This window comes from Poromitra crassiceps, assembly GCF_964638095.1.
Source record: "Poromitra crassiceps genome assembly, contig: HAP1_SCAFFOLD_179, whole genome shotgun sequence".
Taxonomy (NCBI): Eukaryota; Metazoa; Chordata; class Actinopteri; order Beryciformes; family Melamphaidae; genus Poromitra; species Poromitra crassiceps.
The window spans coordinates 235932-380110 of record NW_028152201.1 but is presented as its reverse complement, the minus strand read 5'-3'; the positions used below and the strand labels follow the sequence as shown (position 1 = coordinate 380110).

Here is a 144179-nt window from a genome sequence, read left to right as displayed (position 1 = left end):
GGTGGAGAGCAGTTAAAACCAGTGGTGTATCAAAAAAGGTGAAGAAGGACACAGTGCAAGGAATAAGAGTTTTTAATGGCTAAAATATAAAATGCAACAACAGTGCTCACCTAAGTCTAAAAATAAAAGACAGGGGGTTAAAACTGCAGCAGCTAAAATGTCTTCGTTAAAATACAGCAACTCAAATGGTCCAGCTAAAACTCTGGGCCGAGCCCATGCTGGATGACTGGGGGAATCCGGAGTCCACCATGCAGGGGGGGCCTCCTCTCCTCTTCGGTCAGACCTACAGACACAAACTGTAGGGGAGTCAACCGTCCTTTGCTTACATCCTGCTTATTACACGTCTACACCACAAGCACATGGAACACCGAGAAGGTCAAAGACTTACGCGGAAGGGAGAGTTTACACTCTCCCTCTGCTGGCCGCTAGCGAGCGGTGCTCCAAGGCTGGGTTTGGGTTGAGTTTCGGTCTGGCCCACTGCTCCTTCTGGTCTGCTGCTGCTGGGCTGCTGCTTAGGTCTGCTGCTTCAGGTCTGCTGCTTCAGGTCTGCTACTGCTTCTGGTCTGCCGCTGCTGCCACTGCGATCTGCCACTGCTTCTGCGTCCCACTGTCAGTCACTGCATGTTTTCTGCAGGGAAACGGCACATCGGCGAGCCGGGGAAGCCTCACCCCGCCTGTGGGTCTCAGCAACCTAGGTGTGGGACAACGTTTGGGCATCCCCCCCTCTCTCCCATCCCCCGTCAGTCATCTACGGTGCGCCCATAGGTACGCAGGGAGAGAGAGGGGCCCAAGCCGCAACGGCTCAGTTGCCCACACCTTACCTTGCCCACAGGCAGGGCCGTCAGCTGCTCCCCTCTCCGCCGCTTCCCCTCAGTGTGTGTTTCCGTCCACTCAGTGTGTGTTTTTTCCTTGTCTGTGTTCCCCGTGCCTTCCTGTATCGACAGTTTATATACTTCCCCCAAACAGGTTAAGTCCCTCCTCTGGTGCTGTTCAATTGGTCAACTCAGCTCCATCTATTTTCTAATAGGCCCCCCGCACTGCCTGTCTTTCTTGTGCTCCATCCAGCACAGATTGGTGCCAATAGACAACAGGTGTGCAGTGGTGATCAAGCTTGAGACAATTAACACAAAACCACGTCTAGAAAATAAAAGCATGCATCAGTTCAAAAGGAAACATAACAACTCAAAAAATAATTAAACACTGCAAAAGAAAGAATAAAGAAATACAAAAACATTGTCTCACCGCCCGGCTCACACTATCATCATTCAAATAGCCTATAAAGCCATGATTTTAGATGAAGAAATCTGTCCAGATCTTTTGATCATGTAAGCTTCTGTTTCAGGATTTCTGGGACAAGCAAGCAGCCACATCTGTGCCTTGAAGGGCTCATCAGTGGATCTGCCCTGCTCAGTTACACATCCCACTTCAAGCAAGACATGGTATACTGTAGACTGGGAGGGCCAGAAGAAGAAGATCTCTGTAGATGATCGTGTTATGTATGACAAGTCTAAAGAGAGTAACTCCACTCTAACAATCAATGATTCCAGAGACATTGATGACAATACGTACTTTTGCGGAGATGCTACTGACTTCCTCAACTCAAAATGGAATTTGTCCAGTGGAATTTCTCTCAGTGTTACAGGTACAGTGGTTCTTTGTCAGTGATTTATTACTTTGAGAATAATATCAGTACATTTAACAGTCATTTGTCATTCCAGACCTCCAGGTGAAGGTGATTCCTGTCACAGCGACAGAGGGACAGAGAGTAACACTGATGTGTAGCACCAGCTGTGATCTGACTGAAAAGCCTCCAGTCTACCTCTGGTACAAGAATGGAGTGTTTCTCTATCAGGACTGGTCTCCCTGGTACCAACACCTGGTCAGCAGTGAGGAAGCAGTCAGATACTCCTGTGCTGTCAAAGGCTACGAGCAGCTCAGGACCCCTGAAGTCTCAGTGGGTCAGTGGTGACATTAGCTCATAACTTATTTGACATTAGAGAATTATGATAAAGGAACAAGAAAGACATATTTTCTTAAAAATAATAAAAGGGCTGTATATAGCTATGATGAAAAACCAAAATTATGACTAATAAATATTGTGATAAAATAAATGTTTAACTAATTATGCTCATTAATATAATGCTGTAATACAATGTATTCCCCCCTATAGGTTTCCACTCCAGTACTGTAATGAAGTTCATTAATATAAGAATGCATGTTGTGTCTTTTCCTGCAGATTCTGTCACATCAGCCTGCTTTAGTGTGACCTATGCTGAAGGGTGGATGTGTTCTTCTGAGCAGCCCTGCTCCATCACATATCCCACAGGTTAGAGACTAGCTGTTATCCATCCTGTTCACTCAGTAACTCACACAAGTATTTTAGTGCATTAAATAATCTAGAATGTTTATCAGCCTCTGTGGGCAAACAGTAATATTTCCCTCCACATCAACAGAACTTCTTATCCACAAGTCTATGGCAAAAGTTTTAAACATTAAACATTTTACCTTTTGTTACTGGCACAATTATGTCCTGTAATTTTTCTTAATAAGCCTGCTTTGCTATTTCACATTAAACATATAATCAAGAAAATTGCCATGTAACTGATGGAAAATTCCTCATCCCAACAGAACTACATGTTGAAGTGGGTCCTGATACTGTAACCAGAGATAAAAACGATGTCAAACTGACCTGTAACACCATCTGCACTCTGACTGACCGCAAACCCACCTACACCTGGTTCAAGAATGGACAATTGGAAAGCGTCGGAGACCACATCTCTACTTCCAAATCCTCTGTTGACAGCTTCTCCTGTGGTGTGATAATCCATAAGGATTTACGCTCTCCTGCAGTCTGTGAGTATGAAACAACTCACAGTACTGCAGAACTTCTGCTATGAAACCTTTGTTTGATTAGTCTGCAATGTTTAAAAGACAGTAAGAAACATGATCTGAGGGGTGTCTGGGCAGTAGAGGTAAAAGCACTCTGCTACCACTGCAGAGACCCGGGTTCAATGCCTGGTCGCGGTACCTCCAGGTTGGACAGACGTTCCTACAGATATGACCCGTGTCTGCGGGTGTGAAGCCGGTGGGGAATGAGTCCTGGTTGCTGGACTAGTGCCGCCTCTGGTCGGTCGGGGCGCCTGTTCCAGAGTGAGGGGAACTGGGGGGAATAGCGCGATCGCCCCCCGCACTACGTCCTGCCGGTAACTCCTCGCTCCTCGCAGGTGGAGCAATAGACCAGAGAGGCTAAAAGCGCACTGAGTGAGTGTGCTATTACCCTCTCTGGTCTACCGTATTTTGGATTACCAGAGGCCTGGGCCACTGTCAAGGTAGCCACGAGAAAACATATGGTTTCCGGCCAAGACTTCAACCCAATGATTCTGTTCCGATGACATCACTGGTCGACAACTTAACTCAAGTCAACTATCAATAAATGTCAAACTAAATGAATGTCTGCAAACTGTTTAGAGATTTTGGATATGTGCGAGATCATGTGCAAAAAAAGATTTTCTTTGGTGAAGTGCCCCTTTATTTATTGTTTTGTCTTATAAAGATATTAGGAGGTTAGGGTGGAGAGCGTGTGCATCTGCATGTCATGTGTTACACTCTCCAGGAAAAACTCCTCACACAGGGGGGTCTGGGTACTGTGAGCACATCAGGAATTGACAATTTAATGGCAGAATTTGAAGAAAATGGGAGGGGGGGTAAAACAAATATTTGGGGTGTCCTTGTGGCTCTGTGGTTAAGGCACATACTATATTTAAAAGTGATATTCAATCATTCAAAGTGAGATTTCACTTTTACTCTTTCATCTATATTTCAGGTACTGAGGGTAAGAACTGCTGGAGTGTGAATTACGTCAGCAGGAGAATCTGTGCCCTGGAAGGCTCTTCAGTGGACATTTCTAGTGATTACTCATATCCTAGTGACCAGCAGTCCAAGCCTAAATTAGGTTATAGTATAAGGACACCTGGTATGGTGCTTAGTGAAAGTCTGATAGAAGATGCACGTCATGTGTATCATGACAACATGGAGAACCAACACGTCCTGAGAATCACAAACCTGACAAAAAGTGACTCAGCAGAATACACATTCAAATTCCTAATAGATGACCGGGAAAAGCAAAAATCTGGTGCTCCTGGAGTCACTTTAATTGTGACAGGTAAGTCTTCATTTTTGTTGTGTCATTTTATCTTCTAATGAGCATCATTTCCTGATGGGGGCTCATTGTGAGCCTTTCTGTGAATTCTAGACTCATCTGTGATTTCAATCATGAAATAAGAACATCCTTCCATAATTTTGTCCCGATTGAAATATATCTTTAACACTGAGTGATCAGTCTAACCATCTCTCAGCCCTGAAGGTTCAGGTGACTCCATCTGCTGTGGTGACAGAGGGCCAGAGAGTAACACTGACCTGTAGCACCAGCTGTCCTCTGGCCGACAACACCACCTACCTCTGGTACTACAACAGACAACCTCTGACCTCACCAGAGAGCCAGCACAAACACCTGGTTCTGGACCCAGTCAGCAGCCAGCATGCAGGAACCTACTCCTGTGCTGTCACAACCCTCCAACACATCAACTCCCCTGAAGATACGCTCACTGTCACAGGTGAGTACGGCTTTAAGATATTTCATGAGGTGTGTTTAGGTGTTACAGGTACAGGTTTTGCATTTGAACTTCATAACTGTTCCTTTTTGTGGTATCACATTATGCACAATTCTCTGCATTGGTAAGAATCACAAACATATTACATCACTTACACAATAAGAACATATTTCTTTCTGACTGGTGGATATTTTATTAACATCTGTATAAAGCTAATATCAAGCCAGACCCTTCAAAAAGTGAGTCCTCTGGTGAAACAGTATGTAGCAGATCAGCGACATTGACTTGCAGCAATGATGTTAAGTATATCTGTTTCAAGAAGACTGTAAATCAAGATCTTAAATCTATTATTACCTTTGCTGAAGATGAATGCATGCAGGTAGATGCTCCACCACTGGAATAATCAGAGAATTACAGTAAATGGGATAGATTAGATTTGGTATTGTATGGAAGTGATTTGTAGATCAATCAGGCATCTACAGTCTTTCTGGAGTCCAAGTGACAGAAATCTATTGTGATGGACAACTTCACTCCTTAACATCAATAAATGAACTTAAAAAACTGTTCCACCTAATTCACATTTAATTTGATCACAGACACAGAGACATGGACTATAGCAGCAGCTGCAGGAACCGCTGCTGTTCTCCTAGCTGTCATACTCCTCTCTGTCTTCCTGTGGATGAGGTGAGCTGTGCTCTGTTTCAGAACAATGACATTCAATCTCTTGTCTAAAATGTATTCATTCATTTACTCATTCATTCATTCATTCATTCATTCATTCATTCATTCATTCATTCATTCATTCATTCATTCATTCATTCATTCGTTACACTAACCAGAAGAAAGAGGACCTCCACTCAACCTCCTGGACCTGGGACAACAGACATATGAGCAGGTGAAGTACAATAATTAAACAATTCCATTGCAAAAATATAAACATTGTGCATGTTTCTGTCTTGTTTGGGAAATGTTACAGCTTTTCTCCCTTGCTCTTATTTCTTAAATTGCTCTGTCATAAATATCTTTCTAGTGAACAGAAATATATTTTCTTTATTTGTATGGGCACTGCAGCTTTGACCTTTGTATTGGTAGTTGCTTGTCATGATGGCAATGTAGGAATTAAAGCATCTTGTAATTATAGGTTAGACTGAAGTATGAGTTTACACTATCAGCCTTTTGTTAAATATGAAATGTCAGCATGTCGTCCACCACCGATATGATGGAGACCAGAACTACATTGACTTGCAAACACTGTACCAAACAATGGCTGTCTGCACCTTCAATATAAAAAATATTGCTATTGAGAATCAGCTTTCAAAAGCCCAAATCAGTCTAACCTAGTTGTGATCATTTTATGTTGTTCTGGATAAAAGGGATCAGCCAAAATACTAAAATGCAATGTAATGTAAAATAATGATAATAATGTGTTCTATGTTCTCTACCCAGTTAAGCCACCCTGGTGCTGTGTATGACACCATATCCGCTGTACGCCAGAGCCCCATCCCCATGCAGGGGCGTTTCTAGGGTCTGAAGACATTGGGGGCTTAGCCCAGCCCTCTTTAGGGAGGTTGTTGGGGTAATTGGTAATTGTACACAGGTAATTGTACACATTTCAAGCAATTTGAGATGAATACTGAAAAACTAAATCAGTTGTTCTCAAAGTGGGGTCTGAGGACCACCAGGGGTCCTTAAGAGAGTTCCAGATAGTCCCCATAGTAAATTCATGTTCAACTTCAGCATTAGCCTTGATTGACAAACTGAGAAGGAACCTATAAAGAAGCAAAATACATCACTCACATCCATGTGTTGGGCAGTAAGTAACACGTTACTAGTTACTAGTAACGTGTTATTATTATAATATTACTTTTCCCAGTAACGAGTAGTGTAATAAATTACTAATAAAATTGCAGTAATAATATTACTGTTACCCCAAGATAAAACAACTCGTTACATCCTTACTTTTGTTTATTCCATTCCGTGATTGCGATGTGCTGCAAAATGACATGTAGTCGACGTTCACGTGACCAAACAAGCTCCAAGCATCTCCAAGCAGCATGTCATATAAGGTTAGTGTACAACAATGCGTGACGTCACCGTGTTAGGTTGGAAGCAGAGCCATAGAGGAATGTCCGCCTTCAGCGGCTGGATATTTTCCCATTACTTGGGAAAGTAATGGGACAACTAAGGTGACAAGAACATCAAAGTGAAATATAACCTGTGTCCAGATACTAAGACTTTCCACTGCGAAAAACACCTCAAACCTCCTAAAACACATAACGTTAACGTTACGAGAACAGCACAATATGAAGCTCATGGACTAGACTACCACCAAAGGTGAGCACAGAAACCATAAAGCTATTAAAATACAGAGAAATGTAATGGTAAATCTGACAAGGGCACACTGTCCACTGCTGGCGGACATTTCATTTATTGGCTTTTATCGGTTGGTAACATTGCTATTATTGTCAGGTTAATGTTGCAGGTCTAATGTACAAACTTGTTATGCAAAGATGTACATTTTGTATTGAGAATGTGTTGGCAGTGCACTTACTGCGTTGTTGATAACAGAAGCTGTTTAAAAGATTGCGTCTTGTCATCAATTTGAGCCAGCTGTGCTCTTCATCAAGCATGTAACTTATGGATTCATACTAGCTAGTTTGAAGCTTTAGCTGTGCGCCGACAAAGTGATTAGACCTGTATTCACACATACGCGTCTGAATTTTGATGAGAAAGGATGCAAATACCAATTTTGTGGGGTGTAACGGAAAAGTAATATAACGAGTAGACGAATTACTGTTGGCATGGAGTAATAAGTAAAGTAATATTACTTTAAAAAAGAGTAACGAGTAACGAGTAATATATTACTTTTTTAAGGTAACGAGCCCAACACTGCTCACATCACAGTGTTTGGATTTTACAATCAAAGGTGAAACAACACAGATACTGTATGATGGTTTATAGTGGGACTTTCCGTGCCTGCCCCATTCACTTCAATACAACTGTCCCCAAAGTCTAGCCCCAATGCAACATTTGAACACTGTGATGTCTCTTCCTTCTATATAGGTTACTTGCACACAGAGAGGAAGCAAATTGTTGCATTCCTGATCAACTATAGGCTATCATATCATGTTATATTTGAGGGCTTTAAAGCATGAATGACAGATGAATAGATCTGGGGGCTATTAGAAAAAACAGTTCATAAAACATTCGGGGCTATATATAGCCCCCAATGCCCAGGCCTAAAGACACCCATGCCCATCCCTGCTGCACAGGGCAAACCAACAGAGCAGCCTAAGCTTCACTAAGCAGTGCCCACTTTTCTAAGAACCAGGAAGTTCCTCTCTACTCCACCGTCCTATCAGCTCAGCCCCAGAGACAGGAGGAGGTTCCTCTCTACTCTGCCGTCCAATCAGCTCAGCCCCAGAGACAGGAGGAGGTTCCTCTCTACTTCCCCGTCCAATCAGCTCAGCCCCAGAGACAGGAGGAGGTCTAGTATGCTGCTGTCAACTTCAACAGACCCAACAGTGATGCTGAGTGAGCACTGAGAGGAGGAGGCGCTAGTATAGCGACCAGGACATGCCCTTAATCCGGCTTCCCACCCGCAGACACGGCCAATTGTGCCTGTATGGACGCCCGACCAAGTCGGAGGTAACTCGGGGGCTCGAACCTGTGACCCTCGTGTTGGTAGGAAGGGAATCTACCGCTGCACTACCCGGACGCCCAAAAACCTTATTTTATTGAAATCTTAATTTGTGCTCGTGAAGTGAGATCATCTTGTTTTAATTGAATGTATTATTATAATAACATTCAGCTTGTTTAAAATAATTGGATCTCCCCTACTTCAGTTTATTGCCACTTTTTGGATACTCATGAAACAAGATGAATTGTGTTATAATAAAGTAACTGAAATCATCTCACCCCACTGCAGATATTATTTTAATAATATATTTAATATTCATATTATTTTCAGACTCAACAGATTATGGTTATGATGGAGATTATGATGGAGATTTTTTTGCATTGAATGTAATGTAGTAGTTTGTTGTGATGCTTAGTGCTAACAACAAGCTGTTACTCTTGTTAGCTGTTTTGAGCTTGTATTTGGTAACATGTGTCTCTAGATGTTAAGCAGCTTTAAATGTAGCATTGATAGGTGGTGACAGTGAAAACCCCAAACAGGTTTTCTTTAAAATAATGTTTCTTGCTGTTCCACGTGTAACACATCATATAATGTTTGAGTATTTCTTTATGAATCTTATGAAAGCATGCTCAAAATGAACCAGTTTCTATAGCTTTTCCACTCAGGCTATCCACAGACACTCCACTGCAGTTAAAGCTCAAAACCATTTAGCATAATCCACCGTATCCAGTAGCTGTTTCATTGTGTTAACAGTGTAAATGCTAATGTTTTCAGCTACATGTCAGTTGGAGTGTCAGTGTTATAAAGTATAAAGTGGAACAGATAGAAATCTGTGTCTGTCATGCACAGTTTGAGGCTATGTTGTTGAAACTGTTAATGTTGCAAACTGGAGAATCTTCAGTGGTCTCCTCCAAAACCACAGCTTACGTTCCCTTGAGCCAGGCACTTCACCCCAGATGTTCCAGTGTTTGTTCAGTGACCAACAGAGCAGACTACTTCTCTCTACAGTTCATGTGTGGTATTGTGTGTGTGGAGCAGAGTGTTACTGAGAGAGTGGATGGCTCAATAAAGCTTCAATCAAATAAAGTGGCAGAGTGACTTTCCTTTCCTTTTTACTGGGAACAACATCCAGTCCTTCAGTTAACAGGCGAAAGTCTCTGATTCATGTGTTGATTTCTTTTACATATTACAATCAAATCTTTCCACTCTGTGAACATAAAATTGATCCTTTTAAAAATTGAGCACGTCTGTCTTGAAAATTGGCCTCGTCTCTCTTGGAAAAATAATGAGCTTAATTAAATGTCTGTGGGGCTACCTAGATAAATATAGGTTAAAGGTTAAATTGAAAGAATACAGTGGAAGTAAAACTGCTAAAAACGTCCTCTCTTGGCTCATTTCCACCGCAGGTAGTAGCGCGATCCCGCTCCGCTCGACTCGATAAATGGTCTCATTCCACCACTAAAAACTATCCCAGCCCTGGTTGTATTGGGGTCGAGTCGTGCTACTTTTAGTACCTGCCTCGTCGTGGTTCTATTCTGTGAACCCCGGTTCATACGGTGACGTGAAAACATTGTTGACGACTGATTGGTCAGGCAGAATCGTGTTTACTCTGTCTACTGACTGTCATATGCAATGCTGGTGGCTGCATACCAGTTTAGTGGGCTTACCTTCTCTTCTGTTATGTATATTTCCATCAGTCTTTTGTGTTGCTGCCTTTGCCTCCGGTGAAATAAAATCGTGGCAATTGTCTGAGAAAAAAGTCCGCTGCTCGCTCAGGGAGCTCTGTAGCTGAGTGGAGGCTGCAGCGCTCCGCTAGGCCGCAGCGGGTGTTTGGTGAAGCCGCGGTCTTGCCTGGTGAGAGGCCGCGGGGTAGAGGCTTCACTCTGTTGCGCCTCTCCCGTCCCCGCACAGCGCAGCGCATGCCTGTGAGTTTGACTAACTACAAAGTGATATCCATTCTCCTGGTCGATTGTCACATTCGCCCATGTACACTGTAGGTCATTTAGAGGCACCAGTATTTCATAAACAGTTTAAAAGTTCTGTGGATGGATTTAATTGTAATGTTATGTTATAGCCTACTTCAGCTATAAGCGAAGGACAGATATGCGGTCGCTATGACGACCAGCAGTGGGCAGGGGTGGGTGGGGGCAGATGATCCGCGGTGGAAGCAAACCGTCCATCAAGCCGATACGATTAGAGCCGAGTGGTGACGAGCTGTGCAGGGCAGTAAAATGTGGTGGAAATGAGCCATATGTCAGGGGTGTCAAACATACGGTCCGAGGGCCAGAACCAGCCCACCAAAGGGTCCAATCCGGCCCACAGCATGAGAAGTCCTTCAATCCAATGTGATGCACTTGTGAAGGCTAAGAGGTACCAGGTTTCAGGAGCAAGTTAAATAATAAGTAGCCTATTCATGTTTTCTGTATTCATCACTAAATGCTCAATTATTTTCATTACCCTTGACTATAGAGAATTGCACAGTTCCAGTCCATTATAATGCAGTTACAGACAGTATTTGAGAATGTGTTCATGATAGCTGAAATGTGGAGGTTTTGTCATTTCTATGTTGTTATTGATTTTCTTTGTCTGGCCCACTGGGGACCAAATTAGGTTACATGTGGCTTGTGAGCTAACATGAGTTTGACACCCCTGCTCTATGTTGATAAGAAGCAAGAACAAGAAAGATCTTCAGCTGTTATGTCTTTATGGGGTTGTGGTGGATTACAGTAGAATTAAGTCATCAAATGTAATGATTTGGCTCATTACAACATAACAAGGCTAATCTCAAAGGCTATATTCTAGTGCCAGCCCTCCACCTCCATAGAGCTGAACACTCACGTGACATCTCCTGCCCCAGAAGATAGTTCCTCATTCATTTTATCCATAAACATTTCGAAAAATCAGTTATAAAGGCTGGAACCAAGCCAACCAGTGGCATACTGAATCTGCATGAGTGACCATAAAACATTTCAGTTGGAGCAAAAACAAAAAATAAAAAGCAGGGAGGGGGGGGGAAATCATAACATTTGATAAAAGTGCCTGGGAAATTATCCAAATGGTCTTGAAACATTTCAAAAGGGCAAAAAAAATCCCTTCTCAAAAAAGATAATTTCCTACCCTGCCCCCCCCCCCCCCCTACACACACACACACACACAGAGGAAATGTGGTGTGTGAGCTGCACATCCCCCCTCCCCCACCCACCCAGTTTCCACCAAGTCCTGCCCTACTCTTGCTCTGATTGGCTTACCCTGATATCTCCCCTAACTTTAACCAATCGTACACTCTTCCTGCCTAAACCCAACCAACAATCATCACTCCCCATGCTTAACTAAGGGAGGGACTTGGTGAAAAAGGGGTGGGGGAAAAATCATGTGTTAGCTGCTCAGGTGGTGGGCCTATCCTGGTGCAGGAAGTGAAGATGTTGCTCACTGACTGATGTTTCACTGGTCAAGTTAACGTGTTAAAGTCATCATGTTGCTGTTTGGCTGCAGTTTCAGTTTGATAGAAAACAACAGAAAATAATAGATACTCATCTTTACCACCCATTCTACCATCTCCGGAACATCTAGGTGTCATTCACACTGTGGGCACTTTTTGAAATGGACAATTTTGTCCCCATCACTTTTTAAGAGTCTGTTAAAGAATGTTCTGAAAAATAGCTTAGAATGGCATATGAAGCGGGTTGTTATAGTCTCCTATCTGAAATAAAGGAAGCCTGTCGATTGTCTGCTGGCTGCTGCTTCCACTGCACAGCAGATGTGTGACTTTCATGTCACACTTTGCACACGTGTGGTCGTCATTTATCGAAAACCTCCTTGCCTTGCGTGCACTGGGGGTGGAGGGGCGTTCCGGTGTGTCTCGGCCCGGTCTTCGCTCTCACATCTTACGGGGGTGGGGGCCATCGGTGCTCTCCATCATTGGTTGAGGGAGGTCAGAATAGTTTAGGGTAGGCTATAGATTAGCTCCAGCCTAACTGTAGGCTGTGGATTAGCTAGACCAGAGGATTCCAAAATCTGAGACCATGGGCCTCCTCTCGGAAAAAGCTCCATGGAAAAAGCTGCCTTCACTCTTATTCAAATTACTAGAATAACTCAAACTGAAATAACTCAAATAAATCACCCCCACTCACTGAGCCTCCCCTGAAACTGTTTTGAACGCCCTGGGGAGGCCCACCTCCCACTTTGGAAACCTCTGAGCTGGACCTTTTTGGCCCATTGTCAGCGCTGGTATTAGCGTGGCTAGTTCTCCATAGACATTTCGATAAATCCAAATATAACGAGTTTTAAGGCTCGAACTAAGCCAACACATGATCCAGGAAATACAGCAAGACAGCCAATCAAGCAGCAGCACCAAGCGACCAGCAGGCAGCAGGCGTCTACACACGAAAAACGCCGCTGAACGTTGAAAAACATCTGCACGGGGCATCAGTGCTGTCTGGCGTGTTTATGAGCTCGGTGGCAGATGCCCATAAATCTGAATTATCTTTGCAAATAAACATGCAAAAATTAGACGCAAAATATATGCTGTATCTTAGTCTAATGTAGATGCAACTTTGTAACATGCATTCCAGAAATATCACCATTCATGATATCTCTGCCCTGGTTCATTCATGATGTCTCTGCCCTGGGTCTTTCCCCTCCCTGCACAGCCGAACTGAGAGAGCCTGCCCCAGCTGACAGTCGTGCTGGGGGCAGGGGACATCCCCTGGTTGCCCCCAAATAGTGATTTTCTGCTGAAATGCTGTTATAACGAGCTGTTATAACGAGCAACAGTCCTTTGCCTAATTTTTGATTGGCTATTTTAAGTGAAGTAATATTAATATTTGATCTTAAAACGCTTCATTTTGAGGGCTATATGACGTATTTTACCATGAGCCCTGACACCCTACACCTACACATGAGCACACAAAACGGAGGGGGTAGAGCCAAGTGGTATGGCCGTGGGGGGGGGGGGTTTGGATTGGGCCAAAGTGACCACAGGTCAGGCACTTGTACTCACAATCCTGTGCTTCAAAGACCTGAGCTGAAGCTCTCCACCTCCACTTTGGTGTTCAGGGGGAAACCAAATAAAGGGTTAAAGGGTTAAAGTTCCATAATTGTCCCCCTGCTGAAAGCTGGATTTGTACCTTCTAATGCAGGGTTTCTCGGCTGGTGGGTCGGGATGAAGGCATTGTGTATTACTGCACTATTTTTGGCTAAATACATTTGAATGGTATAAAAAAAACAATTGGGTCGTGAGTTAATGACTACAGGCTCTGAACAGACAACAACAAAACTGAACAGAAACGTTTCGGCTACAAAGCCATCTTCAGTCATGGCTTTGTAGCCGAAACGTTTCTGTTCAGTTTTCTTTCTTTTGTTTCACATGGTAGCACCTTTGTATTGTTTTGTATATTCATTTATGGACCATTAAACATATGGCATCTTCACATCCGTGAACCTTGATTGATTGATTGATTGATTAGTTTATTTGGTCATATTGTTCCAGAAATCAATAATCAATACAAGAATTTTCATGTGGATCAAACAGGACCAAAAGGTGTAGACTGAAGCCGGGGCTTATTATGTCTACCCTTTTAACACAGTCTCAAAAAGCCTTTGTAGTGCAAAAGAAAATATTTAGAGAATGAAAGAAACGAAATAAAGAAAAATAAAAAATTAAATAAAAAATGTTAATCAAACTGGCGTTGTCTCGGCTAAGAAGCATCGAAATTCCATAATATATAATGTAATATATATATAAACATATATCTATATACATATATATATAACCTTTGGAGTGGACATTCCATTTTTTCTATCAGTGTGTGAGCTTCTCCTGGTTCCTTTTGTTTTGTGAAAATAATTATTCACCATGATATACTACGGATATGAGAGTAACGAGAACACTTAAAATCTCAAATAATTTCAACATTTTCAACCTTCTTTGGCTCATTACCAACAATGTGTAGCAGCAACATGTGAAGGGTTCTCCCAGGCCGCCTCTTTTTAAGCGGTGCAGCCGCTTCTATAAGTGACATGTGTGTCCGTTCTGACACGGACCATCTGTATGTAGAGTATGTACAGTATTACAGTATGTATGTCTGTCCTGTGGGCCCCAGCCCCACAATTGTTGATTTGTATAGCACATTTCATACACAGAGGCAATTCAAAGTGCTTCACATAAAATGGTTGACAGGAAAATAAAAGAATAAAAGAAGAGAATAACATGGACATTTAAAAGCATCACAACAAAACTTTAAAAAAGAGTATAAAAAGGGCATTAAGCAACAGGCGCAACAGTTGCAAAAAGAGCTAAAAACGTATAGGGGACTCAATGGATTTGCATAATAGAATAAATCAGTTTATCTATATTGAGTCCCCCGACATCATGACTATAAGCATGACTACACACACATAAAACTCAGGTCTGGGTACGGTGTCCTCTTTTCCTCTATACTGCAGTTTGGACGCCAAGCATACCCCCGCTTGAACCTTGCGTCATCTGTTGTCCGTCGACAAACAGGCCATTTTTTTTCTCTAAAACTTTTTTCTCTAAATACATCAACTGCCCCCGACTGATGATGTCATGCCCCACAATCATCAAGTGATGTGACTGATGATGTCATGCCCCACAATCTTTGAGTGATGTGACTGATGATGTCATCATGTCCCACAATCTTTGAGTGGGCCAGTGGTGACTGATGATGTCCCACTTATAGGTGGATTATGACATGACAGGCCCCTGGACCTGGATGCATAAAGCCCCTCCCCCCTCCTCACAGCGCACAATTTAGGCCAGAATAACAACTAGACTCTGGGCTGGATTATTCATATATCGCATCAGGCGAGTGCTTCGGGGCACCAGCTAATCTGCCTTGTTGGTGGGGCACCACCCATTAAAATTCAGTTGTTTATAAGCTTTGTCATATTTTCTTTATATATTAGCCATACTCCACGGCCAAAATTAATATTGAATACTAAGAGAATATATGCATAATGAGAATCATGATCACATTCGAATGTGTCCAGTTCAAGCATTTTGTGTGGTGAGAGAAAATCTGTTCACTGGGGGAACTTTGAGAAGGCAGGCTGAAAACTACTTCCTCAAGTGTGTTCACCACAGTCAGGCTTTTCTTAACCCTGCCAGTTAACTGTGGGTGAGAGATCTTCCCTGCCCCTAACTGTAGACTCAGGGTGACAGATTGTTTTCACAACTTAAATGACTTTAGAACGAAGTGGTCGAGTTGATGCTTGTGGAAAAGTTTTCTCTTTGAACTGGACGTGCGGTATGTGATATAACAACCATAATAATGAATAGTCTACAGCATTGCAATATATTCAGTGGGCCACGCCATCCGATGACGGTCTGGAAAAAAAATACAGAGCAGTAAGAATTTGGTGGCTTAAAACAACTGAGTTGGTTAGTTTTACACCAACTTTGCTGGCTGGCCGTGTTCAGATCTTCAAGCCAATCACAGTGCTTAAAAACATGAGGCCCACCCAACCGGCAAGCCGGGCACAGTTTAGTCTGAGCCATGGAGCTGACAGAACAAGGATGGTTGGTGTCCAGCTGATTGAGGTGGGCTGCATCAGGACTAAAGTCCAGGTTCATCCCATTGTCTCAATGTGCTGCTGCTTTCACCTTCTGCAGGTCCCACTGTCACATCATCTCACCTGAAGTGACTGCTTGCTACAGTTATTGAGCTTTGTCTTTGGTGGAATGGAGCCTTGTCTGTGGTGCTGAAGTTGCATTAGATCTCTGTAATGTGTTGTTTGTTTGTCTGTCTGTCTGTCTGTCTGTCTGTCTGTCTGTCTGTCTGTCTGCCTGTCTGTTTGATTAAGTCATGCTCTGTAATGGTTTGGCATTGCAGTCTAAGCCTACAGTCTAATCCTACAGTCTAAGCCTGCAGTCTAATCCTACAGTCTAAGCCTGCAGTCTAAGCCTACAGTCTAAGCCTGCAGTCTAATCCTACAGTCTAAGCCTGCAGTCTAAGCCTACAGTCTAAGCCTACAGTCTAAGCCTGCAGACTAAGCCTGCAGTCTAAGCCTACAGTCTAAGCCTGCAGTCTAAGCCTACAGTCTAAGCCTGCAGTCTAAGCCTGCAGTCTAATCCTACAGTCAAAGCCTGCAGTCTAAGCCTACAGTCTAAGCCTGCAGTCTAAGCCTGCAGTCTAAGCCTGCAGTCTAAGCCTGCAGTCTAAGCCTACAGTCTAAGCCTGCAGTCTAAGCCTGCAGTCTAAGCCTACAGTCTAAGCCTGCAGTCTAAGCCTGCAGTCTAAGCCTACAGTCTAAGCCTACAGTCTAAGCCTACAGTCTAAGCCTGCAGTCTAAGCCTGCAGTCTAAGCCTACAGTCAAAGCCTGCAGTCTAAGCCTACAGTCTAAGCCTGCAGTCTAATCCTACAGTCTAAGCCTGCAGTTTAGTCTTCATTCAGGCCTTTGAAAAATTATGATGGAAACAATACATTTTAGCAAGGTGTCTTTGATATATTTATTTTCTTTTTTCTTCATTATTTTATTTGACAGGGACAATGGACAGTCAGAGACTGTCCCAGACTTAGCTAAGAAGCTAAATTTCATCTGCAGTCCCTGGGTCCCTAGATGATACAAGGACAATCAAAAACACAATAAAACAGTTACAATGTAAATCTGATACACATGCATGTACATGCATGTACATAATCTAATTTAAGTAAAAAAGCATAAAATACAACACCAACAAAATTAAAGATAAAATAAAAGATGCACTGTTTAGCATTGGTTCTTAATGATTACATGATTGTTGGGATTTCAGCCATGATTCTAGTTGTTATTTTAAACTAGTGAAGTTAGGGCTTTGTCTGATGCTACTGGGAGTAGAGTATGAGTTGGATTCAAATGTAATACAGTGTTTCTGTGTGTAAAGCCTAAAATGGTGTTTGTAGGCTCAAGTCAATCTATGGTGTAAACTAGTAATTTGTTGTTTGGTAGCCGGCTACTCCTCCGGGTTAATGTGTATATGTAAAAACGTACATCTATACTACTGTTTTCTGTGGGGGGTGGGGGGAAATGTCCATGGACCACAGTAAGGTCCATGGACCACAGTTTGGGAACCAATGTCCTAGGGTTCCACACTGTTAATCCTGGCCTGACTAAGGGCTAATGTACACCGCCTCCGGAATAGATGCGGTACGACTCCGGTACGGCTGCGAACAGACCAACACTCATGTACATGTAATCTGTATGGACGTATGCGGGATCCGACAAAAATAGAACAGGTGAGTAATTCTTCCGTACAACATGTATCGCCCATCTATTAACATGGGCGAGAGTCGATCCGGCAGTTTTGCCGGATCCGCAACCCAGCTGTACGCATCTGGTGTACATTGCCTGTAAGACATACATTCACCTGCATCTCATTAGATTTACAGCACAGCACCTGAACACTCAAAGCCAAGAGCACAATAAGTAAGGGTTAATGCCCGACGAGGTGTCCATTATCACTTTTTAAGGGACGACGCAGAGGCGTGAACCGGTCCGAGGCGCAGCCAAGGACCGGTTGCCTCCGCGAAGTCCCTTAAAAAGTGATAATGGACACCTCGAAGGGCATTAACCCGCTTATACCATGGTCACTTGCCAAAGAAACAAAACAAGACCATTCATTTATATTTCCATGCATTTTGCAATCAAAATCTAGTTTTCATAACCTTGAATATGAGTTGAGAACCGGCGAGACAAAATAGTCCCCTCGAGATTAAGCTATCATTGGATAAAATGGCTGCTTAGTTTCTTCACCTGGCACAATTCTAGAATCAAGCTAACTAATAATTTCGCCAATCGTAGCCTATGTAACAACATACAAAATAAAACGGCAATGTCTAAGAATGCAACGCCATGTAACTGGGTCGTTTAAACTCGCATTCCAGGGAATTGCGTTAATGTCTGCGGGGTCTTATAAGACGTAAATGGCGCGAGGCAGGAGTAGAGTGAAAACTATCTGCTTTCAGTATGTTGGAGTCCAGGTATGTTTTGTACAAGGACGTCTCTCAGTGTGTTGCCGTTAACTGCCCATTGCGTTGTTTTATTTTTGTTGATCTCATCTATTTCCTCTTGACTTGATTTGTATCAGTGATAAGAGGCAGCGCGCGCTCTCCCAGAGCGCCTGGCTGCTGGTTGCTGCAGGGTGTAAACAGGGGGTTTGACAGTTGACAGCTGAGAGCCCGGTTTCTGTCAGCTGACCAGAACAGAGCCGGCTTCTCTCAGGAGAGGGAATCTCCGAAACGAAAATGAGTTATTTCTCTCTCTCTCTCTCTCTCTCTCTCTCTCTCTCTCTCTCTCTCTCTCTCTCTCTCTCTCTCTCTCTCTCTCTCTCTCTCTCTCTCTCTCTCTCTCTCTCTCTCTCTCTCTCTCTCTCTCTCTCTCTCTCTCTCTCTCTCTCTCTCTCTCTCTCTCTCTCTCTCTCTCTCTCTCTCTCTCTCTCTCTCTCTCTCTCTCTCTCTCTCTCTCTCTCTCTCTCTCTGTGTCAAAGGCCGGGCTCGCCCCCGCTCATGCACGTTAAAAAATCTCCGAAACGAAAATCAAAATTGTAAATAAGAGTTATTTTTGATAAACTGAGCACACAGGGGTGATTTAAATACTTACTTTGACCGACTCAATTTTTTTCTCAAGTTCCAAAATTGTCATATTAACCCTTAACGGGGGTATAGAGCTCAAACAGCTCTCTTGATACCACTCTTGAAACTATGGCGCATTGATATGAACGGTGAACAGACCATTTAGCTAGGTGTCCATTATCACTGTACAATATCACTTTTTAATGGACACCTTGCAGCCAATCAGAATCGAGTATTCACCCAGACCATGGTATAACAAGAAATAAAAATCTTGAAGAGGCTGAGGGTTATTATTCTTTTTTAACCTTTATTTATTCAGGGGAGTCTCACTGAGAGCAATGCTCTCTTTTTCAGGAGCGCCCTGTTCACATCTGCTGGTGCACTGAGCAGCCCCACTGCAGCGGTCGGGGTTAAGGGCCTTGCTCAAGGGCACCTCAGTAGGTGGTTATCGGCTCACTGAGCTCTTGGGCCCCTGGGCCTGGTAGGCCCGTTCAGTAACACATCCCTGGTCCCACTGATGACGTAGGTTGATGACATCATCTCCCGTGCTACAAACGGACATCATCAACCACGCACGCACACACACACACACACACACACACACACACACACACACACACACACAGAAATGAGTAAAGAGTTTCCAGTACTGATGCTCTGCAGCTATAACACAACCCTTTTCTGTCAGAATATGAATTGTGATTTACAATGACAATTGATGCAATAATAAATAAATGACTGAACCTGGAGCCCTGTGTGCGTGTTTACTCTTTGAGAGTTAGGCCTACTTTGACATCTATTAGCTTCCTTTCTTGAGGTTCATTTGAGTAAGAACGGTAATAACTTCCTGTAAAGAGGAAGGAAGTGAATGTGTGATCAGAGATGCAGGCTTTGTGCAGACAGCCCTCACACTGACTCTGTCCAAAAGCACAACTTCTACATTCTCAGCCCTCACTCACTCTGTCAGCAGAGTGCTGTTGATTTGGACAAATCATTTCATGAATGATGGATTTGTGATACGGACGCTTCAAATATTGTTCTTCAGTCATCTTTGTGGAGGTTGAAGGACTGCGGCCATGTTGTTGGCAGAAGCTGGATGTGTGTTTGTGGCTTTGCTGTGCCTCTCAGGTATGAAGTGATTGTGTTTATCTCTTGTCAAATAATGATCATTTGTAAAGTGGAGTTGCAGAAGAAGTTGTTGATGTTGATACAACATGACAACATCAGTTAACCTGTACAATGTGGCCCTTAATAGTCTTGGGACTTTTGTCTGTGTTAAGGCTTGTTTTATTGATTTTTGGTATGTTGGCCAATTGAAGAGCACATTTTCAATAAGAGACTTACTTAGAAAATATAAGTCATAATCTGAAGATTTTGCTAATGAAGTAACAAGGTGAACGACCGTAAGTGGTCATTTTGACCACTAGATTCCAAACTCTATAATCTCTCATGATAAATACCAAATTGAGAGATTAATGCAATTACTGTGTTAAGATATATTTTAAAAAGACAAAACAACACCAAAATGTGAAAATATAGACTAAAAAATAGGTCTAGAACCCCTGAGAAATTCAGTGAGGTCAAAATAGCCGCCTATAGTCTTTCTAGGTAAAAATGACATTTTCTTTGCCTTTTGTGTAATTCATATACAAACTATTTTAAATGCCAATACAGACACTTTTAGGAAAAGTCAGCTAGCAGCAGCGTTGCACTTTTTTAATTCAACAAAGTTATTGCACATGTAAATTTCAAAAAGGTCAAAATGACTGCTGTGGTCTTTCTAGTGTTAAAATGAACTTTTTCAAGTGCACTTAATTCACAGCAGGCTATCATCATTCAAATAGCCTATAAAGCCATGATTTTAGATGAAGAAATCTGTCCAGATATTTTGATAATGTCAGCTTCTGTTTCAGGATTGGAACAAGCGAACAGCATCTGTGCCTTGAAGGGCTCATCAGTGGATCTGCCCTGCTCAGTTACACATCCCACTTCAAGCAAGATATGGTATACTGTAGACTGGGAGGGCCAGAAGAATGAGGTCTCTGTAGATGATCGTGTTATGTATGATAAGTCTAAAGAGAGTAACTCCACCCTAACAATCAATGATCTAAGAAAGACTGATTCAAATAAATACTGCTGCAGAGAAGCTACTGACAACTCAGAATGGAATTGGTCCAGTGATATTTCTCTCCTTGTTAGAGGTACAGTGCTTCTTTCTCAGTGATTTATTACTTTGAGAATAATATCAGTACAATTAACAGTCATTTGTTATTCCAGACCTCCAGGTGAAGGTGATTCCTGTCACAGCGACAGAGGGAAAGAGAGTAACACTGATATGTAGCACCAGATGTGATCTGACTGAAAAGCCTCCAGTCTACATGTGGTACAAGAATGGAGTGTTTCTCTATCAGGACTGGTCTCCCTGGTACCAACACCTGGTCAGCAGTGAGGAAGCAGTCAGATACTCCTGTGCTGTCAAAGGCTACGAGCAGCTCAGAGCCCCTGAAGTCTCAGTGGGTCAGTGGTGACATTAGCTCATAACTTCTTTGACATTAGAGAATTATGATAAAGGAACAAGAAAGACATATTTTCTTAAAAATAATAAAAGGGCTGTATATAGCTATGATGAAAAACCTAAATTATGACTAAGAAATATTGTGATAAAATAAATGTTAAATTATGCTCATTAATATAATGCTGTAATGCAATGTATCCCCCCTATAGGTTTCCACTCCAGTACTGTAATGAAGTTCATTAATATAAGAATGTATGTCGTTTCTTTTCCTGCAGATTCTGTCACATCAGCCTGCTTTAGTGTGACCTATGCTGAAGGGAGGATGTGTTCTTCTGAGCAGCCCTGCTCCATCACATATCCCACAGGTTAGAGACTAGCTGTTATCCATCCTGTTCACTCAGTAACTCACACAAGTATTTTAGTGCATTAAATAATCTAGAATGTTTATCAGCCTCTATGGGCAAACAGTAATAATTACATCCACATCAACAGAACTTGACTTCTCCACAAGCCTTTGGCAAAACCCAAAATTAGAACATTTACCTTTTGTTACTGGCACAATTACTTCCTGTCATGTTTTTATAAGCCTGCTTTGCTATTTCACGTTAACACATTGAGTGCCAAGGACGTCTGTGGACGTCCTAAAAAAAAGTAACGAGGAGTGCCAAGGACGTCTGTGGACGTCCTAAAATCATAATTCATATTATTCCATAATTCTGCTGTTTAAGGTCGTACCCAGCCAGTGAGCATGAATCCCTTCAAGGGATCACACGGCGCCACCTTAAACATCGTCACAGGAGCTGCTCCACCCACCTCAGATCCTTTACTTTGTACAGGAGACAGCGGAGAAAGCTGTGATCAAAGTGGAAACCGATGCATGCTTTCTGCCAGAGCCGTATATATTGCTCTGTCTACACTACAGCGGAGAGTGGGCTTGGCTGCATCCGCGCTCACAACTGAGCTCTTATGCTTCTATCTATCTCCACACGATTTCCTAGAAAGCCAGCATCCGAAGCCGAACGGCCAAGCCTTTTCGTTCAGTCGCGTTTGCCAGCGCGCATCATTTCCTTGATGGGCGCTGGGATCTGTCCGGGGCAAAAACGGAGTCGAGAAAACAAACTCTGTGCGTGTGGGAGGAGCCCGCAGCTCAGAGGTGGAGAGGGGGGGGGGGGGGGAGAGGGGTGTGTGGCACACAGGCTGCACAGAAACCACACCACACGCCACCACATCAGAAAACACCAGCCAGAGTCAGTGAATGTGCTCGAAATTAGAGTGCAAAAGGTATTCATAAAAGGGACTATATCTTGGAAAGTTAAAAAAAACGACAGAAAACCCTTGAAAGTGCACTTTTTTGAGAGGCTGTCATTTCATAATGGAACTGTCTAGAAACAAAATTTCTTCTTTGGAAGAAGCAGGAGTGTTCACTGTTTCATTAAAGTCCAGCCCCGTTAATATAGCCATAATAGAAAAAATTCTATAGCTGTTTTCAACTGAATGGAAGTGAATCTGGCACAGGCTCCAGACAATTTTACTGAAGCGCTGTGGCACTCAATGTGTTAAACATCTAATTGAAATTTAAAATTCTAAAAAGAAATTGCCATGTAACTGATGAAAATTCATCATCTCCCAACAGAACTACATGTTGAAGTGACTCGTGTTACCAGAAAGGGAAAGTTTGCCAAACTGACGTAACACCAACTGCACTCTGACTGACCCCAAACCCACCTACACCTGGTTCAAGAATGGACAATTCAAAGACGACGACGTCATCTCTACTTCCAGCTCCTCTGTTGACAGCTTCTCCTGTGCTGTAACAGACCATAAGGATTTACGCTCTCCTGCAGTCTGTGAGTATGAAACAACTCACAGTACTGCATAACTTCTGCTATGAAACCTTTGTTTGATTAGTCTGCAATGTTTAAAAGACAGTAAAAAATCTGATCTGAGGGGTGTCTGGGCAGTAGAGGTAAAAGCACTCTGCTATCACCACAGAGACCCAGGTTCAATGCCTGGTCACGATACTTCCAGGTTGGACAGACGTTCCTACAGACATGGTCGGCCGTGTCTGCGGGAGTGAAGGGGGGAATGAGTCCTGGTCAGCAGGGGCGGACTGGGATCATAATTCAGGCCGGGCATTAGATACCAAGCAGGCCAGGCCGATACGGGCCGACGTGCGTGCCGCCGTCGAAAAATTGGGGCCGTTTGAAGCCCAATTTGGGCTGTTTGAAGCCAGATTTGGGCCATTTGAAGCCCAATTTGGGCCGTTTGAAGCCCAATCTGGGCCGTTTGAAGCCAGATTTGGGCCGTTTCCAATTTGGGCCGTTTGAAGCCCAATTTGGGCCGAGTCCAATTTTACAATGAGATGCACCCACTTTAACCCTGAATAAAGTAATAAAACCACTAGTAAACCAGTAGGCGGCACCTGGCCTGCTGTTCAGTGAGTGGCCTGACTGTGGGCACCAAACATTTTTTTCTTTTTTTTTTAGGCCAGGCCAGGCCACCGGGCATTTGCCCGCAGCCCGACGTGCCCGATTATGCACTCCGTGCCTGCTGGTCAGGTTCGGTATCTTTCCCAAGGAGACTTCGAGGAGGAGCCGAAAATCAAACCACTGACATTCTGATTACAGCTGCAACAATTAATTGATTAATCGATTAGTCGATCGACAGAAAATTAATCGACAACTATTTTGATCATGGATTAATCGTTTTGAGTAACTTTTTAAGAAAAAAGTCAAAATTCTCTGATTCCAGCTTCTTTAAAGTGAATATTTTCTGGTTTCTTTACTCCTCTATGAGAGTAAAGTGAATATCTTTGGGTTGTGGACAAAACAAGACATTTTGAGGAAGTCATCTTCGGCTTTGGAAACGCCATTTTCTGACATTTTATAGACCAAACAACTAATCGATTAATCGAGAAAATAATCAACAGATTAATCGATTATGAAAATAATCATTAGTTGCAGCCCTAATTCTGATTAGTGGATGACGAGCCACAGCCGCCCATTATTATGTGTTTTTCCTTGTCACACCATACTTATGAGATTAATATCATTGCGGAGCACTTCACCAAAAAACAATGCTTTTTTACTGTATTTTGTACATGATATCTCATACATATCCGACAACTGTAGACAGTTTTGCATTCAGTTTGACAGATATTGGCTGAGTTTCCCAACAAAGAAGCTTCTTAAGAGTTAAGAAGCTTCTTAAGGAGTTAAGAAGGCTCCAAAGAAGTGTTTCCCAAACGCCTTCTTAACAGAAGAGAAAAATAAAAAAAATAGAAGGCTCTTAAGAAGCATCTTAACTGGAGCTGTCCACCATCTCGATGTGAGAGGTCCTCTGCGGCCCACTTGATGGCACTCTGAGCCCACCAGTGGGCCACGACCCAGTGGTTGAGAAACACTGTTGTAGAATAACCTAATCATGGTCATGTTAAACTTTATTAAACATTATTTATTTCAGACATGGACTGCAGTTCAAATTGCTTTATATACACAGCATACAACAAAACAGAGAAACACTACAGAATTTAAGCAACCTTGGGTTCTGTGAAAGGTGCTATATAAATCCACAACATTATAAAAGGAATCCATTCTGATTAGAGGAATATAGCCTATGGTAAAACATTTAAAACACAAGTAACCATACATAGAGGGGAGATTTTCAAGTGTTCCCCAATTTTAAACACTAAAGGGTGCATGAAAGAAAGGAAAAAGGGAAAAACACAAGAGGAACAGTGGACACAAGTATCTCCTTTTGCCTGACGCGGCTGGATCTGCCAGTGTTTTGTCATTAAGAAGGTGTTAAGAATGCCCCAGACCCTTCTTACAAAACCTTCTTAACGAAAGATCATCTTAGCGCTAAGAAGCTTTTGGGAAACGCAGCCTTCTTAACGGAAGATAATTGGAAGATAATTTTAGGCTAAGAAGCAATCGGGAAACACGTTGGCTTCGTTGGCTTCTTAGGGGAGCCTTAAGAAGGGTCAAAGAAGCTTCTTAGCGCTAAGAAGCTTTTGGGAAACGCATGCCTTCGTAAAGAAGCAATTGGGAAACGCGTTTGCTTCTTAAGGAGGCCTTAAGAAGGGTTAAATTAGCTTCTTAGCGCAAAGAAGCTTTTGGGAAACCCAGCCATTGAGAGTTGATTTGAGTTAGGTTATGGACGAGTGATGTCATGGATCTGTAAGAGTAGCCTACAGATCCAATGGTTCTGTTCCGATGAGATCACTGGTCCACAACTTACCTCAAGACAATTATCAATAACTGTCAAAGTAAATTAATGTCTGCAAACTGAGTTTGCAGATTTGTTTTTATGTGTGTTTTTGGATATGTGTGAGATCATGTACAAAATAAGATTTTTTTTGGTGAAGTGCTATAGATTTAACTATTGTTTTGTTTTATAAAGATATTAGCAGGTTAGGGTGGAGAGTGTGCGCATCTGCATGTGTTATGCTCTCCAGGAAAAACTCCTCACTCCCTCCTCCGTCCACAGGGGGTCTGGGTACTGTGAGCACATCTGGAATTGGCAATGGCAGAATTGGAAAAAACAATGGGGTGAATAAAACAAGGATTTGGGGCATCCTGGTGGCTCTGTGGTTAAGGCACATACTATATTAACTGTGACATCCTGCGTTCAAGTCCAGCCCTTTGTCACATGTCATTTCCCCTTCCTGTTCTCTTCACAGATTATCGAATGCAAGTATTATATTTAAAAGTGATATTCAATCATTCAAAGTGAGATTTCACTTTTAGTCTTTCATCTATATTTCAGGAGAATCTGTGCGCTGGAAGGCTCTTCAGTGGACATTTCTAGTGATTACTCATATCCCAGTGACCAGCAGTCCAAGCCTAAATTAGGTTATAGTATAAGGAAACCTGGCATGGTGCTTAGTGAAAGTCTGATAGAAGATGCACGTCATGTGTATCATGACAACATGGAGAACCACCACATCCTCAGAATCACAAACCTGACAAAAAGTGACTCAGCAGAATACACATTCAAATTCCTAATAGATGACCGGGAAAAGCAAAAATCTGGTGCTCCTGGAGTCACTTTAATTGTGACAGGTAAGTCTTCATTTTTGTTGTGTCATTTTATCTTCTAATGAGCATCATTTCCTGATGGGGGCTCATTGTGAGCCTTTCTGTGAATTCTAGACTCATCTGTGATTTCAATCATGAAATAAGAACATCCTTCCATAATTTTCTCCTGATTGAAATATTATATCTTTAACACTGAGTGATCAGTCTAACCATCTCTCAGCCCTGAAGGTTCAGGTGACTCCATCTGCTGTGGTGACAGAGGGCCAGACAGTAACACTGACCTGTAGCACCAGCTGTCCTCTGGCTGACAACACCACCTATATCTGGTACTACAACAGACGACCTCTGACCTCACCAGAGAGCCAGCACAAACACCTGGTTCTGGACCCAGGCAGCAGGCAGCATGCAGGAACCTACTCCTGTGGTGTCACAACCCTCCAACACATCAACTCCCCTGAAGATACGCTCACTGTCACAGGTGAGTACGGCTTTAAGATATTTGATGAGGAGTGTTTAGGTGTTACAGGTATAGGTTATTTTGCATTTGAACTTCACAATTGTTCCTTATTACGGTATCACATTAAGAATCACAAACATATTACATCACTTACACAATTTTTTTTTTTATTTTATTTAACCTTTATTTAAACAGGTAAAAACACGTTGAGACCGAGGTCTCATTTTCAAGTGTGACCTGTTCAGACAAGTACAAATTACAAAGACATAAAAACAATCAATACAGTCCGTACAATAACAACATATTTCTTTCTGACTGGTGGATATTTTATTAACATCTGTATAAAGCTAATATCAAGCCAGACCCTTCAAAAAGTGAGTCCTCTGGTGAAACAGTATGTAGCAGGTCAGTGACATTGACTTGCAGCAATGATGTTAAGTATATCTGTTTCAAGAAGACTGGAAATCAAGATCTTAAATCTATTATTACCTTTGCTGAAGATGAATGCATGCAGGTAGATGCTCCACCACTGGAATAATGTGAGAAATACAGTAAATGGGACAGATTAGATTTGGTATTGTATGGAAGTGATTTGTAGATCAATCAGGCATCTACAGTCTTTCTGGAGTCCAAGTGACAGAAATCTGTTCTAGTGATGGACAACTTTACGCTTTAACATCAATAAATTAACTTAAAAAGAAAATCCACCTAATTCACATTTCATTGGATCACAGACACAGGGACATGGACGTGGACATGGACAATAGCAGCAGCTGCAGGAACCGCTGCTGTTCTCCTGGCTGTCATACTCCTCTCTGTCTTCCTGTGGATGAGGTGAGCTGTGCTCTGTTTCAGAACAATGACATTCAATCTCTTGTCTAAAATGTATTCATTAATTTAGTCATGCATTCATTCATTCATTTGTTACACTAATCAGAAGAAAGAGGACCTCCACTCAACCCCCTGGACCTGGGACAACAGGCAACTCTGTGCAGGTTAAGTACAGTAATTAAACAAGTCCATTGCAAAAATATAAACATTGTTTAGGAAATGTTACACCTTTTCTCCCTTGCTCTTATTTCTTAAATTGGTCTGTCATAAATATCTTACTAGTGCCACAGAAATATATTTTCCTTTATTTGTATGGTCACTGCAGTTATATATATATATATATATATATATATATATATATATATATATATATATATATATATATATATATATATATATATATATATATATTCATATTCTATGTTCTCTACCCATCAGTCAAACCAGCCTGGTCATGTATATGACACCATCTCAGCTGTAGGCCAGAGCCCCATCCTTGCTGCACAGAGCAAACCAACAGAGCAGCCTGAGCTTCACTACTACAGCAGCATCCCCTTCTCTGAGAACAAGGAGGATCCTCTCTACTCCCTCATCCAATTGGCTCAGCCCCAGAGACAGGAGGAGGATCCTCTCTACTCCCTCATCCAATTGGCTCAGCCCCAGAGACAGGAGGAGGATCCTCTCTACTCCCTCATCCAATTGGCTCAGCCCCAGAGACAGGAGGAGGATCCTCTCGACTCTGCCGGCCAATCAGCTCAGCCCCAGAGACAGGAGGCGGATCCTCTCGACTCTGCCATCCAATCAGCTCAGCCCCAGAGACAGGAGGAGGTCCAGGATGCTGCTGTCAACTTCAACAGACCCAACAGTGATGCTGGGTGAGCACTGAGCAGCTCTTGTCATTACAACTGGCTCAAAATGTCAAACTTTGAAAAGCCGTGATTGCTACACTGCTGGTCTGATTTTGATTAAACTTGGCCGGTGGAGTGCCAGTGTCATTCGGATGACATGTTTACATTATGCTACTGACCACAACCACAACTCAGATTTTTTTTTTTTTTTTTTAATAGACAATAGGCTACACTAATCTGCAAAACACTTTGCAAATTGGTTAACTTACTAATGTGTTGTTGTTGTTGTTGTTTTTCAGGCTCATTGGCTAGGCAGTGGATCTCTACAGAGTCTGAAGGCGTGAACACACTCTCTGTGGTGTACTGAACTAGTGTTTCTCAACCACTGGGCTGCAGCCCACTGGTGGGCCTCAGAGCACCACCTAGTGGGATGCGGAGGACCTCTCACGTCAGAATGATAAGCTATCATGTATTTGGGAAGGTGGTCCTCGGAAATGTTTTAACAATCAGAAGTGACCTTGAATTAGAAAAGGTTGGGCTTTCCTTTAGTAACTAAACAACCTTTCAACTTCAAGCAAACTCTTCCATTATCTTTGCATTTGTATTTACATTTAACTCATTGAGTGCCAGCCACTTTTGGAGAATGGACGCTCCCAGTGCCAGAGTTTCAGAGCGTTTTCAGTGATTTCTCGAGGCCCACAGAATATTGTGTGATATTACTATGTAAACACTGAACACGCACAAAGAACGATGAGACTCTATTCTATCATCTGCAAAAAAAAGTTTATTGATCCCATTTTCCGTTCTTTAGTTATGAGCCGGAGAAGATAGCTTGATTCATCCAAAAACAGCAATTTTTTTCTAGAAGCTGAGATAATTGGCCTTTTGTGAAATTAAACATTTCAAGCACATCACTGACTCTGAAGCTAATCTTTTCTAATGTAGTCACACCTCAAAAATAATTTCCTTCAATAAAACAGTTTAGGCCAGGGAATTTTGTTTGGCAGAATAATATTTTTAGCTACAACCAGCAGCGCTGGCCCCTGCGTGCGCTGCTGGTTGCAGCTTCTTGCTGGTCTTGATTTGCTGCTGGTGGGCATCGGATATTCTGGCTTGCGTTTGTCAATCCTGTCCTGCTGCCTGGGTCTGTCTGGGTGTTGCGTGCTGCTCTGCGTGCCCCCCCCCGCCCCGCCCCGCCTCGCCTCAACTGCACTCCTCCTCCTGTCTGTGGTGGCTCTCTGCTGAGTTTGCTGTGCGCACAGTGAAGGGTGCGCAACATCCATTTTTTTTACAGCGTTCCGCGTGTGTTTGTCACCGGCAACGATGCTTCCAGTTGAGAATAATAACAACTGCACGGTGTGGATGTGCGGCTGTGCTGTCGCAACCGACACGGAGCGGCTCAATTGTGGGAGCAGATTGGCTGCTGCAGGCACAGCTGCAGTAACGTGCTTCAGCATATCGATGCATACGGATGCGATGCGATTTCCGTTTCCATAACGACTTCTTCTTTGTTTTTTCCTTGCCTTTCTGTTATGTGGAGAGCACTGTCGCCACCTAAGGGTTCTGTAAAATAGGTTATAGACCTCCAATAGCTACAATAGTTGTACCAGAGATGTATCAGGGATTGATCCACGTCCCACCGTCAAAAAACGCAATTGACGACAATCGTCGTCTTTGGCACTCTACGTCAGTATTTGAATTGACGACAGCTGTCGTCATTGGCATTCAATGAGTTAATAGTGGGGTGTTAGCTAGAAATTTCATAAGGATTGTGCACTTTGTGAAAGAAGCACTAAACTTGGTACACATGTAGCCAAAGGCAATCAAAAAAGATTTGGATATGGAGCCATCATGAATTTTCAATCTGTCGCCCATGGCAACCATTTAATTCAAAATGGCCACCAAATAACCACAACAATTGAGCATTTTGTAATAAATGCACCAAATGTGGTACACATGTAGCTAAAGGCATTCCAAGATGATTTGGATATTGAGCCCTCATGGATTTTCAATATGTCACCCATGGCAACCTTTTTTTTTCAAAATGGCTGCCAGATAACCACAAATATGGAGCATTTTGCGATTAAAACATCAAATTTGGGACCGATGTAGCCAAGGGCATTCCAAAATTATTTGAATAGAGTGGATGTCAAAACACAGCCAGGGCACACTGGTGACACCACTGCTGTGAAACTCAGCATGGGGTTCAATGTCAGCTAAATACACTATGCTTTAATGCTATACTTTCTGTATCCACTAGTTCACAGTAGGCTAGTAGTGTAGTTTAGTTTCCTAAATGCTATCTAATTTTAGCCCCAGATCTAGTTAATATTATGTATATTTAGATGTAGTTAGATAGCCGCACCTGAATTGACAGGATGTGCCAGCGCAGGAGAGCCGAGCCAAGGGTAATGGGGCTTTGCATGACTTTCATAGTTACCCGGATGGTGTACAGATCGCACAGGAATTAAATGGCATTGGATGAACGATCGGGCTAGGTGTAGGTCAATTTTCACATCCAAACCTAGTTGAATCCCATACATAGATGTGCCTCTATAAGAGAGAAACAAAAGACTTACTGCAAGAATCCAAGAAAATGTCAAAGAACTTCAAACTTGTGGAAGTCGATGGTCAAGGACCATCAACCTCTCGTGCAGACAAGACTGACTGGAAGCTCTGTGTTATCTGCCAAGAACACAAGGAAGAGGCATTAACATGTCCTTTGCAGTCCAAACGACAAGACAAGGGTAGTGGGTACAGATCACTTGCAGAGCATTTGATCCAGTTCAAAGAACTTCGCCAGCTCCCTTCAACATTCACACTTGAGAGACTAGATGAGGGCCAAGGTATTGAAGCAACAATGGTTGCAAACCAAGCTCGCTACCATAAAACATGTAGGCTCAAGTACAATGCAACCAAGCTCCAAAGAGCACAAAAGCGAGCACTGGGAACAGACAGTGAAAGTCCTGACCCACAGACAGAATACAAGCGCACAAGGTCCCAATCATCAAGCCCTTCTGAAATGAGACAAGACACCTGCTTCTTCTGCAGAGAGCCTGAACTTCCGATACCTCGCAGCCCATGAGATTGCAGCAGGGCTGGGACCTGAAAAGGCACGTGCACTTCCGATGTTCCACGCATTGACGGGCTGCGACACTGTATCAAGCTTTGCTGGCCACGGGAAGAAGACAGGGTGGGCTGTCTGGGCTGTCTTTCCAGAGCTGACACATGCCCTGCTGACACTATCTTCTGCCCCAGATGACATACCACAGGAGGTAATGGCCACAATCGAGAGGTTTGTTATCCTTCTTTATGACCGAACCAGCACATGTCAAGAAATAGACAAAGCAAGAAAGAAGATGTTTGTGAAGAGGCACAATGTGCTCTCAATCCCTCCAACAAAAGCTGCCTTAGAGGAGCATGTAAAGAGAGCAGTGTATCAAGGAGGCCATGTGTGGGGTCAGATGCTGGTATCCACACCAAAACTACCTTCACCATGTGGATGGGGATGGTCACAGACATCCGAGGGGTACTATGAACCCTTCTGGACATGCCTACCAGATGCAGGCCATTCCAGCCCTGAACTTGTCTCTTGTAAATGCAAAAAGGGTTGTGTTAGGCAGTGCAAGTGCAAAAAAGCAGCATTAGACTGCACAGCTCTCTGTTACTGTGAAGGGGAGTGCTGAATAGACTTTCCTGTGATAACGTTAGATCCTAGGTTTGTCAAATCAATGTTATGACTTGTTTCGAGTATTGAGTTATGGTCTCTGAGCAATTCTGAATTTCCTGATTCAAGTTCTGAATCATAAAATATGATGTGAAACCAATATCATCCACATCACAATAATCTACACAATGTTTTATTGCAATTACTACTTTCATATTGTTATCTTTATCATTGCCGTTATCAAAAAAATAAAAAACGAAAAAAATGAAAAAATGAAAAACACAAAAAAATAATAAAATATAAAAAAATATATAGAAATACAAAAAATACATAAAAAAATACAAAAACAATAACATTGGGGGAGACAAAGACAGCCTCTACGTGGCCTCCCCTACAAGTAGCTTACAGGTCCAAAAGCCTAAAAAAGTGAAACTAATGTCTTTAACACAAATCACAATTGTTGTGGTCATCTAGCATTCATTTTGAAACAATAGTTGTCATTGGTGACACACTGAATATTTTTAGAATAACTTGGGCAACATGTGTACCAAATCTGGTGCTTTCGTCACAAAAAGCACAACGGTTTTGGTTACCTGGGCGGCCATTTTGAAAAAAAAATGTGTGACATATTGAAAATCCATGGGGACCAAATGTTCAAATCATTTTGGAATGCCTTTAGCTACATGTTTACCAAATCTGGTGCTTTTATTACCAAATGCAAAATTATAGTGGTTATCTGGTGGCCATTTTGAAATAAATGGTTGCCACGGGCGACAGATTACAAATCCATGATGGCTCCATATCCAAATATTTTTTGATTGCCTTTGGCTACATGTGTACCAAGTTTAGTGCTTCTTTCACAAAGTGCACAATCATTTTGCTAATCTGCCCCACTATAAGCCTTTTTAGCAGATTATCTTTTCAAGAGTTATATACTGTATACTGTGAATGAGAAGGAAGGATCTATATATTGTGAACATGAATGACCAGATTCTTCTATCATTGTGTGCTTCTATTGCTTGTAAATGCACTGGTGTGTTTTAATATTTCAATGTAAAGTGTGTCGTGTTTTCTGCACTTGAAATAAAAATGTAAAAACAAATAAATGTGTTTATTTTTCATTTGATGTAAAGTGACAATGATGAAGGCATGGCCGTAACTAGCTATGAGAACGGGGAGGTCCGGACCTCCCCTAATATTTCAGAGGGATTTTTTTTTTTTTTTTTTTTTTTTTTTTTTATATAAAACAATCTGCATGGAAAAGCATGAAAAACACGGGATCGCTTTTATTTTAAAACGAATGGCAGGTCAGGCAGGAAGTCATCTGACGCCGCGTCCGCGGTAACTTGATTCCGAGAGAGCAGCAGCATGGTGGTGAGTGATGACTCTCTGTCTGCCTGGCGAGATAATTGAAGGTGAGCGAGCTGCGAGACAGTGAGCGAGTGAACGACAGACAGTGAGTGACACTGACAGATTTTTTAGCAACAACCAAGAAAGTAAGTGTCTAGTCTGTCTCTTAAGTAATGTTACCTGTGTGACACGTTGGGATGCTACTGGCTAATCATGCATGATGCCAATTGCCAAGCTCCCGAAGTCAGGTATGCAGGTGGCTATATGCATGGTTTCAGTTTCATGACCCAATAAGTAACAAAAAGAGGTGGTGTAAAGTTAAAAACAACATAATATATTTTATTTTATTTTTCAATCGTTCCTATCGGGAATAAATGTCCCTCTGTATGTTTTTTTTATTATCGATGATGACTTTGTGTGTTGTGTACGGCTTGGGTTGTGTACCTGTGTTTGTAGGTGTCATTTTGATATGAATTTGGCTAAAACAGTTTGTGTTTGTTAGTTACAATTATGTTGACAGGAGAGCTGAGCAGGTGGTGACATGAAAGAGAATATACTGAATAATGACATCACAACAGTATAATCCTAATGTTGATTTAAAATGATATATTACTCTAAATATGGCTAAAAAAGGGGGGGAAAAAACCTCAAATTTTTCCCCCCCCTATAGGCTAATGGTTGCAGTCCGGGGTCTAATCACATGCGTTGTTGTTTCAGCACCCAGCCCTTACAGCTGGACAGAGGTGCTACCTTGTCAGTATAGCAAATGTTTACAGCACAGAGCACATGAGACGCCAGATGAAACAGCATTACCTCAATGTGCTGCACACGTGCATTAAGTCAGGTGGGTATCTAAATGTAAAGCATTAAAGGGACAGCTCACCCTACAATCCAAAATAAATTTTCCCTCTCACCTGTAGTGCTATTTATCCATCTATATCGTTTTGTGTTATTTGCTTGAGTTTTGGAGATATCGGCCGCAGAGCTTCTGCCTTCTCTCCAATACAATGGAACTGGATGGCACTCAGTTTGTGGGGCTCAAAGTGCCAAATAAATACATTTGAAAAACTCAACAGCATTGTCTCTTTTCAGAAATCATGACCCGGTTACTCAAAATAATCCACAGACCTTGTTATGAACAGTTTCGTTGAGGAACTATTTTCTTTTGACCGAACTACACCCGCTAGCTGCTAGCTAGTTCGTACAAAAGAAAATAGTTCCTCCATGAAACTGCTCACAACAAGGTCTGTGGATTATCTTGAGTAATCGGGTCATGATTTCTGGGAAGAGACAATGATGTTGAGTTTTTCAAATGTAATTTTTGGGTGCTTCGAGCACCACAAGCCGAGTGCCATCCAGTTATATTGTATTGGAGAGAAGCCAGCAATCTCTACGGCCAATATCTCCAAAACTCAGGCAACTAACACACAATGATATAGATGGATAAATAGCACTACAGGTGAGAGGAAAAATATGTATTTTGGATTTTAGGGTGAGCTGTCCCTTTAAGTCAGGTGTGTATCTAAATGTAAACAAAGAGATATAAAATATATCTCTCACAGTGCATTTTGTATCTTGTATCGTCTAGGTCAGAGTTCCATAGCCATAAGAAGGCATGGGGACCATGTGCTTAAAGACAGGTGTAGGTTGAAGGCACATGCAGAGGAAGATGTGGGATCCAGGACGAAGAAGCCACAGGGGAGAAGCAGCAGCAGCACAGCTCACTCTCAAGTCATCCTTCCAAAAATTGTTAACAGATGACAGACATAATACGATGAGTGATTTGCTCTTTTGAAAGCCTGTGTCAACAACCTTTTAGTGAGTGTTCTTTGTTGAGCTCTGTGTAACCATAGTGTCAACATACCTATATTGTAGGGTACCATAGCACAACATCTGAATACTTTCCCAGACCAAGAAATGTGTTTATTCATATGTCAGTTGAGACATACACATTAAGGAACACTGTATGTAGTGTTACATTTTTGCTCCCAAGAGACTAGTTGTCAGTGATTAACTGTCATTTCTATTTTCTCCTGTCAAAAAATAAAGCTTTCACATTGATTCTTATGTTGGATACATACTTGTGTCTATCAGTTGTCCCTGTCGGTTAATTAGCCTAAAAGTATTTCCTTCTCTAAATGAGGAAAAGAGGTCACATTGGTCTTTATAAGCCTTTCAGGAGTCAGATACTGCACTACACTGGTTTAAACTTCATCATTAATGCATATAGTTCAGTCAATCTGTGGTTTGACCCAGAACAAATTGCAATAGTAATGATTCAAGGTTTAATGTGCTCACTAGGGACATGTAAATAACATACTATAACATATCATTATTGGATCAATGTAAATTCAGGTGTCGAAGTCTGGGGACTTCATGTCGCAGCGTCACACAAATAAGTGTGTGTATCTCTGCTTCTAAACATGTTGTGTTCATATAATTGTCTGTAATGTCTCTATACAGTGGTTTTCTAGTGTTATTTCACATACAACCATCAGATATGACCCGTTTAAATATGTGCACTTTGGAGGTACCCTTACTGTAGGAGTCATTTATGCTTATTGTTGGCATGTCATATTATTTTGTTTAGATTATCTTGCAATATTATTTTTAGACACTTGGTGGCGGTATGGGATCACAGAGTTGTGTTAGGCACAGGTGAGGGGAAGCTCACACAGTTCTCACCAGACCACAGCCAAGAGCAGCATTGGAAACAAACTGGTGTGTTCATCTCATCTCTACAATAAACAACAGACTAAACTGCAATCACTGTGTGGAATCAGTTTGTTATTGGCTCTGTGTAAGATCACTCCAACCTACCTGTGTATTATGGCAAGTGGAATGGACATTGGAAAGTTCAAAAATGGCTGTAACACTTAGCCCAAAATGAAGGTGAGACATGACAGGTGAATATGGTAAAAAGAAAAAACTGATATGAGCATGAAACTTCCCCAGTTGAGTATTTACTTTTGTATGACAAGTTTTCTGATGTTATGTTTAAATATGCAAATGAGGCATGATCTACTTAATTTGCATACATTTCCAGGACAGAACTCTGAACATTGGATGAAGCCAGGTTCAAAATTCTTATTTCATTTTGTTGATATATTAAAACAAACGTTTTTACAGAGGATATCTCCTTTTATCACTCCATAAATCAGAAAATACTGTCAAAATCATTTTTCACCATGTTTTTCGGAATTGAATAATAAAATGACCTTTAAAAAAATTCAAACAAAGTCAAATTAGGGAATTCATACAAAACACATTTATATAAAACATTGTACAAACATACAAAACATACATTTATACAAAATATTTACATTAAAAAAACTATTTACATTGGAATAATATGTCATCTTTGACAGGCCTTGAATGTTTAGCTGGTCATCAGCTGCACAGAGGAACACGTCACACCAAGGTGTCTGCTGCCGGTCAGCAGATGAGGAACATACACATTCCCACATCTATGATTATGACGCCCTTCTTACAGGTACGCAGCTCAGACTTGGACAGATGCTGTTTGTCCTTGTCATTTTTACTGTCACAGTGCCAACATGGTTTGAAGGAGGTAATTTGCCTACAGCAGAGGTTTTCAGGGGAGGTGGGCCTCCCCGAACCACAGACCCCCATTTGATAAGATTTTTGCTTTTAGATGTTTTATTACATAAAGTGCATGAAACCCAGCCATGACCAACATAGCCGTACATTCTGGGCCGGACCCCACTTTGAAAACCACTGCTGTAGCCTATAGGTTGCAGTCCGGGGTCTAATCACATGCGTTGTTGTTTCAGCACCCAGCCCTTACAGCTGGACAGAGGTGCTACCTTGTCAGTATAGCAAATGTTTACAACACAGAGCACATGAGACGCCAGATGAAACAGCATTACCTCAATGTGCTGCACACGTGCATTAAGTCAGGTGGGTATCTAAATGTAACGCGTTAAAGGGACAGCTCACCCTAAAATCCAAAATACATTTTCCCTCTCACCTATAGTGCTATTTATCCATCTATATCGTTTTGTGTTATTTGCTTGAGTTTTGGAGATATCGGCCGCAGAGCTTCTGCCTTCTCTCCAATACAATGGAAGTGGATGGCACTCAGTTTGTGGCGCTCAAAGTGCCAAAGAAAAACATTTGAAAAACTCAACAGCATTGTCTCTTTTCAGAAATCATGACCCGGTTACTCAAGATAATCCACAGACCTTGTTATGAACAGTTTCATGGAGGAACTATTGCCATTGATTGGCATTCATATTTGATCTTAACTATAGAACTCAGTTTGATCAGTAACAATCTATCAAAGGATCATATAAAAAAAATAAGGCACAGCAATAATTAATATAGCCTCATATTTAGCTGCACTGTAATAAAAAAATAAGTATGTGGTTTTTGACCATCTTATAAAAAACATTTGCATATTAAAACTATGCCTAAAAGAAACAAGTCAGAACAGAACATGGCTGAAATTAAATAGTGCAGCACAGACTTGTGAACTTGAGTCATAACAGAGAACAGTGGCTGTCTTCAGAAAGGTTCCTCATATGTGTGTGTCTGTAGTAATGAGTCATAACAGACTGTCTTCAGAAAGCTTCCTCATATGTGTGTGTCTGTAGTAATGAGTCATAACAGGCCGTCTTCAGAAAGGTTCCTCATATGTGTGTGTCTGTAGTAATGAGTCAGAGGACTTGGGCTCAGCGTAGAGAACAGTGGCTGGCCGTGGGCTGTTCACATGAGGGGAAGGGGCGCAGTAGCCATTGGACAGCGCTCTGTGTGTGTGTGTGTGTGGGGCAGTCATACTGAGCATGGGGGCATGTTGTCCTGGTACCACTGGTGGGCGTTGGCATAGGAGGGCCATGTGTCTTGTTGGGAAGAGTTAGTTGTAGAGCTCAGGAAGGAGGCTGATCTCCATCATCTCACTGCGTGCGTACTTCTTCCTGACCATCTGGAGGGAAATACAAAAAGGCATTAGGTCACTAATAACTAGGCTTGGGCAGTATTGAGCTATTACTGTACACCAGGGTATTACTCTATACCAGGGTATTTAGAAATCCCCAAGGTAGGATTTTCACTACCGGCAAAAGATGCTTCTATCTTTTCTGTTCAGCCAAAATAGTCACAAGTGTCCTTGCCTGTGCTGGACTTAGCCTTTATTAATGAATGTTTTTTGTATTCAGCGTTTGTAGGAGACTTTTCTAAACCTTATTAATAGGCAGGGGTATACATGTTACAAACAACACTATATTGTTTAAGACCACTTTAAACTCAACATGCTAGGCTTGACCATAACGCTGTCCATTCCCTTTGTTTCATTATCATTCTCCATTGAGGACATTTTGTTAACAACATTGTGCATGTAAATAGCTTTGTGAAACATGTAAATAGCTTTGTGAAACATGTAAATAGTTTTGTGAAACTTGTGAAACATGTAAATAGCTTTGTGAAACATGTAAATAGTTTTGTGAAACTTGTGAAACATGTAAATAGCTTTGTGAAACATGTAAATAGTTTTGTGAAACTTGTGAAACATGTAAATAGCTTTGTGAAACATGTAAATAGCTTTGTGAAACATGTAAATAGTTTGTGAAACATGTAAATAGCTTTGTGAAACATGTAAATAGCTTTGTGAAACATGTAAATAGCTTTCTGAAACATAGAAGGTGCCACTTTTTGAATTGATGGGACATGCATCTATACATAAGGAACTTAGCCAACAGAAGAATTATTTGGAATTTTTGAATGTTGTTGGCAACCAACTCACCATGAAGCCCAATTCCCCCTCATTGGCAGCCATCACATTTCTGCCGATGCGCCACATGATGGGCCTGAGGTGGGCCTCGTCATAACCCGAACAGTGATGCTGAGTGGGAGCCTGCAACACAAAACAGGAGAGATCAACTCACTCATGTGTTAGTTCATTCTTGAAGTCATGTAATGTGTCTTATTATCAAACTCATGTTGACTTGCTTCAGTCAGCCTTTCAATCTATTTCTATAGACGTCAGTCAACTCACCCAGGACCGTCCATCCAGCAACAGCTGGGAGAAGCAGAGAGATGCAGCCGCGATCTCTGATGGCCGGTAGTGCACCAGGTTGTAATCGGGGAGACTCAACTCCATGAAGTATGTCGCCAGCATTTGTGTCTCTATAGGAGACTAGACAAGACAGAAAACAGACAGTCACTTTGAGAGCCCTGATGACCTAAACTATTAGCCTGGTAACCAGCCCAAATGAATCCTTCTATTCATTACGTGTATGGTGTTGGGAGGTATTTAGTAGACAAGACTCACGTTCGCAGCTTTTGAAGCCCTGCTGAGGAAGTGCAGCGGCAGAGGTCGTCCCAGATCGAAATTGAGTGTCCTCAATATCAGCCGCTCCATCCGCCGAATCTGGGCCTTTGTGACGGTGTTGTCGGTCATGTTGGCACATTCTGCAATCGGAGGACTGTAGATCTCCTCGTACTTGCAGGCGAGCAGCATGGCCGTCACTCCTACAAGCTGCAGCTTAGTAGGAGGCACTTGCTTGACCTGCAGCACATTAAGAATAGTGTTAGCTAGTTCACAGAAAGCTAGTTCACAGAAAGCTAGTTCACAGAAAGCTAGTTCACAGAAAGAGAAACGAGAACACTTCTAAAACAGTTGTGTACCTGTAGGAAACGGTCCAGGATGGCGACGGCAAGGTACAATGTCTCCTGATGCAGAGCAAAGTGGGAGTGAAGCCCGATCATCCAGTCCACCACCTTGGCTCTCATCTGTTCATTGATTTGGTACCCCTCCATGTAATTGGGTCGCACGGCCTGCTGCACCTGTGGACACACAACAAATATATATCAATATAAAATACACACTCCAATGGCAAAGAAAGAGCATAGCAGCTCAAAATAAACTAATCAGGGTGGAATTAGATTGTAGTCCCATGACATGTTGGTTCCTCCTGAATTTAAGAAATTAAACTGTGGCTGACAGCATGAATTACCTCAAGGAGGTGCATATAGGCATAAATGTCTTCAACGTCTTCAGCGCACAGCTGTGGCATGTCCCTGTCCTGCTTCACATCAGCTGTCTTCATCTCTGCTACAGGGGGAAGTGGGTACCACGCTTTGGTATGCACGCATGCACGCATGGGTTGAACCCGTTTTTGGTTGACTGGTCCGGCCTTCTGAAAGTACAATTGAATGTCACTCAAAGTCAGACATACTGTTAATAAGTTCAACACAACGCATGTTGGTTCATAACTTTGTGTCTGTCTGTTCTCTACCTGGCACTTCTTCCTTCCTTGGTGGACAACCAGGCCCCTGGCACTGGTCACCTTTGTCCATCCACAAGGACACTCACGCAGGATGAAAGAGTCCTTGTCGGACCTCCTGGCACGTCTCTGATGAGGGAAAAACAACAGCACAATGACAAACACCTCCACTGCATTTCTATTTGTTACAAGAAGGACGTCTTCCTCACAATAAACCCTGTCCACATGTTACATCCATAGTAGCCTATACACAGAAACGTATACAAAGCGACTTTAGCCTAAATCAATTAAAATCACTCAAAATAAAGTAGCTACATGAAAGTACAAACATAGCCTACACAAGAGCGGTGGAGGAGTGCAGTTGTCTGTCAGTGATTCTCAACCTTTTTCATATCAAGGACCCCTAATTTGATGACATTTTAGCTCTGACCCAAATCTGAGTCTTTATTAGATTTGCAAATAAACTATTTAGGCAGAGACAACAAAATACCCTATAGTCATTATTCTACACTGTGAGAACTGCTTGTAAATAAAATAATGCTGAAGTGGAACAATTCATCAATTTGCTGAAAACTCACTGAGGACCCCTTCTGGTCCCCCAACCACAGGTTGAGAACCACTGTTGTATATTAGCCTACATGATTTATCATGTTGTGTGCTGTGACAGTAACCGACCCTGAATCACTTACATTCTTATAGACCATGGTGACAGACTGACAGACAGCTTTGATGGGAAGTTGACTGTGAAGATCGAGGGAGCTGTAAAACAAGTGGACAAAAGGAATTTCACTAACTATGACCAAGCCACAAATAACTGATAGTTTGTTAGGGAGAATGGGGATGAAGGGATGGGGGAAGGGATGGGGGGAGGGGTTGATGGGATGAGGGATGAAGGGATGAGGGGATGAGGGATGAAGGGATGAGGGATAAGGGGGTGAGGGATGAGGGAAGGGATGGGGGGAGGGGGTGATGGGATGAGGGATGAAGGAATGAGGGATGAAGGGATGAAGGGATGAGGGATGAAGGGATGAGGGGGTGAGCGGATGAGGAATGAATGGATGACTTGGAGGAAGTATGAGTAGATGTCTCGAGGAACCAGGGAGTGAGACTCTGGATGGGGGAACTGCCTCGGCGATGGAATCTTCATGGTCTTGATGGCTCCATCTTATCCCTGGTGGTTCCTAGGCTGAGATAGAAGATTAAGGGGTTGGGTGGGAGGGATGAGTTTGGTCTTGAGACGAGAGAAAGGATCTTGGTTTGGGGCGTATATATAGGTGGAGCGAATGATTGAATCCGGGCGGAGCAAGGGATTGCCTGATTGAATGATTGACTGAGTGGTTAGTTGTGGCATGGCCTTGTTCCCGAACTTTAGTTATAATGTTATTATAACTTCATTTCACTAACTATGACCAAGCCACAAATAACTGATAGTTTGTTAGGGAGAATGGGGATGAAGGGATGGGGGAAGGGATGGGGGGAGGGGTTGATGGGATGAGGGATGAAGGGATGAGGGGATGAGGGATGAAGGGATGAGGGGATGAGGGATGAAGGGATGAGGGATAAGGGGGTGAGGGATGAGGGGAGGGGGTGATGGGATGAGGGATGAAGGAATGAGGGATGAAGGGATGAAGGGATGAGGGATGAAGGGATGAGGGGGTGAGCGGATGAGGAATGAATGGATGACTTGGAGGAAGTATGAGTAGATGTCTCGAGGAACCAGGGAGTGAGACTCTGGATGGGGGAACTGCCTCGGCGATGGAATCTTCATGGTCTTGATGGCTCCATCTTATCCCCAAAAGAACTTCATTGGCTGAGATGAGCATGGGCATTACGGACGTCACTGAGGTTGCTATGGATGTAGCTGTGGTAGGCTTGGGATGACCAACGGCCTAGGACTTTGATGGTGTGATCAGGGATACCTTGCCTGGAGGCTGAAGATGCAGCTCCGATGCGGAAAGAGTGGCCAGAATATAATTCAGGCGATATTCCTGATTTTGAGAGGACTTACGGGAAGATGGGATGTGAGGTTCCGAGTCGATCGGATTTTGAGTTTGTAGATGATGTCGGAAGTATGAATTGTAAGGTCGGAAAGACTTGCATGTCGAGGTGGATTGGAGATGGACGTGGTTGAGTTGAATTCTGAACGTCTGAAGAAACGTGGATCTGAGGGTTGCGTTGGAGACGGGGATGAGTACCCTGTGCGGAGGGTGTTGATGTTAAGTGTTGAAGTTAATCGTGGCTCTGCCTTTCCGCAGGCTGATGAGGGAAAGGGAGATGGCAGGACGTAGGCGCCAGTGAGTAGTTGACAGGGGAATTGATGCTATTGAAGTAGATGTGGATCACGAAAGTTCTGATGTGAAGAGAGGAATGGGCGTAGGTGATGAAGTTCAGATGGTGACGACGTCCGATAAAGGAAACGATAAGTTGTAACGTGTGAGGACGGACTTGAAGCAAGTCCATCCTGTGGGGTATGATGACGATGTTCTGGGAGCTAGGTTGTTGAGGATGGCTTGTCAGGATGCTGAGGTCAGGTGCTGCAGCTGCGAGTTTTAGTTGAAGATGGGGGCTAAATTGGAACTGGAATTAGTCGGAGACTGAAGTAGAGTTTGAATTTCTGGAATGAGACACTGGTCGGAGAATCAGTGATGGAGTTTTGTAACTGGAAATGTGAGCGGTACGGATGATGAATTGATGCTGGGCTGAGATCGGGATAAGGTAATGTGTGATTTGCAAGATGATGATGTTGACTACTGCTGTGTTGTCTATGTAGATGACCACTTGTGCCCCCAAAGAAGTGCTGCAACCAAGATGGGATCCAACTTGTGGATAGCGGCTGAAGGGGAGAGTAGAGCGAACTCAGGTGGCCAGTCGGATGCGCTCCACCTCCCTCCGTGGTAGCCGGTGAATCCGATGTATGGTTTTGCATCGGTGAACAGCTGGATGTCCAGGTTGCGTGAGATCATCGTAGAAAACGATGTGCCGTTCCAGGAGGGGCAGTATTGCTATTGCCATGTCTCCGTTTTACAAGCGTTGTCTATGGCAAATTGGCAATGTGGTCAGATGTCGTCGTGGATGAAGATCGCATCCTGGGAGGGAGCCCGCTGGGCTCGGTGTCCCAGGATAACGGACGATCTCCATCCACCCGCGGCGAGCTTCAACGCAGCAGCAGATGGCTCGTCAGATGTCGTCGAGGTCGTCGTGGATGAAGATCGCATCCTGGGAGGGAGCCCGCTGGGCTCGGTGTCCCAGGATAACGGACGATCTCCATCCACCCCCAACAAGCTTCAACACAGCGGGAGATGGGCTGGTCAGATGTCGTCGCAGATGTAGCTGTGATATGCTGAAGCGGCTATGTACAGGAGGTGGGAGAGGGAGGATCATCCTTGGGGAATGATGGGGATGGCGTAGACGAGGTGTCTGAGCAGGGCGAGGAGTTGGCATTTGGTACATGTAGCAGCAAGGAGGTAGCTGACTGAAGGTTCTGAGATGACCTGGATGCCTGGCTGGAAATCGTGAGAGAAACTGAAAATGAGGAAGTTTGACGAATTTAGGGTCTGGGTGTTGTTAAAAGGCATTGTATAAGGTGTTGATGTTGATTGGTGTGCAGGGATGCTTGGCATTCATGCTGAATGTTTGGTAAGGTAGTAAGGGTAGGTGTCCGTTCTCTGGAGCGGGTGGGGTGAGGGTGTTTTGAGTAGGATGGGTCCAATGTTGCTTTGTAATTCTCTGGAAGCATGATGGTGGAATGTGGAGGGTTGGAGTAGTTCAGCGAGGGCCATGTAGTTACCAGTTATTATCTGCTACCTGAGGGTGGATGAGACTGGAATTGGGCGTGGTGCTGTGGGTTGAACTGGAGGTTGAGCGGTGGTAAGGGTGAATAGGCTGGCTGCAGGTGGGGCTGAAGAGAATGCTGGGAAGCTGGCTGTAGGTGGCGCTGTGGAGAATGCTGGAAAGCTGGCTGATGGTGGAATTGTTGCAAAACCGGTTGCAGGTGGTGCTGTGGTTGAGGGTGCAGAGCTAAACGGAATTAAATACATTTGGGTGATGGGGAAGGGGAGGGGGGAGGGTTTGGGGGAGGGAGGGGAAAAAGGACAGGTTAGTAGGAAATGAGTTGATCGGAGCAACTGTTATGGAGGCTGAAGGAACCGCAGTAGCCGGTGGGTTGATGTTAACACTGGCAGAAGGAAGGGAAGAAGAAAGGATGTTGGGATGAGGGGGTGCATGTGCATGGGGTGATAGTGCAGCCTGCGGACATAGGGATGAGAGAATTGAAGCAATGAGGTTAGACAAAGCAGAAACAGAGGGAGCAGGCACGGGGGGGGGGGGCATTCTCGCCCTCCTGACTGAGGCTGCCAGAATGGCTGCAGGAATGGCTGCCGTCTGCGACGCTGGACTGGCATGGGACTTGGAAAGAGTGGAAAACATGAAGATGGACTGTGTGCAACTGTGTACAACTGTGAAACGTGTATTCATGGAATGTAAATGTTACGCACGAGAAAGAAAAAGGCTGTATGCTGCTGTATAGGACGAGTCAACGTGACTTCATTTGCCACCCATAGTTAATAGTATGAGCTGTGCCAACAACATTAACATCCCGAAACTATACATCACATCGCTTATATTTTGATATTCTGAGTGAGAGCAGAACTAGCCCGAGAGTCTGATGTATAATATATACGTGTCGTGTCAAAATTGTGTGAACTGTCTCAGTTCTCCAAATGCAAACGGAGTCAAGCCAGCTAGAGCAGACACTCACACCTCGCACCACTTGGGCTCCATAGGGTTCGAACGCCGCTGCCACCCAGTGAGCGGCCCGTTCATCAAAATGCCGCTCGGCTGATCCCTCACACTAAGCCTGGGCACAAAGACTAACAATGAAGAGCCTGCTGAATCCACTGAGAATCAGTGTTGGGCAAGTTATTCTTCCTATTGTTATTGTCATCTATAATGGTTGGTTATTTGCATAAGACAACGGTTTGATTAGGAAATTATTGTATAAACTATGTGCTTTGATTTAATAAAATGCAACTCAATTTGTAACTTGAGTTACTGATGAAGTAACTGGTATATATTACTGAAATCCTATAAGTAATAAGTTACATTACTGAGTTACTGCTAAAATAATATATTACGTGTAATATGTTACTTTGTAATGAGTTAACCCCAACGCTGCTGGGAATCATGCAAGGACTGTGCTGGCAGTTCTTGAATTCACACCATAAAACACCATAAACAGTAATATTTCCGACCAGTGAGAGGCAGCAGTGTGCCGTAAGGCATCAAGTCTGCCGGAAAACTATAATAATAATAAGAAGAAGCTGCACCGCGCCAAAGAGCATGGAAGGAAAGAGACGAAACTCCGGCCATTTTTGGAAACAGAATGCGCCTCGCAGTGGTCAGCTGCGGTAGCGCGGGCCCCTATAATCAGCCTCTCTAAACAGTAACTCAACGGGAGAACACTCTAAATTTCGTGGATTCACATCTTTTCTGGGCGTACTGCAAATCTTGATTGAAGTGGTGTAGTGCAGGGATGTAAAACAACAACCATATTGTGGAAACTAAGCAAAATTTTTCGTTTTCTTTGTTTAGTTTTTTCAAGATAAATAGCTAATGCGGCTGTCGTCCACTCCGTCAGAAGTGCGTTGCCGTGGTTTTAACCTCGGGTCCTTTGCATTTACTATTTATCTTGAAAAAACTAAAAGAAAAAAACGAAAAATTTTGCTTAGTTTCCACAATATGGTTGTTGTTTTACATCCCTGCACTACACCACTTCAATCAAGATTTACAGTACGCCCAGAAAAGATGTGAATCCACGAAATTTAGAGTGTTCTCCCGTTGAGTTACTGTTTAGAGAGGCTGCTTATAGGGGCCCGCGCTACCGCAGCTGACCACTGCGAGCCTGTGCGAGGTTCTTTTGGCGCTGTCACGCTTCCAAAAATAAAAAATGGCGGAGGCTGCTGGGCGCTGATGTTGCAATGGGGCAATATGGAGCTTTCAGTTCTTTCCATAAAAGTTCTTTGACCGCGCTGCAGCGTCGGTCAGCGTGATGACGTCATCCGGGATCGCCGTGGTGTTGCCGGAAGCGCCCGGTGGCTTTGGGTGCTGGATGATGACGTTGTTGATTGATGAAGTTTGGTTAGCAACCAAACTTTTTGCAGTGATCACTGCGATGAAATGGTACCTTGTTTTTACGGATGGCAGTTGTCCCGTTGTTGACGTTTGTCGTCGGCATGATGTGTGTGTGTGGATTGAGATGAGACTGGATTACCGTGAGTTTGGCCGCGTCGGCTAAACGGCGATGATTGCCTTGTGTGGCTACTAGATGGCTAGTAGTAGCGTTGGCACTGCTGTAGGTTTGAGCCATGGTTTGGGCATACCGTTGGGAAGGCTTGTGAATCTCCGAGCGAAGACGAGGCGGCAGGTCGGAACGACGGACCGGAGGCTCGTCGGCAGCATTGCATTTGCAAGTGAGATGAAACCTGTGTGGGTCCTCGCCGACGCCAAGCAATTCGTTGCTGTCAGAGAGGTGGAACTGGAACGTGGATTCCATGACAGTCAGGTAAGAGCTGAAGTTTCGTGTTGTCTGTCTTGGAGTGAAACTCAGAATGAGTTTGGTCTTGAGACGAGAGAAAGGATCTTGGTTTGGGGCGTATATATAGGTGGAGCGAATGATTGAATCCGGGCGGAGCAAGGGATTGCCTGATTGAATGATTGACTGAGTGGTTAGTTGTGGCATGGCCTTGTTCCCGAACTTTAGTTATAATGTTATTATAACTTCATAAGTAGTGAGAGTCGTTAATAATCCAACATACTTTACTTTACTTTATTGGTATTTAGCAGACGCCTTTATCCAAAGCGACTTACATCATGATCATATACAGCACACAATAACATGAATAGATCAAATAGAAAAACAGTAGTAAAAATATGAGAAGCCAATATAAAAGGGGAGATTAAAGGTGAGAACAGTTAAAGGAGCCATCATATAAGAAACAGAAAATTCAATTACAAACACATGGAAAGCAGGCAGAGGGAAGGGAGGGAATTCAGGAAGAGTCAATATAAAGTCTGAAGAGGTGAGTTTTAAGTTTCCTGCGGAAAATGGGGAGTGATGCAGCAGTCCTGATGTCCGGGGGAAGTTCATTCCACCATTTTGGGGCCAGGTAGGAGAAAAGTCTCGACCGAGAGCGGCTTCTGAGCCCACGTAGCAGGGGAGGGGCGAGACGTCCTGCACTAGTAGAGGGGCGGAGTGGGCGGTGAGAGGTTTGAAAAGTGACCATAGACTGTAAGTATGAGGGGGCTGTTTGGTGAACGGCCTTGAAAGCTAGTGCCAGAGTTTTGAATTTGATGTGTGCTAGGATGGGAAGTCAATGAAGCTCTCGGAAAAGGGGGGTGACATGGGAAAAGGGGGGTGACATGGGAAAAGGGGGGTGACATGGGAAAATCTAGGTAAGTTGTAGACCAGACGGGCTGCTGTGTTCTGAATGAGCTGAAGAGGAAGTATTTCAGAGGCAGGGAGGCCTGCCAAAAGGACGTTGCAGTAGTCAATGCGTGACAGTACCAGTGCCTGTACGAGAATTTGTGTAGCTTCTCTGGTGAGAAATGGGCGGATCTTGCGAATATTGAAGAGGGAGAACCGGCAGGAGCGTGCTGTTGCGGCAATGTAGGCAGAGAAGGTGAGTTGGTGGTCAAGGATCACTCCCAGGTTTTTAGCTGTTTGAGATGGAGTTACGGTGTGGTTGTCAATGGATATGGAGAGGTCAGTCAGGGGGGATTCTTTGGCAGGGAGGAAGATGATCTCGGTTTTTCCAGGGTTGAGTTTGAGGTGGTGATCCGCCATCCAGACACCAACGTCTTTCAGGCAGGCAGAGATCCGTGACCCAATTGAAGTATCAGAGGGGGGGAAGGAAAGGTAAAGCTGTGTGTCGTCGGCATAGGATGACATGAGTGGCCTTTTACAAGTCGTTACTGTTACCGTAAATTCGGTTGAAACAGTAGGACTTTATGTCAATAAAATCACAACTGTGTAAGAATAACAGGTGAACCGTTACAAAAGTTGAAAATCGGTGCTGAAGAGCGGATGGTAGCAATTCAGAAAATGTCTTAATAATCCGTATTTACTTTTGCAGGTAACCTATAGCCTCGTCGAGGCTAGAGATAAGCCCACGTTAAAATTGCTAGATTTTTTAAATGGAGCGTCAGTCTCTCTCGATACACAACAGTGTTGCAACCATCGACATAAATAGGGTTGCAACGAGCACTGCACTCCAAGCACAGCACTCCGAGAGTGCGTTAGAACCTACTTGACGGGCAATTGACTTGATCAGCGAGCATTTTGAAAAGACGTCACCAATGTGCAAGGCCGTAACATTAACCTATAGCCTCGTCGAGGGCGAGGCTACAGATAATAACCAAGCCCACATTAAAATTACTAGATTTTTAAATGGAGCGCCAGTCTCTCGATACACAACACTCGAACGGGTTAGAACCTACTTGACGGGCAATTGACTTGATCAGCGAGCATTTTGAGTTTAAAACGGTTAATATGGTCACCAATGTGCAAGGCCGGGTGAAAGGAATCTGTGTCACGTTAACGTTACCTTCAAGCTGAATTATGTTAGGCAGTTTGGAACCAGACGTGCACAGTTAAACACAGAAGTAACTTTGTCATATTTTTCTACGGTGGAAAAGAACGTGCATTCTTACCTTGAAAGGGTAGGCGGTGTCGTCTCTGGGCGGTGTATCCTTCTAGTTCTTCGTTCACTGTAGTGTTCAATTGACGGAGCGAGTCCAGTGTGTCGACTGCTTGCGTCAAAAAAAGCTAGCACCTGAAAACTTTCCGCTAAAACTTTCAAATATATGCCGCATTCAAGCGCCGGGATTGGCCAGGCGCTCATGCTTATGGCAAATGGAGACGCTGCATAAAATAGGCCACGCCCATCGTTGCTGGGATGTTGCTGGGGGAAAACGCCATATTAATACGTCACACGACTGGAGCTGTAAGCTAGCTAGCGTTAGCTGTTTACAAGCCACAAACTTTTAGTAAACCCTCAGCGCGATTCAAAATGAATGTAATAGATCATGTACGGGACATGGCTGTGCTGGACTTCATTCCAATGTCCGGATCATGAGCAGTTTGTTACTGACGATGAGCAATAACAACCTGTGAGTAACGTTAGCTTAGCAGCGTTAGCGCGCTCCGTCTATTTGCTGAATAGTCATCTCTGTTGTATTTGCTCATATTTAGCGAGTGACAGCATAGTATCGTTAGCGTTAGTTGGTTATTATATAGCACATAACGTAGTAGGCCAGCCAGTTAGCCACCCATAATAACCTCAACATGAACGCAAACTACACAGTAGCCTACACAGGGTTTCAATGATGTCAGCTGCAAGCTAATTTAGCTTGAAGTTTTCTGCTCAAACGTGTCTAAACGTTATGGGATACGTTCTCTTCACATATTTTCTTCCACAATGTAAACGGTTTAGTATACTGTTGTATCAAGCTAACGTTATAGCTAACGCTATCTATAACGCTATCTAAGTTCCAGGGAATACTGCAAAGTCAAATGGCCATGGTAAAGTAGAGCAACGTATAGTGCCTGGTGTCCTTTAGGGTCCCCAGTAAAACATGAACATAGCGTTTAATTTCATTGTTGCCTCATTCATTAGAAGTTAGATTAGCACCATGAAAGAAAGGACTTTTCTGACCAGATGTTTTACTCTCCACTTACAGTGAGTGTAGACAGACAACAAAGATCTTCATAGACTGTCTGGGACTGGCTCATAGACTGTCTGTGGTCTAAAGTGGTTCGCTTTGACTGAAAGACACTCCTATGTTCCTCTAATATGCTCTACTCGTAACTGTGGGTATTTAACTTTTGCATTTAAAAACTGGGACATTGTTGACTAATTTTCCAGTCAGGAGAACACATGGGAAATGAGACAAATAGTAAAATGTTCTGGAAAAGCTTGTGTTGTCCTGGATGATTATTTCACCATGCCCATATTTTCCTTTAGCTGAGCATGTTCTACTAGGCTATCTATCAGAGCTCATCAAAACGGATAACATTGCCATCTGAAAGGGCTAAAGTATGTTCAGGATCTAAACGTTCAAATGGTAGTTCATAAACAAGAGTATTTTGAATAGGCTTCTCTCTGTTATGTTGTGGAAACACTGTGAACGCACCACAAAGTCACGTCACATGATAGCACATGCAGGTTAAATGGCATTACAACTGACCAAAACTCAGAATGATGTAAGTTGCATTATCCTTCAAATGTAAATATTAGGGACTGCTGGCTGGTGACTGTGGTAGTTTTTATTAGGTTTACCCAAGAACACATCCCATCTTAAAAGTCTAACTTCCATCGCTATGTACCTCTGCAGGTGTGTTTATTCTATGATAACTTTGTCATCATCTCTAAGCATGTAAGAGATTATTTTATTGCTAAGTTATATAGCCATAGACTGCACAATCTATTAAATCAGACATCCACAGAGAAGAACATCTTGTATCCCTCTCTGTCATACCAGCTAGATCATCACTGAAAAGGTCCTGGAATAAGTCCTGGAAAATGATTTCTAGAAAAGAGTGGGAACCCTGACAATGCTTCCTGTCCAAGCAGGGTGTCCACACACAACAATGTGCTATATCAACTATCCTGGATTGCTTGTTGCATCCCAGTGCTCTGGACCTTTATTTTGTATTTTTTATTGGGGGAAGGGGGGGGGGGGGAGGGCTAATTAAACATTTGTTCTTCTATCATTTCTTTATTCATTTTAGTTGTCAGTTGCACATGTTTCTATAACCACATTTTGCTATCTTGTTTATATCCCATGTTTAGGCTAATTGTGTTTTCTCCCTGCTGTAGTCTATTGCTGTTTGCTGCTGCCATGACACAGATACATTTTTCTGCATTCATTTATATTGTCTGGATCTCTTTGACTACAGAGAGCTGTTCTCGCCATCCCAGAAGTACCAACTGTTGGTTTACCACGCCGATGCCATCTTCCATGATAAGGAGTACCGCAATGCTGCCTGCAAATACAGCATGGCCCTGCAGCAGAAGAAGGTCCTCAGCAAAACATCTAAAGTTCGTACTTCTAATGTTGGGGGAGCGTCCAACATACAGGCACAGGTATGTCATGTAAAACCTATCAATCTGAAACTGTAATCAACCCATGCTACCATATGTTCTCTTTATTATTATTATTATTATTATTATTATTTATTATTATTATTATTTATTATTACTATTATTATTATTATTATTTATTTTTATTATTATAATTTCTATCTGGGTATCTGGGTAGTGTAGAGCTAAAAGCACTCTCCTACAACCACGGAGACCCAGGTTCAATAGAGGGTATGCACACCCACTGGAACACACCCCCTCAATCGGGAATGAGTGTCAAAATGAGTTCCTCCCTGAGCAGCAGGTGTCAGTTATCTAGGCTGATTACTGCATTCAAGCTCAGTCTTGCTGTTACTCAGTGGGTGTGACCCCACAGTGACTTCTGCCACTGTGACATCACATGCATACCCTCTATTTGCGGCACTGGTACTTCCAGCTTGGTCGGACGTTCCAACAGACACAATTGGCCGTGTCTGCAGGTGGGAGGCCGGTGGGGTATCAGTCTTGGTCGCTGCACTAGTGCCTCCTCTGGTCGATCGTGGCGCCTGTTTGGGGTGGAGGAGAATTGGGGGGAATAGCGTGATCCACCCACGTGCTACGTCCTGCCGGTGAAACCCCTCCCTGTCAGCTGACAATAAGCGTCTGGCTAGTACTGCACATGTATCGGAGGAAGCATGTGCTAGTCTACAACGCTCCCCAGATCGGCAGAGGGGGTGGAGCAACGACCAAGACAGCAAGGGGAATGGGCCAAGTGCAATTGGGGAGAAAATTCAGAAAAAAATAAGAATGTTCCTGAGTGCCTAATGTGCACAACTACAAAAAATATAATATGCAGTAGTATTTATTCTCCATTGCTATTGTCTTTGTGGTCTACAGTGCCTTGCAACTTTGAAGCTCACCTGTATTGTTGTCTTTCAGAGTTTGCCCTCAGAGATTGAAGTGAAATACAAGATAGCTGGAGTGCTACACCATCCTGAAACTGGACAAAGATGCTATTGCAGTGCTTGATGGGATTCCTTCCAGACAGAGAACTCCAAAGGTACAGTAGGCTGCCTAACCTACCTTGATCTTCATTCACTGTGTGCCTTCTATCTATCTATATATCGAATGAAGTATGTGGGTTCTGTCTGGTTCAAGTTCTGTGTTCGGCCACAGCTATGCTGTTTTACGTGCGATCTGGCTGAAACCTTCAGGGTGTGTAAAGGGTGTTTAATTAGGTTAATTAGCTAATGATGTGATGTCATCAGTGATTATGTCAAAAGTGGTGTCATAAGGGCGCACACACACACGCATTGTGACAAGACTGATCAGCAGGCCCAAACAGAATCGGCAGAGTTCTGCGTGCACAGATTCCGTCTGGGCCCTAGTACTGATCAGTGAAGAATTGAGAATATAATGATCACAATATTGAGCAAAATAATTGGGCTGATCATCTTTGACATAATCCACCTTCCAGTTTTCATAGAGATTTGAGATGATTTCTCCCCCTTGCCTCAGATCAACATGATGCTAGCCAACCTGTACAGGAAGGCTGGTCAGGAACGCTCTGCGGTGACCAGCTACAAAGAGGTCCTGAGGCAGTGTCCCCTCGCCCTGGACGCCATCATCGGTATGCATGTCCACAGAGACGCCTCCCTCCTGCTTTGGCTTGCTTACTGCTTACAGCACTTCCTTGCTGAAGTCAGATATCTTAAGTTGATCTTCTCTCTCTATACCAGCCATTCACAACCAGTGGGCCACGAAGGTTTTGCAAGTGGGCTGCCAAATCATTTCCAAAACATTTTAATCTTTTGTCTTTAATTTTTCTCATACTTATTATTAGTATGAGAATGCATTTCTCCATTGTTGAATGATGCCGCAATTTAATTTGTAGTCAATTATTTAATTAATGATTTGTTAATTAGCCTATTGCAGACAGCCCCTCACTTTTAGTTTCTGCTTTCTGTGTGCTGCTGATGGACAACTATTTTTATTGTTAAAATAAAAAGTGCTGTGAGAACACATTTTGGCCTCCGTACTGTTTACGGTCAGATGGGGCCAAAAAAAAAACACATTCTCCCTCCCCCTGATTTCCCCCATTTTCTCCCAAATTATGTTTGACAAATTTTCCCCCTGCTGCCCCTGTTGCTGCGCCACCCTCTGCCGATCTGGGGAGAGCCGTAGACTAGCACCATGCTTCCTCCGAACACATGCGCAGTTGCCAGCCGCTTCTTTTCACCTGACAGCGGGGAGCTTCACCGGCAGGACGTAGCACGTGGGAGGATCACGCTATTCCCACCAGTTCCCTTCCACCCCGACCAGGCGCCCTGACCGACCAGAGGAGGCGCTAGTGCAGCGACCAGGACACACACCCCGAATCCGGCTTTCCATCCCACAGACACCAGCCAATAGTGCCTGTATGGACGCCCGACCAAGTCGGAGGTAACACGGGGGTGCGAACCTGCGACCCTCCTGTTGGTAGGCGGCCACAAACATTTCTGAGATTTTCAAGTGGGCCTTGACGCAGAAAAGGTTGGGAACCGCTGATCTATACCGTTTAGGGCCAGTGATACTCAATTTGCGGCCCGCGGGCCACATGGCGCCGGCGCCCCCTGTGTGGCCCGCGATGGAATTGTGCAATTCTTTTTTTCAATATCTTTCAATAATCTATGATTTAGCTGCTAAATTGTCAAATTGCCTGCTCGCTATACCCAGGCACTTATGTATGTACTTAACCTAACTAACTTAACCTAACTAACTATCCAGTGTGCACAAGATTGTCAGACTAAACTCCGGCTGACACCCCAAAAACCTACAATCCGCTACAGAAAAATGTATATATAGTTTGTTTATTAACTGGCCCCTGGCCTTCTATCATTTCACGAAAGTGGCCCCCGGGCAAAGCAAGTTGAGTATCCCTGCTTTAGGCTCTTGGCTAGGCTCACCCACACACACCCACACACACACACCCACCCACACACCCACACACACACACACACACACACACACACACACACACGCTCTGGCCCTCTGTCTTGGAGTTTGTATTGTACCTGCTCTGTCTCTTGTGTTTCTATGTTTTGTCTCTTTTGTGCTTCAGCAGATAGTGGAAAGCTCTCTCTCATCTTGTTTCCTCTAGGCCTCCTCTCTCTGTCAGTGAAGGGAGCTGAGGTGGCGTCTATGACTATGGATGTGATTCAGAGTATCCCCAGCCTGGACTGGCTCTCTGTCTGGATCAAAGCGTATGCCTTCATACATTCAGGGGACAACCACAGAGCTATCAACACCATTTGGTGAGCCCAGTAGTTCTCCTTTCTGCTCTGCAGAGGGATGGCTTGTAAAAGTACCATTTAATGCACACATGGGCAAACTAAGGCCCGCGGGCCGGACTCAAAGAAAAACAAAACGACCACCAAAAACTCAATAAAAGGCAGAATTATGTTAATAAATCTTATCTGCTCCAGCCATTGGATTTGTATCCCTATTGTATCAGGAGATTAGCAAGAATAATCACAACGGGAGAGAGGGTTAAAAATAGGGAGACTCCCGTGAAAATCAGGAGTGTTGGCAGGTATGATCTCCAATGTGTGGTCCTTCACTTACTTGATGTAAGTCAGGATGGCCCTCAGGAACTAAATGTTGCCCACCTCTGATCTATCCAGTGATATTTATTATTTTATTTAACCTTTATTTATACAGGTGAATCACCTTGAGACCTAGATCTCATTTTCAAGTGCGACCTGTTCAAGCAGCATCTATGAGCTAGTTAGCAGCGTCAAGATGTCTCTGCATCAATCATATTAAACGCCAGACAAAATCTTCAAAACAGATCAAGGTGTGGAAAAAGAACAGTATGGCATTTTGTCATAGAAGATGTGTAGGAACCCTGATAACAGTACACTTACACTCTTCTCCATGCTGCCTCTCCACCCAGGTGTTGCTGGCCCAGTCCTGTGCCTCCCTCCCCTACTCCTCCCACGTCATGGAGCTGATGGTGCCTGTGGTGCTGGAGGAAGAGGCCACGTCGCAGGAGCCCATCCCCGACCCGCTGCTGCCCAACGTGGCCAAGTTCATCACAAGTTCCCCCTCTTCCTCCAGACCATCGTCCACTGTGCAAGGAAGACGGAGGATGCCCTGTGGAATCACCTGTTTGCTGCCGTGGGGAACCCCAAGGACCTGTTCAAGGAGTGTCTCATGGCTCTGGATCTTCTGGACACAGCAGCCTCGTATCTGATCATACTGCAGCCTGCAGGTACTGATTGGTTGCTGTGGTGGTCAGACAGACACAGTTCCACTCTAACACACTATGTGCTGTCCTATTCACCTTATGTTCAGACCTTACAGTGGGCCAAATTCTTCCGGGTCCTTTTAACACTTCCGGCGGTCACGGCGCAAAATAAGAGAGTTGTTTTTGGAGCGGACAGTGCAGGGGTAAAATAAAAAACGTAGCCTACTACTTTGAGCCAGTACACGGCAAGCAATCGAGTATCCACTGTTAGCCAGGTCAGATAACGTTATCGTCGACAATGACGAGCACTTTCTTGTAAAACATACCTGGACTCCAACAAAGAAAGCTTCAGATAGTTTTCTATCCTCCGAGTTGCGCTCGAGCCACTAACGTCAATAAGACCCGCAGACATTAACGTAATTCCCTGGAATTCGAGACTTAACGAGCCAGTTACATGGCGTTGCATTCTTAGACATTGCCGCTTGCTTTTATTTGGTATGTTACATACAATTGGCTAAATTATTAGTTAATTCAGAGTTAGATGATATTGGAGAAGCCAGCCATTTTATTTTATTTTAAGCTGGAAGTTTTGATACGGCCACACAACCGGGTAAAATGGGCGTGGCTACATAAGGTGAATACTGCTTCTCTTTCTACATGGTTGAGTGTTGATATGGATGCATTTTAGATTTTATTTGCAGATATTTGATATGTAGTGATAATAAAAAAATGCAGATATGTGTGTACATGTAGGGCTGGGCAATATATCGATATTATATCGATATTGCGATATGAAACTAGGTATCGTGATATGGCATAGGTGTTGTCTTTCCCTTGTTTTGAAGGCTGCATTACTGTAAAATGATGTAGTTTTCTGAACTTCGCAGAATGTTCTATTATTTGCCTTTACCCACTTAGTCATTATCTCCACATTACTGATGATTATCAAAAATCTCATTGTGTAAATATTTTGTGAAAGCACCAAGTTAGAAGTTACCTAGCCTGGTAAACCAGCCGGTCATGTGAACTCCCATTTCATTAAATCCTACCAGACCGTCTGTCCTTAAGCATTCACGCGGTGTTTAGGGGTGTCTAAAATAATCAATTATAAGATGCATCGCGATGCGGATGTACACGATTCTGCATCGATTCACAAATGTCAAAAATCGATTATTAAAAAAATATATATATATATATATATTTTTTTATAATCGAATAAAATATAATGGAAGTACATGCATTTGTTTATTTTAATTATGGATCATAATACAATGCATTTCCAATTTAAAAGTAGCCACACAGTGAGAAAAAAGAAAGTGAGAAAAAATAAATCATGTATTGGGGGAAAAAAAGTGATGCATCGATTTTAAGATGCATCGAGATGCAATCGAATCGTAGCCCTCTGAATCGAATCGTGAGGCCAGTGAAGATTCACAGCCCTAGTTTGCAGTGGGCGGAAGTTGGGGTGGGGGGTGAGGGGTGTACTTGCCTTGAGAGACAACTCCTTCAGCCAATCAGCATTGGGTCCAGTCAAACCCAAATCCACTTGGGAGAACGTCAAAAAACATATTTTCCGCTGAGAAACCCCGCTGTTGCATACTCCTGTACTTGTTTAATTGTTATTATTGAGTCTGTTTCTGCCATATCTATAAAGTAAGAACTAAACCAAACCCTCGCTGTGTGGTTTTGGTGTTTTGCGGAAAAAGTGTCTCTCCTCTTGACTTTGACCAGCTAGTAGTGTGGCTCTCATGGAAAAAATAGTGAGAATCACTGTGTACGCAGTCTTTCAAATAGATGTTGTAGGGAACTGGGAAGCTCTGAATGGCTGGAATCAACTTCTACATTTTGCACTGAATCAAATCAGTAGGAAAACAACAAAGCGTAGGAACCTGATTGCAAAAACCTCAGCAGGTGATCGACTTTTCTCAGCCGCCAAGCTTGAATTTGAATTTGCTGTTTAAGAAGCTGTTGGGAAGCCGGGACAAACCTGCACATTGTCTGCAGAGTTTCCCCGGCCACTCAGCTCTGTAGGAATTGAATGAACTCGTTGGTGGTGGTGGTGGTGAGTGCTGGGTGCTGATGGAGGGTCTGGTTCCTCTCTGCAGATGTGAAGAGTCCAGGGCAGAAGGACGTGCTGATGGGTGATGAGATTGATGAGGAGCCGTGTGTGTTTGGCTTCAGCTGCTCCACGGACCTGCTGGGGCTGGATGGAGAGGATGACGTCTTCAGCCCGTAAGTCTGCCTGCCTGCATGTCTCAGTGTCTCTGGCCTGTCAGTGGATCCCTTTGTTCTTTACCTTAACAGTGTTGTTTTGTTTTACAGCTTTACCTTCATCAAGAACATCCCGTCCCTCTCCCAGCAGGCCAAACCCAGTGCCAGACATATTCCCCCCAAAACCAGGAGCGCACCCAAGGCCACGCTGGTGTTGGGCCTGGTGAGTTCAGTCCTGCTCCTTCAGATACTTTATCATCCTCAGAAAGGAGATGGGGCTCTGTCTGTCTGTTTCTTACACACACACACACACACACACACACACACACACACACACACACACACACACACACACACACACACACACACACACACACACACAAGAGACAGACAGGCACACACATGCACACATAAACAAGAGACAGACACACACACTGATGACATCACTGATGATCACTGGCGCCGGAACAAGGGGGACATGGGGACATTTTGTCCCCCTTAAAATTTGGTCCCCCTAAAAAAAAAAAAAAAATTTTTTTTTTTTTTATTTATTTTTTTTATCTGAGGGGGCAACTGCCCCTGACGCTTAGAGCCCACTTTACACTGTTTACACAGCCTGTGATGCTTGTTAAAGCCGTGATCATTGTGGGATTATTACACCTGAGACAGACAGACCCAGGGATCAAGTTACAGAGAGCCCACTTTACACTGTTTACACAGCCTGTGACACTTGTTAAAGCCATGATCATTGTGGGATTATTACACCTGAGAGACAGACAGACCTGGACTCTGTACTGCACTCACTGTCATTGGCTGCTGCTATAATCGTATACGGTTATTGTTATTTTATTTTTGTTTTGAGATGACAAGTTTTGCACTGTGTTTCGAAGTGATAATAATAATAATAATAATAAGTTCAGTGTTTCTGCCTGTGTTGCTGTCTGTTGTAGTGTAATTATAAAATTACCTAAAGGGAGAGCAGGTCACCAAGTGAGTGAGAAAAGGAAAAATACTGAATAATTACATTACTACAGTATAATCCTAATGTTAATTTAAAATGAGATATTCATCTAAATATGGCTAAAAATCATCCAAGCGTCCATAAAAACGTCAATTTTTCGTCGGCGCCCTAATGGGCGCCGAAAAAAAAAAAAAAAAAAATTGTTTTTTTTTTTTTTTTTTTTTGTGTCCCCCTTATTGCAAACTCGTTCCGGCGCCACTGCTGATGATGAGAGAGGGGGAGCTCTCGACAAGTGAAAACAAAGTATTTTCTAACAAGCGTACCAGTCGATGGATTTCTGCCATTTGCAATTGCAACTAACGGCACAGTTGAGAAGTGTTCACACATTCAAGCCTCTCTTTTTCATTGTCTGTGAGCTTCTGCTAATTTTCATTATAAAAATTCTCAGTGTTGTAACAGTAATTATTAACCTTGGGTGGGTATACTGTGTACTTGCCTTGACAGACAACTCCTTCAGCCAATCAGCGGTGGATCCAGTCAAACCCAAATCCACTCGGGAGAACGACAAAAACACATTTTCCGCTGAGAAACTCCGCTGTTGCAAACTCCTGTTCTTGTTATTGAGTCTATTTATGCAATAACTGCACTTTATGGCTGCTTAAACTCGACAAACATTAACATTACTCCTCGAGACGATCAGGCAAGGAGGCGGCCATTATTGTTTTGTTAGTGCAGTGCTAGTGGCGTTCCTGATTGGCCAACTTGTGCAGTCGCTGATTGGCTCTTCCACTTTGCAGTTTCTGCTTGAGGCCAGATGGTCCCGCAGAACCAAATGAAATGTGAGTTCCTGTGACCGCGGCTGGTTTACCAGGCTACGTACATCATTACAGTACAGAAAGCCATCTTGGTTTCCTACTATAAGGTAGTCTCTCCCCAGACTCAAACATACGTTGAATCGCTGCGCTCCACATACTACATAAATGAGTCTGTGCCACTTCACAGCCACTGCTGGTTTTTAAGGCGGGTTGAAATTAAATTAGTGACGGGTCGTAGCACCGATGAGAGAGATCCTGATTGGAGAGGACTGAATCCATTACTGGCATATGACTGGCCAAGTGAACGGTTCCCTCCCATAACCACTGCCAGCCCTCTGAGGGAAAGTGTCCCAGACCCAGAGAGAGCTCTGCAGCATGCAGTAACGTAGTGTATCAGACCCAGAGAGAGCTCTGCAGCATGCAGTAACGTAGTGTATCAGACCCAGAGAGAGCTCTGCAGCATGCAGTAACGTAGTGTATCAGACCCAGAGAGAGATCTGCAGCATGCAGTAACGTAGTGTATCAGACCCAGAGAGAGCTCTGCAGCATGCAGTAACGTAGTGTATCAGACCCAGAGAGAGATCTGCAGCATGCAGTAACATAGTGTATCAGACCCAGAGAGAGCTCTGCAGCATGCAGTAATGTAGTGTATCAGACCCAGAGAGAGCTCTGCAGCATGCAGTAATGTAGTGTATCAGACCCAGACAGAGATCTGCAGCATGCAGTAACATAGTGTATCAGACCCAGAGAGAGCTCTGCAGCATGCAGTAATGTAGTGTATCAGACCCAGACAGAGATCTGCAGCATGCAGTAACGTAGTGTATCAGACCCAGAGAGAGCTCTGCAGCATGCAGTAATGTAGTGTATCAGACCCAGACAGAGATCTGCAGCATGCAGTAACATAGTGTATCAGACCCAGAGAGAGCTCTGCAGCATGCAGTAACGTAGTGTATCAGACCCAGAGAGAGCTCTGCAGCATGCAGTAACGTAGTGTATCAGACCCAGAGAGAGCTCTGCAGCATGCTTTTGAAGCCCTGCTGAGGAAGTGCAGCGGCAGAGGTCGTCCCAGATCGAAATTGAGTGTCCTCAATATCAGCCGCTCCATCCGCCGAATCTGGGCCTTTGTGACGGTGTTGTCGGTCATGTTGGCACATTCTGCAATCGGAGGACTGTAGATCTCCTCGTACTTGCAGGCGAGCAGCATGGCCGTCACTCCTACAAGCTGCAGCTTAGTAGGAGGCACTTGCTTGACCTGCAGCACATTAAGAATAGTGTTAGCTAGTTCACAGAAAGCTAGTTCACAGAAAGCTAGTTCACAGAAAGCTAGTTCACAGAAAGAGAAACGAGAACACTTCTAAAACAGTTGTGTACCTGTAGGAAACGGTCCAGGATGGCGACGGCAAGGTACAATGTCTCCTGATGCAGAGCAAAGTGGGAGTGAAGCCCGATCATCCAGTCCACCACCTTGGCTCTCATCTGTTCATTGATTTGGTACCCCTCCATGTAATTGGGTCGCACGGCCTGCTGCACCTGTGGACACACAACAAATATATATCAATATAAAATACACACTCCAATGGCAAAGAAAGAGCATAGCAGCTCAAAATAAACTAATCAGGGTGGAATTAGATTGTAGTCCCATGACATGTTGGTTCCTCCTGAATTTAAGAAATTAAACTGTGGCTGACAGCATGAATTACCTCAAGGAGGTGCATATAGGCATAAATGTCTTCAACGTCTTCAGCGCACAGCTGTGGCATGTCCCTGTCCTGCTTCACATCAGCTGTCTTCATCTCTGCTACAGGGGGAAGTGGGTACCACGCTTTGGTATGCACGCATGCACGCATGGGTTGAACCCGTTTTTGGTTGACTGGTCCGGCCTTCTGAAAGTACAATTGAATGTCACTCAAAGTCAGACATACTGTTAATAAGTTCAACACAACGCATGTTGGTTCATAACTTTGTGTCTGTCTGTTCTCTACCTGGCACTTCTTCCTTCCTTGGTGGACAACCAGGCCCCTGGCACTGGTCACCTTTGTCCATCCACAAGGACACTCACGCAGGATGAAAGAGTCCTTGTCGGACCTCCTGGCACGTCTCTGATGAGGGAAAAACAACAGCACAATGACAAACACCTCCACTGCATTTCTATTTGTTACAAGAAGGACGTCTTCCTCACAATAAACCCTGTCCACATGTTACATCCATAGTAGCCTATACACAGAAACGTATACAAAGCGACTTTAGCCTAAATCAATTAAAATCACTCAAAATAAAGTAGCTACATGAAAGTACAAACATAGCCTACACAAGAGCGGTGGAGGAGTGCAGTTGTCTGTCAGTGATTCTCAACCTTTTTCATATCAAGGACCCCTAATTTGATGACATTTTAGCTCTGACCCAAATCTGAGTCTTTATTAGATTTGCAAATAAACTATTTAGGCAGAGACAACAAAATACCCTATAGTCATTATTCTACACTGTGAGAACTGCTTGTAAATAAAATAATGCTGAAGTGGAACAATTCATCAATTTGCTGAAAACTCACTGAGGACCCCTTCTGGTCCCCCAACCACAGGTTGAGAACCACTGTTGTATATTAGCCTACATGATTTATCATGTTGTGTGCTGTGACAGTAACCGACCCTGAATCACTTACATTCTTATAGACCATGGTGACAGACTGACAGACAGCTTTGATGGGAAGTTGACTGTGAAGATCGAGGGAGCTGTAAAACAAGTGGACAAAAGGAATTTCACTAACTATGACCAAGCCACAAATAACTGATAGTTTGTTAGGGAGAATGGGGATGAAGGGATGGGGGAAGGGATGGGGGGAGGGGTTGATGGGATGAGGGATGAAGGGATGAGGGGATGAGGGATGAAGGGATGAGGGATAAGGGGGTGAGGGATGAGGGAAGGGATGGGGGGAGGGGGTGATGGGATGAGGGATGAAGGAATGAGGGATGAAGGGATGAAGGGATGAGGGATGAAGGGATGAGGGGGTGAGCGGATGAGGAATGAATGGATGACTTGGAGGAAGTATGAGTAGATGTCTCGAGGAACCAGGGAGTGAGACTCTGGATGGGGGAACTGCCTCGGCGATGGAATCTTCATGGTCTTGATGGCTCCATCTTATCCCTGGTGGTTCCTAGGCTGAGATAGAAGATTAAGGGGTTGGGTGGGAGGGATGAGTTTGGTCTTGAGACGAGAGAAAGGATCTTGGTTTGGGGCGTATATATAGGTGGAGCGAATGATTGAATCCGGGCGGAGCAAGGGATTGCCTGATTGAATGATTGACTGAGTGGTTAGTTGTGGCATGGCCTTGTTCCCGAACTTTAGTTATAATGTTATTATAACTTCATTTCACTAACTATGACCAAGCCACAAATAACTGATAGTTTGTTAGGGAGAATGGGGATGAAGGGATGGGGGAAGGGATGGGGGGAGGGGTTGATGGGATGAGGGATGAAGGGATGAGGGGATGAGGGATGAAGGGATGAGGGGATGAGGGATGAAGGGATGAGGGATAAGGGGGTGAGGGATGAGGGGAGGGGGTGATGGGATGAGGGATGAAGGAATGAGGGATGAAGGGATGAAGGGATGAGGGATGAAGGGATGAGGGGGTGAGCGGATGAGGAATGAATGGATGACTTGGAGGAAGTATGAGTAGATGTCTCGAGGAACCAGGGAGTGAGACTCTGGATGGGGGAACTGCCTCGGCGATGGAATCTTCATGGTCTTGATGGCTCCATCTTATCCCCAAAAGAACTTCATTGGCTGAGATGAGCATGGGCATTACGGACGTCACTGAGGTTGCTATGGATGTAGCTGTGGTAGGCTTGGGATGACCAACGGCCTAGGACTTTGATGGTGTGATCAGGGATACCTTGCCTGGAGGCTGAAGATGCAGCTCCGATGCGGAAAGAGTGGCCAGAATATAATTCAGGCGATATTCCTGATTTTGAGAGGACTTACGGGAAGATGGGATGTGAGGTTCCGAGTCGATCGGATTTTGAGTTTGTAGATGATGTCGGAAGTATGAATTGTAAGGTCGGAAAGACTTGCATGTCGAGGTGGATTGGAGATGGACGTGGTTGAGTTGAATTCTGAACGTCTGAAGAAACGTGGATCTGAGGGTTGCGTTGGAGACGGGGATGAGTACCCTGTGCGGAGGGTGTTGATGTTAAGTGTTGAAGTTAATCGTGGCTCTGCCTTTCCGCAGGCTGATGAGGGAAAGGGAGATGGCAGGACGTAGGCGCCAGTGAGTAGTTGACAGGGGAATTGATGCTATTGAAGTAGATGTGGATCACGAAAGTTCTGATGTGAAGAGAGGAATGGGCGTAGGTGATGAAGTTCAGATGGTGACGACGTCCGATAAAGGAAACGATAAGTTGTAACGTGTGAGGACGGACTTGAAGCAAGTCCATCCTGTGGGGTATGATGACGATGTTCTGGGAGCTAGGTTGTTGAGGATGGCTTGTCAGGATGCTGAGGTCAGGTGCTGCAGCTGCGAGTTTTAGTTGAAGATGGGGGCTAAATTGGAACTGGAATTAGTCGGAGACTGAAGTAGAGTTTGAATTTCTGGAATGAGACACTGGTCGGAGAATCAGTGATGGAGTTTTGTAACTGGAAATGTGAGCGGTACGGATGATGAATTGATGCTGGGCTGAGATCGGGATAAGGTAATGTGTGATTTGCAAGATGATGATGTTGACTACTGCTGTGTTGTCTATGTAGATGACCACTTGTGCCCCCAAAGAAGTGCTGCAACCAAGATGGGATCCAACTTGTGGATAGCGGCTGAAGGGGAGAGTAGAGCGAACTCAGGTGGCCAGTCGGATGCGCTCCACCTCCCTCCGTGGTAGCCGGTGAATCCGATGTATGGTTTTGCATCGGTGAACAGCTGGATGTCCAGGTTGCGTGAGATCATCGTAGAAAACGATGTGCCGTTCCAGGAGGGGCAGTATTGCTATTGCCATGTCTCCGTTTTACAAGCGTTGTCTATGGCAAATTGGCAATGTGGTCAGATGTCGTCGTGGATGAAGATCGCATCCTGGGAGGGAGCCCGCTGGGCTCGGTGTCCCAGGATAACGGACGATCTCCATCCACCCGCGGCGAGCTTCAACGCAGCAGCAGATGGCTCGTCAGATGTCGTCGAGGTCGTCGTGGATGAAGATCGCATCCTGGGAGGGAGCCCGCTGGGCTCGGTGTCCCAGGATAACGGACGATCTCCATCCACCCCCAACAAGCTTCAACACAGCGGGAGATGGGCTGGTCAGATGTCGTCGCAGATGTAGCTGTGATATGCTGAAGCGGCTATGTACAGGAGGTGGGAGAGGGAGGATCATCCTTGGGGAATGATGGGGATGGCGTAGACGAGGTGTCTGAGCAGGGCGAGGAGTTGGCATTTGGTACATGTAGCAGCAAGGAGGTAGCTGACTGAAGGTTCTGAGATGACCTGGATGCCTGGCTGGAAATCGTGAGAGAAACTGAAAATGAGGAAGTTTGACGAATTTAGGGTCTGGGTGTTGTTAAAAGGCATTGTATAAGGTGTTGATGTTGATTGGTGTGCAGGGATGCTTGGCATTCATGCTGAATGTTTGGTAAGGTAGTAAGGGTAGGTGTCCGTTCTCTGGAGCGGGTGGGGTGAGGGTGTTTTGAGTAGGATGGGTCCAATGTTGCTTTGTAATTCTCTGGAAGCATGATGGTGGAATGTGGAGGGTTGGAGTAGTTCAGCGAGGGCCATGTAGTTACCAGTTATTATCTGCTACCTGAGGGTGGATGAGACTGGAATTGGGCGTGGTGCTGTGGGTTGAACTGGAGGTTGAGCGGTGGTAAGGGTGAATAGGCTGGCTGCAGGTGGGGCTGAAGAGAATGCTGGGAAGCTGGCTGTAGGTGGCGCTGTGGAGAATGCTGGAAAGCTGGCTGATGGTGGAATTGTTGCAAAACCGGTTGCAGGTGGTGCTGTGGTTGAGGGTGCAGAGCTAAACGGAATTAAATACATTTGGGTGATGGGGAAGGGGAGGGGGGAGGGTTTGGGGGAGGGAGGGGAAAAAGGACAGGTTAGTAGGAAATGAGTTGATCGGAGCAACTGTTATGGAGGCTGAAGGAACCGCAGTAGCCGGTGGGTTGATGTTAACACTGGCAGAAGGAAGGGAAGAAGAAAGGATGTTGGGATGAGGGGGTGCATGTGCATGGGGTGATAGTGCAGCCTGCGGACATAGGGATGAGAGAATTGAAGCAATGAGGTTAGACAAAGCAGAAACAGAGGGAGCAGGCACGGGGGGGGGGGGCATTCTCGCCCTCCTGACTGAGGCTGCCAGAATGGCTGCAGGAATGGCTGCCGTCTGCGACGCTGGACTGGCATGGGACTTGGAAAGAGTGGAAAACATGAAGATGGACTGTGTGCAACTGTGTACAACTGTGAAACGTGTATTCATGGAATGTAAATGTTACGCACGAGAAAGAAAAAGGCTGTATGCTGCTGTATAGGACGAGTCAACGTGACTTCATTTGCCACCCATAGTTAATAGTATGAGCTGTGCCAACAACATTAACATCCCGAAACTATACATCACATCGCTTATATTTTGATATTCTGAGTGAGAGCAGAACTAGCCCGAGAGTCTGATGTATAATATATACGTGTCGTGTCAAAATTGTGTGAACTGTCTCAGTTCTCCAAATGCAAACGGAGTCAAGCCAGCTAGAGCAGACACTCACACCTCGCACCACTTGGGCTCCATAGGGTTCGAACGCCGCTGCCACCCAGTGAGCGGCCCGTTCATCAAAATGCCGCTCGGCTGATCCCTCACACTAAGCCTGGGCACAAAGACTAACAATGAAGAGCCTGCTGAATCCACTGAGAATCAGTGTTGGGCAAGTTATTCTTCCTATTGTTATTGTCATCTATAATGGTTGGTTATTTGCATAAGACAACGGTTTGATTAGGAAATTATTGTATAAACTATGTGCTTTGATTTAATAAAATGCAACTCAATTTGTAACTTGAGTTACTGATGAAGTAACTGGTATATATTACTGAAATCCTATAAGTAATAAGTTACATTACTGAGTTACTGCTAAAATAATATATTACGTGTAATATGTTACTTTGTAATGAGTTAACCCCAACGCTGCTGGGAATCATGCAAGGACTGTGCTGGCAGTTCTTGAATTCACACCATAAAACACCATAAACAGTAATATTTCCGACCAGTGAGAGGCAGCAGTGTGCCGTAAGGCATCAAGTCTGCCGGAAAACTATAATAATAATAAGAAGAAGCTGCACCGCGCCAAAGAGCATGGAAGGAAAGAGACGAAACTCCGGCCATTTTTGGAAACAGAATGCGCCTCGCAGTGGTCAGCTGCGGTAGCGCGGGCCCCTATAATCAGCCTCTCTAAACAGTAACTCAACGGGAGAACACTCTAAATTTCGTGGATTCACATCTTTTCTGGGCGTACTGCAAATCTTGATTGAAGTGGTGTAGTGCAGGGATGTAAAACAACAACCATATTGTGGAAACTAAGCAAAATTTTTCGTTTTCTTTGTTTAGTTTTTTCAAGATAAATAGCTAATGCGGCTGTCGTCCACTCCGTCAGAAGTGCGTTGCCGTGGTTTTAACCTCGGGTCCTTTGCATTTACTATTTATCTTGAAAAAACTAAAAGAAAAAAACGAAAAATTTTGCTTAGTTTCCACAATATGGTTGTTGTTTTACATCCCTGCACTACACCACTTCAATCAAGATTTACAGTACGCCCAGAAAAGATGTGAATCCACGAAATTTAGAGTGTTCTCCCGTTGAGTTACTGTTTAGAGAGGCTGCTTATAGGGGCCCGCGCTACCGCAGCTGACCACTGCGAGCCTGTGCGAGGTTCTTTTGGCGCTGTCACGCTTCCAAAAATAAAAAATGGCGGAGGCTGCTGGGCGCTGATGTTGCAATGGGGCAATATGGAGCTTTCAGTTCTTTCCATAAAAGTTCTTTGACCGCGCTGCAGCGTCGGTCAGCGTGATGACGTCATCCGGGATCGCCGTGGTGTTGCCGGAAGCGCCCGGTGGCTTTGGGTGCTGGATGATGACGTTGTTGATTGATGAAGTTTGGTTAGCAACCAAACTTTTTGCAGTGATCACTGCGATGAAATGGTACCTTGTTTTTACGGATGGCAGTTGTCCCGTTGTTGACGTTTGTCGTCGGCATGATGTGTGTGTGTGGATTGAGATGAGACTGGATTACCGTGAGTTTGGCCGCGTCGGCTAAACGGCGATGATTGCCTTGTGTGGCTACTAGATGGCTAGTAGTAGCGTTGGCACTGCTGTAGGTTTGAGCCATGGTTTGGGCATACCGTTGGGAAGGCTTGTGAATCTCCGAGCGAAGACGAGGCGGCAGGTCGGAACGACGGACCGGAGGCTCGTCGGCAGCATTGCATTTGCAAGTGAGATGAAACCTGTGTGGGTCCTCGCCGACGCCAAGCAATTCGTTGCTGTCAGAGAGGTGGAACTGGAACGTGGATTCCATGACAGTCAGGTAAGAGCTGAAGTTTCGTGTTGTCTGTCTTGGAGTGAAACTCAGAATGAGTTTGGTCTTGAGACGAGAGAAAGGATCTTGGTTTGGGGCGTATATATAGGTGGAGCGAATGATTGAATCCGGGCGGAGCAAGGGATTGCCTGATTGAATGATTGACTGAGTGGTTAGTTGTGGCATGGCCTTGTTCCCGAACTTTAGTTATAATGTTATTATAACTTCATAAGTAGTGAGAGTCGTTAATAATCCAACATACTTTACTTTACTTTATTGGTATTTAGCAGACGCCTTTATCCAAAGCGACTTACATCATGATCATATACAGCACACAATAACATGAATAGATCAAATAGAAAAACAGTAGTAAAAATATGAGAAGCCAATATAAAAGGGGAGATTAAAGGTGAGAACAGTTAAAGGAGCCATCATATAAGAAACAGAAAATTCAATTACAAACACATGGAAAGCAGGCAGAGGGAAGGGAGGGAATTCAGGAAGAGTCAATATAAAGTCTGAAGAGGTGAGTTTTAAGTTTCCTGCGGAAAATGGGGAGTGATGCAGCAGTCCTGATGTCCGGGGGAAGTTCATTCCACCATTTTGGGGCCAGGTAGGAGAAAAGTCTCGACCGAGAGCGGCTTCTGAGCCCACGTAGCAGGGGAGGGGCGAGACGTCCTGCACTAGTAGAGGGGCGGAGTGGGCGGTGAGAGGTTTGAAAAGTGACCATAGACTGTAAGTATGAGGGGGCTGTTTGGTGAACGGCCTTGAAAGCTAGTGCCAGAGTTTTGAATTTGATGTGTGCTAGGATGGGAAGTCAATGAAGCTCTCGGAAAAGGGGGGTGACATGGGAAAAGGGGGGTGACATGGGAAAAGGGGGGTGACATGGGAAAATCTAGGTAAGTTGTAGACCAGACGGGCTGCTGTGTTCTGAATGAGCTGAAGAGGAAGTATTTCAGAGGCAGGGAGGCCTGCCAAAAGGACGTTGCAGTAGTCAATGCGTGACAGTACCAGTGCCTGTACGAGAATTTGTGTAGCTTCTCTGGTGAGAAATGGGCGGATCTTGCGAATATTGAAGAGGGAGAACCGGCAGGAGCGTGCTGTTGCGGCAATGTAGGCAGAGAAGGTGAGTTGGTGGTCAAGGATCACTCCCAGGTTTTTAGCTGTTTGAGATGGAGTTACGGTGTGGTTGTCAATGGATATGGAGAGGTCAGTCAGGGGGGATTCTTTGGCAGGGAGGAAGATGATCTCGGTTTTTCCAGGGTTGAGTTTGAGGTGGTGATCCGCCATCCAGACACCAACGTCTTTCAGGCAGGCAGAGATCCGTGACCCAATTGAAGTATCAGAGGGGGGGAAGGAAAGGTAAAGCTGTGTGTCGTCGGCATAGGATGACATGAGTGGCCTTTTACAAGTCGTTACTGTTACCGTAAATTCGGTTGAAACAGTAGGACTTTATGTCAATAAAATCACAACTGTGTAAGAATAACAGGTGAACCGTTACAAAAGTTGAAAATCGGTGCTGAAGAGCGGATGGTAGCAATTCAGAAAATGTCTTAATAATCCGTATTTACTTTTGCAGGTAACCTATAGCCTCGTCGAGGCTAGAGATAAGCCCACGTTAAAATTGCTAGATTTTTTAAATGGAGCGTCAGTCTCTCTCGATACACAACAGTGTTGCAACCATCGACATAAATAGGGTTGCAACGAGCACTGCACTCCAAGCACAGCACTCCGAGAGTGCGTTAGAACCTACTTGACGGGCAATTGACTTGATCAGCGAGCATTTTGAAAAGACGTCACCAATGTGCAAGGCCGTAACATTAACCTATAGCCTCGTCGAGGGCGAGGCTACAGATAATAACCAAGCCCACATTAAAATTACTAGATTTTTAAATGGAGCGCCAGTCTCTCGATACACAACACTCGAACGGGTTAGAACCTACTTGACGGGCAATTGACTTGATCAGCGAGCATTTTGAGTTTAAAACGGTTAATATGGTCACCAATGTGCAAGGCCGGGTGAAAGGAATCTGTGTCACGTTAACGTTACCTTCAAGCTGAATTATGTTAGGCAGTTTGGAACCAGACGTGCACAGTTAAACACAGAAGTAACTTTGTCATATTTTTCTACGGTGGAAAAGAACGTGCATTCTTACCTTGAAAGGGTAGGCGGTGTCGTCTCTGGGCGGTGTATCCTTCTAGTTCTTCGTTCACTGTAGTGTTCAATTGACGGAGCGAGTCCAGTGTGTCGACTGCTTGCGTCAAAAAAAGCTAGCACCTGAAAACTTTCCGCTAAAACTTTCAAATATATGCCGCATTCAAGCGCCGGGATTGGCCAGGCGCTCATGCTTATGGCAAATGGAGACGCTGCATAAAATAGGCCACGCCCATCGTTGCTGGGATGTTGCTGGGGGAAAACGCCATATTAATACGTCACACGACTGGAGCTGTAAGCTAGCTAGCGTTAGCTGTTTACAAGCCACAAACTTTTAGTAAACCCTCAGCGCGATTCAAAATGAATGTAATAGATCATGTACGGGACATGGCTGTGCTGGACTTCATTCCAATGTCCGGATCATGAGCAGTTTGTTACTGACGATGAGCAATAACAACCTGTGAGTAACGTTAGCTTAGCAGCGTTAGCGCGCTCCGTCTATTTGCTGAATAGTCATCTCTGTTGTATTTGCTCATATTTAGCGAGTGACAGCATAGTATCGTTAGCGTTAGTTGGTTATTATATAGCACATAACGTAGTAGGCCAGCCAGTTAGCCACCCATAATAACCTCAACATGAACGCAAACTACACAGTAGCCTACACAGGGTTTCAATGATGTCAGCTGCAAGCTAATTTAGCTTGAAGTTTTCTGCTCAAACGTGTCTAAACGTTATGGGATACGTTCTCTTCACATATTTTCTTCCACAATGTAAACGGTTTAGTATACTGTTGTATCAAGCTAACGTTATAGCTAACGCTATCTATAACGCTATCTAAGTTCCAGGGAATACTGCAAAGTCAAATGGCCATGGTAAAGTAGAGCAACGTATAGTGCCTGGTGTCCTTTAGGGTCCCCAGTAAAACATGAACATAGCGTTTAATTTCATTGTTGCCTCATTCATTAGAAGTTAGATTAGCACCATGAAAGAAAGGACTTTTCTGACCAGATGTTTTACTCTCCACTTACAGTGAGTGTAGACAGACAACAAAGATCTTCATAGACTGTCTGGGACTGGCTCATAGACTGTCTGTGGTCTAAAGTGGTTCGCTTTGACTGAAAGACACTCCTATGTTCCTCTAATATGCTCTACTCGTAACTGTGGGTATTTAACTTTTGCATTTAAAAACTGGGACATTGTTGACTAATTTTCCAGTCAGGAGAACACATGGGAAATGAGACAAATAGTAAAATGTTCTGGAAAAGCTTGTGTTGTCCTGGATGATTATTTCACCATGCCCATATTTTCCTTTAGCTGAGCATGTTCTACTAGGCTATCTATCAGAGCTCATCAAAACGGATAACATTGCCATCTGAAAGGGCTAAAGTATGTTCAGGATCTAAACGTTCAAATGGTAGTTCATAAACAAGAGTATTTTGAATAGGCTTCTCTCTGTTATGTTGTGGAAACACTGTGAACGCACCACAAAGTCACGTCACATGATAGCACATGCAGGTTAAATGGCATTACAACTGACCAAAACTCAGAATGATGTAAGTTGCATTATCCTTCAAATGTAAATATTAGGGACTGCTGGCTGGTGACTGTGGTAGTTTTTATTAGGTTTACCCAAGAACACATCCCATCTTAAAAGTCTAACTTCCATCGCTATGTACCTCTGCAGGTGTGTTTATTCTATGATAACTTTGTCATCATCTCTAAGCATGTAAGAGATTATTTTATTGCTAAGTTATATAGCCATAGACTGCACAATCTATTAAATCAGACATCCACAGAGAAGAACATCTTGTATCCCTCTCTGTCATACCAGCTAGATCATCACTGAAAAGGTCCTGGAATAAGTCCTGGAAAATGATTTCTAGAAAAGAGTGGGAACCCTGACAATGCTTCCTGTCCAAGCAGGGTGTCCACACACAACAATGTGCTATATCAACTATCCTGGATTGCTTGTTGCATCCCAGTGCTCTGGACCTTTATTTTGTATTTTTTATTGGGGGAAGGGGGGGGGGGGGAGGGCTAATTAAACATTTGTTCTTCTATCATTTCTTTATTCATTTTAGTTGTCAGTTGCACATGTTTCTATAACCACATTTTGCTATCTTGTTTATATCCCATGTTTAGGCTAATTGTGTTTTCTCCCTGCTGTAGTCTATTGCTGTTTGCTGCTGCCATGACACAGATACATTTTTCTGCATTCATTTATATTGTCTGGATCTCTTTGACTACAGAGAGCTGTTCTCGCCATCCCAGAAGTACCAACTGTTGGTTTACCACGCCGATGCCATCTTCCATGATAAGGAGTACCGCAATGCTGCCTGCAAATACAGCATGGCCCTGCAGCAGAAGAAGGTCCTCAGCAAAACATCTAAAGTTCGTACTTCTAATGTTGGGGGAGCGTCCAACATACAGGCACAGGTATGTCATGTAAAACCTATCAATCTGAAACTGTAATCAACCCATGCTACCATATGTTCTCTTTATTATTATTATTATTATTATTATTATTTATTATTATTATTATTTATTATTACTATTATTATTATTATTATTTATTTTTATTATTATAATTTCTATCTGGGTATCTGGGTAGTGTAGAGCTAAAAGCACTCTCCTACAACCACGGAGACCCAGGTTCAATAGAGGGTATGCACACCCACTGGAACACACCCCCTCAATCGGGAATGAGTGTCAAAATGAGTTCCTCCCTGAGCAGCAGGTGTCAGTTATCTAGGCTGATTACTGCATTCAAGCTCAGTCTTGCTGTTACTCAGTGGGTGTGACCCCACAGTGACTTCTGCCACTGTGACATCACATGCATACCCTCTATTTGCGGCACTGGTACTTCCAGCTTGGTCGGACGTTCCAACAGACACAATTGGCCGTGTCTGCAGGTGGGAGGCCGGTGGGGTATCAGTCTTGGTCGCTGCACTAGTGCCTCCTCTGGTCGATCGTGGCGCCTGTTTGGGGTGGAGGAGAATTGGGGGGAATAGCGTGATCCACCCACGTGCTACGTCCTGCCGGTGAAACCCCTCCCTGTCAGCTGACAATAAGCGTCTGGCTAGTACTGCACATGTATCGGAGGAAGCATGTGCTAGTCTACAACGCTCCCCAGATCGGCAGAGGGGGTGGAGCAACGACCAAGACAGCAAGGGGAATGGGCCAAGTGCAATTGGGGAGAAAATTCAGAAAAAAATAAGAATGTTCCTGAGTGCCTAATGTGCACAACTACAAAAAATATAATATGCAGTAGTATTTATTCTCCATTGCTATTGTCTTTGTGGTCTACAGTGCCTTGCAACTTTGAAGCTCACCTGTATTGTTGTCTTTCAGAGTTTGCCCTCAGAGATTGAAGTGAAATACAAGATAGCTGGAGTGCTACACCATCCTGAAACTGGACAAAGATGCTATTGCAGTGCTTGATGGGATTCCTTCCAGACAGAGAACTCCAAAGGTACAGTAGGCTGCCTAACCTACCTTGATCTTCATTCACTGTGTGCCTTCTATCTATCTATATATCGAATGAAGTATGTGGGTTCTGTCTGGTTCAAGTTCTGTGTTCGGCCACAGCTATGCTGTTTTACGTGCGATCTGGCTGAAACCTTCAGGGTGTGTAAAGGGTGTTTAATTAGGTTAATTAGCTAATGATGTGATGTCATCAGTGATTATGTCAAAAGTGGTGTCATAAGGGCGCACACACACACGCATTGTGACAAGACTGATCAGCAGGCCCAAACAGAATCGGCAGAGTTCTGCGTGCACAGATTCCGTCTGGGCCCTAGTACTGATCAGTGAAGAATTGAGAATATAATGATCACAATATTGAGCAAAATAATTGGGCTGATCATCTTTGACATAATCCACCTTCCAGTTTTCATAGAGATTTGAGATGATTTCTCCCCCTTGCCTCAGATCAACATGATGCTAGCCAACCTGTACAGGAAGGCTGGTCAGGAACGCTCTGCGGTGACCAGCTACAAAGAGGTCCTGAGGCAGTGTCCCCTCGCCCTGGACGCCATCATCGGTATGCATGTCCACAGAGACGCCTCCCTCCTGCTTTGGCTTGCTTACTGCTTACAGCACTTCCTTGCTGAAGTCAGATATCTTAAGTTGATCTTCTCTCTCTATACCAGCCATTCACAACCAGTGGGCCACGAAGGTTTTGCAAGTGGGCTGCCAAATCATTTCCAAAACATTTTAATCTTTTGTCTTTAATTTTTCTCATACTTATTATTAGTATGAGAATGCATTTCTCCATTGTTGAATGATGCCGCAATTTAATTTGTAGTCAATTATTTAATTAATGATTTGTTAATTAGCCTATTGCAGACAGCCCCTCACTTTTAGTTTCTGCTTTCTGTGTGCTGCTGATGGACAACTATTTTTATTGTTAAAATAAAAAGTGCTGTGAGAACACATTTTGGCCTCCGTACTGTTTACGGTCAGATGGGGCCAAAAAAAAAACACATTCTCCCTCCCCCTGATTTCCCCCATTTTCTCCCAAATTATGTTTGACAAATTTTCCCCCTGCTGCCCCTGTTGCTGCGCCACCCTCTGCCGATCTGGGGAGAGCCGTAGACTAGCACCATGCTTCCTCCGAACACATGCGCAGTTGCCAGCCGCTTCTTTTCACCTGACAGCGGGGAGCTTCACCGGCAGGACGTAGCACGTGGGAGGATCACGCTATTCCCACCAGTTCCCTTCCACCCCGACCAGGCGCCCTGACCGACCAGAGGAGGCGCTAGTGCAGCGACCAGGACACACACCCCGAATCCGGCTTTCCATCCCACAGACACCAGCCAATAGTGCCTGTATGGACGCCCGACCAAGTCGGAGGTAACACGGGGGTGCGAACCTGCGACCCTCCTGTTGGTAGGCGGCCACAAACATTTCTGAGATTTTCAAGTGGGCCTTGACGCAGAAAAGGTTGGGAACCGCTGATCTATACCGTTTAGGGCCAGTGATACTCAATTTGCGGCCCGCGGGCCACATGGCGCCGGCGCCCCCTGTGTGGCCCGCGATGGAATTGTGCAATTCTTTTTTTCAATATCTTTCAATAATCTATGATTTAGCTGCTAAATTGTCAAATTGCCTGCTCGCTATACCCAGGCACTTATGTATGTACTTAACCTAACTAACTTAACCTAACTAACTATCCAGTGTGCACAAGATTGTCAGACTAAACTCCGGCTGACACCCCAAAAACCTACAATCCGCTACAGAAAAATGTATATATAGTTTGTTTATTAACTGGCCCCTGGCCTTCTATCATTTCACGAAAGTGGCCCCCGGGCAAAGCAAGTTGAGTATCCCTGCTTTAGGCTCTTGGCTAGGCTCACCCACACACACCCACACACACACACCCACCCACACACCCACACACACACACACACACACACACACACACACACACGCTCTGGCCCTCTGTCTTGGAGTTTGTATTGTACCTGCTCTGTCTCTTGTGTTTCTATGTTTTGTCTCTTTTGTGCTTCAGCAGATAGTGGAAAGCTCTCTCTCATCTTGTTTCCTCTAGGCCTCCTCTCTCTGTCAGTGAAGGGAGCTGAGGTGGCGTCTATGACTATGGATGTGATTCAGAGTATCCCCAGCCTGGACTGGCTCTCTGTCTGGATCAAAGCGTATGCCTTCATACATTCAGGGGACAACCACAGAGCTATCAACACCATTTGGTGAGCCCAGTAGTTCTCCTTTCTGCTCTGCAGAGGGATGGCTTGTAAAAGTACCATTTAATGCACACATGGGCAAACTAAGGCCCGCGGGCCGGACTCAAAGAAAAACAAAACGACCACCAAAAACTCAATAAAAGGCAGAATTATGTTAATAAATCTTATCTGCTCCAGCCATTGGATTTGTATCCCTATTGTATCAGGAGATTAGCAAGAATAATCACAACGGGAGAGAGGGTTAAAAATAGGGAGACTCCCGTGAAAATCAGGAGTGTTGGCAGGTATGATCTCCAATGTGTGGTCCTTCACTTACTTGATGTAAGTCAGGATGGCCCTCAGGAACTAAATGTTGCCCACCTCTGATCTATCCAGTGATATTTATTATTTTATTTAACCTTTATTTATACAGGTGAATCACCTTGAGACCTAGATCTCATTTTCAAGTGCGACCTGTTCAAGCAGCATCTATGAGCTAGTTAGCAGCGTCAAGATGTCTCTGCATCAATCATATTAAACGCCAGACAAAATCTTCAAAACAGATCAAGGTGTGGAAAAAGAACAGTATGGCATTTTGTCATAGAAGATGTGTAGGAACCCTGATAACAGTACACTTACACTCTTCTCCATGCTGCCTCTCCACCCAGGTGTTGCTGGCCCAGTCCTGTGCCTCCCTCCCCTACTCCTCCCACGTCATGGAGCTGATGGTGCCTGTGGTGCTGGAGGAAGAGGCCACGTCGCAGGAGCCCATCCCCGACCCGCTGCTGCCCAACGTGGCCAAGTTCATCACAAGTTCCCCCTCTTCCTCCAGACCATCGTCCACTGTGCAAGGAAGACGGAGGATGCCCTGTGGAATCACCTGTTTGCTGCCGTGGGGAACCCCAAGGACCTGTTCAAGGAGTGTCTCATGGCTCTGGATCTTCTGGACACAGCAGCCTCGTATCTGATCATACTGCAGCCTGCAGGTACTGATTGGTTGCTGTGGTGGTCAGACAGACACAGTTCCACTCTAACACACTATGTGCTGTCCTATTCACCTTATGTTCAGACCTTACAGTGGGCCAAATTCTTCCGGGTCCTTTTAACACTTCCGGCGGTCACGGCGCAAAATAAGAGAGTTGTTTTTGGAGCGGACAGTGCAGGGGTAAAATAAAAAACGTAGCCTACTACTTTGAGCCAGTACACGGCAAGCAATCGAGTATCCACTGTTAGCCAGGTCAGATAACGTTATCGTCGACAATGACGAGCACTTTCTTGTAAAACATACCTGGACTCCAACAAAGAAAGCTTCAGATAGTTTTCTATCCTCCGAGTTGCGCTCGAGCCACTAACGTCAATAAGACCCGCAGACATTAACGTAATTCCCTGGAATTCGAGACTTAACGAGCCAGTTACATGGCGTTGCATTCTTAGACATTGCCGCTTGCTTTTATTTGGTATGTTACATACAATTGGCTAAATTATTAGTTAATTCAGAGTTAGATGATATTGGAGAAGCCAGCCATTTTATTTTATTTTAAGCTGGAAGTTTTGATACGGCCACACAACCGGGTAAAATGGGCGTGGCTACATAAGGTGAATACTGCTTCTCTTTCTACATGGTTGAGTGTTGATATGGATGCATTTTAGATTTTATTTGCAGATATTTGATATGTAGTGATAATAAAAAAATGCAGATATGTGTGTACATGTAGGGCTGGGCAATATATCGATATTATATCGATATTGCGATATGAAACTAGGTATCGTGATATGGCATAGGTGTTGTCTTTCCCTTGTTTTGAAGGCTGCATTACTGTAAAATGATGTAGTTTTCTGAACTTCGCAGAATGTTCTATTATTTGCCTTTACCCACTTAGTCATTATCTCCACATTACTGATGATTATCAAAAATCTCATTGTGTAAATATTTTGTGAAAGCACCAAGTTAGAAGTTACCTAGCCTGGTAAACCAGCCGGTCATGTGAACTCCCATTTCATTAAATCCTACCAGACCGTCTGTCCTTAAGCATTCACGCGGTGTTTAGGGGTGTCTAAAATAATCAATTATAAGATGCATCGCGATGCGGATGTACACGATTCTGCATCGATTCACAAATGTCAAAAATCGATTATTAAAAAAATATATATATATATATATATTTTTTTATAATCGAATAAAATATAATGGAAGTACATGCATTTGTTTATTTTAATTATGGATCATAATACAATGCATTTCCAATTTAAAAGTAGCCACACAGTGAGAAAAAAGAAAGTGAGAAAAAATAAATCATGTATTGGGGGAAAAAAAGTGATGCATCGATTTTAAGATGCATCGAGATGCAATCGAATCGTAGCCCTCTGAATCGAATCGTGAGGCCAGTGAAGATTCACAGCCCTAGTTTGCAGTGGGCGGAAGTTGGGGTGGGGGGTGAGGGGTGTACTTGCCTTGAGAGACAACTCCTTCAGCCAATCAGCATTGGGTCCAGTCAAACCCAAATCCACTTGGGAGAACGTCAAAAAACATATTTTCCGCTGAGAAACCCCGCTGTTGCATACTCCTGTACTTGTTTAATTGTTATTATTGAGTCTGTTTCTGCCATATCTATAAAGTAAGAACTAAACCAAACCCTCGCTGTGTGGTTTTGGTGTTTTGCGGAAAAAGTGTCTCTCCTCTTGACTTTGACCAGCTAGTAGTGTGGCTCTCATGGAAAAAATAGTGAGAATCACTGTGTACGCAGTCTTTCAAATAGATGTTGTAGGGAACTGGGAAGCTCTGAATGGCTGGAATCAACTTCTACATTTTGCACTGAATCAAATCAGTAGGAAAACAACAAAGCGTAGGAACCTGATTGCAAAAACCTCAGCAGGTGATCGACTTTTCTCAGCCGCCAAGCTTGAATTTGAATTTGCTGTTTAAGAAGCTGTTGGGAAGCCGGGACAAACCTGCACATTGTCTGCAGAGTTTCCCCGGCCACTCAGCTCTGTAGGAATTGAATGAACTCGTTGGTGGTGGTGGTGGTGAGTGCTGGGTGCTGATGGAGGGTCTGGTTCCTCTCTGCAGATGTGAAGAGTCCAGGGCAGAAGGACGTGCTGATGGGTGATGAGATTGATGAGGAGCCGTGTGTGTTTGGCTTCAGCTGCTCCACGGACCTGCTGGGGCTGGATGGAGAGGATGACGTCTTCAGCCCGTAAGTCTGCCTGCCTGCATGTCTCAGTGTCTCTGGCCTGTCAGTGGATCCCTTTGTTCTTTACCTTAACAGTGTTGTTTTGTTTTACAGCTTTACCTTCATCAAGAACATCCCGTCCCTCTCCCAGCAGGCCAAACCCAGTGCCAGACATATTCCCCCCAAAACCAGGAGCGCACCCAAGGCCACGCTGGTGTTGGGCCTGGTGAGTTCAGTCCTGCTCCTTCAGATACTTTATCATCCTCAGAAAGGAGATGGGGCTCTGTCTGTCTGTTTCTTACACACACACACACACACACACACACACACACACACACACACACACACACACACACACACACACACACACACACACACACACACAGAGACAGACAGGCACACACATGCACACATAAACAAGAGACAGACACACACACTGATGACATCACTGATGATCACTGGCGCCGGAACAAGGGGGACATGGGGACATTTTGTCCCCCTTAAAATTTGGTCCCCCTAAAAAAAAAAAAAAATTTTTTTTTTTTTTTATTTATTTTTTTTATCTGAGGGGGCAACTGCCCCTGACGCTTAGAGCCCACTTTACACTGTTTACACAGCCTGTGATGCTTGTTAAAGCCGTGATCATTGTGGGATTATTACACCTGAGACAGACAGACCCAGGGATCAAGTTACAGAGAGCCCACTTTACACTGTTTACACAGCCTGTGACACTTGTTAAAGCCATGATCATTGTGGGATTATTACACCTGAGAGACAGACAGACCTGGACTCTGTACTGCACTCACTGTCATTGGCTGCTGCTATAATCGTATACGGTTATTGTTATTTTATTTTTGTTTTGAGATGACAAGTTTTGCACTGTGTTTCGAAGTGATAATAATAATAATAATAATAAGTTCAGTGTTTCTGCCTGTGTTGCTGTCTGTTGTAGTGTAATTATAAAATTACCTAAAGGGAGAGCAGGTCACCAAGTGAGTGAGAAAAGGAAAAATACTGAATAATTACATTACTACAGTATAATCCTAATGTTAATTTAAAATGAGATATTCATCTAAATATGGCTAAAAATCATCCAAGCGTCCATAAAAACGTCAATTTTTCGTCGGCGCCCTAATGGGCGCCGAAAAAAAAAAAAAAAAAAATTGTTTTTTTTTTTTTTTTTTTTTGTGTCCCCCTTATTGCAAACTCGTTCCGGCGCCACTGCTGATGATGAGAGAGGGGGAGCTCTCGACAAGTGAAAACAAAGTATTTTCTAACAAGCGTACCAGTCGATGGATTTCTGCCATTTGCAATTGCAACTAACGGCACAGTTGAGAAGTGTTCACACATTCAAGCCTCTCTTTTTCATTGTCTGTGAGCTTCTGCTAATTTTCATTATAAAAATTCTCAGTGTTGTAACAGTAATTATTAACCTTGGGTGGGTATACTGTGTACTTGCCTTGACAGACAACTCCTTCAGCCAATCAGCGGTGGATCCAGTCAAACCCAAATCCACTCGGGAGAACGACAAAAACACATTTTCCGCTGAGAAACTCCGCTGTTGCAAACTCCTGTTCTTGTTATTGAGTCTATTTATGCAATAACTGCACTTTATGGCTGCTTAAACTCGACAAACATTAACATTACTCCTCGAGACGATCAGGCAAGGAGGCGGCCATTATTGTTTTGTTAGTGCAGTGCTAGTGGCGTTCCTGATTGGCCAACTTGTGCAGTCGCTGATTGGCTCTTCCACTTTGCAGTTTCTGCTTGAGGCCAGATGGTCCCGCAGAACCAAATGAAATGTGAGTTCCTGTGACCGCGGCTGGTTTACCAGGCTACGTACATCATTACAGTACAGAAAGCCATCTTGGTTTCCTACTATAAGGTAGTCTCTCCCCAGACTCAAACATACGTTGAATCGCTGCGCTCCACATACTACATAAATGAGTCTGTGCCACTTCACAGCCACTGCTGGTTTTTAAGGCGGGTTGAAATTAAATTAGTGACGGGTCGTAGCACCGATGAGAGAGATCCTGATTGGAGAGGACTGAATCCATTACTGGCATATGACTGGCCAAGTGAACGGTTCCCTCCCATAACCACTGCCAGCCCTCTGAGGGAAAGTGTCCCAGACCCAGAGAGAGCTCTGCAGCATGCAGTAACGTAGTGTATCAGACCCAGAGAGAGCTCTGCAGCATGCAGTAACGTAGTGTATCAGACCCAGAGAGAGCTCTGCAGCATGCAGTAACGTAGTGTATCAGACCCAGAGAGAGATCTGCAGCATGCAGTAACGTAGTGTATCAGACCCAGAGAGAGCTCTGCAGCATGCAGTAACGTAGTGTATCAGACCCAGAGAGAGATCTGCAGCATGCAGTAACATAGTGTATCAGACCCAGAGAGAGCTCTGCAGCATGCAGTAATGTAGTGTATCAGACCCAGAGAGAGCTCTGCAGCATGCAGTAATGTAGTGTATCAGACCCAGACAGAGATCTGCAGCATGCAGTAACATAGTGTATCAGACCCAGAGAGAGCTCTGCAGCATGCAGTAATGTAGTGTATCAGACCCAGACAGAGATCTGCAGCATGCAGTAACGTAGTGTATCAGACCCAGAGAGAGCTCTGCAGCATGCAGTAATGTAGTGTATCAGACCCAGACAGAGATCTGCAGCATGCAGTAACATAGTGTATCAGACCCAGAGAGAGCTCTGCAGCATGCAGTAACGTAGTGTATCAGACCCAGAGAGAGCTCTGCAGCATGCAGTAACGTAGTGTATCAGACCCAGAGAGAGCTCTGCAGCATGCAGTAACGTAGTGTATCAGACCCAGAGAGAGATCTGCAGCATGCAGTAACGTAGTGTATCAGACCCAGAGAGAGCTCTGCAGCATGCAGTAACGTAGTGTATCAGACCCAGAGAGAGATCTGCAGCATGCAGTAACGTAGTGTATCAGACCCAGAGAGAGCTCTGCAGCATGCAGTAACGTAGTGTATCAGACCCAGAGAGAGATCTGCAGCATGCAGTAACGTAGTGTATCAGACCCAGAGAGAGATCTGCAGCATGCAGTAACGTAGTGTATCAGACCCAGAGAGAGCTCTGCAGCATGCAGTAACGTAGTGTATCAGACCCAGAGAGAGCTCTGCAGCATGCAGTAACGTAGTGTATCAGACCCAGAGAGAGCTCTGCAGCATGCAGTAACATAGTGTATCAGACCCAGAGAGAGCTCTGCAGCATGCAGTAACGTAGTGTATCAGACCCAGAGAGAGCTCTGCAGCATGCAGTAACGTAGTGTATCAGACCCAGAGAGAGCTCTGCAGCATGCAGTAACGTAGTGTATCAGACCCAGAGAGAGATCTGCAGCATGCAGTAACGTAGTGTATCAGACCCAGAGAGAGCTCTGCAGCATGCAGTAATGTAGTGTATCAGACCCAGAGAGAGATCTGCAGCATGCAGTAACGTAGTGTATCAGACCCAGAGAGAGATCTGCAGCATGCAGTAACGTAGTGTATCAGACCCAGAGAGAGCTCTGCAGCATGCAGTAACGTAGTGTATCAGACCCAGAGAGAGATCTGCAGCATGCAGTAACGTAGTGTATCAGACCCAGAGAGAGATCTGCAGCATGCAGTAACGTAGTGTATCAGACCCAGAGAGAGCTCTGCAGCATGCAGTAACGTAGTGTATCAGACCCAGAGAGAGCTCTGCAGCGTGCAGTAACATAGTGTCCCAGACCCAGAGAGAGCTCTGCAGCATGCAGTAACGTAGTGTATCAGACCCAGAGAGAGCTCTGCAGCATGCAGTAACGTAGTGTATCAGACCCAGAGAGAGCTCTGCAGCATGCAGTAACGTAGTGTATCAGACCCAGAGAGAGATCTGCAGCATGCAGTAACGTAGTGTATCAGACCCAGAGAGAGCTCTGCAGCATGCAGTAACGTAGTGTATCAGACCCAGAGAGAGATCTGCAGCATGCAGTAACGTAGTGTATCAGACCCAGAGAGAGCTCTGCAGCATGCAGTAACGTAGTGTATCAGACCCAGAGAGAGATCTGCAGCATGCAGTAACGTAGTGTATCAGACCCAGAGAGAGATCTGCAGCATGCAGTAACGTAGTGTATCAGACCCAGAGAGAGCTCTGCAGCATGCAGTAACGTAGTGTATCAGACCCAGAGAGAGATCTGCAGCATGCAGTAACGTAGTGTATCAGACCCAGAGAGAGCTCTGCAGCATGCAGTAACGTAGTGTATCAGACCCAGAGAGAGCTCTGCAGCATGCAGTAACGTAGTGTATCAGACCCAGAGAGAGATCTGCAGCATGCAGTAACGTAGTGTATCAGACCCAGAGAGAGATCTGCAGCATGCAGTAACGTAGTGTATCAGACCCAGAGAGAGATCTGCAGCATGCAGTAACGTAGTGTATCAGACCCAGAGAGAGATCTGCAGCATGCAGTAACGTAGTGTATCAGACCCAGAGAGAGATCTGCAGCATGCAGTAACATAGTGTATCAGCATAAGAACTCTCATGGGTCTGGCATTGAGACTAACTATAAGGTGACTCTGTCTCTGTGCCTGCAGGATGAAACCCTGATGTTCAGCTCGCTGAACGTGATCGAGGAGGCGGAGCACTCCTTCCACACCACCTTCCACCACCACCACCAGTACAAGGTGAGGCTGTGGCACATCAACAGTGTGCCTCTTTGATGTTTCCTCCTATCACAAGCAGTGTTGGGGGTAACTCATTACGAAAGTAACATATTACATGTAATATATTACTTTTAGCAGTAACTCAGTAATATAACTTATTACTTATAGGATTTCAGTAATATTATACCAGTTACTTTGTCAAGTAACTCAAGTTACAAATTGAGTTACATTTTATTAAATCAAAGCACATGTTTAAATAAAGATACAATCATTTCCTAATCAAACTGAGTTTTTATGCAAATAACCACTATAGATGACAATAACAAAGGAAAAGAATAACATTTAGAATGTTGGATTGTTTACACTGACTTCAAGGTGGTTGAAATTATTTTTCGGGATGGTTCCGGGGTGGCGATGTCATTCTGCTGCTGCTGTTGTTTTGGTCAAAGTAATGCAAAAGTAGTGTAATAAGTAACAAGTTACTCTACACATACAGAAATATTGTAAAGTAACTTATTACTTTCAAATGAAAGTAACTAGTAATATGTAGTATATTACATTTTGAACGTAACTTGCTGATCACAAGCGATGTGAATCAGACAAACGCTCGCAGGAAAGTGAGGAAAAAGCTGTTGATCCTCAGCTGCCCCCTGTTTTGCCTGATTTATTGAATGTTCTTTGTTAGTACAGCTTGTTAGTTTGTTGCTGCTGCTGACTTGCATGTGTGTGTGTGTGAGAGGGACAGCGGTGCTTGTGGGAAATGTAGTCCTGGGCCCAGTTGCACAAAAAGCACCTTAGGTTAAGATTTCCCTTAGAGTCAGAGTTAAGGTGTCCATAAAATAGATTCTGCTGCACAAAACACCCTTAAATCTTCTCAATAAGGCTAAACATTTTAAGGAAAACATAAGCACAAGATTTAAGGGTGTTTTGTGCAGCAGATTCTATAATCTTAAAAGGTTGTGAATTTAACTTTGGGATTCCTGCATATACCCTGAAAATAGATTTAGTCAAATATTTGTGTGACTGAAGTGCTAGGTGAACAAGGAGGAACTAAGGAGAAAATGTAGAATATATATGCATTCATTATGGTACAGGACTTTATTTATCGACTCCCTCATCTTCTCATCAGGTATACATGGTCCTGCGGCCGCATGTGATGGAGTTCCTGCAGTCCATGGCAAAGATCTACGAGGTAAGTTTCACGCCCAAGAAAACGAGTTTTGAATATATTTAAAATGAAGCTGCCTGGTTCCTGTGACTACACTACAATAGAGTTTTCTTTGGACAAGCAAGTGCTTTCTGTCTGTATGTTTTCAGTGACAATATTCATCAGAATATGTATATATATATATATATACCGTAATTTCCGTACTATAAGCCGCACCGGAGTATAAGCCGCAGCAGCAAAATTGCCTGTTTGTTACATATATAAGCCGCACCGGACTATAAGCCGCGGGTGTTTTAATGTTTTTTTTTTTGTTTTGTTTTTTGTTTTAATGTTTAATTACCATATGTAAGGGTTCGTGCACAGAGGGGATTGTCGGGAAAGAGATGGCTGTTTGAGGAAGCTCCCATTTATTAACATTTCAACAAAACAACATAACACAACACCACCTGTGTTTTTTTTTACAGTGCACACAGTGTCCGCGGTGTGGTGAAAAGAGGGCAAGAGAGGAAATTAAAACAGAAGTGGATTTATAGTTAGAAAGAGTGCTAAAGAAGAGAGAATTCCGTTTTTTATTTTTATTTTTGCTGAAAAAATCCATAGATAAGCCGCACCGTTATATAAGCCGCAGGGGCCAAAAAACGGGGAAAAAGCCGCGGCTTATAGTCCGAAATTTACGGTATATATATAGTGACTGAATAATATTATAGGCATTTCCCCCATTTCTTTTGTCTCTCTACACAAACGGTAAATGTAAGGTGATTGAACTTTTGCTCTCACAGTATCTTTCTGTGCGGCTTATCTTATCGTCTTTATACATGCAAATAAACTGTGGTAAAGCGTGTTAGCGCTCTGCTCTGGGTGGGATGTTTTCAGCTGCTGTTTGTTTGTGTTCCAGATGTTTGTTTACACGACAGCCAAGAAGCAGTACGCAGAGAAGATCCTGGACATCCTGGACCCCGACCAGAAGCTGTTTCGGTGCGTCTTCCCCACATCCGCGTACACCATCAAAGTCATTCATCAAAGTTTTCCACAACACAGAGACTCACACTCCGTCAGGTTTATTAGTTACACCTGTGTTTCATCAAAGTTTTCCACAACACAGAGGCCCAATCCCAAACCAGCCCCTATCCCCTAACCCTATCCACTACCCCTCCGTTTGCGCGTTCACGCGTAGGTCCGCCATATTAAGGGCGTCCCAAACCAATTCCTACTGAGTGCAGGCGGCTTGTCAAACCCTTAAACAGCGAGTCTGCACTGGTGCAGGCTCGCCGACGGTTGCTGCAGAAACTACGTCCGGAGGAAACACCATTCAAGTGTAAGTTAGTTCCGTCTACTTCTTCCAAGTATTTTAGATCAAACACGTACCTTTATTTCCCTCATAGTGACTTTACATCTCGAACTAAATCATGGAATATGTCGAGTTATTAGTCCACAATTGAGAGGGTATAGGCTACTGTATTCAAGACAAAGTGGCTAAATGAGAGCTAAGCATAGACCTAATAAACACAGTCAAGAGCGATGCGAATATACAGCACGAAATTGCGATGCGAGTTTTGACCCACCTGTCAATCCACAGATGTGTTCCGACGCGTCGGAAGCGAATTTCTGAAAAATCGAAAAAATAAACACCGCAATAACGCTCAGCGAAAAGGACTTAGAAGCTTTATTTTGTAGCCCATGTGTGTCTTTTTCATATTTGTGGATGGTTATTAATTAAAAAATATATACATTTTGTGTGTAGTCTAAAACATGTCTATGCATAGACAACATTATCCTGGGCTAAATGAGAGCTAAGCATAGACATAACGTTAAAATCTTGTGCTCAGATAAATTACCTTTTATGCTAACGTGGAGGACTTCTCTAGTGTATATTTTTGTATTTACTGCTAATTATTCATTTTAATAATGTATTTACTGCTTGGTCTAAAATAGGTCTATACATTAGCCGGCTATATGAGAGCTAAATCATAGACGGCCCATTGAAATCACGTCTATTGTGGAACAGCATGACACAGGCAACGCGTCTGTCCGTCTCCATGGTGACGGCTCCTTCCTGTTTCCGGTAAGGTAGCGAGGGCGTCTCACTTGTTCGGCTTCTCTTTTATGCCTCTCCCCTTAATCAGCAGTGCCCTCTACAGCTGCGAGTGGAACTCCATTTGGAGTGGCACTCGGTAGTGAAGTGGTAGTGAGTAGGGAGTGGTTTGGGATTGGGCCAGAGACTCACACTCCGTCAGGTTTATCAGTTACACCTGTGTTTCATCAAAGTTTTCCACCACACAGAGACTCACACTCCATCAGGTTTATCAGTTACAGTGAACCCTTCTGCGTCCGTGTCTTCCTGTTAGTCGAGGTGCTTCTTGCTATTTTTTCCCTGTAATTTGCCTCGTCAGCGTCTGGGATTTATCCAGTCTGAATTACAGTCACTGACTACGTTTACACACACAAAATATTCAAGTTTTTGCCCTTACTCCGAAAAAAGACTCCACCTTTCATGCGTTCAAACACCTTCTTGAAAAGGTCCGCGTTGGGATATTTGCACATATCCAGAAACCTGTTGATATCCGAGTCTTTCATAATGAAAACCTGTTGATATCCAAGTCTTTCATAATGAAAACCTGTTGATATCCAAGTCTTTCATAATGGCTGAAAGGGTTTCTCCTTCCCACCAGAAAAGTGGGCTTTTCTTTCGGGGATGCATCTCTGGCTAGTTGGTTTGTTTACAAGCACATAGCTACTGTAGCTGACTGTGAATCAGAATCAGAATCAGAATCAGAAAGACTTTAATAATCCCCGGGGGGAAATTGGGACAAATCACAGCTGCTCGTTCACAAAACACACATATCCTAAAATAAATACACAGTAGTAGTGCAATAGTAAAATAAGCAGAATAGAAGAAACAACAACACAACATAGCATGGAGTAAACAGTATAAACAGTATAAACGTTAACCAGTATTACTGCGATAGGAGCAAAGTAGTACAACCTACTAAACCTATCTAAATAGTAACCTATCTAAATTATTGCACACTGAAACATGTATTATTATTCGGCTTGCCCTATACTTTACACGTGGCTCAGCCAGACACATTTCTAGTTAGCCTATCGGCTGGCTCAATCTCAGGGAGACTGAGCGTCTCCGAGGTGCTCTTTTAAGAGAGGCATTAAATAGGCCAATGGCCACAGGCAGGAATGATTTCTTGTGCCTCTCCGTGCTGCATCTAGGTGGAATCAGTCTCTCACTGAATGTACTCCTGTGTTTGACTAGCACGCCGTGGAGTGGGTGCGAGACATTGCTCATGATGGAGCGTAGCCTGGATAACGTTCTCTTCTCTGACACCGCAGTCAGAGAGCCCAGGTCCAGCCCCACAATGTCCCTGGCCTTACGGATCAGTTTGTTAAGTCTGTTGGCATCCGCCGCCTTCAGCCTACTGCCCCAGCACACAATAGCATAGAGGAAGGCACTAGCCACTACCGACTCATAGAACATCCTCAGCATGGTCCGGCAGACGTTGAAGGACCTCAGTCTTCTCAGAAAGTAGAGACGGTTTTGCCCCTTTTTGTAGAGTGCATCAGAGTTCTTAGCCCAGTCCAGTTTGTTGTCAATGTACACTCCAAGGTACTTGTAATCATCCACTATGTCAACACTGACCCCGTGGATTGAAACAGGGGTCACCGGAGCCTTGACCCTCCTCAGGTCCACCACCAGCTCCTTTGTCTTTGACACGTTGAGCTGCAGGTGGTTCTCCTCACACCATGTGACAAAGTTGGCCACCACATCCCGGTACTCATCTTCGTCACCATTTTTGATACATCCCACTATCGCAGAGTCGTCAGAGAACTTCTGAAGGTGGCAAGACTCAGTCAGGTAGGTGAAGTCCGTGGTGTAGATGGTGAAGAAGAAGGGAGAGAAGACCGTCCCCTGTGGAGCTCCAGTATTACTGACCACTCTGTCTGACACACAGTTCTGTAAGCGCACATATTGTGGTCTGCCAGACAGGTAATCCACAATCCAGGCCACCAGGGGGGCATCCACTCGCATCGCCGTCAGCTTCTCGCCCAGTAGAGCCGGCCTGATGGTGTTGAACGCACTGGAGAAGTCAAAGAACATGACTCTCACAGTGCTGGCTGGGTTGTCCAGGTGAGCGTAGGCACGGTTGGTCAGGTAGATGACCGCGTCCTCCACTCCCAGTCGGGGCTGGTAGGCGAACTGGAGGGGGTCAAGGGATGATTTGACTATAGGCCTGAGCTGCTGCAGGACGAGTTTCTCCAGGGTCTTCATGATGTGGGACGTCAAAGCTACCGGCCTGTAGTCATTGGAGCCGCTGGGTCTTGGCTTTTTCGGTACAGGAACGATACAGGACGTTTTCCACATCACGGGGACCTTTTGGAGACTCAGGCTCTTGTTGAAGATCAGCTGCAGTACATCACACAGCTGGGGGGCACAGGCTTTGAGCACCATAGGGCTGACGCCATCCGGGCCAGCTGCTTTTCTCGTGTGTAGTCTCATCAGCTGATTCTTCACCTGGTCCGCTGTGATGGTCAGCGTGGGTGGGGGGGGGGGGGGGTGGCATCCTCAGCTCTGAAGCCCTTTGGGGGAGGGGGGGGGGATATGACCTAGTCTCTGGGTGACGGGGTATGAGGGGGGGGGGGAGGGGGGCCATCAAGTGGGCCATCAGCCGGAGCCAGAGAGAGGGCGGGGGGGGGGGGAGAGCCGTGTGGCGGGGGCTGCTGTTGGAATGCAGCCGTCAGGAGAGTCAGGAGAGTCGGGGGAGGGGGCACCCGGGCCAGCTGCATCAAACCTGTTGAAAAACAGATTCAATTCATTGGCCCGATCAACCCCCCCCCTCCACCCCCCCGCCCCCTGCTTTGTTAAAGCCCGTGATGGCTCTCACACCTCTCCACACCTCTCTCATATTGTTCTGCTGAAGCTTTGCCTCCAGCTTTGCCCTATAGCACTCTTTAGCTACTCTAATGCTCGCTTTCAGTTCTCCCTGGATGGCTCTGATCCTGTCTCTGTCCCCCGACCTAAATGCACTTTTCTTGGCGTTCAGGATGGCCTTAATGTCTTTAGTTACCCAAGCTTTGTTGTTTGGAAAACATTTTATTACCTTTGTGGGTATGTTGCAGTCCACACAAAAGTTTATGTAGTCCGTAATGCACTCTGTGATTCCATCTATATCCTCTCCATGTGGGTCACAGAGTGCCTGCCAGTCCGTTACCTCAAAGCAGGCTCTAAGCGCCTCAGTTCCCTCCTCTGACCATACTGTAACGTGTCGGGTAATCCAGGTATTACCTGTAATGTGATGTACAAGAGAAGTGTCTAGATTGTAGCTAGGAACTAATGTGTGTGGGTGCGTTCCTAGGGGAAACGGGGTATATAGGACCAGCGGCCGCTGTGCCGGGGGAGTCAAGCTATGGAGTGAGCGAGACCGGGTGTTGTGTGTAGAGCTAGCTCTGTGAAGCTAGCTGCTAGGAGCTAAAGAAGCCTGTGAATAAAGAACCTGTACCAACTACAACTCTCCGTTCTTTGGCGTATCACCGATACGTTACATTGGTGTCAGGCAGTAAAGCGGTAGCGCCTCTGATTCGGTCAAGAGGGGAGAGAGTGAGGAGGAACGGCGGAGAAAAGTTGGAGATCAAAGGCTCGAGCGAACTAGCGGTAGCGAGCTAGCTGTGTGAGCTAGCTGCTACGAGCGCCACGTGTGATGGTGCGATTAGAAGAATGCCTGTCGGCGAACGGGAGAAAAGAAGAGCTGACGACAGAGATCAGCTCGGCGCTGGCGGCCATGGAAGCCCGTGTGTTGAAAGAAGTCAGACGGCTGTTGGAGACGATACCAGCCTGGGCAGAGGGGCTTATGGAGCTGCTACGAGAGCTCGCGCAGCACGGAGAGAAGCGGACGGAGGAGCCACAAAATAGACTGTGCTGGAGCTGTGGAGAACCGGGCCACGTGGCGAGGTGGTGCCGAAGCGAGCCCGGGAGACGGACCGGGTATGCGGGACAACGACATGGACAGCAGGGAGCCTGCTGGGCATGCGGCGCGATCGGACATTTAGCCAGAGAATGTCAAGAAGCTGTCGAGGACTGGAGAACAGCGGGAGAGGAGAGACGTGCGGGCGGTGGACAGGTGAGACTTTGTTGGACGTGCAGGTCGCCTGAACATTTAGCTAGAGACTGCACTAAGAGTGTGAACGCTGGAAGAGACACACAGCCGGGGGAGCAGCCCGAGCAACAAGCAGTGGAGCAGCCTGAGCAACAAGCGGCGGAGCAGCGGGGCAGTACAGAGCCGATTGTGCTGGGCAGGAGAGTGACTGTTGATCCGGCCCAGGCTAGCTGCTCTGGAGCGGGGATCGTTTTGAACAGCCAGAGGGAAGTGAGCGACATCACCTGCAGTGCTGTTACAGTCGGGGGAGTGGCGCTCGTGTCCCCGGGGGAGCGAGAGAGGTCAACGCTGGAGGAACCGGCCCAACCAAGCCGCTACACAACCCCCACGGCTGCACTGCAGAAAGTCGAGGTGGAGATCGACGCCGATGGTGTCCGCCCTGCTGTCCTCAACACGCCGCCCCCTGGGGGAGCGGGACGGGAGGACGAGCGAGTGCAAGACCGGGAGGATGAGAATGTGACTATGGAGGATGTCGATCTGGAGGAGTGGATACGCAGACAGGCGGAGGACGCTAGCGTTGGACCGGTGTACAGGTGGGTGGCGGCCGGATACCGGCCTCGCCTGGAGGAGATGTGCATGTGTTCAAGTACCACGAAGGAACTGTGGGAGTTGTTTCCGGACCTGAGGGTGAGGGAGTCGGGGATTCTGGGGTTAGATGGGCGCGGAAAGAGTGGCAGCGTCGTGGTGGTGCCCAGCTGCCTGCGGGGACTGGCGCTACGGGGGGCGCACAGGGGCCGCAGGGGTCAGGGGCATCGAGGGGCTGAAGAAACACTCAGCCGCCTTTGTCGGGTTTTCTACTGGGTACAGATGAAGGGAGACGTAGAGGACTACTGCCTTAGTTGTGTCGACTGTAATGTACTTCAGGGGGGACAGAAGCTGTAAAAGGGGGGATGGAAATAGTGGTTGAAGTGAAGTGGGATAATGTGAATAAGAAAAAAAGGTTTAAATGAAGGTAATGAAAAAAGAATGATGTAAATGTTGGGGGTTATTGTCGAACTGAAATTATAGGTGGGTTGAATTGAAGATGAGTGTAAAGAAAAGAGGAAAACGAAATAAGGTAAATGTGGGGGTTATTGGTAAATTGAAATGTGTGTAAAAAAAGAGAATTGAAATGTGGGTTGAATTTAAGGAATGGGAAAAGAGGGAAGAAATGAGAAGAAATGCAAATGGTGGTGGTGGAACGAAAATTAAGAAGTAGTGAAATAATAAGAGACAAATTGGGGGAATACAAAATGTTGTGGGGTGGTGTGTTTTGGTACAGGGGGATATGTGTGGGTTGTGGGTGTCAATGTGGGCATTGAGCTAATGTTGGGTGAGGAGTATGTAACGTGTCGGGTAATCCAGGTATTACCTGTAATGTGATGTACAAGAGAAGTGTCTAGATTGTAGCTAGGAACTAATGTGTGTGGGTGCGTTCCTAGGGGAAACGGGGTATATAGGACCAGCGGCCGCTGTGCCGGGGGAGTCAAGCTATGGAGTGAGCGAGACCGGGTGTTGTGTGTAGAGCTAGCTCTGTGAAGCTAGCTGCTAGGAGCTAAAGAAGCCTGTGAATAAAGAACCTGTACCAACTACAACGCTCCGTTCTTTGGCGTATCACCGATACGTTACAATACCCTCACTGTCCTGGAGGATACAGGCAGCTTTTTTACCATCGGGGTATATCTAGATCTGAGGTAGACTAGGTTGTGGTCGGCGCGGCCAAGCGGGGGGAGGGGTGACGAAGAGTAGGCAGCATCCTTCACGTTCGCGTATACATCAAGTCAATAGTTTTATCGCCCCTAGTGCTACAGCTCACGTACTGTTTAAAGTTGGGCAGTGTCTTTGACATAGTCACGTGATTAAAATCTCCTGATATCAGTATCAATGCACTCGGGTGCTTAGATTGGAGTCCCGCAATGGCGTTGTGGATAATGTCACACGCTGATATCGGATTAGCGGAAGGTGGGATGTAGATCGCCACAACAATCACATGAGAGAATTCCCTAGGTACGTAGTATGGCCGTAATCCCACGGCTAAAAGCTCCGTGTCAGGTGAGCACGAGCGTTCTTTAATGCTGATATGGGCCGGATTACACCATTTATTGTTAACAAGAATGGCAAGGCCACCTCCCTTACTTTTACCGCTCGAAGTGCTATCACGGTCTGCCCGTATAGTCTGGAAGCCATCAATAGATGCGTTGCAGTCCGGAATGTCCTTATTTAGCCAGGTTTCCGTGAAGCACATTAGGCTGCACTCGCGAAATTCCCTCTGAGTCCTCGCCAGACCTGTTAATTCCTCCATTTTATTCGATATCGATCTGACGTTGCCCATCATCAGCGAGGGGAGATTAGGCTTGAATCTCCGACGTTCTCTTCTGGCTTCGTTTTTTCTCTGCCTCGCTCTCCTGCCTCTCCCCCTCCTACCACGCCGTGCATTCTCTATCAGTTCCTCCGGAATAAGCGGCGCTGGGACCGACTCGCCGTCCGGCGAACGGAGCTCCAGCAGCTGTGCTCTGCTGTAAACAATGGCCACATGTCCTGGCGCCAGCTGTTGTCCCCAGGCGATACATTGTAGAAGCAGTAAACCGGTCAAAAATACGTTAAAAATTCCTCTGAACCGCATGGTTACAGGCGGATACACTATTTACACAATATATACACACGATAAGTGTTAGAAAAGAGCGATAATAATAATAATAATACAAAGAGCACGGAAACGAACGAGCAGCTGCAACAAGCGACCTTCCTGGTCGACGCCTGCGCACACGCCTCAGGCAAGAGGCCAGGTCTGTCGCAAACTGTCATCAAAACCCCCTGATTGAGACGCATGTTCTGAATGTGCTTGTTGTCCAAAGAATGCTCCTAAAACCAGAATAATATCAACATATCCCACGTCTTAAAAAATGCTACATTAAAGCCTAATTCAGAATATCCAAACGGAATATGCTCACCTGTATACAATTCAGAATATTGTCATTTTGGTTTGGTTTGGTTTATTTGAAAGTTAAGGTGATAATACGGAAGATTTACATTTTCTTGTCTCTGACAACACCTATGGCCATGAGCAGTAATTGCAGATGAGATCCACACAGTGGTGCATATGTGACGTGAAGGTTTTTTTCCTTCTTCTTCTTAATACATTTAAGTTGGCCAGTAGGGGGCAGTAATGCAACACTTGGACGCCAACCACGCAGCTGTCAATCAAATCTTCATAATCCACGCACACATCTCAAATGAAGAAGTTGGTCAGCGGTGCTCATGGATCCTGTAAAGGCTCGCTCCTGGCCAATCCTGACGCTTGACTGCTGCGTAGGCGGGCGCAGGTTGTGTTCTGCCCAAATCTCCAGTGGGATCATAATAACGCAGAAACGGCAACTTGCTTCGACTCCGCCTACCCTCTCTGGCGGGTGCTGGGTGATGACAAAGACGTCAAGAACTGTGCGCCGCTTGTGATATCTTTGTTTTTTAGTTTGGGGGGCGGGGAAAGTGTCGCCACAGACACAAGTTCATAAATGTTGCAATACAGAGAGATGCAAGGGCTTCCATCAATGGGCGATGGGCTTAATCACCATTGTGTTAACTCACTTGAGGATATATAGTGACTTTACAGACATTTATTTACATGAAAATCGTAATCCCTTTTAAAAAGAAAAAACACACAAATAGTCCGCCCATCCCACAGACAGGAAAGAACCACAGTATGCCATTCCATAACTAACGGGAATAATAGTGGACAATATTGGTGTGCATGCGTGTAAACATTCTTAACACATTCACTGCCAGCCGTTTTTTTTTTACTGTAGGTAGCTTCTGCCAGAGGGTTTTTTTGAGGATTCTGGCTCATCTTTCAAGACCCAAGGATTCTTTTCTGCTAAGATTTTGTGAACACAAAATATCTCAAAAGAACTAATAGAATGTGTGCTTTCTCTGTCTAAAAGAGTTAGTTTGTAGAGTTAGTAGTTATGTAGGCATTAGCACTTGAATACAGCATGGTTTCAGCGTCTGAAAATTTAAGCTGAGATAATTAGCTTTTTGTGAAATTCGATAGAACAGTCACTTTAACCATTCATTTTTGGCATCAGTAAGACGTCAGACATCTAAACAATAGTTTTGAACAGTAATTTCCTCCATAACAGCAGGAAACACCCCTCTCCTTCAAACTCCTCCCTCCGTGTGTGTTCTTCTTGGCTGCAGCGGGCGTGTCACAAGCTCGTTTCTGCTGCTGCTGTAACCTCCCGTCACCAGGCTCACTGCTTTGCTGCTGCTCCTGTCTGCTGGCGGCCGCTAGGCAAGTCTGGATGGGCTCGCTCGTTTCTTGGGTTTTCGGTTGAGAGCTTTGATGAAGCTTTTGCGACTCTGGTCTTATTTATGCTGCGTGTTTCAAAGTGTCTTGCACCCATAATCTATTATGCAAATTTGCAATCCCCCCCCGCCAGCTCCCAAACGCGAAAGCGAAAGCGTTTTCGCCAATCCATTTTCATGAGAATGGCTTCCTCACACTGCTTTTTGCTTGCCTTCCTCTAGTCGGGAGAGCACTGTCGCCACTTAGTGGGTCGGTGGAATGGGTTGTACACGTTCGGTGGCTCCAATATTTTTATAGGAGACGTGGGGGGCATTGATCCACGTCCCACCGTTTTTTTTTGACGACTCAACTCGTCATTGGCAGTCAACCGTTGGATTTTTTTTGACGAGTCAACTCGCCATTGCCAGTGAATGTGTTAAAGTCGAGCTGAACCCAAAAATGACTTTTCTTTTCTTTTAGTTCAAATACCTGGGTATGCAGTGCACCTATTTAATAATGTATGCCAAAAAAATCACAAAAATATAATTTCTTTAGTTTTTCACACTTTTTCACATCAAAAGTTCATTTTTCAAGATGTCATTGATAACAGTAATCTACAGTTTGCTGATGTCACCTAGTACTATCAAATTTTTACCCCATTTCAACCAATCATATCATGACATGCAGCTATCAATCAAATCTTCATTTCAGGATAATTTTCTCTTCCAAATGAAGTAGAAAATGGCGCCTAGTGCCTGTCATCTGGCAGAATTCCTATCCCATAAACTAACTACTAACTTGGCCAATTGTATGAAACATGAACAAAAAACAAAAACTATAATCTCTAAGAATGCAAAGAAATGTAACTGGCTCGTTAAAACGCGCATTCCAGGAATATCGTATTTACAGAAATAGCGTAAATGGCGCGCGCTTGAGAGCGTGGTGGTCAGGGGTCGCCCCTCGGAGATTCCAGGCGGGCGGGCAGCACCCATGCATCGGATTGTCCGCTCGCTCCGCATGAAGCAGGTGGCTGCCTGGTACTCTGCGGATCCCACTCGCGTAGCACGACAACACGCTGAATCCCACTCGATTTGGGGGTTGAACACGCCATGATTGACCAATGCAAAAGCCAGTCGACAATTGTCAAATCAAATCATCAACACCATATATGGTCCGCCTCTCAATTTGTTTTCAGTCTAAAACGGACTCAGACGCACGTGACGAACGGGTTCAGCTCGACTTTAATGAGTTGAGCAGTAAAATGAGCTTGAAGCGTCCAGCATGTTGTGTGACTTGTTGTTTATGTCTTTATCTAGGTACCGTCTGTACCAGAGGCCTGTACTACGAATGTTGTATTAGAAGATCCAGGATCTGTCCCTTGATCTGGTTTGTCTAAACCAGATCAGCTCGATTGTAGTTAACTTGTACTACGAACGTCGATTGGCACTCGTTAACTCGAACCAGGTTTTTCTAATCAAGCTGACAGCGCGTGCACATGAAAATGCCCGTGCACTGGAGCTCGTGCCCGCAAAAGAGGCGTGGTTTTTAACAACTGCCAATCAGAGTGCAATATGGACTGCTCCAACTCCGACAGCGCCAGACACGCCTATTTCCTCATTGAATGAAACCGCAAATACAAATCTGCGTTGGATATTATTACTGTTCCGAATGACTGTCTAAAGTGACCACTTTTATCCACACCAGTAATTTATTTGAAGAGCGGTTTCGTAGGCTATCTACAGCTCTCTATCTACAGTCTTTTGTGGAAGCAATGTGTAATCTATCTCAGTCCAAAATCCGTATGTAGCTATAGACCATTTAGGCTCAATGAATAATAATGATCCGTGTCTGTACTTTGTTCAGTATATTGTATTTCAATTTGTAACCGTCAAATAAAATAAAATAAAATAAAATAAAATCAATGTGTTTAGTCGCACTGATTGAATAATTCCTATAGGCTAATCAATAAAAAAAAGAATGATAATAAAATAAAATAAATGCTTCTGAACTGAATCGACACGGTATGTGCGGGCATAGATTTCATTTTTAAAAAATAGTCTATTTTGTGGTCACATGGCTATTGTAATGTCAGCAGAGTCGCATATCTCCATATTTCATATAATGATGCTGGAAATATGAAGTTCAATCACATCATACAGGCCAAAAGCAACAGAGTTGCAGCTGCAAAATGCAGGAGTAGCCTAGATATGAATCATCTTAATATGGGATCGCCTGTGTGCAGGTGATCCCATATTAAATTGCTTAGATGTAGTAGGCTGTATGACCATTTCAATTCCAACCCAACGTCAGTCTCAGCTCCGTTGCGCACACGGCACCGTGCGCTTTGGAGACGTTTATGTAACCTTTTTATGCCGGTTTAGTGATATGTCTCCACTCACTATTCAGCTGCAATCGATCAGCGGGGTCAAACAACGTATCTAGGCTACTTGAGAGCACAAAAATGAATATATAAAAACATATTCCAAAGTGGTAAGTAGGGCTTAATTAAAATGTAGCCTGCAACAAGTGCAAGGCTTTAGTCCTTGGTTAATTCAACATTACAATTTGTGCTCCTTCCTCGTCCAGAAAGGGGTTGGCCATTTTTCCAAACTGCTGATTTGATTGGTTCGTGGGCGGTGTATTTAAGGTCTAATCTTATCCTTGCAACTTAACCTGCTGCGGACCAGGTTAAGTGTGAAGCATAAGTTGCTATGGAAATATATGTCGGTAAGAAGTTAACTTGCTTTGTAGTACGGCCAAACCAGGTTTAAACCTGAAGTTACCTCGCTAAACCACTAATCTTGCTTTGTAGTACAGGCCCCAGGAGGACTGCATCTGTGTCTTGGGACATTATGTGAAGGACCTGGGCGTTCTGGGCAGAGACCTGGCCAAGATGGTGGTCCTGGACAATGCCCCCCACACCTACCCATACCATGTAAGCACCCACACCCACCTACTCAACCCACCTACAAGAAGCTAACACAATTAAAGAATGTATCAGAACGACTGGTTTGATCATAGCTTCACTGTTATCTCTCTACCTACAATACACATGATGGAATTCTGGACAAAATCATATCTGACAATACAAATATTCTCATATTTGGGTCCGAGAGACAACATTTCATCAAATGGAGGTCCGTGGCCCTAATGTGGACTCAATTAGTATCAACCAAGAATTTAAAGTCCCTGGAAACCAGAAATATTTTTTTATTATTAATTATTTTTATTTATTGTGTGTGTGTGTGTGTGTGTGTGTGTGTGTGTGTGTGTGTGTGTGTGTGTGTGTGTGTGTGTGTGTGCATGTGCGTGTGCGTGCGTGCGTGCGCGCGTGTGTGCGTGTGTTGCTCGGCGCATAGCCTACTGACAGAGAGGAAGAGATCTCTGCCGCTGCGAGTGCACAGCGCTTGTGTGTGTGTGTGTGCGCGCGTGCGTGCATGCGTGTGATTCGATTAAATCTTATGACGTGATAAGATCATGCATTTTAGCACCGCGCGCACCGCTCTCTTCAATGAGGAAATGGAAATCCAGACCTTGTAGAAAAGTGTTGATTTTTGGGGTTAGGGTTGAAAGTAATGTCAACCATTTTCTGAGGCACACAATTACTAACATAAGACCCTAAATTTAATAGTTAGAAGGTTTTTGTGGATTTTGGTTTCCAGGGATTTTAAATTTCATTTATCCGTCTCAGTCACAATTGTAGCACAGTTTGCAGCTCGAAAAATGTCATGTTAAGAAGATGAATTCCAAACATGAAGACTTACAATTGTGTTTTTTAAAGAGACCTTTTGGGGTGGTGTCCTAATGTAACTCCCTCTTATCTCACCTCAGTACAGAGGGAAGAGCGTTTGTATTTGAGGTGGTGTACTAATGTAACTCCCTCTTATCTCACCTCAGTACAGAGGGAAGAGCGTTTGTATGAATTGAGGGTGATTTTTATTTTGTTTTGTAGCTGAGGAACACGATGCCCATCACGAGCTGGTCTGGAGCGCAGGAGGACACAGAGCTGCAGAGGCTCATCCCCTACCTGGATCAACTGGCTACCACTGTGAGTCACTGCTATCACATGACATCACCTTTATTACCCGCTTGTTTCATTTGTGGATGATTTTTGTTTTATTGTTATTATTAATTTATTTTATTTTTATTTTTATTTCTTTATTTTTCTTGATAGAGGCCCATTCCTACCATGAATAAAATATGTTTTTTGAATTCTGAGAAATAGTCAAGGGCGATATTGGTCCTTGATCAGCGAGCTGCGCAATCACTGGACAGGCGACCTGTCAATCACGCCCAAGCCTTTATTTTTTATCATCTATTTTACTCTAAACGGGTGAATTAGATAGAACTTCGCCCCCCATACAGTTGGCTTAGAACTTAACTATAGAGACCAAAACTGTTTTTTGTACCAGCCAGGGCTGTAAACATGTTTATTTCTGCTGTAAAGTCAGGCGTTTTAACATGAGGTGAATGGGGAATGACTCCCTTTTGCAGCCAGCCTCAAGTGGCCATTTTTGGAAGTTGGCACCTTGCATGACTGCAGATTGCGACGGTGTGTGATGTGAGCATGGATGGGTGAATGTAGACATTACTGTAAAGCACTTTGAGCGGTCGTCAGACTGCCAAAAAGCACTACAGTATATAAATCCAGTTAATTTACCATTTTACATGTGAGGGTGTCACCTTAGGCTTTGGGGAAAAGAGTGATCGCCATTTTTCACCATTTTATAGATCAAATGACTAATTGATTCGTCGAGAAAATAATCAACAGATAAATCCATAATGAAAATAATCGGTAGTTGCAACCCTAGTCCTGTTCTCCAAACATCTGGTCAGCTGCTGAAACTATGATTATTTACCTTGATTATACCTTCATAGTTACTCCACATGATATCAGTCTATGGAATAAAACTCCTTGTGATTATTGTGGTATTGATGTCTAGTGTGTGTGTGTGTGTGTGTGTGTGTGTGTGTGTGTGTGTGTGTGTGTGTGTGTGTGTGTGTGTGTTCTCGTGTGTGTGTGTGTGTGTGTGTGTGTGTGTGTGTGTGTGTGTGTGTGTGTGTGTGTGTGTGTGTGTGTTCTCGTGTGTGTGTCTGTGTGTGTTCTCGTATGTGTGTGTGTGTGTGTGTGTGTGTTCTCGTGTGTGTGTGTGTGTGTGTGTGTGTGTGTGTGTTCTCGTATGTGTGTGTTTAGGAGGATTTCCGGGAGACGCTGGAGGAGGAAGGATCATTTCCACCGGCTGCTGTCTGAAGACTGACACCGCTCCCCGCTTCGATTGCTTGTTTCTCTCATGAGATCTGGCAACCCTGCTCCTCTCCCTCGGACTGTCGGTTCCAGACTGAATCCTAGATGCAGCTTGACTTGTACCGTCTTGAAGCCAGCAGCACACCCTCTGTCTCCCCTAATGACTTGAAAGGCTGTGTGGCACTTTTATACTGTTATACTGTTTATACTCGTAACTTTAAATTCTATTAATTTCGCTGTTCTTTTTTTGCAAATAGAATTGATGTACTGTAAATATTATGTTGTGAATAAATCATTATTTTTCAGGCAGACTGATTATTTGCTTTTGGCAGATATACATATTACTTACTGTATATAATGCATTTCAATACTATCTAATAATATTAATATTAGTCTTTATTCTTTATATATATTTTACATCCAGTCTGCTCCACAGTGAGAGCAGTGAGAATGATCTGAACAGTCTCCTCTGTCTTTCTCTCACTGTGCTTTGTTCAAATGAAAGTAAAATTATTCCCATCCAGCAACCCAGTTTGTCTCTCATTAATGTGCTAATCCATAAGATTCTAGATGGGTGTTTTTATTTTATTTAGTCTTTGTTGCTGACAGCTGAACAATGCTTTGTCGGAAGGTGTTGAAAGTATTGTCACGACACAGGTGAGGCTATTTTACAACCTGTGATCTCTGGATTACACGTATCTAGAGAGGTGATAATAGTGTATTTTTACTTCAGAAATGTGATATTCTATATACAGTCCATGTATTCTACGTATCAGTGGATTGCAGAAGCGCAACCTGCCAACATTTTATTCTGGGTTAGGCTGCCTTGTATCAAGTGAAATTTAGAGGCTGCTGTTAAACCTTTTCACACTGCCAGTAGATGGAGAAACACCTGTAACACCTGCTGTCAATCATAGAGGAGACCTTAGCTGTTCTTATCATGATGCACTCAGCAAGAGGTTTATGTAAAACCACATGCATCTCATCAACACCTGAAGGTCATTTCTTTTCTTAGTCTTTGCACACACAGTCAGTTTTTTTCATCCAAAATTGACGCATGAAAAAAAAAAAAAAATACGACCTCATTTGTGTGGCCCAATCTCAATGTCCGCACTCACAGACTCACGGACTTTGAGGCGCGTGCCCGCGAGGTGTGCGATCATCATTGACACACCGAGTCCGACAATTACGTCCGTCCGTCATTTAAGTTTTCGGACGAGGTTCGATTTTCTGTGTTTTTCGCATCAGTCAATAGCTTTTTGCGAGCTGGGACCCGTCTGTGTTTTCAGATGACGGATTAAGAAAATGCATATGAAGAACAAGCGAACTGTGTGTGCAAAGACCTTTAATCTTAAAGTAGGTACTGAAATGCTAGTTAACATGCCTGACCGGAAGTTGGACACAAAGCTCTCCAGTATTAATTTGAATACGTTTTAAGGCCTAAACATGGTCGTCCGTCAGAGCCTCGCCCCGCCCTCCGAAATGTGGCGAAAACACAGCTCATAGTTCAGGGTTCAGTGGCTCGAAAGCGGACATGTTTGGAGAGAAGCTCGCGCTGTTAGAAAAAAAATCAGGCACAACGCGAGCGGCCGTTGGAGCTAGCGAATAACCACGCCCAACAAATTTACGTAATTTGACCCGCCCGCCCCTCGCTCCACCCCCGCGCCCTTCACGGCAGGGTGAGCATAATTCAGCCGCACGGGGAGGGGGCGCCGTCGGCTGACGGGGGCTGCTCGAAAATGTGACTTCACGGCGACGATACGTGCGTGACGTCAGCTGCAGGAGAGTTGTGATTGGCCGTTGCCTTGGCTCTTCGTCGTAAAGTCGCCTTTCAAGGCAGGATGTTAGATTATAACGAACTAGTTGTGTGGCTTAGCCTTCCCAAATGTTGAGGGTCGTTTTTTAGAATTTAATACATAGAATTGGGAATGTTACATTCAATTTCATTCAGACTGCCTGGCACACAATCTCCGCCATTTTCACACGGAGCTTCCACAGGAGGAGGGAGGGTGTAGTGGCGTCCGAGCATGTAGGGCTCGCTGGCGCCGCCAGACGGCGAGACGGCTCCAATTCGAGGCGGACGGACGACCATGTTTAGGCCAGGCCTATAAAACAGAGCAATTCGTGATTTTGTTACTGTAGTTTCTGCAGAGTAACGTCCATGTACCTTTATGTATTGCAAAGGGATCTGACGGATAGTGCAGTAACAGTCAGCAGCTATGATAGCGCAGCCAGGGGGGGAGGAAGTCCATATGGTCCATCCGGTCATGGGGCACAGGACATTACGTCATCACAGGATTAACGCGATTGGCTGCCTCAGATCTGTTCAAATCTGAGCCAGCCAATCACGTTGTCCTGCGTTGTTTGGGACGTGTATAAAAGGCGACCGCAGATGGGGGTGGGTGGGGGGAACCCCCAGAGAGAGAGGGGGGAGAGGAGGAGAGAGAGGGGGAGAGGAGAGAGGGGGAACCAGAGGAGAGGAGGGGAGAGGAGAGAGGGGGAACCAGAGGAGAGGAGGGGAGAGAGGAGAGCAGAGGGGGAGAGGAGAGGGGGAACCAGAGGAGAGAGAGGGGGGAGAGGGGGAACCAGAGGGGGGAGAGGAGGAGAGGGGAGAGAGGAGGAGAGAGAGGGGGGAACCAGAGAGGAGAGCAGAGGGGGAACCAGAGGAGAGGAGGGGAGAGAGGGGGAGAGGAGGAGAGAGGGGGAACCAGAGGAGAGGAGGGGAGAGAGGAGAGCAGAGGGGGAGAGGAGAGGGGGAACCAGAGGAGAGAGAGGGGGGAGAGGGGGAACCAGAGGGGGGAGAGGAGGAGAGAGAGGGGGAACCAGAGGAGAGGGGAGAGAGGAGGAGAGAGAGGGGGGAACCAGAGAGGAGAGCAGAGGGGGAACCAGAGGAGAGGAGGGGAGAGAGGGGGAGAGGAGGAGAGAGGGGGAACCAGAGGAGAGGAGGGGAGAGAGGGGGAGAGGAGAGCAGAGGGGGAACCAGAGGAGAGAGAGGGGGGAGAGGAGGAGAGAGAGGGGGAGAGGAGAGAGGGGGAACCAGGGGAGAGAGGGGAGAGGAGAGAGGGGGAACCAGAGGAGAGGAGGGGAGAGAGGAGAGCAAATTAATAGATATCATTAGAAAAAGTAAAAAGGAGTTTTATGATAATAAATTAGAAATTAATAAAAATAACATCAAGGGAACATGGGATATACTAAATAAAATTATCACAAACAAAACCACCAGCACTAGCTACCCCAGTCATTTTATTGACAATGGAAAAGTTGTCGGTGACATGAATGAGGTAGCTGAAGGTTTTAATGAATTCTTTGTTTCAGTGGGCCCAAAACTGGCGGAGTTGATAACACCGCCAGCAGAGGGCAGTGCAGCGCAATTCTATGGTAACAGAAATTCTGCAACTATATTCCTGAAAAAAGTTGATGAAAAAGAGATTATTGAACTTGTTAATAAATTTAAAAACAAAAAATCCACAGATTGGAATGGGATAGACATGTCTCTAGTTAAGGAAGTAATAGCGGCCATTGTAGTGCCTCTAACCCATATTTGTAATTTATCTTTTCAGTTGGGCAGCTTCCCTGAAAAAATGAAAATAGCCAAAGTAATACCATTGTTCAAGGCTGGAAATAAAAAATTATATACCAATTATAGACCGGTTTCACTTTTATCTCAATTTTCAAAGATTCTTGAAAAACTTTTTGTTGCCAGACTGGACTGCTTTATTGATAAACACAAATTATTAATTGATTGTCAATATGGGTTTAGAGAAAGTAGATCAACCTCGATGGCCTTGATGGAGCTTATGGAAGAACTTTCAAGTGCAGTAGATAATAAAAAGTTTGCTGTGGGGATTTTCATAGACCTGAAGAAGGCATTCGATACCCTAGATCATAACATTCTGTTGGAGAAAATGGAAAGGTTTGGAATCAGAGGGGTGGGACTGGAATGGCTGAAGAGTTACATCATGGACAGGAGTCAGTTTGTGCAGGTGGCAGATGCCATGTCCAAACCTGCTGACATTAGGTGTGGAGTACCACAGGGTTCTATAGTTGGTCCAAAATTATTTATTATGTATATAAACGATATTTGCAATGTGTCCGATATTTTGAAATATGTAATTTTTGCTGATGACACCAATATTTTCTACTCAGATGTCTGTTTACAGAGGTTAATGGAGAAGGTGACAGTAGAACTAGAAAAACTTAAAATGTGGTTCGATGTTAATAAGTTATCTTTGAATTTAAATAAAACTAAGTTTATGATTTTTGGAAATCGCAAAACACATTTAATAACTGAGGTAGGTTTAAGGATAGGAGGGGTTGATTTAGAAAGAGTATACGAAAATACTTTCCTGGGGGTAGTAATAGACCATAAATTCAGTTGGAAATCCCAAGCGAACAAAGTAAGATCCAAAATCTCCAGAAACATCGGGGTTTTGAACAAAGTCAGACACTTCCTTAACCACAGATCCATGAACACTCTTTATTCCACGTTGATTTTACCTTATTTAACTTACTGTGTTGAGATCTGGGGTAATGCTTGCAAAACCACACTACAGTCAGTTTGTACAGTACAGAAAAGAGCAATACGAATAGTGAATAATGTTGGATTCTATGAACATACTAATTTATTATTTATAAAGTCAAAAACATTAAAATTTATGGACTTGGTGGATCAAAAAACAGCTTTGATTGTATATAAAGCCAGAAAGGGAGTGCTCCCGTCCAACATACAAATAATGTTCAAAGAAAGAGAGGGGGGGTATGCCCTCAGAGGCGAACAAAATTGGAAACAACCCTTCTGTAACACAGCTATGAAAAGCAGGTGCATATCTGTCTGTGGTGTGAAGTTGTGGAACGCTTTGCCGGAAGACTTAAAAACCAGTAAGAATGTGTTGATCTTTAAAAAAAGGTATAAAGACATGATGTTGGAAAATTACAGTCTAGTTCCTAGGTAACTGAATGATGTAGGGGACAAGAGAAAAAAAAAGAAATAAACAAATGAATAATAATAATAATAATAATAAAGAAGAAAGAAAAAAAAAAAAGTGTATGTATAAGTATATATATGTATATATAGGTATATGTATATATATATATATATATAAAAATAATAATAAAACAATGATTATAAAATGTATGAATATGCATGTATGGATTGTGTTGGTTTTGTTATTTGCTACCCACTGGTTTTTGACTGTTGTATTATTTGTTTATTTTTGCTTTTTTTTGTTTTTGTTTTTGTTGTTTGTTTCTTGTATTAGGATATTTTTTCCTTGCAATCCTTTGTTGTTTATTTGATGGCAAGTAAGGACAATGTCCAAAATGTCTGATCATGATGATCTTCTTATTTTAATTGTAAGAAAAGGGGGGGCTTTATATAAGCGTTTGCTTCTGCCCCAAACCTTTGGTTATGACCTAAGTGTATGCTTGGTGGTGGTGGTGGTGACCAATAAATTTTTTCATTCATTCATTCAGAGGGGGAGAGGAGAGGGGGAACCAGAGGAGAGAGAGGGGGGAGAGGGGGAACCAGAGGAGAGAGAGGGGGAGAGGAGGAGAGAGAGGGGGAACCAGAGGAGAGGGGAGAGAGGAGGAGAGAGGGGGGGAACCAGAGAGGAGAGCAGAGGGGGAACCAGAGGAGAGGAGGGGAGAGAGGGGGAGAGGAGGAGAGAGAGGGGGAGAGGAGAGAGGGGGAACCAGAGGAGAGGAGGGGAGAGAGGGGGAGAGGAGAGCAGAGGGGGAACCAGAGGAGAGAGAGGGGCGAGAGGAGGAGAGAGAGGGGGAGAGGAGAGAGGGGGAACCAGGGGAGAGAAGGGGAGAGGAGGAGAGAAGAGAGGGGGAACCAGAGGAGAGGAGGGGAGAGAGGAGAGGAGAGCAGAGGGGGAGAGGAGAGGGGGAACCAGAGGAGGGGAGAGGAGAGGGGGAACCAGAGGAGAGGAGGGGAGAGGAGGAGAGCAGAGGGGGAGAGGAGAGGGAGAGAGGGGGAGAGGAGAGGGGGAACCCCTCCCTCCCACCCCCACAGTGCCCAGGGGCACTGTATGAGTGGGCAATTCTTTCCACCATACTGATTTACATAAAGTAAGTGAAGGGCCATACATTTGACATCATACCTGCCAACACTTGCAGGAGTCTCCCTATTTTTAACCCTCTCTCCTGCTGTGATTGGTCATTTCTCATGTTAATGCCCCTATACACACACACATACATATATATATATAGCCTACCGGTGTGTGTCATATATATATATATATATATATATATATATATATATATATATATATATATATACAGTATATATATAAAGAAAGTCAAATAACATTAAAATAGGATGGCATGTAGGATTTTGTCTTTCAATATCCTCATTGCAGCCTTGCTTGGTGTTGTTGCTTCTCACAGGAATGTGTCCCTCTAACAGAGAGCCCAACATGAGCATGAGCGCCTGGCAAATGAGGAAACTGGAGCAACTCCTTAAACATCCGTTTTGTTAGCATTCCATTTGCAGAAAAGTTGAGCTGGGAAGTTCACTGTTCACTTCTCAGATTCACTCGCTAGCCATTGTTAGCAATAACAGTTGATAACAACCCAGATAGCAAAAGACGTTAATTCAACGTTGAATTTTGGTCAAATTGGTTATTTGTGGTTGAGGTTGAAAAATCTATGTTGACTCAATGTTAAATTACAGATACCATTTCAACGTTTGAAAAAATGTTGTTGAATCAACATTGTATAGATGCTGGTTTTTCAATGTTGAAATGTCAACATTAAAATGACATAGTTTCAATGTGTGGTGGGCTGATTGCTGTGGGCCCCCTCCCCCTTGCGAGGGTAGGCGGGGGCAGCTCGCGAGACCAGCTAGATCTCCCGGGACTTGAGTTAAAACTGTTTGGCGGGCAATGGGCAATGTCTGGCTCTCTGGCTCCCTGGAGGAAAGTGGAAATTCAGGAGACAAACTGGTAAGTCCTTATGAGATTATAATGTATTATCCCCTTGTGATACCATCATCTGGCTGTCATCGTTTGACTAAATGTTAACTTTGTGAATTATTGCCGTGGCAACTGAGGTTGTAGCTGCTGTCGACTAACGTTAGCAGCTAGCATGCTATGTGCCTCATAAAGGCTGATGCTAGCTAACGCTAACATTAGCCAGACAAACGGGTACATCCTTATGATATTATAATTTATTATCCCCTTGAGATACCATCATCTGGCTGTAATCGTTTGACTAAATGTTAACTTTGTGAATTATTGCCGTGGCAACTGAGGTTGTAGCTGCTGTCGACTAACGTTAGCAGCTAGCATGCTATGTGCCCCATAAAGGCTGATGCTAGCTAACGCTAACATTAGCCAGACAAACGGGTAAATCGTTATGATATTATAATTTATTATCCCCTTGAGATACCATCATCTGGCTGTCATCGTTTGACTAAATGTTAACTTCGTGAATTATTGCCGTGGCAACTTAGTCCGGAGGTTGTAGCTTGTTAACATTATTAGCTGGTATGCTGACTCTTGAGGCACACACGTAGCTTGTGGGCCTGTAGGGGGGTGCGTGCTGCGGTGCTGCGAGCCCGACTCCGCTGCACCTCGGGGTGGGTGCAGCGGAGTCGAGCCCCGGGCCGCCGGCCGTCTGGAGCTCATGTGGCGATTAGTCCGGACCAATTCCGCAGTGGAGAACGGACCGTTTATTTCAGTACTGCAGCGAACATAATGTACAGCTTCACTGTCACGCATGAAACTCTTCCTCTGATAACTGAAGTAACTTTCAGTTCTCTCTAGTCTTAGCGTTTCGCTAGGCTAAACACACACACACACCACTGACTGCGTGTCACGTCATCACGTCGCCCCTCTCTCTCTCACACACACACACACACACACACACACACACCTCACTGACTACGTGTCCACGTCATCACGTCGCTCCTGTAGGCTTATGTCTGACCCAAAACATTGACAGCATATCGCCCAGCCCTAATCCAACCATGAGCAATTAGGCTCTATCAATGCAATATGCTCTTGCACAACAATCCACAATAATATATACCAAATAATATAGACCAAATAAAGAAAAAACATTGCGTGGATGCATAACTGGGACGTATCCTCAGTAGACGCAGGCAGGATTTTGTCAATGTAGTCATATTTGCATTGCACCTGAAGGCTGATATATTTTTAATGTTAGTTTATGCATTATTTTTGATTCTGATTTGTTTTTCTCCATTTTCAGGGTTGTGATACAAGGAGTTGAGAGGATTCGCTGCAATACACAAGGCCAAGTAATAATTCCAATTATAGTAGCACCACCTCTCTTTACTTAAGATTACATTACATTACGTCATTTGGCAGACGCTTTTATCCAAAGCGACTTACAATAACACACTTTTTGTCAGCAATAGAACAACCAACTATAGAGCACAGTCTATGACAACTACAGATTCTTAAGGAACGAGTTTAGTTTAGGATTTTTTTTTTTTTTTTTTTAATAGAAAGAGAAAGAAGTTAGATCTTCTATAAGAAGATGACTTCTTATTGGGCTAAGAGACGTAGAGTCAGCAGAATTGTAAGGGGCATCGAGAAAGATATCATTGAGGAATATGAGGAAACTCTTTATAATCAAAGGGAAAATTTACACCACTGTGTGAATAGGGAACCACCCTTCAGAATATCACACGTTTCCCAACCAGCTTCCCATGTACAAATGGAAAGTGATGATACGGATGGTAGTGTAGCTGGAAATGATGAAGTTGAATCAGATCATGTACAAATGGAAAATGATCATACAGATCGTAGTGTAGCTGGGAATGATGAAGTTAAATCAGATTCTGACTCTGACCCCGATGATGAACATCGGCCTGTTGTTAGCAATAACAGTTGATAACAAGGCATTTCGTGGCATTTTGCGCATACAAACACTGCAGCAACATGTCCACACAGATAGAAGTAGGCCGTGCTGTGTGTACAGCTGATTTAATGAGACACAAACAAGACAGAAGTGCTAAATAGCATTTATACGATTATAACTACTGTTGTTGCGCAGATGAGCCATCTTGGATTTTTGAGGTCGGGGCTGCGAGGCTCCTACGAGTTTGGAATGGGAAATACCAGCTGGTTTAATGAGACAGTAACAGAGCCAACGTTTCAGGGTTGATCTAACAGCACACTGGTTTGACTGGAGTTAGAAGTTCTACACACACAGGCAAACCGTGTGACCTGACCAATCAATGAGTTACATTGGATCGGGTTGAATCGAATGGAAAATCACACTAAAGATGTCAACATATTTAAAATGTTCTATATTGTCACACATTAATCAACCTGCCACACATTAGAAAATACACATTGGAGAGAACATCATAGCCAGAAATACAATATAATACATTGAAGAAGTTGAAAAATAGTATAAAAGTAGCAAAGAATAGTATCTGCACGTCCCGATCACCTTTTTTTGCCTCCGAGTCCGAGTCATATGATTTTGAGTATCTGCCGATACCGAGTCCCGATCCGATATTTCTGCAATGCATTGCAGAAATAGTTGGGACAACAAGTTGGCACAACTTGGATGCTTTTTCCCCCCTTTCTTCTAAGTGTTTAAGTGTTTTTATTTTAACCAACCAATATGACATCTTTGTACGGCTCTTTTATCACAACCACAACTCAGTTAGTGCAGCATTGGTTTTAAACCAAGTAAACAAAATAAAATATCTTTACAGCTTATGGTAAAGGGGGTACTTTGATTCAGAAATCAGGGAAAGGGGGTACTGAAGCCAGAAATGTTTGGGACCCACTGACTTCTCTGGCTATCTCTGGGCTGGTATTAATTTGCATGCGGCGTTTCACTGGCTGTCTGCTATTGTTTCGAGTTTCGGCCAATGAGCCACATCAATAGAATTAAGCATGCTTGCTAGATGGGGGCGGGGTGCAGCTCTGTTTACAAGTGAGACAACATGGAGAGTCACTGAGGACAGTCTGCGTGGATTAAAATGATTGAAACTTTATCTGTGAGACGAGTGCAGTCCGGCCACTTCATCTGACAACATGGAGGAACGACAGATTTTATTCACAAGACAGACGGAATGCAGACAACAAAAAGACATGTTCATTATGGCAACTTTACTGATGCAGGCAGGCAGTGCAGAACACTTCTGGCTTTTCTTCCTAGTCCGACTCCTAGGTGAGTTTAATCATGATCCCTAACTAACGTTACGTCTTGTTTCTGTTTTAGCCACTGTGCGACCATCTAGTTATTATGGTTGGACATGTGTTTTTGTATGTTTTATCGCGTTCTGATGTGTCGCTAGTCGAACACTAAACAAAGAGTATGGAAGGAAAGAAGCGACAATTGACAATAGAACCGTGGCCATTTTGGCGCCGCAGACAACAGGACAATAGCACAGAGGTTTGTTGCGCCCCAAAATGGCCGATCTCTTGTGCGCTGTTGCAATAGATTAGTTGTCGCTTCTTATCAATGCTCACTACTAAAGTTAAAACTGCGTGTGTTGCTGCGCAAGAGGGCTCGTGTTTACGATGAATATGACAAATTGCAATGATAAAATAAATGACAGATTGTTTATTTGGATGACTGAAATGTGAGAATTGCCATATTTGTTTTGTGACGTTGTTATCATTGTTTTTATACATAAAAATCCGATCTCTTCCCCCCGAATCCGGATCAGTTGAAAATCACGTGATCGGCCCCGATTTCCGATCACGTGATCGGATCGGGACAACCCTAATCTGCAGTAAACACCAATATGTTGATTTTGCAGGTTTAAGCTATTTAAAATGACACCCCCCCCCCCCCCTGATATATGGGGTTATTTTTGCTACTTTGCTACTATTTTTCAACTGTAAATGTATTATATTGTATTTCTGGTTATGATGTTCTCCAATGTGTATTTTCTAATGTGGGGTTCATACCATGACCTGTAGGTGTGACAATATGGAATGATATTTTAAATGTTGATCTTATTGTGATTTTCCATTCAACCCAATCCGATGTGACTCCCTGAATGGTCAGGTCACACTAGGCACGTTTACATGGAGCCTATCAGATTGTAATAGGTTTAAAAGCCCAAACGGATTAAAAATGCTCCATAAACACCTCAATCAGATTAAACAGGGTAGTTTAAACCTTTTCATGAACTGATCATAAGATTGGATTATCATTATGTGTTTGGACCATCGACCTACCGTAAATTCCGGACTATAAGACGCACCGGTCTATAAGCCGCGGGACCAAAATTGACTAATTTTTTTCTTCTATAAGCCGCACCGGTCTATAAGCCGCGGGTGTTTTGATGTTTAATTACCATATGAAAGGGTTCGTGCACAGAGAGGAATGTCGGAAAAGAGATGGCTGATTGGGGAAGCTCCCATTTATTAACATTTCAACAAAACAAAACAAAAGTCAGGTCACTAATCCCCAGACAAAATCACACAACAATAGGCTATATGTGCAGCAAACCTGTAACCAGAGAAGTCAAGTCACTAATCCTCGTCTTCCTCTTCTTCCTGCGTACTGAAACCACCAAAGTCCTCATCTTCAGTGTCGGAAACGAACAGGTTCAGGGTGGCTTCGTCAACCACTCTCCTCTCTCCTTCATTGTCACTCAAAACCAACGAACTCCTCTTCGTCACTGTCGGCATCGAACAGCCTCTGAAGCCTCTGACGGCCCTCAGCGCCAGCTGTGGCGGCATCATCCTCTTCATCCCGCAGCAGTCCAGCGTTTTGGAACCCGTTGGTGATTGTGGATGTTTTCACACTCCTATAATATTCCGTGCTGAGACAGTTCCTCCTGCTGCACCGTCCAACGCCTCACCATTGACTCATCGATGCCCAGGTTACGCGCGGCTGCTCTTTCCCTCTTTTAATGCGAGATTGACTGCTTTCAACTTGAAAGCTGTCGTGTGAATTTCTGCGTACCTTCCCCATGGTAAGTGAGAGTGTTGCTTCTACTGCTCGTTCTCATGCTGTCGAGAACGAGCAAAGCTTTTTTTTTGGTGAAAGAATCCTCCAGGGCGCTTCTTGTTAACAGTCCGAGTGAGTGGCAGGTCGAACGTCAAAGGCACTTCATCCATATTTATGATCTGCTCCGGTTCGATGGAATATTCCTTGATCTTCCTTTGTGTGAATTCGCCGAAGTTTGTGATTTTCTCCTGGTAGTCGGGGGAGGGAGTTGATGGCCGAGTGGCCGTTTGCTTACCGTAATTACCATATGTAAGTGGTCACGCACAGAGGGGATTGTCGGGAAAGAGATGGCTGTTTGAAGAAGCTCCCATTTACCGTATTACCGTAACATTTCAACAAAACAACATAACACAACACCACCGTTGTTTATTTTTACAGTGCACACAGTGTCCGCGGTGTGGTGAAAAGAGGGCAAGAGAGGAAATTAAAACAGAAGTGGATTTATAGTTAGAAAGAGTGCTAAAAAAGAGATTTTATTTGTATTTTTTTTTTTTTTTCTGAAAAAATCCATAGATAAGACGCACCGTTATATAAGCCGCAGGGGCCAAAAAACGGGAAAAAAGCCGCGGCTTATAGTCCGGAATTTACGGTATATAAGATGGACGCCATTTCACCTCCCGTTTAGTGAAGCCGCTGCATGTTAGATCGCCGCCCTGACGGCTGAATCCAGTATTAGGTCACAAGGCCCGCCTCCCCACGTTAGTGGATGGGAAAATCACAACCGAAATAATCACAGTATGCATCAGATAATTTTTTTCCAAAGGTGGTTTGTATCATTTTAGATAGTCATTATCATGCTAATGCCTGTGCAAGTGGTCATTTTTCTGATCAGTTTGTTTTTAAGTAGTTATTTGACATATAAAAAGGGATAAAAATGGATGATTGACAGCTGTGGCAGCCAGTCTCAAGCCGTCATTGGCTGGACAGGCTCTGCACATCATAGAACACACACGGCTTCATGTTATCTAACGCTCCCGGGAAGTCAGGTGGCTCATGTTGGCTGTGCTGGCTACCAGACATCAATGGACCTCAATAAAAAGAACATTGTTTTGAGGAATGAAAACAAATGATTTGTGCGCGAGGAATTAACGTTGGTTGGGGACTGAAGTAAGTTCAGAAAATATGTGTTTTATGAGTTACTCCAGCTACGTTATAAGTAGGCTACACAATGGTTTTAACTCATTCACCGCCAATTAGGGATGCAACGATTATTTTTTTTGATCCACGATTATAGTCTGAGAAAAAACCACGATTATCACGGTTTCACGATTATTGTTATGGACGTATAAAAATCACATGAGCATTCTCTAAATAGAGGTTTTATTGTATTTCCCCCACAATCTTAACAGTTGCTGCCTTCCGGAATACTAATGCATGATATGGATTTTTACAGCCGATAGTATAGGCCTACGCTAACCGATAAATATTCTCCTGGCCAATAACCGATACGATAAACATACTGTTACTTTTTTCACATTTTTGTATTTAAAAAAATAAGTTCTTAACCTGTATTTTATGCACACCTGGGATTAAAAAAAGAAGAAAGGGCAGATGTAGTGAGCAAAGATGGATGATTTAATATTCCATGGCTCTGACCTAATCAAATCTAACTGACATCACTATTGTGAACATAAAACAAACAACATTTCTGATATAGAATATGATTGTATTACTCAATAGTCAATACAAAAAATATTTTATTATTACTTTATAGAAGCGAAAGCCTATAGCTGCTTAGTCTGCAGAAAAAACACAAAAGGCATAGTAACTTAGACTCTTATTGGCATGTTACTGGCAACTAAATGTGCCGTCTGAAATGAATTTTGCATTGGGGTCAGTTCTATTGAAGTGATGATGGGGCAGGCATGGAAAGCCTCACTATAAGCCATCATGTGTCGTTTCACTTTTTACTGGAAAATGCTCCCTCTGGATTAAAGAAAGGACACTCTGTGGTGTTGACTGGTGTTTGTTATGTAAATGTGCGCATTTGTTTTCCTTGTCTCAGTCAGATCATGACTGCCAAGCAGCTAGCTACGTTAGCTTCACGTTATTAGGCCTACATGTAACGTTAGCGGGTTGCTTTTGGAGTTAACACAAACCCTTGATGTTTCTTTTCATGTAAAGCATGAGGTTCTCTATGGTTTAGGCCAGCGCTGGGAGCATGAAGTGCTTTAAATGCGGGGATGTTTGGTCACAACGAGCTTGAGGAACTATGTACGCTAGGCCATGGCCAGCTAGCTAACATTAGCCACAACAGCTAACGTTAACGTCAATGACTGTATGTTAACGCTAAACAAATCCGCTGCCTCTTCCCCACGTTTGGTTTAACGTAACACCAGCTCAGACTTTCCCCTAATCTCAGAAACCTTGCGGGACATGTATTGCAACATTTATGTTGGGCTGGCATCCATGGCTAGGTTACAGACTAGCTACTACTGGGAGACATGGCAGCTGCCTGTGTTTGGTGCCTCCGCTAAATAGTCCGTGCGGAAACGAAGCGAGAGACAGGTTCCTCTCCTTCCAGCGCCGTCTGCGCCGCATGGGAGTTTAAACTGACGGACTGTTGTGAAACAAAACACTCAGTGTAGCGGAGCCTCTGCGGTTATATAACCGTGACGTTTTAAATCGTGGTTAATAGTCAAACCGGTTAACCCCTGCATCCCTACCGCCAATGACGTCTTTGACGTGTTATCAGAAATAGCCCTCCCCGCCAATGACGTGTTTGACGTGTTTTTGTTTTTATTACTGCAGGGCGTAGTTTAAACACTTCCCCAGCCTGTCACATGGTATCAGGTCCCTAGCATCTAAGACAACACGTGAACAAACACATACCGCAGCTGTTGTTTTGAAATTGAGCAAGAGGAAAAGCAGAAAACGGGTAACGCTTCCTTGTGCAGACAGGAGAAACGCCATTGAAACGCGCCTCGGCGCGCTGCACGAGCTGGAGTCGCCTTCCTCTGTGCCAGCCGGGAGAAAGTAATCAAGAGATGTGTTTGATCATCGGAGGAATGAGGAAATGATCGATCAGTTTGCGAGGGCGGTGAGGACGTGTTGAATAGCCGAGGGGAAAACGGGAACGATCAGATAGCAGGGAGGATATGACAGGGAGACATGGACGAGGATGGGTGCAAAATAAACACAACAGCAAGGCACAAGGCATAAGCGGCAGTCACAGCAGCCCGCTGTCCTTTCTCAAGAGCTATTCAGTTCATGAAATCGCTGGGCTGCGTGCCCTCCAGTGTTGCTCCTGGCCAATCCCAGCGCCACAGGGCGTGGTTATTGCTTATCCTATGTGGGGTTAGAAATCTAAAAGGGGGATCGGGGATCGTGTGTGTGTGTGTGTGTGTCTGTCTGTCTGTCTGTCGGTGTGTCTGTCTGTCTGTCTGCACACTCACACAGAGTAAACTGTATTGTTGAATGTAAAAAAAAAGCACTTCATGTGTATATATATATATATATATTTTTTTTTTTTGTCATTTGTGTCCTAACGAATCATATTTACATGTCTGATGTCAATACAGTTCAAAATAAAATAATTGAGAGTGAGTTCTGCCTGAGATTGTGCCCTTTTACAAAAATTGCCTTTTCTCCTGTTTATTTTCTCAGGGAGAACTTTTGGGGGAAAACAGGGTGTATATAAATGGCTATAAGTAGAGTACAGAACATGCTAAAAGCTCACTTTTTTTTCCCTGGTGAACCCAGAGACGTACATCTTCATTTTGAGGTATTGCAAATCACTCTGGTGCTAATAGATAATTTACTGTGGGTCTTGAAAGATGACCAACAATTATGAAAATCTTTGGCCTGTGCTAAATATTGGCAGTCCTAAACTGGCGGTGAATGAGTTAACATGCAGGCTAGCATTAGCTGCTTGCGCTAGTCGGCTGTTTTTCATATTACTATAACTTAACAACCGATAACGATAGCTGGAATAACACAATAATAGACACATATTTTCAGAACTGACCAGGTTGTCCAACTGACAGGAAATGTGTTTTATAACGTTAACTCCCGTCCCGGGTATAAGATGAGATGAGGCCTAGTAGTACACAACCACCATTAGCTCATCGCTAATGGGTTAGCATGACATACAAACAGACGTTTTATTTTTTGTAGGCTATTAAAGCAACAAACATTTTTATATGCATATCTGGGGGAAATGCTTGGTCTGTGGGGATGTTCGTTCTTCACAAGCTCCTCTCTTAGTAACGATATACCAGGCAATAGACCAGGCAGCCTGGCTCACGCACTCACTGGGCTAACTAGCCTTGTACCAAGACGCTGATTACATTACACTGCATTACATTGCAGTGTAATGTAATCAGCGTCTTGGTACAAGGCTATGGGCTAACGTTAGGTTGGGCTGCCCACACACTGTACCGGGGCGGTACAACAACGTAGCCTCACGGTTAGATATGTTAAACCAACATTTGCGCCAAAAGAAATGTAATCATAAAATTAATCAAAATGCCACGGAAACATTAGGCTAGCTTAGTCAACACAGCAATCCCCCCAGTGAGGCTGAAGGTGAGTGAGTGGCCTGCCTCCACTTCCGGCCCGGGCTGAGAGCGCTGAGAGCACTCAGCAGCCTGGAGGTCTAAAATCTCCGACAACCAAAATCAGATTTTCGTACAGGCGTCATTTTGATAAACTGATCTCATAGTGGGACTCTTCCTGGTTACTTTTGGCGAGACAAAAAATATTACAACTTAAAGCCCCAATCAGTAAGTTTTCCACTGCGCCCTCTGCATGCATTAGTATCGATAACGATATCGCCGTTCAAAGTCAACAAAACACAGCGCCAGAAGCTCTATGTACATGTTGTGACATCGGGTACTCACCACGTGATGAAATAATAATCCATAGTTCCGTGAAACATCATTTTCGTAGCAAATCCGAATCGAGTTACTTCCTCGTTTTCATGAACACAGCGCTTCCGCTGTACAGCGCATGCGCGCATGGTTTTCTTTTTTCTTTTTTCTTGCTACGGGACGTGACAGACAAACTGCTTAGTCCCAGTGCTGGCCAATGGAGGGCGGTGTGGGATAAATAAAGACGAGGGTCTCCCTATTAAAAGTCAATCTACCATGTCCTGTCACTAAAAAGCAGTTATATTACAGTAAAAAATGTCAAAAATCTTACTGATTGGGGCTTTAAAGTGTAATATTTACAGAGCTAAACTGTATATAAATACACAACGCACTGTGCGCATTCTAGAAACAGCAGCTCTACATAAGAAAGTTCAGAGGGGCGTGGAGCTCTCACAGGTTCTCAATCAAGGGCGCTACTGCGCAGACTCTGGTTCAGTGATCTGGCTGGATTTTGGCTTCAAAAGAACATACAGGGAGGAGATAGGGACACTCCCTCCATTCATATTATATCTCAATGGTTTGGACATAGATAATCTCCCGGAGCTAGCTCATGAAGTTTATAGTGCATGTAAGGCTAGAATTGACTGGGCTAAGCTATCCAGGGCTGATGTGTTATCTTACTATGGGAAAACTGATGACCTTCTGAGTAATGTATATTTACCCTTAGGTGCTGTTATGTGTGCTGATGTCAATTGTAAAAATGAGTCACACCGTAAAGACCTCTGTGCCATGTATGACTGTATTGTGGGAGCTGTGTATGAGGCCAGTAGGCCTTACAATACCAAGCCTAAGGCACACAACATCAAGCCTGGCTGGAATAAGCATGTTGCTGCACTTCATACAGAGGCTAAGGAGGCCTATTCACCTTATTCACCACGCCCACTTTTTCTCTCTTCCGCGTTCAACACAAACGTATTTGTTCTTCCGGTTCAGCGCTAGTTGCCTACTGTGGCTAATATCAGCTGCTACTTAGTTATGTTATATGGCAGTAAAATGCCACTGAATGACCAAATTGATATAACTTTTAACCATTTCGAGTAACACTGTTTCCATACGGATCACCAGCGTTAGGTTGTTGTTTTATAACGTGGCTATTCATAACGTTTTCTATCTCGGATGCGTTATTTCGAATCGCACATAGGTTACGCCTCGTGCAAACTATGTGCGTTTCAGGACGCAACAGCCTCGACTCCACTAACGTCATCTTTAGAGCACAATATTCCTGGAATGCAAGTTTAACTAAACGGTTACATATCCTCTGCATTCTACATAAAATTAAGATATTACGGGTTGTTTTATTTTGTATGTTACATACGTATTGGCCAAGATATGTTACTTTATGGGGGAGTAATTCTGCCAGTTTAGATGCGGAGTGTGCGCAGCCATCTTGCCTGCAGAGTTTTTGGCAAGTCAAAACGGAAATACTATTACAAAATGACGTAATGCGGAAGCGTCCATGTGTGGGCAAAGAATAAGGTGAATAGGGCCTGGGTCTTGGAGGGTAGGCCTAGGCAGGGTCCTGTCTTGGATCACAAAAAAAGCACAAATGCTAAGTTCAAATATGCAGTCCGCTATGTAGGTAAGAATGAACAAGCAATGAGAGCTGACTCTATGGCTGAGAAGTTGCTTGGTAACAATGTCACTGGCTTTTGGAAGGAGGTGAGAGCCCTGAACAGGAGCAATACATTGTTGCCATGCACCATAGAGGGGGTCTCTGGTACAGACAACATAGCTGAGTTGTGGAGGCAACACTACTCTGACCTTTTTAATTGTGTGACAAGCGATCCCTTTAAAACACTAGAAGGGCCGTCAAAGGGGTCACGTGACCCCTGTGAGTTAAAATAAAATATATCTTTGCACTCGATCGAGTTCCAAATCCCTACTTTCTTGACTTTTCCTAAATATGTCTGTTGTACGACCCTGTGTTCATACATTTTCAAAATCAGACCGATATCATGCGCTATCTACGCTTTGATGACAAGAGCACAAGGGCTGCCGGCCTTGTGGAGGACAAATTTTAGCCTAGGTAAACCCAGCCCCCACGTGACCTGCTCTCTCAGTTCCCAGTCACTAGCGTCTAGACTCCGGGCCATTCAAATCGATTTCTGGGGCGATTGAAAGACCCACGCAGACCCGCAGCCAATGAGTGACGGCATGACTGCCAACATCAGTCCTGCCGTGATTGGCCAATCAGAGAGTGCGTCTTTGTCAATGACGTGTAACAGCTGCAGCGGCTTAGCACTACCTAGCCGTTAGCATTTGGCCTCTCTAAAGCATAGCTCCCGAGCTAGCTACTAGCTATATGGCTAGCTATATGGCTATGCAACTACGTTGAGGAAATTCAAGTGAAAAACAGCTGTTAATAAAAATGTTTTTTGTTTGATACTCTATTCTGTTGTATTGTCATGTGAGAATGAAAACAGCTATAGTAATAGTACTTCAAAACAGTGGTTCTCAAAATGTTTCCACATAAGGATCCTTAAACTGAATAATGTGATGCTAGGTCTTTTGATAAAAATAACACCTATATCGAAATCGGATTTTAGCGGATCATACAAGCCGGGGCTTCAGAGCTGATCACTTGGACACATTTTACGGCGAAATTATCTGATAAACTTGTCTGTGCAGCTCTGTGGTGATCAGGTAATGTCTTCATAGCATTGTGATTATGATTTAATGCATTATGGAAGATAAACGCTGATTTAACATAATTAAAATAATTCCCTACCAAACATGTAAACTGACGCTTCTGGGCAGTAGACCATTTGGGCATGGTCTCATGTGTATGGTTTATTTAGCCTACTCAATCTCTCCTGAGATTATAACGTTAACCTGTTAGGACGCTGTGAGCTTGTGTATATAAGTCCAGAGAACTTGATGCAAACAAAGTGACAAAATATCCTGGCATCGGGTACACGAAAATTAACGTTATTAAATGCTGTAACGTTAACTGTAATTCTCATGTGTATTTTAGCCTACTCAATCTCTCAGCCCATTTTGATGCTGAACCAAATGACCAGTCCGGCTGCAATGATTGATTTGTGAGGCAGCATATGCCAATGGAAGGCTGGGTAGCATTAGCTAACGTCATCCAGGCTACAGTAACATTAGGCTATTATAGTTATGAAACGCTGATTCAAACGTTACAATAATAAGACACAATAGGAGCCAGTTACCCTACTGTAGCTAGAGAGTAATTTCAGACCACCAGATATCACCATATTTATGTTATTAAATGCTGTAACGTTAACGGTAATTCTCATGTGTATGGTTTATTTATAAGCATTCATTGATTGAAGCAGAGTGCTGGTCGGTTAAGTTTCTCTATAGTCATGTCCTCTGCTCCAATCTTCGGTTGGTAGTTTCTTCTGTCTCTCGTCCAGCAGCTGCAGATGTCATCATTATCCACGTTATTGATGATTATTTATAAAAAAATCTCATTGTGTAAATATTTTGTGAACGCACCAATAGTTAGAGAAGGAAACCTCTCTGCATTTTATTTTGTTTTTTAATAAAAGTAGGCTACTTGTGATATCTCACGTGGCTTTGATTCATCATTGCAAATTCAGCCCAATTTGTAGAAAATGCAGATGTGAACAGCTAGGTTTAATGACAAATATGGAATATCACCCAAGGAAATACCACGGTTTAATGCCAACAGATAAACCATACAGATTTGTTGTAATTGTCAACACAAATAAGGGAGCAGACATGGTTTTCAAGTATAACACAATGTACAACTTTTATTCAAAGACAGGATTGAAAAATATAGGTCACTTGTATTCACTTCAGACAAGACACTACGTTAAAGTCTGAAATTTACCTAGATTTGCTATAAGAATTGACATTTCAGCTTGTCACCTGATGTCATTATTAATGGACAGTACAGTAGTAAAGATTTTGAATTTTTTGATTAATCAATCCAAGTCAGAAACAACATGTGCTGTGAGCCTTTTAGAATTCAAAAACCTTAACAATTAACTAGCCTGCACTAACTACTGCACAGTAACGTGTACAAATATTTAATGCAACAGTCTCGTTCTGGAGCGAACCCCTCAGCTGAATTCACGTTGGAATATGATATTAAGGCTTGATAGATTTGATTGTACTCATACAGCAGTGTGGAGCTTAACATCTAGCTAGGTTGCATCTGGAATATGATCTGGATTATGTATAATATACATTATAACACTACGCTCACTATGTCATGACATTCACGTTAACGCTATAGCCTCCAAAAATCTACTGTAGCTAGCTAGCGTTAAATAGGTTTATCTGTAACCACGCTGAAATGTGAGGGCATTAACGTTAATATTTCAATTAGGTCAAACACACCTTACCGTTATGACTGCGGCCGTTTTTGATTAACATTAGCGTTAAGTCCATGAACAAATCTAGCATTTCGGTATATTCAGTGTGTGTGTGTGAAAAGGATGTTAGCATGCTAGCATTATTAGCACAGAATGTATACAGTCCATGGTACAACGTTAGGCCTTCAAGTCCTGAGGCGAACAGCGCCGGAGGATCCAGCATAACAAGCACGCCTGTTTCCTCATCAGGTTGGCAGCAGCTGACCAGTTGCCCTTCTCCACAATACCTGCGGCTGATGTGGGGCATGGCACTCTGGTCTGTTTGGATTGGAAGGGTATTGAATTAATACCTGAAAGAATAAACAGAGGACGTCAGTACAGTAGACACATGTAACAGTATAGATCCCCGTTAACATTTTACGGCGAAATTATCTGATAAACTGGCTGCGCATAACATTACTTATTTGCGGGAGTGCACGGGGGAAGTGTAGATTAACACTTTGAGTGCCACGGCCCTTGGGCAAAAGGTGCTGTACTGTGCCACATAGGCCGCAATGCATTTTAAAACAGTCATATAATTTCTTTAATAATTACTATGTAAACACTGAACACGCACAAATAACGATGAGACTCTCTTCTATCACCTGCAAAAAAAAGTTTATTGATCCCATTTTCCGTTCTTTAGTTATGAGCCGGAGAAGATAGCTTGATTAGACCAAAAACAGCCATTTTTTTCTAGAAACCTGAGATATTCAGCCTTTTGTGAAAGGAAGCATTTCAAGCACATCATTGACTCATTGCTAATATTTTCTGATGTAATGACACCTCAAAAATAATTTCCTTCAATAAAAGAGTGAAAACAAAGGAATTTTGTTTGGCCAAATAATACTTTTTAGCTGCAACCAGCAGCGCTGGCCCCTGCGTGCGCAGACCCTACACCTTCATGCTGGTCTTGATTTACTGCTGGTGGGCATCAGATAGCCTATTCTAGCTTGTTTGCTCTCTGTGCATCGAGCCTGCTGCAGTGCCTGGGTCTGTTGTATGCTGTAGTGTCCTGCGTGCCCCACCTCCCCCCCTCCTCCTCCCCCCCCCCCCCCCCCCCCCCCCCCCCCCCCGTTGTGGGAGGAGTGTCTCTCTGCTCTGCTGTGAGTGCGTTTGCTCTGCGTGTGCTCAGCACTGAAAAGTCCGCTACATCCAGCTTTTTTACAGCCGCGTTCCAGTTGAGAATAATAACAACTCCACGGCTGATAATGCGAATGGGCTGTTGCAGCGGACACGGAGGTGCTCAATTGTGACAGCAGATTGGCTGCTGCAGGGGCACAGCTAACGTTATGCTTCAATGAAGCAGCTGCATACGGACGGATGCGATGCGATTTCCTTTTCCCCAACGACTTCTTCTGTGTGTTTAACTCCACTTTCTCTCATCTGGAGTGCGCTGTCGCCACCTAAGGGTTCTGTAAAATAGGTTAGACACATTCAATATCTCTCATATTGTAAGAGGCGATGTAAGAGGCATAGATCGACACCACCCCCCCGTCAAAAAAACAATTTCGAGTTATTGACGCCATTTGGCGTCGCTGGCAGCCTACGGTAAATTTCTAATGACGCCATATGGCGTCGCTGGCACTCGATGTGTTAATCGTGCAGCACTAGTACATTAGGTTACAAGTACATACCTCAGTCAGACTCTGGCAAATCCAAATGACTAATAATATAAAACATATTAGTTACTGTATGTTACACGTGGCTAACGTTAGCTAGCTTCTGACATGTTTTTCTAGAATTCATTAGATCGTTAAATGCTCCCATAATCTAGCTAACGTTACCTCGCTAACCCACTACAGCCGATGAGGAAAAGTCGGGTCTGAGCGGACGGGCAGCGACCATACAAAGGACAGCTTGTACAAGCTGGGGCTTCTCCTCACCTGGACACATTTTACGGCGAAATTATCTGATAAACTGGCTGCGCATAACATTACTTATTCGCGGGAGTGCACGGGGGAAGTGTAGATTAATCGTGCAGCACTAGTACATTAGGTTACAAGTACATACCTCAGTCAGACTCTGGCAAATCCGACATGATTTGCTATCCTGTTGGTGTAGTTTCACACCAACCCTCTCCAGGCGTAGAAATACCCCCTTCTCGAGTGGTTTGCAGCTGCCCAACTTGCCTTTAGAACGAAGGTTTCTCTTACACAACCTGCAAAAATCGTTCACATTGCTAGTAGCCATCGCGCTCCGGTTGTGGTTGCTAGCAGTAGCCTAGTGAGTTAGCTTGGTGAGTTAGCTAGGTGGAGTTAGCTCGAGCGCTAACAGCAAAGGTCGCAGAGTGATGACGCCATCTGTTGCACTGCGCATGTGCTCTGTGCACCAAGCTGATTGGATGACGGTTGACTGGTGGAGTGGTCTATCGAGGGGGGCCCAACACTCCCTAGAAATCGGTTTGAATGGCTCGATCTCCAGACTATAGTGACTGAGAACAGGTCTGAGAGCAGGTCACGTGGGGGATGGGTTTACCCAGGCTAGACAAATTTGCCATGATAGCAGAGACACCTCCCCTCTCCCCGGCCAGTACATTTAGCATTTGAATAGAATTCATTTCGCATTTGAATAGAATTGACAGGGAGACTCCACACAAGAGGTGCAAATGCACAGCCTCTCATTCAAATGACTAGGGGTCAGTCGACCCCTCTTCTGGCCCTTGTGGTAGGTAAAAATGTCCCGGCTTTGCTAGTGTTAAGGTGGGAAACATTGCCCATGACGAGGCAGTGTCTATTAAAACTGTTGAGGTCTATCAAGCTATTGCACAGTTGGCTGACAATAAAGCAAGTGGCTTAGATGACATCACTGCAGAGCACCTTAACTCATTCTCTGCCAAAGACGTACTCGGACGTACTTTTTACAATGGCGTTCTGTGCCAAAGACGTACTCGGACGTACTTTCATGTTTTGCTTGTTTACATTAGATCAGACCCTTTCCCAGCCTGTGACATTGTTTCAAGTCAAACTGATAAAAGGAACCCGCTAAATCACGTTTAGTATTTATAGTATAGTCACCCATTTAGCTCATTGAGTGCCAATGACAGCCTGAAAAAGCCCCGTGATCAAAGAGAAAACCGCTCATGCTGCAGCCCAGAGCCATGTAGATTGTTCTGGCTGCAACTGCCGGTGCCTGCGAACACAGTCAATCCGCGCACACAACTGAGCCCTTCTGCCTCTGTCTGTCTGTCAGCATAGTTTCTCCACACGATTAGCCACTAGAAAAGCAGCAGCCGACACTGAAAAGCCAAACCTTTCCCTGCAGTCCGCGTGTGGCTTTTCCATGTTGCGCTGCCTGGGAGGCGGCGCACAAACAGCACTCCGAAAATAGATGCTGGGTGCGTGAGGCTGTGTGTTACTAGTGTGGGGAGGAGTTTTCAGCTGAGGGGGGGAGAGGGGGGTGGGGCACGCAGGGCAGGACACAACTACACCACGTCACTACATCAGAAAATATTAGCTAGAGTCAGTGAATGTGCTTGAAATGCTTCATTTCACAAAAGGCTGAATATCTCAGCTTATAATTTGAAATGCCTGAAAACGCTGAAAACAACCTATCTTCTCCGGCTCATAACTAAAGAACGGAAAATGGTATCAATAAACTTTTTTTTGCTGATGATACAATAGAGTCTCCTTGTTCTTTGTGCGTGTTCGGTGTTTACATAGTAATATCACACAATATTCTGTGGGCCTCGAGAAATCACTGAAAACGCTCTGAAACTCTGGCACTGGGAGCGTCGTTCTCCAAAAGTGGCTGGCACTCAATGAGTTAAGCTAGCAAGCCCTAGGGTCGCAGCTCTGCTTGCCATTTGCTTTACTGGTTTCATGAGCCATGGTGTGTTGCCTCAGTCTATGTTGTCTGTTACTCTTGTGCCGGTCATAAAAGACAAAGCAGGTAAGGTAGGAAGCATAGATAATTACAGGCCGATTGCTCTGGCTAGTGTGTTATCCAAAGTACTGGAAAGGATTTTATTAGATCATTTAAGCCTTTTTATTTCCACAACAGACAATCAGTTTGGTTTTATAGCAAAGCATAGTACTGATTTGTGTATATATGCTTTGAAAGAAATGGTTGAGACCTATAGAAGGCAGAATTCTTCTGTACTAATTGGTTTTATTGATGCCTCTAAGGCGTTTGACCGGGTCAATCACCATAAACTGTTTTTAAAACTGAGTCAAAGAGGTGTGCCTGGCAGCATAACCCGTCTTCTGGCATACTGGTATGCCAACCAGAATATGCAGGTCAGATGGGGCAATAGAGTATCCACCCCCTTTGGTGTTGGTAATGGGGTGAGGCAGGGGGCAATCTATACATGGTCTGGATGATTTATCTGACCAGCTAAATCACTGTAGGACTGGTTGTATGATTGGTAATACCTTAGTCAACCACCTTATGTATGCGGACGATTTGGCCATCGTCTCCCTAGCAGTGCTGGGTTTCAACTATTGAATATCTGCTCCATCTATGGTGTCAAATTCGATGTAAAGTACAATGCCAAAAAAAGTGTGGTTATGATCTGTAGAACTAAAGGGGACAGGGATCTCACTTTTCCTGCTTTTTATTTGTCTGATAATGTTTTATCTGTCTGTGTTAAAACTAAATATCTGGGTCATTTTATGACAGACCAAATGTCTGATGATGACGACATGTACAGACAGCGCCGTATGTTATATGCCCAGGCTAACATGTTGGTTAGGAAATTCCACTTTTGTTGAGGTAAAGATAAGTCTCTTTAGGGCCTACTGTACCCCTTTGTACACTGCTCCCCTGTGGGTTAAGTATAAAAAAGCTAGCCTCCACAAACTTCAGGTTGCATACAATGACTGTATGAGGATTTTGCTGAGAAAACCCAGGTGGACTAGTGCAAGTGAACTGTTCTGCCATGCAGGTGTCAGCACTTTTCAGGCACTTTTAAGAACCTTGATGTACAAATTTATTGGGCGTCTAAATGTCTCTCAGAACTCGAATATCATGCTACTAACCAACCCTGGTATTAGTTCTGTCAGATACCAATCACATATGTGGAAGTTTTGGTATAAGTGCCTTTTATAGATATACTGTGTATTTGTGTGTTCTCTGAATTGTTGTCTGTTGTTATATCTGGACACTGTGTCTGCAAATAAAGTTGATGATGATGATGATTGGAGATTTTCAACACTCGTCTCCGACGATGCAAGGAGTAGGCAATATAGTATACAATATAATGTAGTAGGCTCAGGATTCCCTGTCTCATTTCCGTGTGACAGTCCATATGTCTGGCATAATTCACGCATGCTATACTGGTGTTAATTACAGTATGCATTTATGTTTCACTGTGAGAAAATGTATCCTACTTGTGGCGTGAAGAGAGTGAAGTGTCAATAAATAGCTTGTTTGCTTGTCTCATGGTCAAAGCGAGAGTTGGCAGACCTGTCAAGTTGTAGCTATTCATCACTTTTCCGCATGTCACACAGCCTGTTCAATTAAATGTGTCGCCGCATGTAAACACCGGATGATATTAAATCACATCATCCCATTTAAATCTTCAATCCAATTGATTTCAATCAGATTGAGGAAAAAGTGTGTATGTAAACGCAGCTGGTGTGCCAGTGCCTGCACCTGTGTGTACCTAGTAGCCTACTTTTAACTCCAGTCAAACTTGTGTGTATCTAGTACTTTTAACTCCAGTCAAACCTGTGTGTACCTAGTACTTTTAACTCCAGTCAAACCTGTGTGTACCTAGTACTTTTAACTCCAGTCAAACCTGTGTGTACCTAGTACTTTTAACACATTCACTGCCAGCCATTTTATTTTTACTGTAGGTAGCTTCTGCCAAGCCGTTTTTTGAGGATTCTGGCTCATTTTACAAGAGCCGAGGATAATTTTCTGCTTGGACTTTGTGAACACGAAGTTCACAAAAGTACTAATAGAATGTGTGCTTTCTCTGTCTAAAAGAGTTAGTTTGTAGAGTTAGTAGTTATGTAGATATTAGCCGTTGAGTACAGCATGGTTTCAGCGTCTGAGACAGGAAGCTGAGATAATCGCAGTTTTGTGAAATTCAATCAAACAGGCAGAACAGTCACTTTAACCATTTATTTTTGGCATCAGTGAGAGATCAGACATCTGAACAATATAGTTCTGAACACCCTCTCTTTCAAACTCCTCCCTCCGTGGGCGTGTCTGGTGGCGTTTGTCACAAGCCAGTTTCTCCTGCCTGTCTGAGCAGTGAGCAGCCTCCCTCTCTGGCGGCCCCTCGTCGGCGAGTGTGGCGAGTGTGGACTGTGGATGGGACTCAATCGTTTCTTGGATTTTCGGTTGAGAGCTTTGATGAAGCTTTGTGCGATTCTAGGCTTTATGCTGCCCACCCAGTCTATTTTTGGAACCCCCCACCGTTGTCCGCCCGTGTGCAGCAGCGTGAAAGCGTTTTCGCCTACAGTATGAGAATGAGGCTCGTTCGTTTCTGGGTTTTCGGAATGCGTGCGATTCTGGCCTTTCTGCGGGTGTTTCAAAGTGTGTTTCACCCATAATCTATTATGCAAATTTGCAATCCCCCACGCCAGCACCGCTCTCCGCTCTCGGTATGCTGCTGCTGGCGCGGCCGCTCTCGGGCGAGTCTGGTGACTGATGACTGTAAAATCGCCAAGCCATTTCCTTGAGAATGGCTTTCTCCCGCGGCTGTATTTGGTTGGCTTTCTCTCTGTCGGGAGAGCACTGTCGCCACTTAGTTGGTCGGTAAAATAGATTATACACATTCAATACTTCCAATATTTTTATAGGAGACGTGGGGGGCATTGATCCACGTAGCAATTTTTTTTTTTCACGAGTCAACTCGTCATTGGCAGTGAACGTGTTAACTCCAATCAAACCTGTGTGTACCTAGTACTTTTAACTCCAGTCAAACCTGTGTGTACCTAGTACTTTTAACTCCAGTCAAACCTGTGTGTACCTAGTACTTTTAACTCCAGTCAAACCTGTGTGTACCTAGTACTTTTAACTCCAGTCAAACCTGTGTGTATCTAGTACTTTTAACTCCAGTCAAACCTGTGTGTATCTAGTACTTTTAACTCCAGTCAAACCTGTGTGTATCTAGTACTTTTAACTCCAGTCAAACCTGTGTGTACCTAGTACTTTTAACTCCAGTCAAACCTGTGTGTACCTAGTACTTTTAACTCCAGTCAAACCTGTGTGTACCTAGTACTTTTAACTCCAGTCAAACCTGTGTGTACCTAGTACTTTTAACTCCAGTCAAACCTGTGTGTATCTAGTACTTTTAACTCCAGTCAAACCTGTGTGTGCTGGCAGATCAGATCTGTTAGTGTCCCGTTAAACTTTTGCATCGGAGGCGGAGCTATGTGGCTACTTTTATTATTTTGATAAACAGAGCAGTGATACATAATCTAGCTGTATCCAGATTTCCAATTTCCCAGTTTTCTTTTGCACTGATACTTGTCAAATGATGTAATGTAACTGCATAACTCAAAATAACTTTTGATCATATATTCCAATGATCTACCGTAACTTTGATATTTTTGAATATTCAAGAATTGTGTGTTACAGTATTGTTATTTCACACTTTCACTTTTGGTGTCCGTGTCTAGATATGTCTGCTGCCACCAGTCTCCTCTCTGAAGAGCAGCTTCAATGCTCCATCTGTCTGGATGTATTCACTGATCCAGTCGCAATACCATGTGGACACAACTTCTGCAAAAACTGTATCACACACCACTGGGCTACTAGTACCCAGTGCCTGTGTCCCATATGTAACCACCAATTTAATGGAAGACCTGAGCTTCATGTCAACACTTTCATATCTGGGTTGGCTGTTCAGGTCAGAAAGTCAGCTCAGATGAATGCCAGCAGCTGTGCCAAACCAGGAGAAGTTCCCTGTGACGTCTGCATTGGGACCAAACGGAAGGCACAGAAGTCCTGTGTGAAGTGTCTGACCTCCTACTGTGAGACTCACCTGGAGCCTCACCAGAGAATCAAAGGCTTCAAAAGACACAAGCTGATGCATCCTGTGGAGAACCTGGAAGGCAGGAGATGTGAAGAGCATGATAAATCACTGAAGCGGTTCTGCAAGACTGACCAGATATGTGTATGTCAGGTCTGCACTGAGTCAGACCACAAGTCGCATCAATGTGTCCCTCTGAAGGAAGGATATGAAGGAAAGAAGGCTGAGCTGGGGAAGACGGAGGCTGAAATTCAGCAGATGATCCGGGAGAGACGGCTGAATATTCCGAACATCAAACACTCAGTAAAGCTCAGCAAGGAAGCTGCTGACAGCATGATAGCACACAGTGTGCAGGTCTTCACTGGTCTGATACAGTCTGCGCAGAGAGGCCAGGCTGAGCTCATTAAGACGATTGAGGAGAAGCAGAAAACAACAGAGAAGCAGGCTGAACGCTTAATTAAAGAGCTGGAACAGGAAATATCTGAGCTGATGAAGAGAAGCGCTGAGGTGAAGAAGCTCTTACTCATTGAAGACCACCTCCACCTCCTCCAAAGCTTCCCATCCCTGAAGACGCCTCCCCACACCAAGGACTGGACAGAGGTCAGTGTCCACTCATCATGTGATGAGACTGTGAGGAGAGCTGTGGCTCAGCTGGAGGAGACTGTGAGGAGAGCTGTGGCTCAGCTGGAGGAGACTCTCAGGAAAGAGATGCAGAAGCTGCTTGAGGCTGAGCTGAAAAGGGTCCAGCAGTATGCCGTGGATGTGACTCTAGATCCTGATACAGCAAATCCCTTTCTCATCCTGTCTGATGATGGGAAACAAGTAAATTGTGCTGATGTAAAGGAGAATCTCCCAGACAACCCAGAGAGATTTTCTTATCCCAGCGTCTTAGGAAAGCAGAGCTTCTCTTCAGGAAGGTTTTACTATGAGGTTCAGGTTAAAGTGAAGACTAGGTGGACTTTAGGAGTGGCCAAAGAGTCGATCAACAGGAAGGGAAAAGTCATACTGGAGCCAGAGAATGGCTTCTGGACTATAGAGTTGAGGGATGGAAATGAGTACATAGCTGCTGATGTCTTAATCTCTCTGAAGACACAGCCTCAGAAGGTGGGGGTGTTTGTGGATTATGAGGAGGGTCTGGTCTCCTTCTATGACGTAGATGCTGCAGCTCTGATCTATTCCTTTACTGGCTGCACCTTCACTGAGAAACTCTACCCATACTGCAGTCCCGGTCGTAATGCTGGTGGTGAAAACCCCGCTCCTCTACTCATCTCTCCTGTCAATCACACAGATTAGACCAGTCAGTCATTCATTCAGGATTTACTGTCATTTAACCCATTGATACCTGATGCAGCATCTGTGTGTGTATCCCTTTAAGACCGTGGACGCGGTTCGCGGTCTTAAAGGGATACACACACAAATGAGGGATATACACGCAAATGCTGCATCAGGTATCAATGGGTTAAGACAGGGGTGGCCAAACTACGGCCCGCGGGCCAACTGCGGCCCGCTGCCCGTTTTTAAGTGGCCCGCCATGAATTTACAAAAAAAAAAAAAAAAAATTTTGCTAAAAACGTTTTTCCGTTTTTCTGTTTCAAAGTTTAAAACGGAAAACGAAAACGGGGGAAAAAACATTTTGTTTTTTCAATTTAAAACCATTGAAAATGGGTTATACTTGGGCACCCTGACATGGTCTATTTATAAAAAAAAAAAAAAAAAATGAATTAATGTTTAACACGTTGACTGCCACTGACGTATGTATACGTCAAAAAAAATCCAGCGCTTCACTGCCATGGACGTATTAATACGTTAAAAAAATGATTTTTTTTTTTTTGACCGTGGGATGTGCATCTAACCCTTTTACATCTCTTATATAATTATTGGAGCCACCGAACGTTTACAACCCATTCCACCGACCCACTAAGTGGCAACAGTGCTCTCCTGACTAGAGGAAGGCAAGCATTTTTTTAACTTGTCACGCCATTCTCACCCCAGCCATTCTCATGAAAATGGATGGGGGAAAACGCTTTCGTTTTCGCGCTGATTGCTGGCGATGCGGGATTGCAAATTTGCATAATAGATTACAGGTGGAACACACTTTGAAACACGCAGCATAAATATGACCAGAATCGCAAAAGCTTCTCTCAACCAAAACTCCAAGAAGCGAGCGAGTACATCCAGACTTCCTCAAACAGCGGCCGTGCAGACAGGCACAGGACAGCAGCAAAGCAGACAAGCTTGTGACGGCCGCTGCAGCCAAGAAGAACGCCCACGGAGGGAGGAGTTGAAGCAACTCTCCCTCTCGCTCTCTCTCTCTCTCTCTCTCCCTCTCTCTCTCTCCCTCCCTCCCTCTCTCTCTCTCTCTCTCTCTCTCTCTCCCTCTCCCCCTCTCACTAGGATTAAACCTAGTGCGTCTCCCTCCCGAGAGGGAGGGAGAGAGAGAGAGAGGGAGGGAGAGAGAGAGAGAGGGAGGGAGAGCGAGAGGGAGGGAGAGAGAGCGAGAGGGGGAGGGAGAGAGAGAGAGAGAGCCAAAAATGAATGGTTAAAGTGACTGTTCTATCGAATTTCACAAAAAGCCGTTTATCTCTGAATATTTTTTCTGATGCTGAAACCATGCTGTATTCAACTGCTAATGCTTACATAACTACTAACTCTACAAACTAACTCTTTTAGACAGAGAAAGCACACATTCTATTAGTTCTTTTGAGATATTGTGTGTTCACAAAATCTTAGCAGAAAAGAATCCTCGGGTCTTGAAAGATGAGCCAGAATCCTCAAAAAAACCCTCTGGCAGAAGCTAACTACAGTAAAAAAAAAAACGTCTGGCAGTGAATGTGTTAATACTAATGTTAACCTTTCGCTTGTTTGCCAACATAATAAAATAATTGTTGCAATAATTGTTATTGTATTTTATTATATTAAACTAATTTTCCAGTTTTGTTGTAACTGTATTCTCACATTAAAGGAAATTACTGAAATAAATAAATGCTAGCAAAAAGAGCTTGTATTACATGACTGTTATTTTCTGCACAGGCTACTTCAATTATTTAATGTTTGACTGATCTCAAAGCTTTAAAAATGTCTTTACTTAGAGGAGCAAAACTCAAAACACATTTATTTTTGGTTTCCAGGGACTTCAGAGTTCACAAATTCAATCAACACCTTTTTTGTAACTACATTACATTTATTGGGAAAACATGAGGGGAATGTGTTTTATCCTGAGCCATCGCGATGATGAAATATGCTGCCCAGAGCAACAGCATGCATGTCTCTGTGATGTGTTTTAATAGTTTCATGGATGAGATGAGACTAGTGTTAAAGTTGTGTGAACTGTCAGTTATAAACTGTGAATTTAGTAAAAAGTAGAAGTGAGTTCCCTGCTCGATAGGGTCCCATTATAAAGGTCTAAAAAGTATAAAGTGTGATTTCTCAAACAGATTAGATTAAAGTGATAGAGTCCTAAAAATTGTGACTCATTTAAAGTTTAAAAGAGTGTCTAGCTTAAGGTATGAAACAGTAGAGTTCAAAGAGGGCATGGTTTCAACATGAACTGCTGTTTAAAACAAATGACATTTGCACCTGGAAATATTGCCAATCCGTTTGTTTACAAACATGCTGATTCCTGCTATTAACAGACACCAATGTGTGTCTATGTATGAAACCACAAGCCCAGCCACACCACTCCATGCTCATGGCATTACCGCCACCAAGTGGATTTTATCATGCTTTACACCTGCACATACTGACCCTCTCTAGGTAATATGTATCCATTATAAACAAAATGTCTTCTACTTTTCTACTTTCATATCTGTCATTAAATTCTCCTAACTTCCGGGGTCCTAGAGTATTAAAAGTGGGACTGGAAATATAAAGTTATAATATATATAATATAAAGAACTAATAAAGAAATTGGCAGACGTGCATTTAAATTCAAAGCTCCTTCTGATTGGAACAACCTGCCCAATACCCTCAGAACAATCAACTCATTTCACCTCTTCAAAAACTCACTAGTACCATTCCTCAAAACACCATGCTGCTGCTTTTAATGGTATTGTCTTCTTGCCCCTTATTACTGCTTGTTTGGTCACTCTGTTGTCTGAATCGTTAGTGCATTGTGCAATGTTTGTATAATATCTATGGTATGTATGTGTGTATAGTATATATGTACATATATACATGCATGTGTAAATATGTACATATATGTGTATGTGCGTGGATATATACGGATATATATAATATAATATGATATGGTATATATAGAAATATATAATATAATATATATAGTACTACAGTATGTGTGTATTGTATATATATGTGTATAATATGCATAATACTATCTCGCTCTATCAACTTCTTACTTTTTCTGTAGGTTGTTGTGGGTTAGGGGAATGTGTCGGTGGGTCGGTGAATGGAGCCTCCGTGTGCTGCTGTGTTGTATGTTTGTTCATGGTGAATGGAGCCTCCGTGTGCTGCTGTGTTGTATGTTTGTTCATGTTGCATTGTTCTGTTTTTGTGTTGGACCCCCTTGAAAACGAGATGGTGCATCTCAAGGGGCTAGCCATTAAATACAATTTCTAACAAGTTCAGCCACAACAAAAATGAAGTGGATCCCCAAATGACTGCTGGCTGCCTGTTGGGTTGATGTAGCTTAGTGGGTTGATGCAAAATGTTGCTGAATTGCTCTCATAAAAGATTTATGTTGTGAGAAATAAAATATGATGGGAAAGTGGGTTACCAGGCAGGCAGACTGAGCTGTTTGTATATATACAGAGTAAATGTGGATATGTTTTTATTAAGTAGTGGAGTTTGTTCCTGGATGCGGGGATTAATTTGATCGCTGAAATGTTCTTGATTGCCCCATTAAATAAACATTAATTAACAATTTAAATAACATAGCTTGAAAAGCAGTAAGGGTTGATACCATTGGGTTTGAAGGGATTTATTTGATTGGAGACGAGATTAAGGGATTTTTTTTTATGTCCTTTAATTTTCTTACATGTGATTACATTAGAAAGTAAGCAGCCATATTAAGGGGCTGTTTAAAGGGGCTTCAATGTGTTTCCTCAATTAATAACTTCATTTTAAGGGGGATTTCCATGAATTAAGGGGTGAATGAATGTAAACGTTATTTTAAGCCTGTGGAGATCAGAGACAGTGCAGAGGGAGAGGTTGTGCGCTCTCCTCATAAACAGACAGAGAGCCAGGAGGATTCTATCTGCCTCAAACAGAGCTGAGTCTGAGACACACCAAATGTATCCAGGGAAGTTGTATTGATTGATTGATTGATTGATTGAGTTCTTTATTGATAATGAATACACAGTATATACAACATACATATATACATACACAGGCCCACCATTATCAAAAGGATAAAAACGCAATAAAGCTGACAGCTTATTTCCATTGCGTTCCTCGTGATGACTGTTATAAAATGTGTACTGTTGTGTGTATGTCTGGATGTGTGTAAGTGTGTGATAGTGTGAGTGCCACAAGCACTTGTCAGAGTCTGAGGGTAATGCGTGGGTGTGCCTGCCACGCAGGGGGGAGAATGATATGGGAAAGTGGGGCACAGTGAATAACCAATAAAAATAAACATAAAATAAGATAAAAGACAATTTGTGCTATTAATAAATAAACCCATCAAATCCTAATAAAAAACATACTTTAAAAAATAATCAAATAAAATAAATAAAATACTATAAGATCTAATAACATGTAGGGTCGAGTGAGACACCGGCTCAGTTACTGGCTGGCCGACAACAGGTCGCCCCCCACCTCATTCACCTTGGCTACCATCAAATCCATCCTACATGATGTATGGGGGATGTATTTAATATTTTGAAACTTAATTTGATCCAGCCAGCGTGTCATCTTTTATTTGACTAATTATGTATTTTTCCAATGTGATCTGTTCTCTCTCTTTATTTATGTGTGTGTGTGTGTGGTGGGGGGGGGGGGGCCTGAAGTCTTTATTGCAGTGTTCAGCTAATTCTTGTTTTGTTTTAATGTCACACACATCACATTAAGTAGAAAATAAATACATAAATATACTGCCATCTTAGCTAGCCTGGATGGAAAAACCTCGCTCCGAGTTTTCCGGCTATGGGCGGAAGTAATAATAGCCCCGTGCTGTGCTACGAAAACACTGCAGCACAGGCCACCGGAAGACAGGGGCGGGTCTTCTGCTGTCTTCCTGTCTCCGTAGCGTGATTTCTAACCCCACATAGGATAAGCAATAACCACGCCCTGTGGCGCCGGGATTGGCCAGGAGCATTGAAGCTTGGGACTAAAGCACCTGGGGTTTTTCATCTTTTTAAATAAAGATGTTTAAAAAACTATTGCTTGTTATATTTTCAGTGCTGTAGGCTACCTTTTCTCTGGGTAAGAATCGAGCTTGAAATTAACGATATGATACATTATATTATATGAGCTATGAACGTGAACACAACACCGTTTATATTATTGCATGTTTTTGTAGATTGTGTACATTGTGTAGATTACAATTATTATGCTTATTATTATTATTACTATGCTAAGGTGACCATAATTCATTTCAATGTCCGCTCTCAATGTCCGCTCTCGAAATCGCTGTCCTTTCTCAAGAGCTATTCAGTTGGTTCATGAAATCGCTGTGCTGCGTGCCCTCCAGTGTTGCTCCTGGCCAATCCCGGCGCCACAGGGCGTGGTTATTGCTTATCCTATGTGGGGTTAGAAATCACTGATTTCAGTGGCTCGAAAGCGGACATGTTTGGAGAGAAGCTCGCGCTGTTAGAAAAAAAATCAGGCACAACGCGAGCGGCCGTTGGAGCTAGCGAATAACCACGCCCAACAAATTTACGTAATTTGACGCGCCCGCCCCTCGCTCCACCCCCGCGCCCTTCACGGCAGGGTGAGCATAATTCAGCCGCACGGGGAGGGGGCGCTGTCGGCTGACAGGGGCTGCTCGAAAATGTGACTTCACGGCGACGATACGTATCTGAGCCAGCCAATCACGTTGTCCTGCGTTGTTTGGGACGTGTATAAAAGGCGACCGCAGATGGGGGTGGGTGGGGGGAACCCCCAGAGAGAGAGGGAGGAGAGGAGGAGAGAGGGGGAGAGGAGAGAGGGGGAACCAGAGGAGAGGAGGGGAGAGGAGAGAGGGGGAACCAGAGGAGAGGAGGGGAGAGAGGAGAGCAGAGGGGGAACCAGAGGAGAGAGAGGGGGGAGAGGGGGAACCAGAGGAGAGAGAGGGGGGAGAGGAGGAGAGAGAGGGGGAACCAGAGGAGAGGGGAGAGAGGAGGAGAGAGAGGGGGGGAACCAGAGAGGAGAGCAGAGGGGGAGAGGGGGAACCAGAGGAGAGGAGGGGAGAGTACCAAACTCAACTAGGTACCAAACCAACAAACTCTACTGTATAGTCTTTTCCTACGTTTAGTTTTTCTGTCGAGAGCAGAGTGGCTTCGAGGGAGCGGATTGGCCGAGTCCGAAGAGGGAGGCGAGCCGGCTCACTTGTCATCGTCCTCCACTCTCCACCACTCGTCCACCTCTCCCTCCTCGGTGTCGTCCCCCACGTAGTCCCCCCAAGTGTCATACACATCCCCCTCCTCATCCTCCTCCTCCTCCTCCTCCTCTTCCTCCCCCACCAGTTCACCTCCGTACTGCTGCTCATCCTCCTCATCTACCACGACTTCCATCTCCTCGATGTCGTCGCCGTCCTCGTCCTCGTCGTCCTCGTCGTCGTCCTCATCATCCTCATCTTCCTCCTCCTCCACTTCTAACTCGTCCAAATCCCCGTCCTCTACCTCGCCGTCCTCCTTCTCGCCCTTGGAGAAGGAGGAAGGAGAGGAGAACCCTTCAGTTCTGTCCGCAAGGTAGGACCTGCTGCTGGAGGGTAAGAAACGCGAGGTAGCGGTCTTTGTGTTGATGTAGAGGCGAGGGGGAGGGTCCCGCTCCTCCCCGTCGGGGGGGGAGGAGGGCAGGCCGGTGGCGGCAGAGTCGGCTCTGGATTCGGGGACCAGGGAGGGAGGCGGGGGCAGGGCCTCAGCGGCCCCGGGGCTCCCGTCGTCGGGCACGTATTCGCGGATCTCGCCCGGCTCCAGGGGGTCGGCGCCGCACGGGTAGTGCTCGCTGCACGACAGCTTGCCGTCCAGCCGGGAGATGAAGAGCATGCCTTCACGGTGTTCCTTACAGTACGAGCTGGGGCACATCTCACAGAACGAGGCCGCCTCTTTAGCACACACGTCACACTGGTGCCACGGACACTCCCATCGCCCTGGAGACACAAGTTCACGCTTATTGATCATGATAAGCCAACATGATTTGGTCATTTTGAGGTTAAAGGTGCAATAAATACAATGTTTATTGTCCCATAGCATAAAAATGACATTAATAAACTGCAGAGGGTTGCCAGGGTTGTTAATGATTACCAATGGTTTAGCCAGGTGCTGAGATTTCTGGCTTCTAGGGATGGGACAATATATTGAAATTCAATATATCATAATACAAAAATGTGTCCATGTGTCGTGGGGGCAGAAAAATGAACCGCAATTTTTGTTACATTTTATTCTGCTGTAGAAACGCCAAAATGATGACCTTTTTTCAACTGTTCATTGATGGAGGTCCGTGCTAGTATGAGTGAGACATCAGCATTGCAAAACTTTTTGTTCTAAAGCCAAAAAAAGCAAATGGCAAAGCAGTATTATTATTCCAATATTTTGCATGATGATGTATGACCTATTCTCAGTTGGATCCCCACTCTAATCAGCTAGTGTCTCTATTGTGAAAATGTGATTTCATTATTCATGTCAGTTACAGACCACTGTCAGCTGTGCCAGAGACCTGCCAGTGTTGTTCTTGGTCATAAAAACACAAAAAAAATCACAGATTTTTAGTAGTATAATATAATAGTAGGTACGAAGCCTTCTTGGCAGAACTGCATGTGATACAATGAAGCATCTCCACCCCACTTGCCTGCAGGTCTCTTGGCCAGGTTGAGACAGTCGGCATGGTAGACCTTGGGGCAGCCGGGTTTCTTGCAGGACACGATCTGTCCCCCGTCGCCGCAGCTGAAGCACTCGTCCTCCCTCTCCTTGGTCACCTCCTGCTTGGTCTTCTTCTTGCCAGGGACCTTCTTCTTGCCTTCCTTCAGCTTCTCTGCAGACGGCTGGTTCTGCACATGGACAAAGACGCTCAGAAGATGGTCTAACACAGGGGTTTTCAAAGTGGGAGGCGGGCCTCCCCGGGGGGAGGGGGGGGTTGCCTCCAAGCAGTTTCAGGGGAGGCTCAGTGAATGGAAGTGAAACAATATTACATTAGTTATCAAAAGGAGACCACATAGAATAGCCTAAATGTGTGTGATCTGGTTAATGAGATAGTTCAGAGATACAGTAGTTTGGGGGAATTTTACTATTTTCCCAAATGTTTTATGTATTTGGTGTAGTCTGACAGCAATATCACAATCAGGCCGAGCTAAAAGTGTTGAAATGTGAGTCTTCACCTTTGTCGGTCGGACACCCAGGAAACCGCTGCAGTTGGGCGCTCCACATTTACACACAGTCTTCCCATTGCCAAGACACTCCAGGTTGTAGTTGAATGTCAGGTCCACACCTGTTGTATGTACTGCATTAGCTCCACACTGTACTCAGATTATAACAAAAATCATCTGCATTCTGATATTACTCACTGATAATATAAATGATCAATAATATAATATATAATATAATATAATATAATATAATATAATATGATATAATAATATGATCAATAAAAAGACAACGAGTTGGGACCTTTTGCGATGTCCTGCAGAGCGAACAGTCCCACCCTGGTGTCCCCGTTCACAGTCCACTTCTGAGTCTCACAGTTGGGCTGGCAACAGTGGTTCATGAAGCGAGCCTGGTTGCCCTTGGGCCCGGCATCGATGATCTGGTCCTGACATAACAACGTACAAGTGTAGGCTTAGGACACGCACCGAGCATTTCATTTGAATGACAAATGGTGTGTGCTGCTCCCCCGGCGTGCACCACGTTGTTTTGTTTGACTCAGACTCACCTTGTCCAGTGTAAGCATGTAGAAGTTACAGATGTCGTTCTCCTGAGCATGTCGGATCCTGGTTCGACATTCTTCCTCATCGATCACCTCTCCCACATATTCGTTCACAAAGGCCCCCTGAGAGAGAGAGAGAGAGAGAGAGAGAGAGAGAGAGAGAGAAGCGAGCGAGCAAAGAAGAGATGGTCAAACAGAAGGGAACGAGGAAAATGTGGATAGTTCATATCACATTTATCAAAAATATTCTCTCGGCTTTCTCCCGGGCTGCCTACCTTCTTGATGTCGCAGATGCTGCGTAAGCCCCAGCCACGGGACAACGTCCTGAAGATCTCCACGCTGGTGTACTGGCGCTTTGTGAAGGCCTGGTTCTGACAGCGCTCCCCCGCCACGCACACCTGAGGGTGGCACTCGTACATCAGCATGCGGTTGATGCACTCCGAGTCGCCGCCGCACGCGTTCTCGTCGGACGCCTTGCAGTTGCAGCGCGGGATCTCCGACAGGTCGGCCGTGATGATCTGCACCTTGCCGATTGGTCGGTTCACCTGAGACAATGGCACAGTTTTTTTTCTTAAGCGTCACATGTTATCGTTATTATTGGTCAGTCTAACAAAGTGTGTTTTTGTTGATACGCTGTTACCCTAATGTGTCTGTATGGAGGAGGTTTCTTGTCATTCTTTCTCTCCTCCTGAAGCTGCTTCATCTCCTTCTCCGCCTGCAGCTCTTTGAAGCGCTCTGCTGCTTCAGTCAGGGCTACAAGAACAGATACAGTGTTTACTTAAACTATTTAAAATAATAACTTGAGCCAACTGAACTAAAAATGTGTAATAACATTTTCAATCGAGCACTTGCAAAAAAAGACAGTTAACTCATTGAGTGCCAAGGACGGACATGTTCGTCATTTCAAATAGTAACGTAGAGTGCCAAGGACGGACATGTTCGTCAATTGCGTTTTTTGACGGTGGGGCGTCGATCAAAGCCTTCTGCCTCTGATGTACAAATATTATAGCTATTGGATGTGTCTAACCTATTTTACAGAACCCTTAGGTGGCGACAGTGCTCTCCACATAACAGAAAGGCAAGGAAAAAACAAAGAAGAAGTCGTTATGGAAACGGAAATCGCATCGCATCCGTATGCATCGATATGCTGAAGCACGTTACTGCAGCTGTGCCTGCAGCAGCCAATCTGCTCCCACAATTGAGCCGCTCCGTGTCGGTTGCGACAGCAAATCCGCACATCCACACCGTGGAGTTGTTATTATGCTCAACTGGAAGCATCGTTGCCGGTGACAAACACGCGGAACGCTGTAAAAAAGCCTGGCTGTCCGCACCCTTCACTGTGCGCACAGCAAACTCAGCAGAGAGCCACCACAGACAGGAGGAGGAGTGTGCAGTTGAGGCGAGGCGAGGCGGGGCGGGGCGGGGCGGGGCGGGGGGGGGGGGGGGGGCACGCAGAGCAGCACGCAACACCCAGACAGACCCAGGCAGCAGGACAGGATTGACAAACGCAAGCCAGAATATCCGATGCCCACCAGCAGCAAATCAAAACCAGCAAGAAGCTGCAACCAGCAGCGCACGCAGGGGCCAGCGCTGCTGGTTGTAGCTAAAAATATTATTCTGCCAAACAAAATTCCCTGGCCTAAACTGTTTTATTGAAGGAAATTATTTTTGAGGTGTGACTACATTAGAAAAGATTAGCTTCAGAGTCAGTGATGTGCTTGAAATGATTAATTTCACAAAAGGCCAATTATCTCAGCTTCTAGAAAAAAATTGCTATTTTTGGATGAATCAAGCTATCTTCTCCGGCTCATAACTAAAGAACGGAAAATGGGATCAATAAACTTTTTTTTGCAGATGATAGAATAGAGTCTCATCGTTCTTTGTGCGTGTTCAGTGTTTACATAGTAATATCACACAATATTCTGTGGGCCTCGAGAAATCACTGAAAACGCTCTGAAACTCTGGCACTGGGAGCGTCCGTTCTCCAAAAGTGGCTGGCACTCAATGAGTTAATAGGCTACATGCCTGTCTTGTAGATTGCATCAGCACCCTTGCCCATCTTCTCTATGTTCTGCGTGTCTCCTTCCATGTAGGGGAAGACTCTGGCCTGGTACGTCCACACAAAGTCTTTGGAGCCAAAGAACTGCACCGGGAACTCTCCCACCTCATGCTTCATCCTCAAGATGTTATTTGGGACGTCTTTGGTGAGACAGACTTCTGCGGGCCACCACCTTGAGCAATGAGAGACCCCAGGGTCAAATGTTCATCAGCCTTTGGTGAGAAGAGAACCACTATCAATAACAGGGGGAGACTATTTCTCTCTCCTTACCTGTAACGTCCCCACTTGACCCACAGGAGGTCCTTGATGCGAGGCTTCTTCCCAGCTTTGCAGTCGTTGCAGAACCAGCTGCCCTCGGGCATCTCCATGCTCAGACACTCCCGGTGGAAAGCAGCAGGACAGGCCTCACAGCACAGCAGGCTGCCCCCTGCAGGCCGCAGCAAGACACAACACATCACTGAGACGGCAACAAAGTGGAAAGCGTCTTTACCGTCTTTACCGTCTTTACACTATTCAACAAAACCAGTGCACAACTGTATTTTGTGGCTCATTTTTGCGCTGCTAATATGAAAAAGCAGGAATTTGTTTTGTAACATCAGACATTCTTGTTCAGCCGGTGATGACACGCAGCATCTTCTTTACATTGTAAAACGAGAGATGCGAGAGTTTGAGACTTTTGATCGATGCTAGAATAGAGTTACAGTCATCTAAGGATGAATGACTTTATCCAGATTACATCCTGATAAAAACCCTGTGGAAATACAGTAGCTCTCAACTGGAGGAAGCAAGGTCATTGAGACCAGGAGCGAGCACCTAGAGAGATGAGGAATGCAGAGTGAAGAAAGGCCTCCAACGAAAGATTCTGTTTCCCTTTAGATAAGACGAGTTATGACCATAAGCACCGAGCGTTATGAATTGAACTGACTGAACAATGCGACGTGCAGACCTCAGATTTGGGAGTTAGTGTTCCATTGGGTACGTTTTGTCTGTCCCCGATGCTGCAGTCCTCCGTGTCTGCCTCCTGCTTGGGGGTCTTACAGCCTGGGGGGCTGGGAGACGCGGCCACGAGGAGGACATCGCTGCTCTCTGGAGGCTGCGGGACCGCAGTGACCGGGGCAGACGATGTGCTGGGCACAGGCTTTTGTTTCTTCACAGATGCAACCTGTCCATGGCAAGGTGTCATCGTGTTATGAGTGTATAATTGTGGCATCACACTGTTTGGGTACTAACTAACATGTTTTTTTATTGGGTTAATTTTCAACTTGTGTACTCTTGTGTACCTGAGTGTCCGTGACGACCCTCTTGACCTCTGAGGTAATTCTCTTTGACTCCTAGAAAGCAAAGACAGAACAGGTTGTGAAAATACAGCAACAGTTTCAAAACTACTCCAAACTGTCTATTGGAACTCTTCTTCTTCGTCTCTTTCTCAGCGGCAACACACCTTCTTCTTTGGAGGAGTAGCAGACACTTCTTCTATGGTGCATTCCAGAACCTTGTGGGACAGCTTCCTCGGCCTCTTTCGGTCTTGGTTCATTGAAGGTCATGTGACTAATGTGTGCATTACCTATTCAAACTCAATAAAGAATATCACAAAGGTCATGTGACTACTGTATGCATTACCTATTCAAACTCAATAAAGAATATCACAAAGGTCATGTGACTAATGTGTGCATTACCTATTCAAACTCAATAAAGAATATCACAAAGGTCATGTGACTACTGTGTGCATTACTTATTCAAACTCAATAAAGAGTTGTGGCCTGCAGCGGCCACCTATTCTACATGGTACTGCAGGATAGTTGATACTGGATAAGATGACGATGACAATACGCAGCACAGTTAAGATGACGATGACAATACGCAGCACACTGAAGTATCTATTTACCAGATTTGAGAGGTAGATGGG

The 144179-nt window shown here is 44.3% G+C and overlaps 5 protein-coding genes and 1 pseudogene across 9 annotated transcripts in view; 4 read left to right on the top strand and 2 right to left on the bottom strand.

Annotated features, from left to right (window-relative positions):
* Positions 1 to 26267: 26267 nt before the first annotated feature.
* LOC310770701 (uncharacterized protein) lies at positions 26268 to 29281 on the top strand (the record flags this gene model as incomplete). Its single annotated transcript, XM_083663431.1, has 6 exons — positions 26268 to 26400; positions 26597 to 26854; positions 27568 to 27667; positions 27771 to 27828; positions 28103 to 28539; positions 28812 to 29281. 6 exons carry the CDS (start codon positions 26268 to 26270, stop codon positions 28822 to 28824), a joined length of 999 nt encoding a protein of 332 aa, XP_083519557.1. The 3' UTR covers positions 28825 to 29281.
* A 17835-nt stretch (positions 29282 to 47116) lies between these two features.
* On the top strand, positions 47117 to 55964 carry LOC310770702 (anaphase-promoting complex subunit 7-like). Of its 2 annotated transcripts, none has more exons than XM_083663432.1 (6): positions 47117 to 47332; positions 51728 to 51914; positions 52830 to 52950; positions 53409 to 53520; positions 55030 to 55183; positions 55825 to 55964. In XM_083663432.1, the coding sequence occupies exons 4-6, from the start codon at positions 53415 to 53417 to the stop codon at positions 55880 to 55882; spliced, it is 318 nt and encodes a 105-aa protein (XP_083519558.1). In that variant the 5' UTR covers positions 47117 to 47332; positions 51728 to 51914; positions 52830 to 52950; positions 53409 to 53414; the 3' UTR covers positions 55883 to 55964. Both variants share the same exon structure in this region; 1 of them encodes a protein (XP_083519558.1).
* A 44-nt stretch (positions 55965 to 56008) lies between these two features.
* LOC310770691 (anaphase-promoting complex subunit 7-like) lies at positions 56009 to 77266 on the top strand. Of its 3 annotated transcripts, XM_083663422.1 has the most exons (8): positions 56009 to 56142; positions 58224 to 58350; positions 58441 to 58552; positions 73030 to 73216; positions 74132 to 74252; positions 74711 to 74822; positions 76332 to 76485; positions 77127 to 77266. In XM_083663422.1, exons 6-8 carry the CDS (start codon positions 74717 to 74719, stop codon positions 77182 to 77184), a joined length of 318 nt encoding a protein of 105 aa, XP_083519548.1. In that variant the 5' UTR covers positions 56009 to 56142; positions 58224 to 58350; positions 58441 to 58552; positions 73030 to 73216; positions 74132 to 74252; positions 74711 to 74716; the 3' UTR covers positions 77185 to 77266. The 3 variants fall into 2 exon arrangements, 2 of the variants coding, with proteins under 2 accessions (XP_083519548.1, XP_083519549.1); XR_014552341.1 differs by lacking the exons at positions 56009 to 56142; positions 58224 to 58350; positions 58441 to 58552 and adding an exon at positions 68419 to 68634.
* LOC310770700 (CTD small phosphatase-like protein 2-A) lies at positions 77184 to 101392 on the top strand (the record flags this gene model as incomplete). The annotated part of the gene is made up of 10 exons (XM_083663430.1): positions 77184 to 77252; positions 77291 to 77444; positions 79526 to 79652; positions 79743 to 79854; positions 84192 to 84281; positions 85390 to 85452; positions 86324 to 86403; positions 98668 to 98785; positions 99803 to 99898; positions 101045 to 101392. The coding sequence occupies 10 exons, from the start codon at positions 77184 to 77186 to the stop codon at positions 101099 to 101101; spliced, it is 966 nt and encodes a 321-aa protein (XP_083519556.1). The 3' UTR covers positions 101102 to 101392.
* Positions 101393 to 137678: 36286 nt separating this feature from the next.
* Positions 137679 to 143807, bottom strand: LOC310770699 (histone-lysine N-methyltransferase, H3 lysine-36 specific-like; the record flags this gene model as incomplete). Its single annotated transcript, XM_083663429.1, has 12 exons — positions 137679 to 138445; positions 139135 to 139342; positions 139670 to 139779; positions 139959 to 140100; positions 140221 to 140337; positions 140490 to 140759; positions 140855 to 140967; positions 142240 to 142445; positions 142544 to 142700; positions 143204 to 143435; positions 143554 to 143604; positions 143715 to 143807. 12 exons carry the CDS (start codon positions 143805 to 143807, stop codon positions 137679 to 137681), a joined length of 2466 nt encoding a protein of 821 aa, XP_083519555.1.
* A 198-nt stretch (positions 143808 to 144005) lies between these two features.
* Positions 144006 to 144179, bottom strand: part of LOC310770697 (N-lysine methyltransferase setd6-like) — a 4861-nt pseudogene continuing 4687 nt past the window's right edge. The window contains exon 9 of the transcript in view: positions 144006 to 144179. This exon is cut by the window's right edge and continues 15 nt beyond it. The product of the transcript in view is annotated as an N-lysine methyltransferase setd6-like (transcript).

What these genes read in the sequence shown, in the direction of transcription:
- LOC310770691 (XM_083663422.1), top strand. Translation starts at nt 74,717, where the DNA reads ATGATGCTAGCCAACCTGTACAGGAAGGCTGGTCAGGAACGCTCTGCG. An exon ending in CGCCCTGGACGCCATCATCG is followed by an intron (nt 74,823 to 76,331) that starts GTATGCATGTCC and finishes TGTTTCCTCTAG; the next exon opens with GCCTCCTCTCTCTGTCAGTG. An exon ending in AGAGCTATCAACACCATTTG is followed by an intron (nt 76,486 to 77,126) that starts GTGAGCCCAGTA and finishes CTCTCCACCCAG; the next exon opens with GTGTTGCTGGCCCAGTCCTG.
- LOC310770702 (XM_083663432.1), top strand. Translation starts at nt 53,415, where the DNA reads ATGATGCTAGCCAACCTGTACAGGAAGGCTGGTCAGGAACGCTCTGCG. An exon ending in CGCCCTGGACGCCATCATCG is followed by an intron (nt 53,521 to 55,029) that starts GTATGCATGTCC and finishes TGTTTCCTCTAG; the next exon opens with GCCTCCTCTCTCTGTCAGTG. An exon ending in AGAGCTATCAACACCATTTG is followed by an intron (nt 55,184 to 55,824) that starts GTGAGCCCAGTA and finishes CTCTCCACCCAG; the next exon opens with GTGTTGCTGGCCCAGTCCTG.